The 141,890-nt window shown below is 45.6% G+C and overlaps 3 protein-coding genes across 6 annotated transcripts; 2 read left to right on the top strand and 1 right to left on the bottom strand.

Annotated features, from left to right (window-relative positions):
* Positions 1-21,570: 21,570 nt before the first annotated feature.
* On the top strand, positions 21,571-104,034 carry GALNT10 (polypeptide N-acetylgalactosaminyltransferase 10). 3 transcript variants are annotated; one of them, XM_085236916.1, is made up of 12 exons: positions 21,571-21,893; positions 62,055-62,157; positions 62,933-63,071; positions 66,836-67,002; positions 82,599-82,784; positions 84,641-84,824; positions 85,719-85,836; positions 92,600-92,707; positions 94,598-94,819; positions 95,540-95,656; positions 97,470-97,622; positions 98,382-104,034. In XM_085236916.1, exons 1-12 carry the CDS (start codon positions 21,714-21,716, stop codon positions 98,547-98,549), a joined length of 1,845 nt encoding a protein of 614 aa, XP_085093042.1. In that variant the 5' UTR covers positions 21,571-21,713; the 3' UTR covers positions 98,550-104,034. The 3 variants fall into 3 exon arrangements, with proteins under 3 accessions (XP_085093042.1, XP_085093043.1, XP_085093044.1); XM_085236917.1 differs by having other exon boundaries at positions 21,572-21,893; positions 97,473-97,622; XM_085236918.1 differs by lacking the exon at positions 21,571-21,893 and adding an exon at positions 30,516-30,538.
* A 2,843-nt stretch (positions 104,035-106,877) lies between these two features.
* SAP30L (SAP30 like) lies at positions 106,878-117,805 on the top strand. Its single transcript, XM_085236920.1, has 4 exons — positions 106,878-107,390; positions 109,003-109,125; positions 110,737-110,835; positions 112,767-117,805. The coding sequence occupies exons 1-4, from the start codon at positions 107,205-107,207 to the stop codon at positions 112,893-112,895; spliced, it is 537 nt and encodes a 178-aa protein (XP_085093046.1). The 5' UTR covers positions 106,878-107,204; the 3' UTR covers positions 112,896-117,805.
* A 5,866-nt stretch (positions 117,806-123,671) lies between these two features.
* HAND1 (heart and neural crest derivatives expressed 1) lies at positions 123,672-125,714 on the bottom strand. 2 transcript variants are annotated; one of them, XM_085236919.1, is made up of 2 exons: positions 125,045-125,714; positions 123,672-124,549 (listed from the first exon to the last, which is right to left on the bottom strand). In XM_085236919.1, exons 1-2 carry the CDS (start codon positions 125,546-125,548, stop codon positions 124,451-124,453), a joined length of 603 nt encoding a protein of 200 aa, XP_085093045.1. In that variant the 5' UTR covers positions 125,549-125,714; the 3' UTR covers positions 123,672-124,450. The 2 variants fall into 2 exon arrangements, with proteins under 2 accessions (XP_085093045.1, XP_010726388.1); XM_010728086.4 differs by having other exon boundaries at positions 123,672-124,552; positions 125,045-125,709.
* Positions 125,715-141,890: the final 16,176 nt, after the last annotated feature.

The raw sequence follows: 141,890 nt of genomic DNA, 5'->3' as shown, positions 1-141,890 counted from the left end.
TGCTTGTCCCAGCAGGGCTCAGCCTGGGTGATTTCCAGCACTGCTCTTTTCATTTCAGTGCAGCAGAAGAGGAGGCTTACGGTCGCCTTAAAGGAATAAACGATGCATAAAAATATTTGATCAATTAAGCCGAACGATTTGGCAAGCAAAGCTCCCGCTGTACCCATCCTCCTCACAATTGCCTCATTATCCAGCACTAAATCAAGCTGTCACTGCTTTTTTTTTTTTTTTTTTGGCTTAGGGGTGGGGAGGGAGGGAGCTGCTTTCCAAAGCAGACAGCAGAGCTGGGCACTGAGTCACCCCGAGCATCCCTCCCCACCGCCCCCTCACTGCATCCCGCTCTGAGCAGGATCTGCCTCCGTGCTGCTCCTCGTTAATTTCATCCCACTGATGGGAGTCCAGCATGGGACTGAGCCCAGGAGATGCTCAGGGAGGCCAACCCATCACTGCAGCTTGCATGTGCAGGGGGTTTGTAGGATTCCTAGTGACCTACTGCCAGTACTGGGAATGGTGGAGGTTCTCCTGTAGTCTTGTAGTGGCTGGTCTCACACTGCTCTCCTTTCTAGGTGAATGCCTGTAGTTGCTGAGTACAAGGGAGACAACTCTCCTCTGTTCAGTTCGGGTTGCTGCTGGCCCATGGATCCAAAGACACTGAAGGAAGACAGATACCCATGGGCACATCTGTACTACAGTATCAGATCTTCCTTTTTTTTAAATTGGGAAACCATGAGAATCTGCACAAGGAGCCTCTCGTATGAGCAGACCCCAGAAGAGCTGTGTGCATTTGTGCATGAGCCCCAGACACCAGACATGGCAAGTTTTGTGCCATTCATTGACCAACCAAACCTGTCTGTTGTGAGCCTCAGTGCTTCACTGACCCAGAGGACCTTTCCCAGGTCCCCCTGTTGACACTCTCAGAGCAGCAGAGCACCCCTCGCTCTGTCCTCACTGGGAGACTGAGGTCCCTCCAAATGGGTCCCCTCACCCCAGCAGAGCCAGGAGCTGCAGGCATTGCATGCAATGTGCACTGGTTGGCTCGAGTGCCCTCTTATTGCTGTCCAAACACAGGGTGCTCCCGCTGCTTTTACTGCCTTGCTAATTGGCTGCAAAAAGCAGACCGATGTTCAAATTGCAGCTACTTTTGAACTTCGGATTTGTCCTTTAAATCCAATTTCTACGAGGTTCCCCCAGCCTCAAGGGTGGCTGGGAATGCAGACGAGTGAACCAGAGCAGTAAATCCCCGCCATGCAGCCCCCATTGCTCCAGGGCAGCACCACTCTGGTTGCCGTATAATTCCCCTGCTGAAGCTCTCTGATGGAATCTGTGCGGGATAACTCCGTGCACTGCATGTTGAGCGAAGCACCTCAGTGATTCATGGAAATAATTGAGCTCTCTGCCTGTCCTCCACCCACGGCCCATCTCAGTCACCTCTGCAATTTGTTTCTTTGTCTGTTCTCCAGCTCTGCTGAAGCCGGGAACACTTTGAGCCGCACAGCAGGCTCCGGTTCTCCTTACATCAGGCCTAATAGCAGCTCTGGAAAAGCCAGAGCACCTCCAGCTGGGAGAGGTTGGCAAGGTGGGGCTCTTCTGGGCTTCCACTCTGATGTCCGCCAGTGAAGTGGGGAAATCCACCCATGAATGGCCGGGGAGCAGCCCTGGGCAGCAGTGATACAGTGAGGGTGGAGGAGCTGCTTGCAGGAGGGTTTCCTCTACTGCACAGCCTTTGCTCCACAGCTGTGTGCCAACGTTCTGCTGAGTGCTGAAGGGACCGACCAAGTGTCCTCAATATGTGCCCATAGGCTCAGCTCCATTAGTTGTCATTACTGGCCCAAATGATTTTTGTTAACACCTGAAATCTGGATCTTGGACTCAGAGATGATCTTTGAGGTCACAAGCCCCACTGGAGCCCTCTCTTACAGCACCTCCAGGAGCACGTGGCCACCAAACCAGAGACTCAGGGCTGCTACTGGGCAAGCCCAGCGTGGTGCCAGCTGTGGAGCAGAAAGGACGATGGCAAAAGCACAGCTCTAGAGGAGAGCTGCAGCTCTGGGTCTCTGCATTACTCAGTGATTTCAGATCACAGATGGAAATGCCCGTGAAAAGTTCCTTATCATTAACCTGTTCTGTGACCCTGGAACCGTCACTCCTGGGGTTGCCGCAGCCTTGCTGGGGTCACTGTGCTTTGGGTCAGGAGTGGCTCCATGCCACCAGCTCACAGCATACTGGGGGCTGGGATGGGCTCTTCTCATTGCTCGGGAGCGATGCTAACGGCTTTCTGGTTTAATTACATGGAATTATGAGCGTGCAGCAGCACCAGGTCCTTCAGCGCAGCACGGAGCATGTTGATCACCATGCAGCGTGATGGCATTTAGTGCTTTTGATGATAAAGGCAAAGCCACACTGGGGATATGTGTCTTTTACGGTCCGACATCAGCTGCCTGCAGGTCCAGAAAGCTGTGAGCAGGAGGGAGAGAGCAGGAAGGCAAAATAAACAGATAAATCCCGGGAACATATGGCTCGTGTTCGGGATCTTTACGCATGAGGCACCCCACTTAATAAAAGTTTAGGACAGAAAAGCCAAATAAAATTGATAATCTGCCCAGAGAGGGTGATTCAGATGAAGTAAGCACATTACAAGAGGGTGACTGATTTACAGTTTTCTTCTATTTTCAGTTTTATGACTATTACAGTTATTCTTGTGAATATAATTCATTACCGTGCTATTATTCCCAGAAGTGAAAATCAAAGGTTTATCAGCCGACACCAGAAAGCATGAAATACAGCCCCAGCATGCGGTGCTTAGCCGGAATCAGAGCTTCAGTGCCAGCCCAGGAGGATGCTGAGAGCCCCCAGCCCCACATGTTGCAGTGTGCTGAGCACTATGAGGGGCAGCAATGAGGGATGTCCATGGGAGACACGTGGGCACGGACAGCCAAGTGGGTAAAGGAGGCTGGCTTTGTTATTTGGGACAAAAAAAAAAAAATTTTTCTTTGTTATTTGGGAAAAAAAAAAACCTACAGTATTCAGGTGATATTTGCTAGCAGCTTAGTGTGGAAGAGGCACCAAATGGGAGGCAGCCCCATGCATTCTGTGGGCTCCCAGCACATGCATGCCATTGCACGGGGGTATGGGGTGGGAGCTTGGAACTGTGAACTGAAATGGGGTGAATTCAGGGGAGAGTTTTATTTTGGTGAACAGCTACTGCTGTAAGTCATGGACTAAAACAGGGTTTTATCCAACCTAAAAAGCAATCAACAGAGGAATGAAGTGTAATTTCAGTTGTTGCTCGGCGGTTATCTGTTCCGACAGCCTGTGTTTAACACAAATGCCATCATTACTATGGCTGCTGCTGAAGCCAAGGGTGCAGCCGGTGTCCAGCCCTCCCCGCCCTGACCCAGTGGGTTTCAGCCTTAGTCACAGCCCAGGCTGTGCAAAACAACACAAACCCTTACAGCCTCCTTCTGCTCCTCTTCTCAACAAGTGTCTTCTGAAGTGCCATACTTTGCTGTCCCCCATTCTGCCCCATGACAGAGCCTCATCCCAAAGCAGCACTCCTGGTACATCCAGCAGCTCAAACATCCACAGATATCTCATAGCTCTTGGCTCAAAAATGTCCAGAAACTAAAGACAACATGAGCTCTGCACAGACTGTGCCCTTCACACCAGCATCCTGGTGCTGCTGAAGTGATGGAAAGGGACCGTCAGGACTGCTGATGATTCCCCAGAAAGCTCCCCTTGCTTCCATCCACTCATGGCTCTGAGTTTGTTTTGTTATTTAATATATTTGGGGGATTTTTTTTTCTCCCTAGAATTTGTCTGATCACTTACTGGAGCCCTGTGAAGTGTCTCCTGTGATAGCTCTCAGGTTCTGTTTCTCTCTCAGAGCATCACTCCATGGCACTGTTGTCTGAGCCATGTTCAGGGATGGGGAATATGAACATAGAGCCAAAGAGATTCTCAATGCCAGGAAGAGCCACAGTGGGAGTGGAGTTTCTAAAGCCAGAATTGCTTAAAAGGCAACAAAAGGCCCCAGCTGTGTTGTCAGGATCTGTCCTCAGCCCTCTGCTCCCTCCAAGGCCCAGGAAATGGCACGGCCTGGAGAAGCTGGAAGCACACAGCTGGGATGGGCTCTGATTGCTGTTTAACTACTGTAGCACAGAAAAAAAATAGCACTTAAACAAATGTGTCCATCACACTGAACAAGCTGAGGCTCTGCCTGTGCTCAGAGTGAAGCACATATCCAATGCACGGCCTCTCTCAGCATTTTGTGAACTAAGATGTTCCAAGTGGACATGTGCAAAATAAATCCTATTAGTGCAAAAGGCACAAGGCAAAGGAGAATCAGCCATTGCAATAATCATGAGCTCCTGCCAGGGGCTGGGGACAGAATGCACTGGGGACCTGGAAGTGCCCAGCAAGGACATGGCTCCAGACTGAGCTAATAGCACATGTGCAGCCAAGAGACTTTAGTATTGTGGTTAATTGCGATGAGCAATAAAATTCCAGCTGGGGAAGCAGGTCCCAGTGCCTGCCAATTAGTCCTGGCATCCTGAAGACAGACCGTAATGGGATTATTGAACCAGTCCTATTATGCACTAAAAGTGTTTGGGGAACCTCATTGCTGCTGAGCTGCTGAGCACCATGTGGGAGCTGCAGAGGGAGCCAGGGCTGGGAGCCATGCTCAGCACCTCTGCTCACTTCTGGGCAAAGAATTCATCCTGCCAGTAGTGTTTCAGGTTATACAGCTGGGCAGGAAAATTGGTGGAGATTTTGCTGTTTAAAATTAAAACAGGATCATTTTCTCTCTTAAAAGACAATCTCAAAGAAACTGCATCAGCCCCCAGCTGAAAATATTTCGAAGGGACTGCTGAGGCAGGGAGCTGCTGGCTTGGCCATGGAACGGTAGGTAGCTGTGACTCAGAGCTCTGTCCCTCGCAGCCCTGCTGAGACCTCGTGTTGCACCAACACAGCAATTCAGGCTGGGAGCAGCAGCTCAGCCTGATGGCAAAATGACATCAGAAATCACTTGTTAGGCAATAAAAAAAGGCAGTGGAATGTGAGTGAGGTGAGAGCAGATGGGCTCTGGGTTGAGTCTGCAGGAAGCATGAGCAGGATGGGGTTTATGGGGATGAAAACCATTTGATTGTTAAAGTAACATTGTGACTGCAAGCCCATAAGGAGCTTTGATTTTCCACCTGAGATCCTGCAAGCCCCAGACTGAGGGAGATGCAGTGGAATGCCCTGACAACACCTGCATCTTGTGCTGTGTCCTGCTGTCCCCATGAGGCCCAGAAGCACCGACAGCCCACAGCCATCCTCTCAACTGGCTCTGAATGCAACATTTCCACTGCATTAATTTCCACTCATTATTGATCACCTTGTAATGCATCGGGAGCGTGCTGTGCTCCAGCAGCCAGCAGCTCTGAGCCCATCAATATTTGGCTGCGGTGCAGGATGTGCCCTGGGACCCCACTGCTCTGTGTGCTGCTGCTGGGGCAGTGACAGTGGGATGTGGCCCCAAATGTGTCCTTTGAGCCAGGCAGCAGCAGCTCTGGGTGCAGGATCCTGCTATCCCAGATAGAGCAATCCTATTCCCACAGGCCTCTGACAACGACCAATTAATTTCCCCCTGCCTCCCTATATTTTTGCCAAGTCACCTGAATAACTCAGAAACAAGCTCAACCTCCTCCTTTTTGGCTCTGTTACTTTAAAGTTAACGTGAACAAATGGCAACAGCCCTAAAGCTGCGGGCTGCTCTGGGGTGACCCTTCCTGAGCCCCACTGCTCCTCCAGCACTGAGGGTCTGGGGGCTCTGGGGACAGCCACATCTTCACCCCACAAACCTCACAGCAGGGATGGAAAGTGAGGCTGAAGCAGGACCTAAAGCACTGGGGGGAATGTAAGCAGCTCGCAGGAGGAGCAGCCAAAGCACACTCCCTTTATTGATTTATTTATAGAGCAGGAGATGTTCATGCCAGACCTGTTGTTTGAACTGGTTTCCTCTCGGCATGCAGAGAAACCCCGCTGTGCTATGTGTGTGTGCACGTGTGTGCAGAGTGCTAATCCCTGCCCAGGTCCCCCCCAGCTCCATCTGCAGTTCCTGATGCCCCCCCCGCTCCTCAGCATCCTATTCCCTCACCCCGCCTGGAAGAGGAAGCGGCTGGCAATTAAAATATTAGCAGGGGGGAAGCATTTCATAATGCACATGAATATTCCCGAGTCCAAGGAATTGTAATGAGCTGGAAATGCGGAAGAGAAGTTCTGTGGGTCGGACCCCACAGCCCCATAAGTGAGCCCTGGCGCTCCCCCCGCAGTGCTTGACGCTCTGCTGGCACATCACAGAGCTGTGCCTTCACATTTTCCTGCACTTTTATTATTATTTTTATGCCCTGAGTTTTGTAATATTCTGCTTTTACAGCGGAGTGTTTTTTGTGATGGGTTTTTCTCTTCTTTTGGGGTTTTGCTCAGCGGCGTAATGAGACAATGGGATTTACGGGCAGCACTGGGTGTTCCGTTATGGCTTTTCTGAGCAAGATCAGCACTTCTGTGCTGCCCTGCTGGCCTCTCCCTCTGCTTTTGGTGGTCCCCAGGAGGCACAGCACACATCAGTCTCCAGCTGTTGTTGAAGGGCTCACACAGAAGCCGTTCCAGCTGAATAAAAGCTTCAAGAGCAGCGAGGCTTTAAGAGCCTTTCGAGGTAGTTCTGCTGCCACTCATTAAACGTATCTCAGATGAAGCCCTGCTTACAGGAGACAGTGGTAAAGAGAATCTCCTGTTGGAAAGACAAGGACAAATGCAGAGATCTGGAACAATCGGATGGGACTGGAAAGCAGCAAGGAGCCGCACAGAGGCTGAAGCCATAGAGCAGCAAAGGGATGATGATGCCAAATTCAGGGTCCTGAGGTTTTGTGAGAAGGAAAGAGCAAAGAGCTTCTTCCTTCAGCTGTGGTCATGATGAAACTTTGGAAGAGCTGCAGTGGGCTGCCCGGCTCACAGCAGGGCTCTGAGAGCACAGCTTTGGCATTTATCGTTAGTGGGCTTGGGAGATTCATGGATAACAGCCTGCTCAGCAGGAGTGTGTGCTTAAATAGCTGCAAACACCTCCTCCTTGATTGCACGGAGCTGACGCTCAGCACTGGTTAGCTCAGCCCCACAGCACGCCCTGTATAGGGCAGCAGGTGCCAGTGCTGGAGATCTCGTCCAACAGCACTTCCCAGAGAAGGATGAGGGCTGACAGCTCCTTTTTCTCGCCCCTTCCCCTCTGACAATTTGTAGAAATGGCGTGCCAGTGCTTTTGCATGCATTTCATAGGTGGTTCCCTGCACGTTGGGCCAAACACAGCATTTTTTCCTGCAAGAGAAAAAGTTGCAGTGTGGTCCACGCTGGTTCTAAGATGCTGGTTGGTTCTAAGAGCTATCCGGAGGATTGCATCATCTCAGCACAAAGCCTTTCCCAGTGCAGGAGCACTGCTCCCTGTAGCAGCTGGGTAAGGCGGGGCTGAGCCATTAAGTCCTTCCCTTCGGCAAAATGAGACAGAGCTCGTTGGGCAGCGTAAATAATTCAGGGAGGCATCGTACATGCAGGAGTGCCCTGTTCATTCCCACCAGCTCACTGCCATTCCTCAGTTCCTGGGCACAGGCCAAGTTGAGCCCCAGGCTTAAAGAGAGGGAAGGGAAAAGGGAAGGGAAAAAGGAAGGGAAGGAAAGGAAAGGGAAAGGGGAAAAGGAAAAGGAAAAGGAAAAAAAGGAAAAAGAAAAAAAAGGAAAAGAAAAGAAGTTGTGCTTGCATATGCTTCCATGTCCCTAAAGGCTTTCACCAGGCTGGTGCTGTGCTCAGCCTTTGGTCGCTGGGGACTGCTGGGATGTTGCAGAGTCCCTGGGAGTGGTCACACAGTGCCATACGTCACAGGATAGGTGATTTCTGGTGATCCCTTCCTATGAAAGCTGCCTGAGCTAAAAAATAAAATAACAGTGCTGATCCCAGATTCCCTGGTGACACATAGCTTACATCAACAGGGCATTACTGCTGCATTAGCAAAGCTCCCTCCACAGAACCACCAGCCAGACCAGCGAGACATTATCCCATTGCATTTGGAAACGAGACAAGAAATCTTGTATGGTTTCCCCGCAAGGGACAAGGCAAATGGCCATCATTTCTTTTTCAGCTTTGGCAGAGCCACAATAAATGTCAGCGGAGTGAGAGCAGAGGGCAGAAGTTGCTGGAGATGGCCAGAATGTGGGCCAGCAAGCGCAATGCAACTGTCCTGGGCTGTCCTGGGCATCACTGCCTTTGATCTCACAGGAGAATGAGAGCAGCTCTGGGTGAGCAGTGCCCGTCCTCAGTGCCTCTGGTCAAAAAAAAAAAAAAAAAAAAGGGAGAGAGGAAGAAATCGAAGCTCAGGAGAGTGAGGTGAATTTAAAAGCAGGTAGCAATTTCCCATGAGAACAGTTTGCTGGCTGAAAATGTCACTCTCATAAAAATGAAAATTTTTCCTTTGGGAAAAATTCAAGATGGTTCAAAAATTACAAGTTTCCTCTGGGAGAAGGGATGGGAGAACCAGAGCCGCTCGTCTTGTCCCATTTCTGCCTTCAGGGAGAAAACAAAATTAATGGGCACTGGTTGAGCAGTCATGCGTCGAGCTGTGACACTCCACTGCAGCTCTCCTAAAGCTGTTTCTCCACCCGTTCTCCCCTGAAAAAAATTCTGGTATCGCAATTTGCCCCAGTTCAGGTCAAAAAATTGCTTTGAAATCCCATTCACAGGCATGGGATGGGATTTCATTTTCCAGCTGGCAGCGGGGGACTTGCATCAGCAACACCATCGCTCTTCCCGGTGTGTCTTGCCCCAGCATCCCTAGTTTAACTCTCTGCCAACCCTGATGCCTATGGCTCAGCTGAACCTTGCAAATAACCCAGTGAGGAGTATGGGGACAGAAAACCATTGGGGAAGGAAAACAAAAGGGTGAGCTGAGAAAACTGGGCTTTTAGGCTCAGAAAGAGCAGGCTGCAGCAAAGCAACAGCTGGAAAAGTGAGCACAAGGGTGAAAGTGTCTGTTCTTCATCCTCTGCTGCTGAGGACAAGATGCGATGGACTGGAACTGCAGCCAGAAGGTTTGGGCTTGGTACTCTTTTAGGACAGCAGCGGAACACAGGGTGAACTCTGGCACACTGCAGATGTGAACAGATGCACAGCTGTGGCACAGCGGGGTCCTGCTCCCTGCCAACGGTTCCCCTCCCAAAACCATCCCATCCACACTGAAAGCACAGAGAGGAGCAGTGGTGTCCCAAGGATGGGGATTCACCCTGCCCTTGGGATACAGGAGGGTGGGACAGAGCGGGGGGTGACGCTGCTCTGGAGCTCACCGTGCTTTTATGTTGGCTGATTTTTGTCATCTGCAAAGCTATCAGCTGAAAATGCCAAATTAGTGCTGTTAGTCCACTGCGCGGCTCTTATCGGCGTCTCTCAGGATGGAAGACACTTCAAGATGATTATTGTTCCCCACTGCTCCTGAAATGAAATCGGCCCTCCCGGAGCGCTAAAAGGGAGCAGAGAAATTGTTTGCCTGAATTTGCATGAAAAGCCTTGGAGACGTAATGAGAGCGGGTGACAGGCCCAGTGTCACCTTCTGCCAGTTAAATGGGGGAAGAAAATCTTCTCTTTGCATTCCTGCTTCATTTTAGGGCTCTGTTTCCCATTCCTGCCCCTTTCCTACCTGTCAGCTCTTCAAACTCCCTCTCTAACTTCTGACTGCACGGGCTCAATGTGGTTCCATCAGCCAAAACTTGCAGACAGAAGCTTACCAACGGGACTTTGCTGATGAAATGCCCCCAGCTTCGGGGCAGGGGGAAGCTGCAGGAGGGCAGGGTGACATCTCACTGGGTTTTGGCTGCAGAGAGGATCCTCACCAGCACTGGCTTTGCAGCTTTTCAACAGCAATATCCAAAGGGATGCAAAATGTGAGAGCTGCACGCACAAGTGTGTGTGTGTGTGTGTGTGTGTGTGTGTGTGTATGGTGCAGGCAGCTGCCTCAGGGCTACCCGTATCCTGCCTCCAGCAGTGAGTTTGCTCACAAGTCGCGTTCTGCAAAACTGGCAATTAACACCAGCCTCGTGGGGTTTGCTGTGCTTCTTGAGTGCGGGATATCCCCGGCTCTCAGCTTTCCTTGGGAATTGTACAGTCACACAATGGTTGGGTTGGAAGGAACCTTACAGCCCACCCAGTTCCAACCCCTGCCAGGGGGGAACTCCAACACTGCAGGGCTTTGTTGTTAGGGGACGTTAAGCATCCAGAGAATGGGTCCGGATCCACCTCCTGGTGAGCTGGTGCTGGGCACAGTGACGGCTCTTTCAGCCCAGCTCTCATCCCTGAGCCGCTCCCTGAGCTTCTCCCAGAGCAGCCCCGCCTGCAACCAATTACCTGCAGCTAACAAGCAGAGGCTGCTCCCCTGCTCTGAAGCCTGCCATAAAGGGCAAGGGGAGGGAGAGTGAGTGGGCTGCTGAGCCGCACAGACACTGCGTGTTGGAGAGGAAGGCTCACAGCATCACTAACTCACTGCCTGGAGATTTCCTCCCCTCCTATCGTTGGCCTTCAGAGCTAACCTGGCTGAGGTCAGTTAGTCTCACCTGGGGAAAGTGAGCACCCAGTGTTGGAACTCTGCCTCCCACCCCATGCAGGCACCAGCACACGGAAAAAACATAGCAGGGGTCACACAGGTGACTTAACACTCAGAGAAACCATGCTGTAACTGCTTCTCCTTTCCCTATTTTTCACGCCTCCTGCAGCACAGCGGGAGTTTTCTCACATCCTACAGCCTGGCAAAGGTGGGATGCTGTGTGCTGCCTGTCCACGGGCAGGCAAACCCAGTTCTAGTGTGGGTCTGGGGCAGTGTTCCTGCTTGGCAGGGCTGGTGGTCATGGCAGAGAGTAATGGATGGGTGGGCTTCAGGAAGGTGGGGAGCTGTGAGAAGGTGGGAAAATGTATGGCTGAGGATGAGAGGTGGCTTGCAGACCAAAAAGCCCAATTATGTGGTCAAGAAAGGAAGCAATTAAAGGCTCTGTGATTTAGCAGTGGAAAGAGAGCAGCAATTATAATGGAAAATGTTTATATAGCAAAGGGAAGGTGGGTGGGGATTGGTACTGCACGGGAGATGTGAAGGGTTAATGCAAAAAGTAAGATAAAAATACCAGGGAGAATCCACTACTTGAAGGGCTAAAAGCCTTAAGAAAGGCGTTTTTAAAATTATATTATTACAGACAAATGCTTAACAGAGACAGCAAAATTGCTAATGATGATACATAGCAGGCAGAAACACGCAGCAAATATTTCTGTTTGGTGTTCGGAAATGAGCAGGCGGCTGTATCTGCCTCCCATCTCCCATCAGGCTGCTGGAGTGCTTTCTCCTTCGTTAATGATGTGGACACACTAAATAGCATCCACCCACACCCAGCACTGCCGCAGCACAGGTCGGGTCTCCAGCCCAGGGTGGTGGTGGTGGGCACTGGGCAGAGCGTGGGCTGGACGTGCTGCTGGGAAGGGATGCCCAGGGAAATCCCCACTGCTCAGAATGGCATTAATCTGCAGCAAAATGAAAGAGAAGCAAATGCAAGATTTAATTAATAAAGAATTAAAGGATAGGAATCTAATTAACGTCGATCCACGTGGTTTTATGGGAAACAATGCTTTGCTCTGCCGTGTATGGCATACAGACATGGCCTCACGCTGCAGCTGGGCTCCAGCTCCAAACTGGGGGTGTCCTGATACCCCCAGGACTGCAATATCTGTTAGGATGGCTATCAACGGGAAGGAAAAGGACAGAAGAGCTGCTCTTTGTGAGTGGACAGATGGAAGAGGGCTGTAATGTTGCACTGTCCTGTCCCTGAGACCTCCATCCCCATGGCTGCAGCCCCAGGTCTGGGCACACGGAGGTAAATCTGTGCCACACTTATCTGTGCTTTGAGACTCAGCCCCTTCCAGCCTCACCACGATTCCACAGGCCCACGGAGTCTCCTGGCACTGGATCATTTACAGTGCCCAGGAGGCAAACACAATGACTCATTATTATTAGTTAATGAAGCATCCGAGCACTAAACTTGCAGTCTGCTGAGTAGACGAGGAGCTCGGGCTGAACTTGATTCACCCCACAGCTCCGGTTCCTCAGTAGACCTGTCCCATGGCCATTCCCACTGTCACCCCATGCCCCAGTATGGCACCAATATGGCACCAGAGCCACCACTCCCAGGCCCCAATGAAGCACCTGGGGAAGGAAGGACCCTGCTCTGCACTGCCACTGCCCCAAGGGGCTGGGGGGGCAGCGGGAGGGAAGGACATGGCACGTCCTTGGCCCACAGCACTAATAACACAGACTTTCTCAGACTGCATCTCCCTTCCCAGAAGGATAAATATTTGATAACAAATTACTTTGAAGATAATCCACTTAATCCTTTGCCATGTCTCCAGGTTTCACCGTAATTAAAGTGTGATTAATTTTCTAAAGAAAAGCTAAAAACCCATTCCACTCTTCGCCCCATCTGCCTGCGGCTGTGTGAAGCCCAGAGCCATCCTCTGTGCTGTCACGCTTGGATCAGGGCTCAGGAGCCAGATGTTCCTCCAGCACCGTGAAGGACGCACTGCAGAAGGGCACAAAGACCCCAAGAGCTGCACGAGATGCATCCCTGGATTGAGAAGGGGCTTTCAACTCCTACTCACCATACATGAGCTGCCCCTAAAGCCCCCTTCCAGACCCTTTTTCTCTGCCCTAACCAGCTGATAGATGCCTGTGCATTCTCTGAGTGTGGCACAGCCCTGCACCAGAGGGCTCAGGCGCTCAGTCTCACCACCATCCCACCCCACAGCTCTCTCAATGCCTTTCTACTCCCCCAGTGCCTAACCCGGAGCTGACTCAATTTATCAAAAATAGAGAGTGAAGGGAGGTGCGAAAGCCAGCTAAAAAAAAAAAAAATTAAAAGAGAAAAAGAAATGAAACCCAAGGAACCCAACTCAGGCAGTCAACAGCCTCCTCCGCCTCCCCCGAGAGCCCCACTCTGAGCTCTGGCATCACCACTCCAATCACAGACACAAGGAGGGGAGCATAAGAGGGAAGTAGTGTTGTGAATCCCAGTGTGACCCAATGTGGGCTTTGCATCCCAACCTCTGCATGGCAGGGAGCCATGGCATGGCTGAGCATCGTGGCCCCTCGTTCTCATGCAGGGAAATTGCACCTTCCCACAGTCCCACCTGCAGCACTGTTGGCTGGAGGTGACACTGCGCCCATCCAGTCCTGGGGTCTCTCATTGCAACCCCACCCAGCCTGGCTGTGTCTGCAAGGCAGTGCCTTTGATAGACACGAAGCAGCAAATGGAGCACTAGGATGTGCCATGTCCCAGAGTGTCATTGGGATTCTGGTCTCAGTTTCATGCCATGAAAAAAGATGAGATGTAAGATGGTTTTTTTTTTTTTCAGCTCTGCATTATATACACCTTATAATTAAGTGTGATGCCAAATCATGGCTTGAACCCAGATCCATTCTTCCCCAAGGCTTTGAGGCTGCTAAGCAAATCTTGCATCTCCCATGTGAAGCACATAAAAGAAGAGCTGGGAGTGCTGTGGGAATCCCATCTCAGTGATTGCTCCCAGAAGCCATGCTGCATAGTGCTGACAGCTGGAAGCTGGGCACGGGATGAAGCAACCTGACCGTGCCAGAGCCTTTGGGTTTGGTTTAGGTCCATCTGCAGTGAGAAGTCTGCTCCAGCACCTGGACCAGGTGCACAGTGATTGCAGCCCGCCACAACCAGCACTCCAGCTCCAACAGCTGCCTGGCAGAGCAGAGAGCCCCAAAGCCCTTCCTTTGGCAGGAACAGCCCCAGGATGCCCACAAGGCACACGCAGGTCCGCGCAACCCAACACCAGCAACTACTTTTTGCATTTATTCCTCTTGAAAACACCTCCTTAATGTGCATTTAACATTACGCTTAAGTGACAATGAATTACACATTTTATTTAAGAGCAGACTCGAAGAACAGTGTAATTCCCTATAGACTAATGGTGTGTTTCCCCTCACAGACAGCTAATTAAATATTTAATCAGCACAATAGCCAGTTAAGTATTGTATATGGGCATAAATACAACCCAATACATTTCCATGCTACATTAAGCTGAACCTTGTAGACTCTTGTCTCCCCAGCATCAGACATGACAGCTCAGTCAATGCATCCTTCGAAAGCAGATTCTATTTATTTTCCATCATATTAAGTCAGCATCGTTTCGATTCTGTCCCGATCGAGTGTATTAACTCTTCAGCAGGACCATATGAATAATCTGCATCAAACTGTGGATTAGGTGGAGATTGCTTCCTTCCTGCTCAGCGGCCCTCTGTGAGCAGACTGCAAATTTCAGTGAATAATTTCGCTTTGGATTGCATCCTGGAGCTCCAGCAGCGACTGGAGGGCCATTGTGCACAACGGTCCTCAGCTGCTTTAGAAGAGACAATCCGTGCCCGGAAGATTTAGCAATTAAAGACACAAGGCAGAAAAAAGGAAAAAGAAGAGAATTCTGACTCTGCTCGTTTAATGGAGAGGGATGAGGGAAAAAAGAGATCAAAAATTAGGTTTTCAGACAGAGTTTGTCCATTCGGTGCAGAGAGACATTTATTGCATTTTTGCACACCTAGGAGATGCATTCATTCTGCCGTTGTCGTATTTCGAGCTTGATTTCTATTCAGTTTTCTTTCCATCTCCACTTTCCAAGCTCTCATCGACTCGGTTATAACTGCAAGAATGAATCCATTTACGGAGCATTGTTGCAAAATGAATCAATAAACCCAGAGCAAACACAAGGCCATATCCCCAGCGGCTGGAAGGGCAATGTGTGGTGCAGCACATCCTATGATCGGATCAGCGCCAGTCAGGAACACCGTGGTCACTCCTGACACCAGGAGCAGAGCAGGATGGGGTATCCATCACTTCTCTGGGCATCCCGTGCTTTATTGTGATTTTTTTTTCCCCCCTGTATCCAATCTAAATTTCCTCTCTTTTAGTTTGGAACCACTGCCCAGATCCTGAGCATCATTTATTTGGGATGGCACAGGGAAAATCCTGCACACTGCTACTGTGAAAATGGAAGTTTTTCCAAGGTTTTGAGCCTTTGGAATGTCAAATGGAGGAAGTTAGAGAAAGATCAAAATATGGAAGGGATGCAATTAGGGAGGTTTGGGCCACTGATGATGGACTCAGCAAAGCTGCATGGGTTCATGCCTCCCAGTGACCCACAGAGTCTGGGTGAGGCTGTGTGATGGGCTCCATGACCTCCAGGTTCTTCCCCCTCCCTGCATGATTTCATCCTTCGCTGGGCTGTGATGTGTCGGTCACATCACCTCAGTGATGTGCAGTGAGGCTTTAAGCTGTGTGAATGCCCTCCGTTACACAGCCACGGCCTTAATTGCAACCTGAATGCCACCAAAGCTAAGTCTGATCATAGACAGCAAAGTGATGGGTCTGGAACCCACCTCCAGGAACTCCCACCCGCCCCATCTGCTTCCCACCCATAAATCTCCCCTGTCACTGAATGACATGCCGGTGCTCAGGGTGATTTCCACATTTCTCTCTCTGCTGTGCTTAGTTCAACCCCTGCAACAGCTGCCAGACATCATAAATCACCCGGCAAAATCCTGGGGCTTGGGATTGCTGTCGTGTAAAACAAATGTCTTCCAGATTTCCTAGCGCCTGGTGCTGGTTACAAACAGTCAGTTGCTGGTTCTTCCTCCTCTCTTCCATTTATTTCCCAGCTCTGCATCTCTGCTGCTCCTTGTCTGCTATATATCTCCCATTTATTGTTATTTCTTTTCCCCTTTTGTTTTAATAAGTCTTTTACTGTGGATTCTTGTAAAAACAGCTGCTCTTGCCAGTAAAAAAAAAAGAGAAAACAAAAGAAAAGAAAATATCTGGAAACAGATGCCCTGGCATTGCTTCAGCTGTAATCTGCTAGATTTATAATTCCTCTTCAGTTCAATATTGATTCAGAATAAAGCAACTCAAAACACACCAGCAGCTCACAGCATTTCATAGCCTTCCCATCTTCCCTCCCTGCCATAACATTTCTGTTCTCTTCATCCAGACGAAAAGCACACGGAGGAACAAAACAATGCGAGCTGATGAGAGACCCAAGTGTCCACAGTGCAGAGGGTTTATGTCTGGGAAGGCTCAAAAGAATACTGTCAGCTGCTTTTTTATGGCTTTAATTTCTGTCTTCCTGCCCAGTGATTGCTGACTGCTCTCCACATCCCAACTCGGTCACTCTCTGACTTGCAGGGGGCTCCCAGCACCAGGGACAGGCTGGGCACTGGAGAAGAGATGCTGTAGTGGCAGTGTCCTCTGTGTGTGTGACAAGGGGACAGGCATTGGGCTTCTCAGCCCCCAGACATCCCTGCTGGGGGTACAGCGAGCCACTCGATACCACACTGAAATGATATAATAGCCGTTCTCTTTGATAAAACACCTTGAGAGCCCTTAAAAAAAGAGGCAGAGGAGAAAAAAAAAAAAAAAAAGAAGAAGAGAAAGATGTTAGGAAGTTTCCTTCTGATCTAGAAACAAAAGTGCGTATGTTATCAATGTACCAAACACACAGCTCAGATCCCCACCTGTGAGGGCACAACATGCACAAGTGTGTGACAGAGAATCACTGGGTCATTGCACACTCCATTAAACACAGCTCTGAGACCAAGTGCCCTGACAGCTCCCCAGTGAGATTTGCTATTGGGCAGGTTGGGACACAGCAGCTTTTATTTCCTTCAGGGAGGGAAAGGGGGACCTGGGCACGCTGCTGGGGGTGGTGCCATGGTCTAAGTCCCTGTAGTCCACAGACTGGGAACAGGAAGGGATGAGCTGAGGAGAAGAAGAAAGGAAGTTTGGGACCCTGGGGATGAAGGCAGCACCACACACTGAGCTCATGTGCGGTGTTTCCTGCCTTTCCCTTTAGAGAGGGAAAATGAAGCACAAAGGACCTGGTTTTCTTATGGCTCTTGAACACGAGAGCCCTCAGAGAGGACCTGCTTGAAGCAGAGAGCAGCCCCTTGCTGGAAAAGTGCTCAGCGGGGCTGGTTCAGCAACATGCCCTTTGGGCAGCAGCCACTTCAGCTGCCACAGACTCTGCTGGGGTCCATGGGGGGGGATTTGTGCCTAGGCCACCCACTCAGAGTGGTGACCTGTGCTCAGCCCCAGGCTTGTTCCATGATGCTATCTCCCCATGGAGGACCCCATGTGCCCACCCCAACTTGCTCCATAGATCAGCTCCTGTGCTGATATGTCTCCTCTTGAAAGGCACTTCTTGAATTCTGCACAGGATTCTCCTCTATTTCCATTTCACAGTTTGTGCTCTTTTCCCCATAGTGGGACTGAGTGCAGTAACTCAAGATGTGATGATCTGTATCATTTAAGTTTTTATGCACTTCACTTAAACTCTCTCATAACCAGCTTTACTTTTCCCATTCTCCTGGCTGTCTTCAGCATTAGAGAGTTAGTGCTGGGTTAAGCATCTTCATTCCTCTTTCCCTTTGCCATAAGGTTCTGTTTTAATGGTGCAAGCAGAGTTTCTCACACTTTGCAAATAAAAAAGAGCCTGAGTATGGAGGTGTTCCATAACTACTGCAGTTCCACCACGAAGAAGACCTGGGATCCACACAGTGCTCCTCTCACCCAGCCTGCACCCATGGATCTAGTGTGGAGCAAACCTCTTCACCAGGTCCAGCACAGTTCTGCACAGCGCTTCCTAGGACCCAGCTGCAAGGTTTATTGCTGCAAACCTCTCTCAGTGTCAGCTTTGTGTTGCTCTCATGTACACACTGGAGAATCTGCTTTCAGTTCATTCTAGCTAAAGCCACGTTGGCACATTTGGAATGCTGCTACCTGTTCCATGCATGAATAGCTGTGACAGGAAACAAAGTCTAAGAAGCAAAAAGTGAGGCTGAAGGCTGCAATGCTCAGAGCTGCCTTAATTATTAGAGCGTGAGCTTTTACATCCCTTGGGAAGCATGGGAAATATTGGCCTAAAAATGCATGGTGTGCTCAGACAGCGGAGGCAGGGAGCTGTGGGGACATCTCACTGCAGCCAGCCTTGCTGTCTCCACTGGGCTTGGAACGAGTCCGATTCATTGCAGCATACCTGAACTCAGAGCAGAGAGAGCAGACGAGGCTCATTGCCTATGCCAGGCAGAAAACTACAACAACAATTGTGGTTTTCTTTCTTTTGTAATAAGGTTATGTGAGCAGACAGCGGCAGGAGACCCTCTCCCTCCTCATCCCCATGCCAAGATTCGTTAGCATCTTCCTGTGCTCAGAAAGAGCAGCAAAGCCACACAGCCCCCAGAGCCACACATCTGCCACACACCGTACCCCAGCCTGGAAGTGGGTGAGAGATTTGGCTTGCTCCTGGGAAAAAAACAAACACACACATCCCCTTGCAAAGCTGAATGCTGGTATGTTCACACCACTGCTTGCACTGTGTAGGATGAATGAGGCCCAACATCTCTTTGCTTCACGCTCTGCTCTAGCAGCAGGCTGGCCGTGTCCCATGCTGCTGCCTCTGTTCGCCCAAAGCAAATGCAGCAGATTTCTCTGTTGACTGTGGGGATTTGGTTCAACCAGGTGAATCCATGGGGAACACTGGCTAGTTTATTTTATTTCTTTTTCTGCTAGAAGCTGTGCATAGGTCCATCCCATGCAGATTAACCTCGAAGTCAGTCTCAACACAGAGAACTCCCATTTTGCTTCCCTAGTTTTTCCCTTACTCCACTGCTTTTGGTGCTCTTTCCCCTTTCCTGCAAGGTCTGGATGCCCTCCCACAGGGGCTCACAGCTGCTTTTAAAAATCCTGCAGTCACCCTCACTTCCTCAAGCAATTCAAGCACTCCTGTGCTTTTGCAGCATCTCCAGTGCTCATACCCCAGGTCTGGGGGCACCCCGGCATGCTAGAAGCAGCATCTGCTGGGCTGCAGAGCAGGGCTTCACTCCTGCCCACAGGTGGGTTGGTTGCTGAACACAGCACAGTTGCCTATTCTGGGGGAAAAATACAGGAAAGAGAAACAACAAATCAATTCCATTCACGTGAGATATGAGCTGAACTTCAACCAATAAATGCTGAAGGATAAAGCAATGCCAAAGAAAAAAAAGTCCTGTTGTGATACGGTCATGTTTGAGGTTCATTTATTATTTAGAGATTTTTTTTTTCCTTTTCTCCTCCTGGTTAAAAACTAGATTTGCAGAAAGGAGCATTGCCAGCATACCAACACCCACCCAGGGCCCAGCCAAAGGGCTTGTGGAGGAGCTGCGTCCTGGGTGCGACCTCACAGCAGGCACAGCGGGGACACGGAGCTCGTGGACACCTTCCATTACCCACCCCTGCAGGAGCACCAAAGCCAGCACTGGCCCTAACCCATTTTTGCTGCATTTTGTCTCTCAGCATCTCAGCACACGAGCTGGAAGCCAGGCAACCCAGCTTGCTAGCAAAGAGAGCTTCCAAATGGGGATTGAGCAGTGATTAATTCATCCTATATTTGTTTTGAAAAGTGCTTCAGCAAGGTATACCATTTCCCTTTCCAGCTCGAGGCTTAACATCCACAGGCTTTCTTCCGTCTCAGAAACAAATCCACATTTATTTTGCATGCACCCAATTAATCCCCACAGCATTACATCCAATAGGCCAAAATGAGAGCTGTCTCCACTGAAACACTTCAGGAGAAAGAGGAGCTGGGCGGCTAGTGGAAGAAGTCAGTGAAGCAGTGTTACAGCAACGTGCCAAAGCTGTGTGCTGGTACCACCTATGGCTTTGGCTGAAGCCAGGTTTTCTTGGCTTGCAGGCTCTGCTTGGGGACCTACTGGGTCCCCCAGTCCTCACTGTGACAAATTTTGGAAAGGTCCCAACTGGAGGGCATGGGCATTGCAATGTGCGCTCATAGCTGCAGCACCCACATCCTGCTCGCTCACCCCATGGAACCCATTCATTTATCAGAACCCCCCTGGTGGATGGAACCTCAGTGAGGTTGGAACTAGATGATCGTTAAGGTCCCTTCCAACGCAAGCCAGTTTATGATTCTATGTATGGCTGCATGAGCTGTATGTGGTTTTGCAGACCACGATGCCTTGGGAAGGAAAACCTGGGGCATTCATTTCAGGTATGATCACTGGAATTCCTACGTGGCTCTTCACTTGGTTTAATCGTTCAGGATGCTCCCAGGCTCAGCACTGATTTACCTGCAGCATTGGACATATTCTGTTCCCTGTTAAATCTTGTGCAACTCTGCCGAAGTCAATCTATGAAGCAAACATTTAATTTAGCAAGCAGGCTCAGAATCCCAAATTTAAACATATGTCAAGCCAGCTAGTAGCTTTGTTTTAATTAACTCTCAAACTTTGTGGCTGTCATTTCTTTATATAAATGAGGATGTTCTGCCAAGGGCAGAATGTAATCCTGTTCGCATACCTACAAAACCGTCTGCTGCTTCCCCAGCACTCTTCAAAGAGCACGGAGGCAAAGGGAAGGGCTGTTGTTATAAGGGTCCAGATGGCAGCACATTCTGTGGTCTGCTCTGAGGTTGTGAAGCCCTGCAGCCTGGATCCTGGGTGTGATGGGTTGGGATGGGGTGGGGTGGGATGGGATTGGATAGGATCATTGAGGTTGGGAAAGACCTCTATGGCCATCTAGTCCAACTGTCCAGCTACTGTCATGTACCCACAGGAACTTGGGTAATGTGAGTGCAGCTTTATTCTCAGTGCTGTTAGTGGTACTCAGTGCTGAGGAATGGCACTCACTTTGCTTTTGGGGCAGGAACAGGGGAATTTCGGGGCTCTGTTGTCCCTGCTGAAGAAGGAACAATGCAAGCGCTAACAGCTCCAGAAAAGAAATAAGCTGACAGCCAATTCTCATCTACAGTTAATAGGAAAGAAGGAGTGGGGCTCAGAACTCCTCTCCCAATTTTGTGTTTTCCCCAAAATCGGGCTCTCTGCGCCTGACTGTGCGGGTAGCCGCCACCTAGCGGGCTGAGAACTTCGGTTATACCCCAACCCGCTCTGCCGGGGGGTCGTGACGTTCTTCTCATGCACTTTCTGTTGCTGCTGTTCAAGGAAATGGAGCGTTCCCCTCGGGGCTCTACTTTGGAAGAGGACCGTGTTTGTGGCCCCGGCAGCCCTGCAGGGTGCTGCGGTCACAGTGCTGCTGTTCGCACGGGGTTCGCTGCTGCTGCTGCTGCTGCTGCTGCTGCTGCTGCTGCTGCTCACCCCCAAGGCTCTTCGTCATTAAGAAACGATCCCTAATTTTGGGAAAGTGGTTTATTTAAGCCGCCGCTTGTTTATTTAAAAGAGAATAAATAAATAAATAAATAAGCCATCCCGTGGCTATCCATCATCTGGTTTATGGGCCGGAGGAGGGCAGCTTAATTACCACGAAGATCTCCACCAGGGCGCTAATTGCGGGGCCGCTCCGCAGCAATTAGCTCGCCGCTCCCCGCACCGCCCCCGCGGGTCCAGGCGGGAGGGGCGGGGCTTGAGGAAGATCCGCCCCCCTCTCGACGGGGTGGGCGTGGCCTCGTCGGCTCCGCCCCCCGCTCGGAACGGAGCGGAAGTGCCCGAGTTGCCGCCCGCCGCCGTCGCGCGCGCTGAGCAAGTTGCGCTCCGTCAGGGCGGCTCCGCGCTCCCTCTTCCTCCCTTTCTCACGGCGGCGGCGGCGGCTCCGATGCGGCGGAAGCAGAAGCGCTTGTTGCAGGCGGTGGGGCTGGCGCTGGCCGCTCTCGTCTTCTTGCCCAACGTGGGGCTCTGGTCCCTGTACCGCGAGCGGCAGCTGGAGGGCGGCGGGGCGAGCGGCGGGGAGGGGGCGGCCGTGGGGCCGCCGGGGGCGGCGGCAGGAGAGGCGGCGGTGAGTGGGGGCGGTGTGCTGAGCGGGTCCGGGCGGCGCGCTGAGCGGCTGCGGGGGGCGAGCGCTGGGCTGTGTGCGGTCCTGCGTGCGCGGGGCGGGGGGGGCGGTGGGCTGAGCGCTCCGCTTTTGGCTGTGAGTGCCCGGGGGGATCAGCCCAGCCCAAATGGCGCGGGGAGGGCCGGGGGTGGCTTTGCCCGACTGAGCGGGATGCGCTGGGGAGCGTCGTTGCTCTCCGTAGGGAATGCGAGGTCTGCCTTTACGTAAGGTGAGGGATGAGGGTTTTGCACGGGGATGGGCTGCAGGTGGGACGCCGGTACTTCCCGTGGATCCGGAGGTCTGCTTGCCTTTCGGCTGAGCGCCGTGAGGGAATAGAGCGAGCCCTTTGCTCTAGGGAAAAAGGAAGGCTTGTCCCATCCTTACAGCGCAAAGGATTCTGCCTCCCAGAGGAGAGCCGTCCTCTCCATTTCTCCTCACCTGCTTCAGGTGCAGGCAGCGAACAGCTCCTGTTACACCTGGTGCCCCCAGGCCCTGTGGCAAGGACTTGCAGAGCCCAGCCCTCCCTGAGGACGGGAGGAGCTCGGGGTTGTCCCTCTGCTCTTCCCACTGTGTGCCCACTGCTCAGTGACATTGCAGCCAGTGGCTGCGTTCCTTCCTCGTCCCGGTGGTGTAGCTGTACATCTAGCAGACAAATCCTTCTGCTCCGTGTGAGAGACAGCAGTGCTAGATCACCCAAATCAGACATTTGTAAGTTCAGTTTAGCTGTTTTACTTCTGGCAATGTAATTGCTTTATCCAATTCTTGGTTTGGCTCCGTACCATTAAGAATGATGGGGACGTGAAAGCTTGAAATGTCAATGTGTAACTACTATTTCAGCTGCTGTTTCACAAGACTCTCCTTCTTCAGGACCAGTTAAAACTCTTGGTTGTCTAAATCTTTCCCTCCTTGGAGACTTGCCGTTATGACTGCACCGTAAAGGTAGAGAAACTTCCTGTGGCATCTCCTCTCTTGGAACAAGGCATAGCCAAGCTGGGATTGGGCTCTTCCTTCCCAAAGAAATGCTTTCCAGATGTGAGCATTTGGGGTTAAGCCCAGGTGCGATCATCGTTGTCATCTGCTCGTACCCCATGCTGATGGGGGAAGAGGTTGTTGTGTGCCATATAGTGGTTGTGCAACTGACCCTCAAGACTGCATAGAAATCCCTTTAATGCACGCAGTGCTTGTAGCAAGCCTAAAGGTACTTGTGCTTGGGCTTGTGTTGTGTGCAGGCAGCCTATTTTGCATGGCTGACAAAACCCAGCCCTGCAGGCCACTGCTGCACAGCTTTGCATAGTTGGCATTTTGGCAAAGTGAAGACCAATGTAAAATCGTGGCTTCTAGGCGTTACGAAGGCGGAAGCTGGTAATTATCCTTGGGAGGCTTCAAAGTTCCTTGCTGTGGAGGTAGCAGTTAATTTTGGTTAAGTCTAGACCAGCAGAAAAGGCGGTAACAGGCTTGCTTCTTATTTTTGGTCTTCCAAAATGGTCCCTGAGCTGTGGGCTTTGGGTACGAGGAGCTGTAAGCCTGGCAGTTTCTACAACACAGTGCATCACTGCTGATTTCAGTATATGTTCAGTCATCTCAGAAGTAAGGTATGTCATACTGCCTGTGCTATGCAGTGTTTGTTCTATTTTTCTTTATCCTATAGCTGTTTGAAGCTTGACAGCTGTCCATAAATTTTGAGGTCTGTTTTGTTTTGTGGGTGTGTTGAACTGGGTAGGAAATATCTGTGCTGATTGCAGGGGATTTGAAATGAAAGCTCCAGTGCTTGTGCAAACCCGAGCTGCTGGGTGTAGGATGAAGGCTCGACCTTCCCTTCTCATTAATGTGGAGCTGTTGATCACAGTGGGTCTAGTGTATCATACATGTATATTTTTCAAGGGCTGGGCCCTGAAGTGATAGCTGCAGTTACACCAAGCAATGGAAAACGTACCCCGAAGGACAGCTGGCTGCCACGGTGAAAATAATTTCAGATGAAGCAGAATAAAGATAAAACAAATGGTTGTGTGGTTTTTTTGTTTTGTTTTGTTTTGTTTTTTTACTGTTGTCATAGAGTTATCTGCCAGCTGACTGCAGTTTGTCGAGCACCCTCGGTGCTGATGATTCCAATGGTCCTGACAGCCATTCACAGTTATGTACAGCTCATCACCTTCCAGCTTGTAATGAATGTGCTGTTTGTCTGCTTGCTCGTGAACCCATACAGAAGGGGCTGACTTCTTAACGCCAAAACTAGTAAGACCATAGGAGGCTGTATCATAAAAATCAATATTCGTTGCAGTCAGAAGAGATCCTTTTTTGTCTATTTCTGGCTTTAATTTGCCTTCTTGTGCAGGCTCGTATCTGTATTGGAGGCATTTTAGATGTGATACAAAATGAGGTTTTCAATGAGATCTCTGTTCATGCTCATTCTTTCTCTCAAATACTGCTTGCTGTTCAGCAATGTTATCTTCCAGAGTTACAGCAAAAGGAGAGAGAAGTTTTAAGATGCGGTTGGATTAAAATGGTAACAGAATTCCTGGAGTATACAGTTGCAATGCTAAGATTTGGATGTTTAAGTCATGCATAGAGTTTGTGTAGTTGTGCACCTGTGCTGCATGTTACTTTCATAAGGGCGGTGTATCCATGCAGGCTATCTTTGACTTGTTTCTAGTGCCTGAAACAAAGCTATCAGAAAGTTAAGCAACCAGGTAAATATATGCCTGAGAAGATTATGGTAGATTGTTTCTGCAGAAGTTCCTGGGCAGTTAATTGTTTCTGTAGTTACACTTTCAGGGGAAGCGTTATGGTGGTTGAAATTAAGAGTGCTTCAACACCGTGGTTCAGGTCTGGGTTCTTTCTTTCTGCCCTTGGGTTTCTTCTTCTGGAGCTTTGCTGGTTGGGTCTCACCCTGCAGAGAAGGGATGGCTTCAAGCTGTGGTGGACCTGCCCCAAGGTCATGCTGCAGATGTCAATATTGCATTGACTTGCTTTGACTACAACTGCATGTGCAGAAGCATCCTTTATCATCATGGATTTACGATTGCTCATCAGGCAGTATGAGCTGGGAAGTCTTTTTTTCATGGTGTGTGCAGCAAGGTTGGTGGGGTGGTGGTTCTCGATAGGGATGATAGGATGGAGGTACTAAAATGTTCTGCTGATAACAAAAGCATTGGTTTAGCTTCCTATACTCAATATATTTTTTCCTCACCAGTGTGCGTATATCAGCATGCTAATGTAATAAAGATTGACTTTGGTGTAGTTTCATCTTTCTCTTTTTATATTTTTAAAAAGGTATTCAGTAGGTAAAAACACATGATCTGCAGGTGTGGAGGATTTCAAGAGAAATCAGCCTGTTCCTTTTGTCTCTTGAATCTCAGCTCTTTGCCTCTGAGGCTGCTGGGCATCACCAGCCCAAACATTTAATTGCTGTTTGGTCCTGCGGTTTGTAGAACACAGATGAGTTAGTCTGTGGGCTGGTAGTTTGTGCTTGGGCTGATGTGATAGCTGCATGAGTCCTAATCCTCTGCAGAGATCCCCCTCAGTACCTGTCTGGCCACGCTGGAGATCCGTGCTGCGTGGTGTGTGCTGTTATGGGAACGTGGTATCTGAACTCCAGGAGAGATTAAGCTTGAACATCTCATTCTTTGAATTGCTGGATAAAAGCACTGTGGCAAATTAGCAGCCTTTCGTTTTATGCATTTCATTTGATATGATGCATGCTTTATAAAGTCACCCTGTAGCTTGTTGTAGTAGTAATTTGTGCTCTATAAAATCACTTGTGAGCATGATGGAAGTATATAAATCACAAAGCTGATTGTGTGGTGCCCTCTGCTGCCAGCTCTACCTGGCTGCTCGGGGCTGTGAATGAGACACGGGCTTCAAATGTGATTGAAGACTTGTGAGAACGCAGCCCTTGAGCAATTTGGGGTTGTAAACTTTGGCTTTGGTGCAATTAAGTTCCAAGTGTCTGGGCTGTACTGCTGAAAAAGCAGCCCTGGTTTCAATCTAAGCAGAGAGCAGCACAGTGCTGCTTCCAGAATGCTGCTGCTCACCTCTTCTTCACCAGAGGAAGAAGATCAGCTTTGCCATACCAACCTCGGGGCAGCTATGAAACTGTCTCTGGCTGTCAGCTTCATGTTGCTGCTGGCACATGCTGCTCAAGAATGGGGTGATTCTGCAGACTTCCCCTGCTTGGAAGGCTTCCCCAGGGCTTGGGAAGAGAAGAGGAAAACCTTTCTGCTCTCTGCCAGCCAGAGGTAAGCAGAAAGCCAGCTTGTCGTGCTGCCCGTGTCTTTGGCAGTGGCACACTGGCCCTTGGTGCTGCAGCTGAACTTTGAGCTTGGCTCTCTCTGACACCTTTGAGGCTGCCATTGTTGCTTGTGTTGGCTAGATGCTTCCTAACTGCTGCAAAAGCAAACTTAGAAAAGCTTATTTTGATAAACATAGTGTAAAACAATTGGAATGTAAGGAATGAAATGCAAGTGCTAGAGCTAAAACAGCTATTTTTGTGTGGCCAATTTCCAGAACAGGCTACTCTGAAGTTCATTATTTCAATGTAGTTGTGAAACGAGCAGTTTTTCCTGGGCTGACTAATGTACTCCAAAGTGAGCTTACGCAGAAGTTAAGTTTCTGTCTTAGAAGGAAAGAGGGCCAAGGGGTTGGGGGGGAAGAGTTTTGAAGCACAGAGTACACAAAGTGGTGAACCCATCTTGCAGCTCTGAGGTCCAAAGTTAACCTGGGAAAAGGTGCTGATTAAGAAATTAGAGCTTTCACTGATCTCGTTATTCCTGCTGGTGGTCTGAACCATGATGGTAACACATCACTGAATGAACCAACAGGCTGTGTTCTAGCTCCCCTATGTTGTGTGAAAACGGGGAATCTTGTACTTGTATCCCATGGAGTTATCTCTGCCGTGGGGCAGATGATCCATGGACAGATGGTTCTGTGGCTGGCCGTTGAGACATCCTCTGTATGCAGTTCTTAAACACTGCCATGGTTAACTCTCCTTCTTAAAGGAAAATTTCAGCAGGAAAATGTTCTGGCTCCTGACATCCGTAGGTCAGCAGTGAAAGCCGTAATCACACAGCAATCTGCAGAGCTGTATGTTTTCCCAGTATGAGTAGGGATCAGATGGTGAAGACAGCAAGATTTATGAGCAACTGTAGTTACAAATTTCCTGCCAGCTAACTGCCATGTGTTTGACCAACTGAGAAAATATTGGAAAGTTCCTTATCACTGACGGTATGTTGAAGTCAGGCAAAAAATGCTCTCTACCAGACTGAGATAGTATCACCTTTCACGTGGCATCACGTTCAGTGCAGGAGATCTGATGTTTGTAGGCTCCAATGGAGTGTACCATAACCAGAATGCAGTGTGTGCAGTTCCATGGCACAGTGTACATCAAGGAGGTATGAACACACACGTGAACAGAGCTGTTGTGACACTGGCTGTCAAAGGACTCTGCCTCTCTGGAGGGTCCATCGTGCTTCGTGTCATCCGTGTTTTCTCTGTGGAGTGACTTCAGTAAGTTGTGCTGCTTTAAATTGCTTGATACCATAAATATTGCGTGGTACGGTGCAGTCACAGGGACAGGTGGCTGCAATAGCTTTGTGCATGTGAAATCTTGGAAAAGGAGCAGAGAAGCACTCGTGTTTAGTGATTGAAATACACATATAGGTCTTCTGGATCACTTTTTTAAGAAAACTGGAATGGAATTTTTCCATAACTGAATGGATTAAGATCTGGATAATCTGGTGGGATGTACTGGAATAGAAAGCAGATATCAATGACTACTTAAATAATTGTTTTTAAAATGTCATTTAAGCAACGCTTATGTAGATTCTGTTAAAGCTGAATAGGTATTAGCTTTTTATCTAGTACTTCTTACTCTGGAATCAAATCAGGAGTGACTATTCTGCCCTAAATTTGTACTTTGTCTTAATCTGAACCAGTCTCCCAGGACAGAACCACTTCAGGCTGCCCTGGTGTGGTTGGGCTGCTCATGTATTCCCTTTATATGCAGCTTTACCTGGGATTCCTCTGCTTCTAGAGAGGGCTGCGAAAGAAACTGACTGCGGATCCCAGATTGTTTGTAGAATGCTGTCAATGGGTTTTTTTGGCACTGAAGAGAAGTGTGAATCTGTTCATCAGATTTCACAGACACCTGTACAAATCCTGATGCTCAAGTCACTTTCAGGAGTATAACAATGACACTCTACTCCCTAATCCAGAAATAAGAGCACATCCCCCTCAATCTTGTAATTCTCTAATTCTCTGCTCTCCTTTAAGACTGCCTTTTGCATTTTGTTTGCCATGAACAAACTTTCACATTCTTTATCTCTTTTGGAGTTTACCTTCAGATAAACAGCTCTGGCATGCTGCTCGTGACTTCTTACAACTTGGGGAGGTAGGAAGTGTTACTTGTCCTGTTTCATTCAGCACAAAACATGACCTCTCAGTGGTAATGGTATCTCCCCTATCAGTGTAACTGACACTCGTGGTGTTATTTTGTGTTACCTCGACTGGATAATAGGTAGGTAACAAGGATGAGAGTGTTTATTACACAGCTTTGTGAGAAATACAAGCAGTACCGGGTATCAAGTTATGGCTGACTTGTCACTGTGCCTCTCTTGTTGAATTTAAAGGGTCTGATGAATGATTGGAGAAAGCTACCAGTCAGTAAATCAGTGTGTGGCACAAGAGGTTACTGGGCAGCCCCTCTTCTCTAAAATCTCGGGTAGAACGGGAACTTAACTGCTCCCATGTCTGAGATCTGCTGGCAGCTCTGCATCCAAGTCCCACATGCCCTTTAAAATATAAGAAATGTGTCACTTGACACTTCTTATTGTTCATAAACTTGATAAAGCTTTAAATTGTGGCTTCAAAGAAGGGAGGTCTGCCACATCTTGGTCTTTAAATTTGCTTTTCTTTCTAAATAATTAGCTCTTTTCCTTGCCCTTTGCAGTTGCTTCATTTTCTCTAATCTTAGCTCCGGGGTTAAAAGAGAACTCTCTGGAGCATATATCTATAATTAAGGCTTTTCAACCACAGTTACAGTGGAGTACAAGCAGTGCTCCAGTGATGCCAATACCCAGGGAAGAAACTTGTTTCAGTGGAGAAGCTGCTGATCTTATTAAAACTGAACTCTTCCAGCTATCCCACTTGTGGAGTTCCCCCTGATGCTATTCTGCACCTTCTCACTTTGCTGAGTTGCCTTTTTAAGGATGATGACATTTTCTGTAGCTCACAAGAGAAGTTATTTATTCTTCTTGTCACTTTCTTGGAAGCACCAACTCCTAGCTATGGCGATTAGTGTCCATCACGAGCATATTCAGAAAGCTAGGAGAAATGTCAACCAGTTCATTTTTAAGGTCTGACTTCTTTAGGTCTTAGAACACCTCTTTTCAGGCATCTTAATTAAAACTGAGTTCTGGTTAACGGTACCAAAGGTGAATGGCATTCAACTGACTTTCATCTTTTGGAAATCGTTACACAAGTGCACAAATGCATTGGCATCAAAGTGAGCCTGGGATGAAATTTGTCTTGTTGTCTGGGTGCTCTCAGATCTTCCAAGTGCTATGAACAAGCAGCTGCTTGGTGGCAGCTGCTAAATGGCAGCTGGTGGGCTTGAGGTTTGTACCCTGTGAAATGTGGTTTGTGTGTCTATAGCCTTTGCTTTCCCATATGGTTGAATCAAACTGCAGTGACAAGCTGGTAAACATAATAGGAGTCTGAAATGGAAAACTCATTGTAAGCAAGGTGTAACCTGTGTGGATATTGTGATTCCTTAGCAAGAAATAGAGGAGAATGGAAGGAAAATGGAGGCAGCAAAGACTTGAATGCACAGCAGCACTGAACCTTGAGTTTTAATGTTTATTCAGTGCGTGTGTCTTCCAGGCTCAAACTCTTGTTAATCTTTCAACTGTAGTACTTTTTTTGTCCAATTAGCACAAGAAGTAGCAGAAAGTAACTTCTAAAAATTGCTTCTCAAAGCAGTGAATGGTGCCATCCTTCCCTGCCAATTGAGGTCACCAATTTGTGTTCAGAGCTGCTCCCCTCAGCACTGGTGTGTATTTCTCAGCTGACATAGCAGTGGCTTGATGGCATAGCTTTTGAATACAAATCTGTCCTGTGTGGCTGAAGGTTCACAAAGTGACTGCCAAAGTCACAATTCCAAAAAGCATTTCAGAGTGTTTGTTTGAAACGCGTAGGAATTCCGGCTGCCTGCTGAAATAATGGCCAACCAGGCCTTGAGTTTCAAAGGAATCTGGAAGAGCTTGTTGGTGTTTTTTTCTTTTTTCAGGTCTGGATTGTTGAACTTCCACTTCGAACTTGCATGAACTCTCTTCCTGCTGCAGAACTTGTAGTCAGTAATAAGTATAAAGGAATTGCAGAACAACGGTGAATCTGTCAGTGTCCTGCAGGAACTTTTTGAATGAATGAAGTCTACATTTGTATGTGACTGCTCTGTCCTCTGAATAACCTGATTAGAATGGAAATATTTTTTTCCTTCGGTCAAAGTCTTGCTCTGTTTTAGGGTTTTGTTGGATCTGATCTGAACGTGCTGTTAGCAGTCTCCTGCATGCAGAGCTGCTTTGCTTCTGCCCCCTTGAACAGCTGCTTTTACAAAGGTGGGTTGTTATGAAAGGTTCAGCTCTGCTTTCTCTCTAAAGCCTGAAATCCTTTGCTTGCAATTATGTGTGCAAACTAAGATGGCTAAGATGGCTTTCTATCATCCTCTTCTCCACCTTTGCTTGTAATTATGTAAGATCAAACATTTAAAATCTTTAATAGGCAATCTTGATTTTTTCCTGAGTGGAATACCATCTAGGCTTGCCTCTGTGTAAATTATTTGTTCAGATTCATTTGGGAAGTTGCTTTCTCCTCGTTTGCATCGCTATCAACAAAACAATTTTTCTCCATGATGGAAAAGAGACACCTAATGTTTCTCAGCATCTCTCAGATGAAGTCCGAAGAAGGAATTTTCTCAGGCATTAGTAAACATGAGCTGTTGCTTAATAAATAAAACAAGCGAAACAGTGTTTGAGTGTTCTTAATGCTCAGACCAAAGTTTTCAAACATGTCTTAGAATGTGATGCTCCTTTGAAAAACCGGAGTCTTAGTGACTTTGATCTAAGGTATGATACACAAATACACATAACCAGGTCTAGCATCCCATAAGATTATTTGGATTTTCTTTTTATTTTTTTTTAGAAGAAAGAGCAGTCTCTTCTCTTCTCATCTGACTTTAATCTTAACTCCATGTCCTTGAAAGTGCTGCTCTTCAGATGCTGCACTTGCAGCTCAGATGAGTGAAATTAAAAATCTATTCTCTCACTAAAGGAAATCAGAACCTCAAAAGGTAGGTAAGTACAGGTGTTACTCTGCAAAGGGCTTTAGTTATGCAGTAAGTTACTTGTTGTAACATTGCAGAGGAGCACTTACATTTAGCTAACATACCTGTCAGTTCATGTTAGCCACTGCTTAAGAGGGTTCAGAATCTCAAAAAGAAGTAAACCCTGTAATTATTTTCTGTGGTCTCATGTATTTTGCAGATTATCAGTTGTCAGGCTTTCATGTGTGATAGCCAAGTAATAAGAAATAACCCTTTTTTCATTCCTGCATGTGTTAGTTTTGCTGATCCACCAATACACTGTGGGCTGCTGCTGTTCTCTCTGCTTCTCAGGCTGCAGCTTGCTCTGTTGGAAATATCTAAAACTAATGCTTAGTTATTTATTACTGTTGCGTGCTGCCCAATTCTTTTTGTGGCTGTTTTGGAATCCTGTTTAAGAAACTGATTTCATCTGCAAAAAAAAAAAAAAAAAAAATCTCACTTCAAGAAAACAGCATCTGTTCCCAGGTCTCCTTCACAGTGGCGAAGAAGTTATGTTGGCACAATTAAACTGTTCAGAATGAGACTTCCCAACATTGTTTTGCTTCCCTGGCTCTGCAGGCATGGGATTACGCTTCAAAAATGTCTGTAAAGTATCAGAAGACTTGGGATTTTGATGCAGAGGCTGGCAGAAATGTAGCTGGAGGGAGAAAGAGGAGAGAGACCAGAGGGCTAACTAAATGCTTATCATTGTTAGCATTTTCCTATTGTTCCTGTTGACTGTTTGGAAATGTGAAGGGGAGAACAGCCTTAAGGAAGTAAATTGTCCCGGTAATCAGTATGTGTAGTATCTCTTCCCTCTTCCTTTAATCATCCAAACCTATCATGTTTCTTTTTTAAGCTTAGGATGGATTGAGAAATAAACAGAATTTCACAAAGCAGCTGAATTCCAACACAGGCAGCTCCAGCTACAGGAAGAGGTGCCAGTGAAGCTGGGACTGTGTGATGCTGCACTGGGAGCGCAGGTGCTCAGAGCTCAGTTCTTTAGCAGGGATCTGTTTAGGTAAACTCCAATGTTCATGGAATTTACATCAATTACATTTGTCTCTTGCACTTTGCAGAAGGAGCTGTTATATTTTGGCAAACATGGAATTCCTTTGGAGAAAAGCAGGAGTGAGGAATTGTGCGCTGTGCTTCGCTGAGCGTATACATTGTGGTTAAAAATACATCTTTGTATTGAGATTTGGCCAACGCCTCCTTCGCACAGTTGGAATGTGTGAAAGCTGCATCTCCACTCCTGCAATTTGTTAACGTTTATCAAAATATCCCTGAGTGAGGTTCATTTAAGCATTAAGGGCGTCTTCACTCAAATACTGCCAGAGGAACTATTCTGTCGTGCCTTCTATCATTGCTGCTTATAAAACAGATGTTTTAAAATCTTATGAGGAGGAATGTCAAATATATATATTGTTGTTGTAATTGAGCTTAAAAAAAGAGCAAGCAATTCTATTATGAGATCCATCTCCTATTTCAGTTCAGATTTCTCTCATTGTTTTGACAAGGTAGGCATGAGTCACTTGCTGTTCTCCTCCTGTGGTGATAGATCCAGATACTTCTTGAGGGTAGCTCTTCCCATGTTGTCTCTTGACTTCCCTGGGACCCTGCTGTCCTATTTGAACCTCAGTGTTCTATTGTCCCACTTAAGCCCAAGTTTGTGTCTTCAAGCTCTTCAGTTTATCTGCTTGTAGTTTGTCTCACCACCTGTCTCAGCAGGTAGCATTGGGGAGAGGGTCTTTGCTGCTGAGAACTTCCTCAGCAGAGCTGCCAGATGCATGTACATCTGTGCTGCTGCCATGTGCTCTCTCAGCCAAACCAATGTCATTGCTAAATACACTGTAATGTGATTCAAAAAAAAAATTTTTTTTGCACGTAGGTGCATGCAGAAACTTGAGTTAAAGCCTCAGTAATCAATCTTAAGGTGAATCAGTTCTCCTTTTCCCGTATCCTTCTAAGCAGGATGTCGCATGCACCGTCACCTAAACTAATTCTTAAATTCAGAAGTCCAGGTCTGATAGAAATGTAAGATCTATAGCTGTTCTCTTCCAGCTGCAGTCTCCTAAATGACCCTGAGGAGAGGCTGTCTCGAGCTGTTTGTGATCGCAGATGTGGGTTGTGAGTGGGGATGTGGAAGATTAGAAAAGTCTTATCTGAAACGTGGAGGGTGCTACTTGAGTTGTCCTTGATCTCAATTGCTGTGGAGTGTCTGTGTGTAGAAGATAATAGATTTTCTTCCTCCATAGTTGCATATTTTCTGCAAATACGATTTTGGGCCATCTGATTAGAGAACAAGGGTCCTCGGCGAAGCCAATTACATAAAGACTAATAGCAAAGTGTCTCAAACTTCAATCTACACCAAGATCCTTTTCCTTGCTTTTCAGCCGAGGCTGTTATAGGCACAGAGGTTACCAAAGGTGAAAGACTTCAGCTCTGGAAACAGGTGAAGTGTTTGTGCCTTTCAGATAATTTTTGTAATAAGAGGCTGCTCCTCGTAGAAATGTCTGAGGAGCAGCTGTAAATTGATGCACACGAGGAGAGAACACTGGTGTTTGCAGGTAAATTAGCTGAGAATTGTCAGTCGTGCAATAAAACTTCAAATATTGGCTTAACCTGAAAATGTTATTGTTTTCAAACATCCAGAGAGAAAAAGCATAGTCTTGTATTTCATTTAGCAAGCCATCTGAAAACTTGGTTTAAAAAAGAAAAAAAAAAAAAAGAATTATCTCTAGAGGGTATGAGTTCTCAAGTGAAGTCTATTTTTATAGTCCTTGAAAACAAAACCTGACAGACCGTATTTGCCAGCATGTACACTGCTCTGGTGACAGCGCTGCTTTTTACAGCATGCCAGAGGAAACGCGCTGCGCTGGAGCATATGTCAGTGATTAGTGGGGCCAGCACTGCAGGATGGAATGGGAGAAGGATTGCTGTGCGGAGAAAGCACTGAATGGGCTGAGTGTGAGAAACGTAGTGCTTTGTGGACTACTTTTAAAGGAGAAATGGAGAATAGATATTTTAGGGTTATCTGCATGTAGCTGATATGCTTTCTTGCAAATAGTTGACATTTAAGCAGGTGGACAGCTCATTCCTTCCTCTGTATATTTCCTTCAATTTCTTCATTTAGATAACTGTGTCTTATATCTCTTGTGGTTTGTATGGTACAGGCATTCGCACGCTTGGTTTGTGCCAGAGTGAACTGAAAACCCTAGAAAGTGAGACTTTGGTGCTTAACTCCTTTGTGGATGGAGGCCTAAGTGGCTTTAAGGGCTTAGGCTGAGTGATCTTCTGAAACCAGCTGATCCTCCTCAGACCTGAAGCCCACGTTCAAGGCTCTTACCCTTGGGGTGTGTGCTCAAGCGTTGTACCTGTGCAACTCAGGATACAGCAGATCTTGCTTCTTCCTCATCAAAACCCAGCTGTGATCTTCAGCATTGACCCCTTGGAGGACACCAGGTTCAGAGCATGATGTGTTCTGCATGAGGCACGTCGGACTCCAGGTATCTGCATTCAAAGCCTTGAGGCAGAGAGAAGAAGAGGTAATATACCTAAGACCTGGAAAAAACAGAGTGAAAGATCTGACCTATTCAGTTGTTTTATGTGTAATTCTGAAGGCACTTCCAGATCTCATTTAGTGCCAGAGATCCCTCTGCAGGAATCACAGCATCACGATGTAAACCTTTGTAGTGGATTTCACCCTCAGCATCATACATGTGGTCACCAGTCAATTGCTGTAAAAGATGTTCCTTCCTTACTCTGTTCACACGTTGTCAGCTATACTGGAGTTTGCCAAATGTGTCATATAAATGAGAGCAAAGTGTGCTCTGCTCCATTTATCACAATGGACGTTAGTGTGTTAACTTTTCCAATGTTTATGGAATCTACTTGTTTTTCCCTCTGAAATCTTGTCAGAGAAGCTCAATACCATTTGGATTAGGGAAGGTCAAAAGCAGTAAGAGAATCCTTGAAAACTAGAATGTATCAGATGGCTGTGTAACACTGTGCTTCCAGAGCTGGGAGCATCAAAATCAGACTGTCTTTTTGTAGAGTAGGAATTTGGTTACTGAGATTTTAAAAAACAATGCAAGAAGCGAAGTTATTTCCAGTTAAATCCAAGCTTTGAGGTTGTTCTGTCTGGAGCACTCTATGACTGTCATTTACCCAGCTTACAAATATTTGGGGTAGATTTTTTTTCCCCTCATATTTAGCAGCTTTTATAAAACTATTTTAGGTCTGTTTTTATTTGTCTATTATTTGTTTTTATTTGTATATTATCTGTCTATAAAGTTCTTGCTTTTGAGTAACGATTAAGATAATTAGAAAAGCAGAATTAAATTCTTTGAGCCCGTTAGGGAAAAATGATGGCTCCATGAGAACTGACTTCTATTTCTGTAGTGCACGGGAGGCCTGGTCAGAAGTAAGGAAGAAGTAAAACAATAAAAGGAAAAATGTTTCTGAAAGTTGCATCCACTGAAAGCACGTTTATTTTCCTTCCCCGAAGTTGTTCTGTAGAAAATGCCTTAAAAGTCGGGTTGTTTGCTGGTACTGGTAGCACAAAAAACAGCTTCCCAGAAGTGCAGTAATTTGACTTCATACAGTGTGACAAGTAGTCTGCAGCTTCCTGAAAGGGACAGCTGGATTTTCACTGCTGGCTGAGTCCAGTGTGAGGATCTTTGGCATTTCCAGTCTTCTGATGCGCGGTGAAATCACTGTAATGCTTTGTCTTCTGTCTCAGATGTGAAATTTGTGTATCTGTTTTTTCCTTCCCTAGCTCGTCAGTGCTGTGAGACGATCCGACTTTTGAAACTTTGTTGTTTTTCATCTCTTTTTTTAATTCCTTACAATTAAAGGTCTAAACATGTAAGAGGAGCGCTGGCTTACCTCTTACCTCATCTGTGAGTCACAGCTTCACAATAGCAGCATGTCTTCAGTAAAATGCTTTCAAGCTCATTAAAGTTGGGTTAATCAATGATGTGTTCATGTAGACTTTCGGCTGTGTCTGCAGCCACAGTCCTGTTCTCAGCCCTGTGTGTACATGTAGCTATTTCTTTGCTGCTATCCCTGGGCAGCAAAGGGAAGGCAATAGTTCTGATCACAAAGTCAGCAGTGAGGAACTGTATTTGTCTCTCCTTTTCTGGTAGAAGGTTGTTGAAACTGATGTGTCTCAGTCTTCAGAGGTCCTGATGCACTGTTAAGGTGAACTTGTGTGTAGACTCCGGCAATGTCTTCCATTCAGAATGAAGAAAGCAACACCAAAGGAGGTTTTCTTCCATTCCAGTAATGAACTTTGTCAGCTTAATATGCATGACTTTGGACGTGTTTGTTGCTCCTGGATTAGGTAGTCTGGCTTCTGTTCTCATTTCCAAAACAAGAACGTGTAACGCGTCACCATTCGCTATACCTGTAAGCTGTTCTTAATTATGTGATGTGTGCAGACAGAAAGAAGGGTTAGGACCCGGAGGAGAGACCAGTGTGTGCACCTGGATCTTGCTGGAAATCATTGGCTACAAAGCTTCAGAAGCTTGTAAAAACTCTGGGCAGCTCCTTGGAGGAGGAACCTGGCTGATGGAAAAGGCCCTGAAAGCTTCTTGGTTATGGAGTGCTTTTAAAATTTAATGACATACAATCCAACATTCTATTTGTGTGTCTGGGCTTATAAATTTAATGATGACTTTTAGCAATTCTGTTTACTACCTCCTGCATCAACTCCTTGTGTAAGAAGTAATCTCCCTCCAGAAGTTCTTTATCTTAAGGTAGGATAATACTTGAAAACACAGAAGGGAAGGGCAGCAGTTGCAAAGATATCCTCGGGTTTCTTGAAGTTCCTCAAATGTTGTGTCTTCTGTGGTTCAAAACAATCTTGGCTTTAGCTTATGTTATAAAAACTACCTCCTTATTAGTCTGCAGAATGACTTGGACAACTTTCAGGGAGCATGCAAGAGATTAACGTGATCTGCAGCCAAAATGGTAGAAGCATTAAACAACGCTCTTTAGCAAAAGAAGCTGCAGAAGGCTTTCCAAAGGGTTTTATTATAGCCCAATCAGTAGCTACAAATGTTGGCTTGTATCTCTGGAACACTCTATGCTTGAGAAATGACACGATTATCAGCAGGAGTGGGTCAAGTGTTAGTTTAGGTAAATGCCTGCCACATAATGCCATGCCATCACTTGGGTCAGCCCTGGCTGCCTTGCTGTTGGCTTCTGCTTACCAGCTCTCTCTCTTCTGAAAGGTGACAGAGAACGTAAGGAATGCTGCTGAGCCTTATACCTTCTGACTGCTGCATACGAGATTTCCATAACTTGTTTGGAGTTGAAAGGGTAAGGAGGGGAGGTTATTCTATTCCTGTTAGCCAAACTGTTCTCATTTTTCTTATGCTTTTGATGTATAGCTCTGTGCCCAGTCTGAAATGGGATGCTGCTGTAGTGATTCTTGTTATTCACGGTGCTTTACATTCAACCCGGACTAGTCCAGTAAAAGAACTGTGTCTTGCCAGTCACTATTCTCTGACTGCAGGAGAAGCTCTGGCTGTCCCCTGCTTCCAGCTGGGCTGCGCAGGCTGGTGTGGGAATGGGACAGCATGCACCTCTCTGGAACACGTGGCTTCAGAGCGGAGAGGCTGCAGTGTCCTTTTCTTCATGCTGCTCCAATGTCCCTTCTCTGTGCTGCTGGGGCTGTGCTGGGCAGAATGCTTGGCACTGCCTCACATGAAGCTGGCGAATTTGAAGTGCTGGACAGCTGGCATCCCCAGGACCTGACACAGTGCTTGACACAGCGATTAATCAACGTTAATGGAATTGCCTGGGCGGCCTCAATTTTTCATCATGAAGTCAGCAAGGTGGATGGCTCGAGTGCATGTGACAGAGTATGTGCTCCTGCTCAAAGGTGGGACCCTGTTGGAGCACAGCAGTTAAGTACTGCTGTTGGGAAGTGCTTGTGCTAAAGCTTCAGTCTTGGATGTGATGGATTGTGTGTCCTCTCTGGCTTTCAAGTAACAGAACAGCTCTTTAGTTCTGTGTGTATTGCAGAAATTGGAAGCATTTAAAGTGTTTTGTTATCTTGCCGTGGCACTGGTTGGATGGGCAGCTTTCTCCAGAGGAACAGCTGATGAATTGCTGGTTGTCACTTGAGGACTATCCAGAAAGAAAGAAAGATCCTACTGCTGCAGCTTTTTCTGCTCTGTCTCTTGCTATTAAGAGGCCTGCAGTATACTTCAGAAGTCTGTAGTTGAAAGAGGTTTCAGAACAGGACCCTGGCAGGGTATAATCTCCTCAAAAGTAATCTCCCAGGAACTGCCTGTACAGATAAACAGACACTTAGAGGAGGCATGAGGCCTAAAGAGCAAAGGAAAGTTCGTTTGTATCCAGACTAAGACCCTTTGGCTGTCTGGACTGGGTTTATGCATTGTTTGCTTGCTGCTGGGTGAGGAAGTGCTGTCTGAGCTGTGGATATAAGGTGCTATGCAACAGACTTCACTAGCACTTAAGCTGCCTTGACCTAATTTGCTTGCTTTTTAAAGCAACAAGGACTATCAGTGGCTTGTCAGTAAAAGTAATCAGCAGTTAATTATTAAGTCCTGTATGAGCATGACTTGAGGTAACGCCTCTGTAGAAAAAGCATGGCAAGTTCACTTAATGAATGGTAAAGGAGAGACGGGGTGATCGTGGTGCCAAACACTGATGTGCTGGGCAATGGCACAGGATGTTGTGGGTGTTGCTGGCTGCTCATGGCTGCTGCTGTTCTTGTCGAAGTTGTGGCTGAGCTCAGCTCTTAGCAAGAGCAAGCTCCCGTGGGGGCTGTAGCACATTCCACAGGATTCCATATTGTTCTGAAAATGCTTTCTAAATACTGTCTTAATTAAAGATTTCTCTAAGTCAGAATTAAGTTATTAAAATGTTCCAGGCATTTTCTAGAAGTCTTTGAAAATGGACTGTACATTCCTTCCCAGGTTGATCTACTCCTTGTTGTGGGTTACAAAGTAATATTGTGCTGCTTGCTGGTTGCAGATAAGTTCAAACAAACACATTTTTTTCTTGCAGCAGTTTTTCATGAGCTGACACTGCCATTGAGTTGCTCTTTGGGGTTTTGCAATTTTGTATTTGCGGTCCTTCAGCAACGATGGAAAAAAAATAATGTCTAGTGTTCCTTAGAGGGCATTTCCCTGGATGTGTCAGGTTAGATGGTGCCTCGTAAGACCATGCAACATCCAGACTAACATTCGCAATGCTTTCCTGCTCTTTTCTCTTTTTGCATAGCTTGCTGCTGCTGCTGAAACACTGAGTGCTCTACACGATGCATTTTGAACTTTGCAGGAAAATGGTATTGTGTAGAGTTGTTGGCAGCCAACAGATTTGTGCTGCAAGTATTTAATGCACTGATTAGGTGACAGGAAGGTAATAAGTGCTGGAGAGCCTTGCCTGTAAGGACAGCTTGCTTTGTCCTGGGTCTGTGCTGGAAGCTGAGAAGGGGTGGGTCTGTGCCATTATGAATAGTGGTTTAAAACCTGAATCTATGTAGAGAGTTGTAGACACGTGTGCCCTCATGTATTGAATGCTTCTATTGGGCTGTACTGTTGATTTGGGGTTTTAATTTGGGTTTTGCAGACCAATGCACAGACATGCCAGTGGCGACACCGGTCTTGCTGAAACCAGTTGTACAGTTGGGATGATAAAGCTCCTCAGCAATCCTTCCCAGGACATTTCAGTGGCCATATCCAGAAGTCCCATTACAGAAGCAAGATCCACGCAGCACTTCACTGTCAGACTGAACGCAGCCCAGCCTGCTGCATGCTGCTGAACTTCGTGCCAGGCTGCAGTGCGAGGAGCAATTTATAGACTGGAAGCAGCTCTTGGTGCTGGAATGGAGGTGCTGACAGATCAGCAGCAGAACTTCAGGCTTTGTAGGCTGTTACTGAAAAGGCTGTGTGTTGAAGGAACTGAATTTCTGTAACAGTAAAGCAGAGTTTCTCCATTTATAAGTTGTGTTGTAAGAGCTCTGGGTCTGATATCTTTCCAAATCCATATGCATAGATGTTGATGTGGGTTGTTACTTATTTCTTTTTTTTTTTTTTTTTTTTTCATTTTAAAGGTATCTTAAGAGATCAGTTGGCATCAGTAGAGTTGCTTCATCTTCCTGGTGAGAGCAATTAACTTCTGTAAGAGGTGATATTCAATCTCCCCTTACTCAACCAGTGCTAGGGAAATTTGGCTGCTGCTTCAGAGGCCTCTCTGAGCTTGCAGTTAGCCTTTGACTTTTGGCTGCTCAGTTTTATAAAGTTGCAAAAGGTTTAAAAAATAAAATCCGAACTCTGCCAATTTTTATTGCCCCTTCTGGGACCTGTGAGCAGCTGGGAAACTGCTCATCAAGTTGATGTTCAGCTTTTGACTGGGGAATGCAAGACTGTGTCATGCCAGGGCTCAGCTCAAAATCAGACGTGTGGTTGTGAAGAGAGCACTGTTATCTTGTACATCATCCAGATGTGTGTGTGTATATTTGTTTTACAGTAAGTGAAATGTTATTTTTGTTCTTCTATATTTGCTTTGCAATCTTCTGGTGTGTCAATGGCCACGTCAGTATCTGTTCCCAATGGAATCTGCAGGAGGAATGGGTGACTCTGCCTCCATCTCTGCAGTGCAGTTGCTCCTTAAGAACAGGGAAACCTGCTGAGTGGTCAGCCAGATGCAGTGTTCCTGGGAAACTGGTTATTGAGCACTTAAACTGAAGACAGGTTTTGAAATGTCTTTTGTGTTCTGAAAGAAGGGTGGGGGCAAATCTTCATGAACTTCACACTGAGATCAGAGACTGAGCAGTGAAAGTGGTGAGTGGGTGCGTTAATCTGTGGGTCTGAGAAAAACATTCATCTGCTGAGAGAAAAGAGTAGGACCAGACTGCTTAATTATATCTCCCTTGATTTCCCAGGAGATGTGAAGCCAAAATGTTGTGTTGGAGCAGGAAAAGAGCTTCACCTTGTTTGAACAGCTTTCAGAGCCATTCATTTCAGACCTGGATGAGTTTCTCACTGGGTTAAAATCCCTGCTATCATTTCCTTTCATTTGAAACTGTAAGCCAGCATTCATTTGAAACAGCGTAAATTTAAAAACCTCAACGTAAGTTACTCATTTTCTGCATCCATTGTAGTGATATCCTGGATAGAACAGTTCCAGGAGACTTATTTCTGGGTAGAACTGAAGGGAGGTGTTCTGGGTATAGCCCTGCTAGGAGAGTTTTTGAAGCTTATGCCTCTTACTAGCAAGATTTTGGATGTCTGACCTGCAGGATCAAAGCCAGCTGGATTATGGGAATTTCAAGGTTCTTTAAAAGCATTTTTTTAAAAACCCAAGAAGTCCAATTAGTAGAACTCAATTCGTAGGACTTTAAAAATTAATGGTAAGTTACCTTATGAAATATAGACCACTTGAGAATATACTAAGAGCAGGCATATGGTTTTGATATTTTTTTTTTCCTTCAAACACTGGCACACACTGAAGCCAGACAACTTTATTTTCCTGCTGCATTATAACCAGCTGCAGATGTTTTAGACATTATTGCTTCTAAATGTGCTTTGACAAATGTCTCCTGGAAGCCAGGAGCTCTAAATATTGCATGCAGTGTATTCTGAGGAAATGTTGAAAATAAAGTTTTAGGAATTAAACGTTCTGTGTCTGAATCAAGAAAATTTACTTTCTGCCCTTGTCAGGGAATTGACTGGCTGCAAACATTCTTTTACAAGACATGCACAGATGTTAGTCAGTAGGGGCACACATGGAGCCGGGAACAAATGTTGCCACGGATGGCCTTAGTCTGTTATTTACTGGCCCTCTGCAGCTAACAGGAGAAGGTGAGCGTATGCTTGAGATGGTCCTTCAGCACGTTGCTAAATGCTGCAATGAAATGTGTAATTTCTCTAAATGCATGCAGCCTCTCAGCATTAAGCTGGGGCGTGTGTTGGAGCGTAAGGGAGCGCCGAGTTCTGTGCACCAGTGGCAGTGTCTCTGCTACAGACACTTCTGTGATACTTCAGTGGCTCCATTCAGGATTAAGGTAAAGGATTTCAAATAAAGAGAATTTGGTACTTTTTTTTTTTTTTTTTTTTGTCTTTGCATAGCTTTGAATTGAATGACCAGGAGGGCATCTTCATTCATTGCATTTTATATATGATGGCTGCTCCGAAAGTAATGCCTCCTCTTTTTGCTATGTTGGACCATGACATCAGAGGCAGATGTTGGTGGGATGGCAGTAGAAGTTGAACTTTCCCAGCAATATTGTATCACATTTTGTTGCTGTGTGACAGCTGGCAGCAGAGAGGCATTCTGACATGGAAGTGTGCCTGAAGCAAAGGTGTGTCACTGAATTCCTCCATGCAGAAGAAATGACACCCACTGACATTCCTCAGTGCTTGTTGAACATTTATGGAGACCAGCCAGTGGATGTGAGCACAGTGAGGTGGTGGTTTCAGCAGTGGTGACAGTGATGTGAATGACAAGCCACATTCTGGTTGGACCATGCAGTTTGTGTGGGTGCAGCATGCAGGCTCTTGTTCATCACTAGTGAAAATACACAGCTAATGATGGTGACAGTTGAAAAATAGTGTTTTGTAGCTGAGAGTTTGCTCTATCAAACAGTGTTCATGTGCTCTTTGTATCTGTTGTAGTTTCCACGGAAATAAATAGGAGGCATTAGTTTCAGAGCAATCTGTGTACGCACATGTACACGTATATTTACAAACACACACATGATACCCTGTGTGTGTGTATATATACATATATACACATAACAAAATTTTGCTTTTGTGTCCAGATGTATGGGTTTGTGGTCAGAGGAGCTACATGATTACTGACACTGGGAATTGTGCCAGGTAGCCTTGATTTCCAAAATTCAGGCAGCTTGACTCCCCAGTTCGTAAACCAGTCATTCATTCCTTCATAGCCTGCGAATGGTTGGGGAGATATCTATGCTTTGCTGTAGATGCCTCATTAAAAAGTGATCCAGTATTCAGCACCCTGAGTTCTCAGTGGACAGGCTGAATGCTGAAAGATTAATTGCTCAAAGCTAGGATGTAGAAATGGCACTCCAGGCATTGAGGTGCCGAAGAGGAAGTCCATTTGAAATGGATGTAGTTGTTTATATGCTGGTAGTTCTTCAATTAATGGTAGTCCTAATTCTGTCGTGTGGGAGTTTCCACCAAAAATGTTTGTAGAGAATTTGAAAGGGAAATAGGGGTTGCTTAAGCGTTATTGCTAATGTTTGTGCGAGGTCTGTAGGGGTAAAAAATATTTCACAGCAAGTTACATCCATTCTCTTGTAGATGTTAACGATCTATCTGGTTTATGCCTTGCAGAGTCACCGTATGACCTCTCCATGTGTGTCTGTGTTACCCTAAAGGAGCCTTCCTCCAACTGTGGACCAGTCTAGGTATAAGCCAGCTTGTGCTCACTGAAATCCCCAGAGCCTGCCTGGCACTGGGGAACAATTCCAAGAGGAGATTAGTGATGGCAAGCATCAGTGGGTAACTACTTGAGCAGGGGCCTACCTGCCTGCTGGAAGGAGCATGGCGTGCTGCCCTGCAGCAAGAGCCGAATCAAGCAAATGCAAGTCTAATGATTTGGATTTTGCTACTTCACATTAATGTTTAAAACTGCTTAGATATAATCCTCCTAGCAAATCTCCCCATGCTTTGGGATGGCAAACATTCACTGCCGCATGCTGATTTTTAAGTATGATCTGGTTATGCCGAATTCTTGTGCAGCTCAGCAGAGGCTCTCACTGATGCCTGGCAAAGAGGAGTTTTCTTGTTTGATTCTGTTTGTATAGGATAAAATGATTCTTTGTACTGGTGGGCTACAACGAATGAAATGTTCAGGCACGTAGTGGCTGGAAAATGATACATGCCAAATGTGTGGGGAGGGCAGCTCTGCTGATGGTAAGTTGCTGTAGGGCTACTGGTTGGATGTGCTTAGTTGGACATATTTTCTTGTCTTACAATGTGTAATTAGGGAAGTTTAAACTAAATGTTTCTGCTCATAAAGCAATCTTTTCTTAGTGGTTGCTCATCTGAGCCACAAAGAAGTTTTCCCTTGTCACCCAGGATTTTTCCACTATCTGCAGAGTTTGCTCTGCTTTCTTAATACTGCTTCATCAGAAAACTTCAAAGATAGATGGTGCCTTCAGCTGCAGTGTTGTCTTAATGTGTGCTCAGAAGTCCCCTTTCTATAACACGCATGAAGCCTGAAGTCTTGGCCAAGATTCTTCTACCCATGCATTATTCTGGTTTTCATCTCCCTTACCTCACTTGGCTCTCCTTCAGCTGTTCTTCACCTGAGATTTTCTCCATCTCTTGTATAAAGTGGCGTCACAGTGTGCTAGGGAGAGCTGTCAGCTCTCTACCAAGGTAGTTAAGCTTGCAGAACCTGACAGCAGGAAAACTGTATGTGATTTGCCTCTTCAAGTAGCAGTGATTCTTGAATAAGTGATACTGTATTTGGCCTGAAGCAAAACTGGCTTTGAAGGCAGGTAGTTCGGTTATCCCACTGACCTGTGAATCCTCATTTGAAGGGTCCATTATTTCTACAGGTCTGCATTTGTGATGAAGAGACAAATCATGGTTCATTTTCAGAAGCATCAGTCAAAAACGTACCGTATTTCCAAGCAGCACTCAGAAGGTTGATATGAATACTTTGAAATCTGTAGTAGCTATGAATTTTGGCTCACATTTTTAAGGAAAGAAAATGATCCCACCTTTAGTGGAAAATAGCAAGAAGTTGGCTTCTATTTGATTTTAAGGAATTTGGCATGGTTTCTTGTCCCTGTGGTCTAACTGGAATATCTTGGCTTGTCTGAAACAACTGCTGCTTTTGCAAATGTGTTTAAGAGAAGTGTGGGGTAAAAGTATTTGATTTTTTTTTTTTCTTCCCTCCATCACCACCATGCATTATGGTTTTCTCATACTTTCCCTTCTTGGATGAAATGATTGGCTTACTGTAATAAGAGCTGCTATGTAAATTATTCCAGACAGTCTGAATGCTTCTTACTGAGTATGGAGGATTAAATGATGAAGGCTTTCAACTACATAAGCATTTTTTTGTTTTGTGGCTCATTTTTGTTGTGGCTGGTTGTTTTTTTTTCTTCTTTTAGACAATGGTCCTTCTGAAACTTCTCAAGATTGTTTAAACAGAATAGTGTTGCTGTGGAGTTGTTTAATTGGGGTCATCTTCAGCTGTCACTGAGATTAACACATTAGCATGGGCTTGATGCAGTTCCGAAAACTACAGCAAATGCCCATTTAAAGTTATATATAGGGAAGGTGTTTTAAATTGTGGCAACTAGTTAAGGATGTCTAGGCACATGAAAACAAAGTGTACTGAGCAGCCAAAAATATCCTGAATTTTGCACCTACCAGGAAGCAGTTTTTGACTCTCTCAGGCTGGCACTGAGGTTTCCTTTCTTTTTGACATGAGTGGTTTTCTGCTTTGCCAGGCAAGGAATTAAAACTCCTTGCTTCAATAAGCCTGAAAGTTGCAGGTTGATACATGTTCCTGTTTGAAGGAGCAAGAAAGCGTGAATTGAGTTTGCTAATGGTAGTGATAGCAAGAATGGCAAATGAATTAGCTTAAAATAGTCTGCCTGGCTGGTAATAATCCAATAATCAAACAGCACCTGTTAAGTAGGGTTTGGAGGCGTGTTGTTGTCTCGTTGGCAGGGGTGCTTTGGTCTTGCCCTCACTTTGCAGATCGTGTCTAAATGGGGAGGTTGGTGGCCCTGCATGTAGCAAGGGGGTTGGAGATTCATGATTCTTTAGGTCCCTTCCAACCCTGACAATTTAGTGATTCTGTGTCCTGCTCAGTTGTGCTGGTACAATTCTGTATAGGGAATTCCTCTAAATTAGATCAATGAGATGAATTGGATTCAAAATGGGGGGGGAGAGGGGATGGGAATAAATATTTTATACGAGCTCGCTCCCAAAAAAGAGGAGCGTAGAACAACATAATTCTGCAAGCACGTTTTGCTGTGCTATGTAGAGGAGAGTCTGGTTTCACCTTTTCAAAGAATCTGCAAGGTTTTACCCCAGGCCATGGGGAAAAAAGTCTCAGAATTTATCAATCTAAGATTAGTTTTACTTGAAAGTACATAGCAGCCTCGGTCCTGCTTGTTTTGCTTTGTGAATTGGGAAGTAATTTCAACAAATTGTTTGTATTAAGAATCTTTCTTCTTATCTCTGTAAGATTGACATCTCTTCTTTATAGTAAATGTTATGGTCCTTCTTCCTCCTAATGTAATTTGTGGAAATCTAGTCCTGTGCAGCTTGCTTCTGAGCTGTTGTCCTAAATAGGATTATGGAAGCACTGACATCTATCTGAGCTTTATACTTTCATAATTCATAATAGCCAACTGCTCTGCTTTGTGCTTTTGGGGATGGTGAATTTGTTTGGCCTCTTCTCGGAGCAGTAAATTTAGGGAAAGACGGAAACATTTCCTAATCTGGAAGTGTCATAAGACTTAAATTTTGAAGTCTCTTTGCTTATTACTTCAAGTTTCAAGAAATGTTCTTAGAAGTGAGGAGGACTGGTTCATTTAATGTGCGTGGCCCCTGGGTATTTTAGACCATGAGGTAATAGATTTGGTTGAGGGCATCTATGAAGCAACACAGAAGTGAAAGCTTTAAGAGAGGTGGAAGAGCATTTCATTGCTCTTTACATATGTCAAAATGGATTGAGATGTGTTTGGAAGACCACCCTGACAAGCTTTGCAATACTGAGGCTGACTTCTAATGTGTGTTAGATATGAATTATGAAGTGATCTGAGTCCATATTCAGTGTGCATCTGTTAATAGCATAGAATAATTCCAAGTTGAGTTGTTCCCTAGATTAGATGCCTGGCATATTTATGATTCTCTTGCCTTTCTAGCAAAGGTGGTAACTTTCACATGTAGCGTTTTCAGAAGTCGGCTGCTTTTTTATATTGCCTTAAATATTTTATCTTGTCTCTCTCTCACATGTGCTGACATTGAAAATTAAAATTGTATGTATCTGATGGATTTAGTTTGGGATTCAGACTAGCACTGGGAGGAAGAAAGTTTGCAGTATAGCATAATCTTTCCTGATCTCATGGGCAGTGCCTGTTTCTTGCTCACAAGTGTAGGTACAGCTGGCTTTGGTGCTGTGAACCAAATAATCTGCCTACTTCTTGCTGCTGGTTTTGGTGAAATGTGGTATTTTTCCCCTTGAGCTTGACAACCAGCCTTTCCCTTGCAGTTCCACTGCTACTTAAAAAGTCATCCTCCTTATCCCAGCCTTCATCTTCTATGCATCCTTTTCTTAAGAGTAGCACTGCAGAAATAATATTTTCCACAGTAGGTTACTTGATGGAATGTTATGACATGTTACAGCTACTTGAAAGCAGCTGTTGTCTTTAATTTTATGATGTCAAGTTGCTCTGTTTTAAGTAAGTGCCTAAGCACTCCAGCTTCCTTTATTTTTAAAGGTCATTGTATGTGATTCACCTGTAAACCTGTCATCTCGGTCTGTCCTCTGCTGTACAGAGGGGAGAACAGATGTTGCTACCTACTGAAGGGTGCTTCAGTCACTTGCTGCAGAAGATGGTCATCAGGCTGTCAAAAGCAATCTTTATAGGTAGGCTGGTCTTTCACAAGGAGATGTGTTTACAGAGCATGAAATTAACGTTTTTGCACAGAGGCAAATAATTGCTTACAACAGAGACTTTGGTAGCAGATTTGGAGCTTGAATGATTATTAGTAAGGTCAGATGGAGCACGTAGGGATGTCCACCTCCTAAGCAAAGTCATTCAGAACTTCTTAGCTGATTTGCTTATGCCGGAAGGTTTTAAGAAGTTGCAGTGTTTGCAGCTCGTTTGTCCCCTGTAAGGTACTTGGAATAACCTGGAAAGAACTTGTAATAGCTGGTAGTAACCTTGTATGTCTGTACCTGTGGCATGGTTCCTTCAAGAATCGTTCTTGAATGGAAAACTTATTTTTTGACTTGCAGAAGGATGGAGAGAATTTGTATTCTCTCCATTCTGTTTTATTAGTCTTGATTTATTATACAGTGATACTCTAGTGCTGGCAGGGTTTGTTGTTTTTTGTTTTTTGTTTTTTTTTAAGAGGCTGCAGAAGTGTCAGTGAAATAGGCCTTCGTCATGAACAAAAAGGATCTCTGAAAGCTTTCTGTGGTCAGCAGATCAGTCTCAAAAGGACCAGTAGATACTGCATGGTGTTGGCTGACCTCAGCTGCTCTGGTCTGTGCTCTCAGTCATCAGGTCAGGGCTTTTTCTTGAGCAGTGATGGAAAAACCATTTCCAAAGAATGGTTACTGGTGAAATTAATTAGATTGATTCTTCATTTATAACACAGATCAAGTTTTGAACTTTAGTCTTTTATGGTAATAATACCACTCCGTTATCACTAATTGATTCTCTTCAGTCTCAGTTTGCTCAGCCTGCTTACTCCCCACTCAGCAGATAATTCACATCTTTCAAAATGTTTAAAAAACAATGAGCTTGAAATAGATAAACTTTTTCTAAAAGAAATTCTATCCTATTGCATTCAGCTGTGGCACAGAATTTGGGAAGTCTGATCAATTTTATATGCAGTGTCGAGTCAAACGTCAAAGTGGAGGTGCTGCCTCAGTTGCAAATGGTGTTGAAGACTTGGAGTGCTCTGTTTTTGGAACATCCGTGCTTCTGCAGGCAGGGGGAAATAAAACCATGATTAGTATCCCAAAAGCTGATCTGAAATACTGATCGGAAACCCTTTTCCAATCATGCGTAACCCTGCATGATACACTCATGATTTTCACATTGCTTTTCTGCTGAACACAGAATCATAGAATGGCCTGGGTTGAAAAGGACCACAATGATCATCTAGTTTCAACCCCCTCTGCTGTGTGCAGGGTTGCCAACCACCAGACCAGGCTGCCCAGAGCCACATTACTCTTCGGAGGTGGCGAGAATTCTTGCTTGGTCCGTGCTGTGCTGAACAACCCTTATCATAACTCCTTTCCTGTAGCTCTCTGCATGTGAAAGCAAGTGAAAGAGCCCTTGAGAAGGAACATCCAGTCACCAGAAGCAGCGTTTGAAGAAATCATTCTTGTTTATTGCCCGTGGTCTTTGTCCTGCACACGTCTTCTGTTGTGGTTTAGGAAGCAGTGCTGTCGGAAGGTGACGTTGCCTGATGTTGCCCAGGGTGCTGGTCCAGAGCTGTGCCTTTCCTGTCCTCTGCACACTGCTGAACTTGGGGTGTTTTGCTTTCCAGGTGTTGTCTTCCTTGCACTAGACTAAACAGTGCAAACTTTCTTTCTGAATTCTGACTGATCTTAAGAGTGACAAAAACTGAACAGTGGATAAACAACAGTGTTACCAAGCCCAAACATCACCTGAATATTCTCTGGAACAACTGCCTTTGTGTTCTGAGAACACTTAAAATCCAGTATAAAGGATACACCTCGCTCCTTGCTCCCACTGAAGAAAAACAGGAAGACTTTACGAAAGCTTAAACAGAAGTTTCCCTTGAAAATTCCTCCGAGCTGGTAAAAGAGAGCACCGTGTTCTGTTCGTGTAAGCTGTGCTGTAGTACAGTTTCACCAGCACTGGTTTTGCCTTGAAGTGTTATAGCATAAATTTTCAGAGGACATGAGGGAGATCGTGCATACAACGAATTGCTCAGAGGCACCTTACCAAGACCTGCTAATAGCCTTCCCTCATTAAAACAGTCCTAGCAGAATGGACTTATTTTTTGCCTGTTTAATAAGCCTTGGTAGGAAAAAACACCTAGGCAAATGTGAGATATTTATATTGGCCATTCTCTGGTGTATTTATGTACGACCATGTGTTTTATTTCTTTATTGATTTTTTTGTCAATGCTTAAACAGTATTCTTTCAATATGAAGTGAGACTCATAAAAATGCTAGGTATAACATGTTCAAGTCAGACTGCTTGCTTGATTCTGGTACAGCGAGCTACAAAATCTCTGTTACAGAGAATGTCCTCCTATACAGTAATTTTTCTCAGTCCCATGGAGCTTCATTATGGCTAGGTCAGGCTATGTGCTGCAAAGAAGAGAATTTATATTTTGTTATAAGGCTAAGTCCTATGCTGTCATAATGATGCTGAAGGACAATAAATGCTCCAAATAATTCAGTTTCTTTGGAATATAGTTCTGCTGTGCTGTAGGTTTAGGAAAATTGAAAATATTGTGTTGTGTTTCTGTGATTCCTGCTGGATGCTCTTGAGGTTATTCTGCAGCTCTTACTTACTTTAAGCTTCCAGAGACCAGTTAGTGAAGACTTCCAGAGCTGGATGCTTTCAGTTTAAACTCAAGGGAGAGATATCCCTTAAGCCCCCTATGGTAAAATGAGACTCCTCAAAGTCTAATTAGCTTTTGGCCTGAGATGGCACATACTAATATCTCCTGTAGTAGAAAAGCCACTGCCATAATTCTGACTGTGCTGTGCTTTTATTTTAATCTCACGTTCCCTCATTTCTTTGCAACTGTCTGGAAAGAGGACTGTCTCTAATACCTTCTTTTCTAACTAGTCTTCTCTGTCCTGCTCAGTGCCCATAATTTCATGTACTTCTGTGTATAGATGTGTCTGTAAATATCTCAGGAAGAGCTCTGCTTTTCTTCCAAAGTGTGGGACAGATTCATACAGTCAGTGATCTGTCATCACCCAGAAATGACAAAACAGCTGCTTAAATGCTGCATAAGAAATGAGTCACATCTTGCATTTATACAGTTAATGCCTTTTTAGTCATCCTCTGAGCGGTATCCCAAATTTTTTGTGTTCTTCTGTTTAGTCAGGACCACTTCTGGATTTTAATTCAGTTTTCCACTTAGCTGACAACATCAGATTTAACGAGCATGCTTGTTATTCCAATATTGCAATCAATAGGTAATCTTACAGAGCCTAAAAAGATTCTGGCAAAGCTAATTTTGATACATGACTGGTATGTTTTCATCAAAACATGTCGATTTTGATTAAATTTGAGTAAATTCCAATTTGGATATTAGCAATAACAGGACTGTTGCCTACTCATGTTTGCATCACTCAGGGAAGTGATGCATCTCCTCCCTCCTGTCTGCACAGTTGTCAATCATCCCAAAAAGAAGCTGCTTGTTTCTTGATTTTTATCCTGATGCTGCTATAGTTAGTACCTGTTGGTGACTCTCTAAAGTGATTTGTCACCTTTTGTGCACGTACACAGTTTTTATATCTGTATTCTCAACCTCTCTTGTCCTTAATTCCCCAGATATGCTTGTATTTTTCCATTTGTTGGATATCTCATCTGTCTTCCACAAGCACTTGGAGATGATAGTGCTCAGACTGTCAACAATCTTCTTCCTAGGTCCAACCAATTTATCTTGTGATTTCAAATTTGTTTCCTATTCTACCTACTGGTATACTGTGCCCTCCTTGCTACCTCTCTTGGCATCTTGAGCAGTCAGGTAATTTCTTGCTGTATTGCAGCTTGCAGCTGTGTGTGTCAAGTGATGATCACTGCTAGAGGACATGTCTAGGAGGTACCAACATACCTACCCAGAATTTATCTAGTCTCTAGGTTCATCATTCCAGTATAGATTACTTGATCCTTTCCTGGCCTTGGGTCAGCCTCTTCTCAGTCTAGGGTAGAGGTACGGAGAATAAAAGCCCTGGAACAGTGTCAAGATGTGTGATGGTCACAATTTCACAACGTATTCAAGGAGTAGAAGCAGACCACTGGGGCAGCTTGCTTGGAGAGAAGTAGTAGACTTTGGAAATGTGACCAGGTGGCATGTATGGAGTACAAAGAATGTGGGGAGTTCTGCCAGTGCCTCCCCTGTGGAAGGAGGAGTGGTAAAAGAGTGACAGACACTGTCTTGCTGGGTACATGTACTTGACACTTCAGCACTGAACTGATGCGAAGTTGTTTTTAGAATAATGGATATCAACTTCTAGGGTGCCTAGAACTTTCCTTGTTATAACCTTCAACAGCCAGGTCATGGTGGTATTTATTCCTCATGTATGTGATGTCCTTAGTCTTTGTAATCCATCACTGATGACTTGTGTTTCTGGAAGATGTTTGAAGACTGAAATTGGGGTGTTTGTGCTCATGGCTCTACCTTTTCATTCAAGGTGGGTTAATGCAGCTTGTGCCTGGTCTCAAGGAGTGACTTGTGCTTCCTTACAAGGAACTATTTATAAGAGTGCTGTAACTGTACACAGTTGACCAGCCACCCCACAATGTGGTATGCACCAGGACTCCTTGCCATTGAGGGCAGTTATTTTATTTACTGCCTTCTGCTCGAGGAGAACTTGGAGATGCAACAGAACACAAGTATGTCAAATGGTCTGACGGCACGAATGGGGAAACTGGAGGCAGGATGGCTAAAACATTTCTCAGTAACAGAGGTGATCTCAGGAAGTCTGATTGTGAGAGGAGCATGATTAATTTTGGCATCGATCTGTGCATTTTCTATTGCGAGGTGCAATGTTCTCCTTGTTTGAACAGCAGTTAAATAACTCCTCGGGAAGAAGAGGCGTGTAAAATGTTGCCTTTTAGTGCTGATGTTTTCAGTTTAGCATAACGCTGTCAAGAAGCATCAATTCTGCCAGGAAGTTGATAGAGAATTTACTTCAAAGCTCTTAAAATATCTGAAAGGAAAACAGTGATTTTCCATTGCTGAAAAACAGCAAAATGGGGTTTTGCTCCATTGCTTCTAATTAAAAAGCCAGATTGAGTCTGATGTTAGCAGTGTGAACTAGGAGGTGAAACAACAGTTGATCATCACCTGAGGTAACAGTAATAAACGTGTTCAATTACAAGTAATGTTTTTTCTAAACTACAGCTGTCACAGTAAGGGTTACAAGTACTGAAGGGTACTGAGTGATGAGCATGGAAGGTAAGACAGAAAACTGTGTGCACTTCTCTTAGCTTTATTGGAGTTAGTTGGAATTATTTTGTTCAAGTGATGCTTGAGTATTAAGTTAGCAAGTTGTTTTTCCTGGTAGCAGAAGATAATGTGGAAAGTAGTCTCTGAAAATGTCTGCAAGCCTCTCAATGTCTTGGGCTTGTAGTCCTTCTGGTCTTCATACTGATGTCAGTAGCAGGAAAGGTGAAAGAGATGGGTGGGTTACGCAGACCCTTTTGAGGAACGGTTTATTCTCTGACTGCAGCAGTGATCTGCTAAGAAGGATGAGTTGGTACTGGGAATTATTTCCTGCAGCACAGGTGAGTGCCACCTGTAGATGTTAGAGCTCCTCCAGTGCTGAGTTTGACTCTTTGGCAGATTACATCACTCCTGGTCAGATTTTGCCTCTTGCACGTTCCTTGTAGGAAAGATTTCTATAATTTATCCATCCCAATGATGGATATAGACTTCTTTTTTCTATTACCTTCCAAGGACATCAAACTTCTGTAGTGTGCCCTTGAATTTTACTTCAGTGAGTTTGAGCATAAGCCCAACTTCCACAAGGAGAGGTAACCATCTGATCTCAGCTGTTCTGCTGTTCTGAAGCCTGCAGGTCTCTCATGCTTTTGGATACCTTATAATACTCTGCTTTTTCTTTCAGGCAAAATCCAGATTGCTTCTTTTTATTGAGCTATCACTCAGTAAGTTTTCAAACTGCCAAATCCAGCCTCATGTAAATATTTATAATGCATTCTCCTGTCTCAGTGGTGGCTCTTGATTACAAAATGCAAGGCACACTTGTAGCATTGCTTACGCTTTAGAAAGCATCAAAGAGAGAGATCTGTGCACCATGGTTTCACCTTGATTTATCTGCCTGATGGAACACACTTAGACCTCTTTCCTTGGACATGCAGTGCATAGATTCTGTTCTATCCTCACCTCACGACTTGGAGCTTTAGCAGCCATCTCCCTTCTTTCAGCTGTTATACCAGAGTTTCCCAAGGTCTATCCAGGGACATTTCAATTGCAAATTTGTAAATTGTAATAGCTCTTTCATCTTCTGCTGTTACAAACGCTATAATTTTTGTAAACTGAGCGAAGTCCAATTTGTGGTCATGCATTTACCAGACCCAACTACTTGCAGCATGCAGCTTATGTATAATTTTACATTTGCTGTCCAAATACTGAGTTTCACTTGCGTAGTATTTGTTGAGGATGGCACACTATGATGGTTGTGGTATATTTAGTGAGATCTGAATTTCTGCTAGCGTAGTGCATGGTGTGAATCTCTGCTAATATTCAAAATATTTGGAAGTTGTGTTCATCTGAGCAATCTTTGAATGACCTAATGTTCCTGTAATCTGACCAGGAGATTATGATCTGGGTGCAGGGAATACATGGAAATGTTGAAATTAACAGCTCTTATATCCTGCATTTTTATTAAATCTTAATGCAGATTAGTCAGGTGTTTCTGCATATGCACCACAACCCGTAAGTCTCTGATAAGTCAGATTTCAGCAGCAGTGCTGTAAAGTATGTCCATACAGGAAATTGCTGCAGCTTGAGTGCCTTCTGCGATTAAACGGAGCGTGGATGTGCGCAGATGTCTGGAGTCAGCTGTCCATTGATCTCCAAACCAGCTTGTTCATTCTTATTCCTATGAATATAATAAGGTTTATTGCATTTTAAACAACCTCTGATAGCACTGAACGCTGCAAAAAACAGCATGCATCTCTGCAGAGCTTCTTCCAGCAGTTGCAATCCAAAGGGCTCTTGGGGACACACTGATGTACAGCATATGTGTTGGCTCCCTGGTATGGAGTTCCCATGAAGCACGTGAAGCAGAAAGCAAAAGAGGTGTTGGGAAGTCTTTAATTTCATTCTGATTGATGGTTCAGAGATGATTTATCCATCTCCATACCTCGCAAACTCGCTGTCAGAGCAGCTCATCGTAGCAGTACCTCAGGCAATGTGACTAACAGTTGTTTCCTATCTTGATGGGAGGATAGCCCAGGGAGTAAACTCTTGTTTTTGGAATTTTACAATGTGTTGCTGTATGTTAAAACAAGGTCAAAGAGCTGTGCCTGTCGCTTGAGGGGGAAAATGAGGTTTCTGATGCAGCTCAGTGCCCGTGGGAGCTTATCCCACAACTCGGAGCAGATTCCTGAGGCATGCTGCTATGTGGGAAACAGAGCACTTCTGCAGATACCAAGGGCTTTAAATGCCGTAGTGAACGGAAAGGATGAGAAAGAGGGCAAATTAAAGCAATGGGAACTGTTTTGAAGTCTAAAAATAGTTCTGCTGGGTTTTTGGCAGCTGAAAGAATGGCCCGAGACTGAAGGTGCACTGCACTCTCAGGTGTGCTGGAACATGGGGAGGAATTCACTGTTTGCACTGACACTGGGAAGGCACTGTACATGTGTGTGCCTGGATGGAGTTAGTCAGAGAGCAGGTTTAGAACAGCAAGTACTGCAGAAGCATCACATTACTTCTAAAGCTAAGTGAAGAACAAGGTGTGAAATGTTTGGCACAGATAGATGGCTGAGCTGGATGTCATATTGCTGTCCTTAGCTGATGTCTTCAGACTTTAATCATTTGATGAACCAGGATGCTTCTGCAGATAAAAATTGGTTTGTGCTAAAGGGTTTTCAGCAACTGAGGTCAAATAAAACTTAAATGAAGAAATGTAAAGGGGGGAGGCGTCATTCAGATCAGCAAAGTACTGTCCTAGCACTCCATACAAAAAGCTTTTTGCATTAATAAGCACTGAGTCAGCTGGAATAGGGTAATGCTGAAGCAATAGGCCATCTTGTCCACCAAAGACACTGCACACCTGGCCTTCTGGGGGGGAAGCATTGCTTCAACAGCTCTGCAAGCAGCTTCAAAGCATCCCTGGGCGTTCTGCAGAAAAGGCTCTGCTCTGTGTCCATGTGCCCCACTTCATTCTGCTGGTTCTACTCCAGCCGTGGTCCTGGTCTCTGACACAGGATGAGGACTGAACCAAGGGCACGTGCTGCATTCTTCCTTCCTGCAGGAGCTGAGCAAGTTATCTTCATGCCCTGAAGTGTGACTACCTCAAAGAACAGCCCAAGGCTGAACATATGAATTTCCATTTTCCTGATGTTCCTGGTGGGAGAGAAGAGCATGATGGCCAAACTGGGGGATCTTGGCATTATGCGGGAAACCTCTAGGTCTGATTCAGACCTGCTGCTTGGATCTGACTCATGACACAGCTGTGGAGACATACTTCTCTTTGTCTTTTGAAGCATTGAACCTTTCCCCATGATGTGCTGCCATTTAGTTCTGCGTTGCCTTTTAACGGTTCCTGAAACGTTGAGCGTATGGATTATATTAATGTAGCTCTTAAATTTTTGATGAACTGAAATAGCTTAAGAAATTAACCTTCTGAAAACACTCGAGTGGAATGCAGGGCAGGCTTTTAGTAGCTTTCTTTTCCTAGTAGTATGCCATCTCCTATTCCAGTAAATGAAGAGCTGTGACTAACCAAGGTCGTGCTCAGCTTCCTGACCTAGAAAGTGTACCTCCAGCTGATGGTTGAGATATTTTTCTTTTTTATGGGAAAATCTCAGTTATTTTCATGCTAGTACAGAGGATGGAGGCTGCACGGTGCTGAGGCCAGGTGTTCCTTACTCCAGCTTTGCTGGAACACAATCATGGCAGGCTGCACACGAGGTGCATGCTCTTCTCTTGCACAGTGCCCCTGGAAGGAAGGATGGGGGCAATTGGCCTGCTTTGCCATATTAATTGCAACTTGCTTCTTCTGTAGCTTTTGCCAGCAGATTGGAAACAATCATGTGTTGGCACTGCGAAATGTTGGGAGTGATGCAGAGAAAAAGATTTTTTTCAGCTATTGGTGTGAGTGGAGGAGACAGTGCTGAGGAACATCTTAAACATTATCCCCTTTTTCTTCCTCATGTAGTTTAGGGACAACCTTCTGGGAAGTGAGATATTATCTCTTCTGGCCTTCGGAAGCTAAATTTGTATCAGCAGAAGAGGTGGAAATCCCACCTTTGTATGTGTATCCTGCCAACTGCTGGTTTGAAATAGCCAACTGTTGTCAGCAGTGCTTATAGGGGTTACAGTCAAAACTGACCTCTTACAGTGAGTTTGTCTGTTCAGGATTTTCTGACCCAGCTCTAGATAGCCCACAGGCATGTCACTTACCTCTGCCTTTGACTGCAGCTTCTTTAATAAAGGAATGGTTTAAATTTGCCCTCCCTTTCCCTGTTGTTTTTCTGTTTTCTCATCTTCAGCAGCTTGTTGTAGGATGTGACAGCGAGATTTACTCACTGAGGTGCTGGGATAAACGAAGAGACCTGAGGTGAAAAAATGCCATTATCTCTGAAGATCGTAGCTCTTTCATTTTAAAAAATAATAAAAAAATTTAAGAAATAATAAGCAACGAAATAAATGTTTGAACAGGGTTTGAAATCTGTACAGCACTGTGATTAGCTGCATGCGCTTCAGCGAATCTTTTTTCCTCTAGTATATAAAGCTCTTGGCTTACATCTCCATCTACTCTTCTCTTATTCTGGCTGGAGCCAGGCACACTAAATAGTGATTAAAGAAAAGATTAAAATTCCATTTTTGTTTGGCGTTTGAACACTGATCGATTCCTTTGGTGGCACGTTAAGTAACAGCATGGTAGACGACAGAAGGGGCTTATTTACAGCAATCTGTCTAAATCCATTTCCAATGTATTGCCTAATATGCCTTTCTACTTTAATTCATTTTCACTTTTTGAAAAAACGAAGAGTGAAAGCAGGCAGGAGATTAGTTTAAGATATTGCTGGAGAAGTAATCACTTGTGTGGTAAACAACTTCCAGTTTTGAAGAAAAAGTGAATGTGTTTGAGCTGAAACAGAAGTTATGGGCTTGCTGTAGGACTTAATGGATGAAATTCAATGGCCTGTGCACTTAGATAGCTTTAATAGCTGATTGTAATAAAGCTTTCAGGCTTTGAAATCTCCTTTTTTGCTTTGCTGTTCACAACTGACCGCTTCAAAAACAAACAGATTTTTGCAGAATGGGAAGTGAAGGCAGACAAAAATGGAAAATGGCAAAGTCTGTAGCCTGGCACTTCTGTGTGCTCAGCTGCTTTATAGGGACAGAAATGCAGATGCTTAATGTCAATTTACCCTCACCGTAAATAACAGATAACAGCAATGTTTGAACAACGGCCATTGAATTTCATAGCAAAAATGTGGGTAAGGAGGGGATTGTGCTGATGGGTTCTGGACAGAAGTGTTGTGCTTTCTGCTGTGCAATTCGAATTTATGGGTAATGAGGATAAAAGTGAGAAATGACACAAACTGCGGTGTTACAGGTAAGATAAAGCTTCCCGCAAATGAGCTGCTTGTTAAATAGCGAAGGCTAAAGTCAGTCCTAGAAACCTGGCTGTGTTTTGCACATTGCTTGGATATCTCAGTCTAGAGCTTCTGCTGAAAGGATATCATCAAGTTATTTCATTTGCATAAATGAGTCAAATCCCTGCAGCATCCCTGAAGAAAGCCAGTAAAAAAGGAAACATTCTGCTCTGTGTGTGCTGTGTCTGGATGTCTAGAGCTCAGACATTTAAAATAAAGCTTCCAAAATAACACCAATGTCAGCAAAGTGCCCATTGTGACTGCTGGGGCCTTGGAGTTAACGTGTGTGCACTCCCTGTGACAGTGGCATGCTGCTTGTGCTCTTACAGCTGCTCTGCTAATAGCAGTGACATGGGCACAACAATTGCAGTCCAGGGGATGGCAAATGTTTGTCATTTGCTCTTTTTTCAGTAGTCTGTTTATTTAGTTTTGTGTGATTTTAGCAAGAGATGCTAACCACACTGCTTCAAGTACATATTGCCTTCGAGGCTTCTCTGATGGTGGGTGCTGGGAGGTCTACTGGAGCAAAGACACGGGCATTCATCACTGCAGGCTTCTCAGGTCCCATGTTTTAATAGTGACTTGCCAAACCAATGTGTTAGAAGTTTGCTTACCAGTGATACTGATGAAAGAAATACTCTAAACCCATAACACTTAGCTGAGTTGTATTGCATTTAGTGCAGCACTTCTCAATTGGATTGATTCATGCTATTTGTCTGCCCAAGGCCAAAACAGCTCCGGAACACAGCCAGTCTGCCTGACCATCTGCAGTATGTCTGTCCTTAAAGGTTTAAAAGGTACTCATAGAAAGGTATGCTGATACAAAGATTAGTGTTGTTTACGTGTGTGACTCTTCTGTCTGGCTTCACTTGTATAGGGCAGGAAGGCTGTATGCACCAGAGGCAGAAGAGCAGGAGGTGAGGCATGCTGTGTAGATCACTTTTACTTCCCTGGTGCTGATATGTAGAACTGTCAGTCCTGTAAGTGTCAGTAGGGAGAGCCCAGTAATGGGAACTGCGCAGGACTTAGGGATAAATAACTCATAATCTGTCTCTCGTGCAAAATAGAGGCCAAGCTCTCATGGGATGGCCGTGCGCTGAGGATTATTTAGTGGGGATGAAAAATTAGAAACAGCTCTGGTGGACCAGACAAACGAATTGCTGAACTGTTGCAGGACAGCTGCTTCATTGAGCTGAAAATTTGATATGCTTTATACCAAAAATAACCAGGCTGCCTCTCCTCCTGTCATGCTGCTCTGTCACAGTTGTCACCCAGACTTGCTCACAGTCGCTAGCCTTAGCCAGCATTCATCGCTTCTGGGAAGATTGGGTTGGAGCACCTTCTTGAGCTCTGAACAAGAGGCAGTGGCTTTATGTTGCACTAGGGGAGGTTAAGGTTAGACATTAGGAAAATCTCTTGTCCAGCAGTGGTGATGCAGTGGCACAGGCTGATCAGGGAGGTGATGGAGTCACTGTCTCTGGAGGTGTTCAAGAACTGTGGAGATGTGGCATTGAGGGATGTGGTTAAGGGCATGGTAGGAATGGATTGGGGTTCTTACTGATCTTTTCCAATCTTAGTGATTCTGTTATCAGGAGAGGAAGTTTGCTTTGCCCTCCCCTTGCTCATCATGTGACACGAATAGAAGTTCCTTAATAGTTGTTGATAATGAGAAGTAGCTGAGTGACTCCTTGTTGGTTGAGTGCCCCTCAGCTCTCCTGCAGGGGAAGTAAATCTGAATTGCAGGCAGCAGGAAGGGAAATACTCTGAGCATCTGTATTAATTAATTGGTATGTGTAGCTGAGTGTCTGCTTTTGTGAATGAAACTTGGCTTCTGCCAGGTCTGCAAAATGTCTTGCCAGATAAGTTGAGCAACTGAGTATAAATCATCATATGATCCTACATTAAAAAAAATCTAGATTTTAAGTCTCTTGCATGGAAAATAAAATACCAAGTAAGTTCGAATAGTTCATAGGGCATCTCTCAATCAGATCGAGCTCTATTACTCATAGGCCTCTCATTTATTACCCTTAGTCTGATGATACCAGCAGCACAGCTCATACTGTTGGTGCACTTCCTCTGCTAAGAATTACCACCCATAAAGAAGTACCCAGCACAGAGCAGACACCTGTGTTCAGTCTCTGTAGTTTATGCTGATATCTTACCTTAAACCTGTCTTCACTGGTAGTTTTGTAAGCTAATACACAGGATGCTGAGCTGGAGTGGAACAAGTGCTAGCAACCATAGAATGGGGTGCTCCTAAGGGATAATCCATTAAGCCTTCACAGCAGGACTCCTCAGAGTCAGCAGTCAGACTGCAGTGAGGTGAGCTGTGTGTGTCTGAAGCCTTACACCTTGAAACAGAAAGGAGAAAATGTCCAGACACCCTACTTTCCCATGAGAAACTTAGACATAGAAGTAGTTTGCAATTTAACTCTGAAAGCAAATGAAATCTGTGCATTAAATGCCAGAGGCATCTGATAGCCCTGCAAGGTTACTGTGCTAACTGCTACTTGGTCTGATGGTGGTTTAGTTGGATTGGTCTCTTAGAGGGAGACCTGTAACCTCATGCCTCTGAGCAGTGCCTGGCTCTGGCTTTTTCTTTCTGGGAAGTTGTAGTGGGTGGTTCCAGAGCATTTTAAAGGTAAAAAAAAAAAAAAACAAAAAACAAAACAAAACCAAAAACCCAACAGTTTTATGTAACTACTTCCTCAGAAAAGATGCTACAAATGACTTGTATCTGTACTTAGCAGCATATTGTAATGTAATTGAAAACCCGTTCTTAGAGATGTTCTTTTCTTAGCCTTAAACTCTATTTAACATGCATATATTTCCCTTGGTTTGGGATGTCTGTATTATAGAGAGATTGTGATTTTTCTTTCCACGCACAATAGTCTGCTTGGTTCTGAATTCACCCCATCCTTCATTTGCCAACTCGTTCCCAAAACACCCATTGCTTTTGAATTTCAGGAACAACATCATGAAAAGAGCAGCTCTAATTGCTTTTGGCGCAGGCTCATGCCTCGTGTAAAATTTGCTTTTAAGTTGAGCAGCAAGAGTCCTAATAAATGACCTTTTAAATCTTATTTTGATTTTATTCAGGTATAGTCGTGTGCTCATTAATAATGATCCTGCAATAGGTCACCCATTAAAGCTTTATTGTTAATTAAATAGGAAGTAAGATGTATTAGATGTTTTCGGAATGAAAATGGGAGTTCTTAATAGATTCTCTGATTAAGAATACTGGTCTGCATACATGATAGTGCACCAGAAAAAAAATCCTGCTTAACAGCTATAGATAAAGTACTGTTCTGAGGCATGCAAAACTTGCTTTCTCCATCTTCCCATTTAGGTTAAAAATGATTTGCTTTGAGTCTGACCTCAAGGGAGATCCATAGTCTCCCCTTACAGGAAGGGAGAGGCTGTTAATAGAAAGGTTTCGTTGGTTTTTGTGTTTTTGTAATATATCCAGTCTTCTCTTTAAAAGGCACTGCACATGAGACAAAAGAAAGACCTTTACTTTGGTGATGGACAAAGGAAAAAGGACTGGCATAATAAGGAAGCTATAAGGAGGGACCTTGAGCGTGTGGGTATGTAAGATTACCATAAATGTTTTAATACAAATCATAAATGAATTGGATTTTAATTGCTAGACTGAATGCGGATTGGTATGTTGATGATGTTGGCATGATGCAGCTGTTATTGTTGGTTCATCTCAGTTAAAGCCTTCTCCACTAACTCCAAAATAATCATTATGAAGTGAAAGGATGTTAGTAACATCTTGGTGTTTTTAGAGTAAGTGCAGAATTGATTTTTAAAAGCTTACTAAAAATCATGTGATTCCAAACCTGGGATATTCAGAAGAGAAAAGGGGTGAGAAAAATGCTGTAGATCATAACATTCAACTTTTATTCTTTAATTTCTGGGTTTTATCTTCTATCATATAAAAGGGTCCATTTTGAATGTTACATCCTTACACTGATGTCTGCAAGGGTTCTGCCTCCTCTGTACAAGAACTCAGGTTTGTTAAATATACATATCCATCTGTGCTGGAAAAAAAAGCAACACTGATGAGGTATTTAAACCATATGTATTCTTCCTGCTGTGGGGAAAAAAAACCTTTAAAGATCCTTCCCAGCGTTGCTGTAGCCCCTTCATCTGTTTCTGATCCCAGAAGGAAGACTTTAACTTGCATGGTTTCGCACAGCTGAGGTTAACCCAGTGCTAAATATGGCATACAGCACAAAACGAATGGAGGAATTTCAAAGGGCTCTAAGATAACTGCTGTCCTTTTGATACACGGGTTAGTCTGTAACCTGTTAAGCATCAATTAATAGTAACAGTGCATGTTTATTCTGTCTATAGGAAATGGAGAGCAGGGAAAACCTTACCCGATGACTGATGCAGAGCGAGTGGACCAGGCATACAGAGAAAATGGCTTTAATATCTTCGTGAGCGATAAAATTTCTCTGAATCGTTCCCTTCCAGACATCAGACATCCAAAGTGAGTATACAGTTTGCATTTCCAGAGGTCAAAGTTTACAAGCCCTAATTTACCACTTGTGCAGTGTGCTGGGTTTTTATGGAGTTTTGTTTGTCCAACGCAAGTCTTTCGCAGCCAGGGTGATGTTGGCACTGCTGTCTCATTCGTAAAGAACAGTAATTGCAGAGGGAAATGGAGGCGACAAGTCAGTTAAAAATAGTAAAAATAAATAAAAATCACAGAATCATGGAGTTGTAGGAGTTGGAAGAGATCATTGAGTCCAGCCCCCCTGCAAAGCAGGCCCCTAAAGCAGGTGAGATCTCTTACAATTCCAAAATACTAAACATTACCGAAAACTTGCAGTCCTGCACTGAAGGAACCTTGAACTTAATTAAGTAAGAGGCATCTACTTCCACGTTCATCTCTTCTAGCATGACACCTCCGTTCCTGAGTCTACTGACATGGCCAACAATTTTTAGCAACTAATAAGATAGAACTATTTCTCTCTGCAGCAGAAACTGATGTAAAAGTCTGACTTGTTTTACAAATGCCCTAAATGTAGTTGGATGATGGCTTTGTCAGTAAACTCTGTGTGCTTCTTACATTTGCCAGTAGCTGGAAATAACTATGAAATTTTTAGGAGCAGAACAAGACCTGAGTAGCTCCACTCAACTACCAGTGAAGAAAAGATGTTGATTTTTGTACATATCTTCCTCATAAAACTTAACCAGAGTTTGTGTGAAAAGCAGTTCCAGTTGAATACTGACCTTTGAGATCTCCTGTTTAATCCTTGTTGATGCAAAGCTGAGATGTATTTTAAACTGTGCACAGTATTTAATCAGAAAGCCTTGTTAGATGTGTGGGTGAAAGCTAGTTTTGTGGAAAGCTAGTTTTGAATTCAACAACTTGAATTCAACATCTGCTTTACTCATGAAGTACCATTTCCAAAAATAAGGTTTTAAAATTCATTAGGGCATTCAAGAGATCACCTCTTCGGCTGTCTCAGTGAACCGACCAAATCCTGCAGCTTGACCTTTCTCAATGCATGCCCACAGACCAGAGGAGCAAGCATAACTCCATAAATGCTTTAGGCACGCAGCTGAAATGTTTAAACATACGGATTGATCAGATAAAGATATTGTTTATCAGCTTATATTCCAATTCTGGGAAATAGGTTGAGATTGCTAACCTAAGCTGTGCCTGGCTGCCATTTAAAGGGGCTGCCATGGTTCTGAGGATTTAAGCTGTAGACAACGCAGTATTTCCTCACCTGAAGATTAATAAATTAACTTATGTTCCCCAGTGCTTCACAGAGTTGCTGATTCCTCATTGCTAATTCTGCTATTAAAACTTTTTTAAAATCTGAAACTTCTGACTGTAGTCCCCAGTTAAAATTAATAAGTGAAGTGTCTGAGTCACCAACAACTTAAGCTGTGATTAATGATACTGCTGCAGCTGGTTCTGCTTGATGTTTGACACATCCTTTCCCCCAGTGTGGTGAGTTATAATTGCAGAGGTCTCAAGATGAGGATAAACAGCATGTATGTAATGGATGCTAGGATTAGCTGGGCAGGGAATGGGGTTGCATTTAATGGAGATCTGCAGTAAAGGAATTCACAGCTGAAAAGGTCTGTTTATTCCCTACCCATTAAAAAAAGATACACTTGAAACGTTTTGTTTCATATTATTTGGGAGCTTGATGAGGGCAATTTATAATGAAGTTTAGCTGAGGTAAAGTCCGTAAAGAACGCTATAGAAAGACACGAGCCGTGCTGCAGAGCACTTATTTTACCTTCCCTTTTATGTTTGGTAGGAGAAAATGGAAACTTTGAAGTTCAGAAATGTGCCTACAGATAGAGGAGAGTGTAAGCACAAGGTGAACTGGGGCAATAATGTTTCCTTTCAGTGCCATTGGGGTTTGCAATATTCAGTACTAATTTTGCAGGTCTTGTAAAACAATTGTGGATACGGTAGCTTGAGAGAAACTCTTTAACTATTAAACTTAATAGGTAAAGTTTCTACTTGTTAAAGTTGGAGAATGAGAATTGCAGTTTAGGAAGGGTTAGAAGAGAACTGGGGGACCTTGTTTCATGTTGTCACAAAATTATAGCTAGCAGCTACCTCCGAAGAAGGTTGATTGCATTGCCAGGGGCTGGATGAAAGCAGTCCATGCAGCTTTAGTTTGCATACTGAATCTGTGCATTGCAGCCGAGCCTGCAAGCTCTTGGCAGCTCCCCAAGACAATTCATTAGACCCATAATAAGCTACTGTCCTTTCATGCAGGCATCACAGTCGCTTCCTGTAACCACAGATTTATTGAGTTTGTATAACATAGGTGTATCTTTCTCCATTCCCTGGGAAAGGCACCCAGCAGAAACTTTCCACTGCCAGAGCTGCTTTTGTTCCTATCTGCCCTTCCTGGAATGGAGAGGGGATTGCCTGCATGCAAGTGCTCTGCTGTGCATGTGCTAAAAGCCTGGTCTGCAGAGCTGTAGTGCATGCTGTGCAATAGGTGGTGCTGTGGCAGGGCAGGGAATAGAGCATGGCCTCCCTTTTCTGCTAGCCACCGTGCTAGCATTACCATTGAAGTGCTAAAAATCTCTGGTCGTGCTCTCACCACTGTCTGTTTTGCACTGAACACGTGGGGTTCTGAGAATGGAGTAGACTTGTCCCCTAGTGAACAGCTGCTGGGTAATTTTAACTACAGTTGTTCATCAAATGGCTTTATACCTCACCTGTTCAGCAAAGTTCAAACTCCACTCTGAGGGCCACACCTGCAGGAAAATAAACTCTGCACTTAATACTGTTGTCTGGATGTTTTTCATGAGGCTATCTTGAAAACACACCCACAGGATGTGGGAGCATTACTCCTGTTTCAGTGTTAAGGGAGACTAGTGGTCCGGGGCAGTGCCCATAAAGCCAAGGGGTCTGTGGAGGCCCTGCAGACCTGAAGCTCTGGCCCTATCCAAATTCTGTAGTGCTTTGGATTCAAAGGCCAGCTTTCTTGCTTTGATCTGCTAAATAATGCTGAGTGTGAAATTAGAACTGCTAAAACAAGACTGGCTACTTAAGAAAAATAGCATCTGAATAATTTACCCAGGATGACAAAGGAAGCCTTGTGTAGAAGTTGGAGATTGATCTATTACTGAGGGAAGTGGGTTTATTTATCGAGCAGTTCTTTTCCTGTGATTATCCTGTCTCTTCCATCTATTGTTCATAATGTTTTCTATTTCTACAGCTCTTTAGGGAAGGTGCTGTTAGACAAGATCCTTACTTTCTTTACATTCCATTTGAAATTTTTGGATGATGGCTGTATGTGTGATTAGAATTATTTACTTCCCTGAAATCTGGGATTAAGTATGCTAAACCTATGTATTAAAAGAGCTTAAAACAGTCACATTCAACTTCTGGAATAACTTCAGAAAATCCTCTTCCTAATGATCTTTGAGGTGTGAGAACTGGAAAAAGAACTATTGCAGAATGCTGTACCTTAAGCTATAATGGGAATTTCCTTTAAAAGCAGTTTCAATACCTAACAGATCCCTTTGACTTTCTGCGTTGCTAAATATCACTTACTGGCCATTAAAAGTCACTATTTCATAAGGAATGGGTTTTTTTTTTTGGCAAGGCAAACTGGAACAGATCAACTCTGTCTTGAAGTCGTCCTTTTTCAGGCACCTTGCATCATTCTGGGGAGTAGAGGATGAACTGAGTTGCTTGACGGTGATTAATATGGAAGTGCTAGTGTTTTTTGGCACTGCCTCCTGACCTTATTCTGTATCCAGCTGCAAGAATAAGCTGTACCTGGAGAAGCTGCCAAACACCAGCGTGATAATCCCATTCCACAATGAAGGATGGTCCTCCCTGCTCCGGACAGTGCACAGCGTTCTGAACCGTTCCCCTCCTGAGCTGATAGCAGAGATAGTGCTGGTGGATGACTTCAGTGACAGAGGTATGAGAATTTGCATGTAACGTCTCCATCTGTTATTATCTACCTATGCTTATCTGCCAAAGGGATCAATGAACTTGCAAATATTTGTGTGCTTAAGGTAAACGAGTGATTTTTTTCCTTGCCAACAGTGGAGCTCAGGTAAATCTTGCTCCAGTATACCTGAAAGTCCAAAAGTTCAGCAAAAAAATCATGTCTCAAGTTCAGTTTGTACTGTTTCAATTCCTGGCATGGGCTGTCCTGCATTTTGGACAATACGGAGGAGCCAGACAATTAAACAAGCAAATCAAAAACAAGGGGTGAAGGGAAACAACTCACTCCTCAGATCTTGCACTTTCTTCTAGACTCAGAAAACGAGAGAAGCCTTGATAAGAGGTCTCTACCTTGGACTATCTAAGATTCCTGGCTTTTTTTCCCCGAGTATTGTGCCTCTGGAAAGTAAATATGCAGCATCCAAAGCCTTGACTGCTTTCCCTTGCTGACATGCAGTGCAAAACAGGGAGAGTACGATCAAGAAAAGAGCATTTGTTTTGGATTGGATTCAGTGTGACTACATATCATCTCTGGCATGAGAAATTACCATAAATGGAAGAACCACTGTTAATTGTCAAAGCAATGTATACATGTAGTTGTTGAATGTATTTAATCTGCAGCAGAAAGTCAGGATACCTTTTTTTCTCTGAACCATTTATGTGCTGTGTGATTTAAATTAAGTTACTTTATATATTAAAGCAAAACACAAGCAGTGTGCACTCCTGCTAAAGTGGGGGAAAAAAGCAATCAAATGGGAGGAATGAATGTCTCTGTCCTGTAGACATTACTGTGTTGAGAACACGTGGAATTTGGAAGCCCTGTGAAGCAGCTGGTCCTCCTGTGTTAAAGAGGGTACAGTGATTTTTAAAGGATTACAATCAGATCCAGCAAATCTGTTTTCTCCATTAAAATTACTATGACTGTTTAGATTCTTTACAGACTGCAGAGCTTGAGTCCTGCTCCTGAGATTATGCAACTAATCAAAAAGAGCTCTCTATAGGGACGCTAAAGGATACAGCTTCAAAATTCGGACACGTAGGAAATTCCTAAAATGAGCTTGGAAACAAGCTAGTGAGTATTTTGTGTTCTGACCTATATTGACTTTGAAATAAGCACTACCCGATAGCTACAGTATTTGTTCTAAAGTATATCTCTAATTAGTTTGCAAGCAAGACATGCTGATTTGAACAAATCAATCAGTTATATGAATTAAGTATTTCTTCAGAGGATTTTCAAACTTAGCTGGGGGAAAAATACCCTCCCAACAAGCTCTCTTTATTGCTACTTGGTCTAGAAGCAAATTAGTAAAGCTCATGCTGTAACCACAGCAGAGTTGTACAAACACGTTTCTTACGGGGCAAGTGGAAGTAATGAAATCTGTTTTCCTGTGCATCTGTTTTCCTTGTTCTCTAGAAGTGCCCATCTGACCAGCTGACAGAGCACTTCTCTGGCTCTCTCGTTTCTGCTCCCCATCAGACTGCACACTGCTGTTTGTCCGGCTTGCCTTTGTTCTGTTCCACCTGCCTCTGCTCGCTCCTCTCCGTCAGTCATCCATCTTTCATACAAAGAAATGGCTGAGATTAATTTGTGCAGCAGCTATTTACAGATGGGTACAAAAGACTGCTGGTGTTGGACAGTAAGGTGAACTGTAAAGGGAAGAGAACAGACACAGACAGCATGCTAATAAAAACCTCTCTGAAACTAATGTTTTCCTGCTAGCTCAGTTGATCTTGCCATGTTGGGACAATTACTGGTTAGGATGAAACATTTTTCCTTCCCTGCTGTCAGTCTGTATCTGCACTGTGGCATTTCCTGCTGGCTGCTTCTCCTTTTCCAGCAGGCAGTGTTCTCCCCTCGCTGCACCGGTGTTGCTTTCCCACATTCCTCCTGGAGTTTAAATAGTTCCTCAGTCTTCAAGAGGCAAGAGTGCTAAGTCCTGAATGCATTACCTTGATTTGAAAGGCTGCTGGTTATAAATTTGTTTTTAATTTATCCGTGGTGTTTTTAAAAAATATCACCTTTCTATAACCCAGGGCCTGAGAACAGATAATTTAACACCTCAAACTGAACTGCTCCAGGAAATCTTTTACGTCACATATTGTGTATTTGAGGAAGGCCGCATTCTTGGATTTGGACTGCTAGACCACCATTCTGGTTATTTATCTCCTGATTAAATTGGGCAGAGAATAAAGACCACATCTCTGAGCAGATGATACCATCACTGCTGTGCCACAGAATCGGTGAGCAGTTAATAGTGAGGAGAGATTTCTCTGTTTTCTTTGAAAATCTCAAATGGTTGCTCTGCTGCATTGTCTGCAGAGTGGAATGCTGTGCTTTCTCTTTCAATTGCCTTTCCCACAGATTTGTAACAGTCTTTCTTCAAAAATTATAGAACTGTTGTTGAGCACGGTGATAACTAGGAGCCTGATGGAGATCAGAGAGGCAATAGTAAGAACAGTAAATGTCAGCTTCTTCCCCAAAGAGATCAGTAAACAGTCATAATGAACTCCAGTGAATAGCAAAAAATGAAAAGAAAAAAAACCTTAATCATTTTTTTATCGAGAGATTACCCCAACGAGATGAAATATCTGATGCTCTGTGCTGTACCTCTTGGTGCCCTTTCACTTCAGGGCTGTCTAAAAAGACCTAGCACCTTAATAACTCTTTAAAAGACTAACCCACAAAAACCTGGCTATCTCCAGCTAGGAAACCATATTCTTCTCACTGGCATTTCTCGTGTGCTCACCTGTGTTGGGTTAAACACACTGGATTTTGCCCAGCTGCCCTTGAGGCTCTGCTGATGTTGTTGCTGTCCTGTTCCCCTGTTGCACTGGGCTGTGTAGTACCAGTCCATCAGCATCTTTCATCTAAGCATCTGATCAGCTCTCATACATGGAGAATATTTCACCAGAAAAGTAAAGAGGACTTAACTAATAATAGTTAAAGAATAGATATGGAAACCTGGCTGCTAAGCACATGATTTTGACTGATGTTACTTTCGTAAGTTTTTTATCAGTTTTCAAGCAAGAAATTTTTGGTTTGATTATGAAGAGAGTTGAGAAGTCAGCTAACAAAGTGACAGGAGAGTGAAGATGGATTTCTGGGTTAGTTGGTGGATGCTGTGTTCTGCAGCATACCTGAGAGGCAGCTGTACAGCTTTCATTACTGGAGTTCTTGGGCAGATGAATCATCTTCTGGAAGTGTCAACAGCCATTTATTTCTTGATTTGCTTGAGACACAACTCTGCAACTTTTAACAATAAACATTTTTCAGCCAAAAGACAGTCCTGATGACAGCAAATCTTAACAGCAAGCAACAAAAGCTTAACCAATTGTGTTTTTGAAATATTTCCTTTGCTTTCTATTTGAGAAAGCTGAACGTGCTGGAGCAACTTACTGTATGGCATTATTTTTGGATGTCTATTACACAGTGAAGTGTCAAAATCTAGCCTTATTTCAGACTTAGAGCTGAATCCCATATCAGCCACATTGCTCTGGGAAGGTCTGGCTGTCTGTGGGATCAGCCTAGTGATGGTTGATGATGGTCTTAGTGGTCTTTTCCAACCGTAACGATGCTATGGTTCTATGATTCTGATGCAGTGCTGCAGTAACACCCAGCCTGCCTTGAGCAGCAAACCATGGTGCTGCCTCCAGCAGTTCTTTAACACCTGGCTCTTGTTAGGTTAGACAGACCCTTGTCTTCATAATCTGGGCTGGGCTGGTTCAATAAGAAGCTGCTTTCTAGCGTGTGCCATTGGTCACAACAGAGTAAACGTTCTGGGTGTATTTCTACTTTCTCCTATTAGTCTCTGATATGAATTTAGCATTCCCAACAAGACTGCTATAATAGCATGTACTTTTCTTTCACACAAACTTTGTGGGGATATAAGGAGTTCATTCTTCTGACCATAAGCATTTCAAAGCAATGGGGAGGTTTAAATGTGGAAAAGAGCACAGGTTATATTGAACAGAGGGAGGCACCAATTCAGTAGCTATTTTTGGAGAGGAAGAATGAGCCTGCCTGACATTGTCTGCCTCTTTCTGCATCCCGCTGAGAACTGCTAAAGACCCACGGACTGACCTCAGCTGGTTCAGGATGCACCCTTCTGGATAAGTAGAAATCAGAAATGCAATACATATAAATTATGACTAGAATTCTTGATCATAGAAATGGTTAGCTGTGGCAGTCCTATGTGGATTTGTGGCTTCACATTTCATTTCTAAAACTATTCTTTAGTGTTGAGCTCAGTTAAATGAAGGCTTTTCATATGCTGGCTTGCAGGGTACTAATTATATCCCTCTGAGCTTGTTGTTACCAGAATTGCCCTAAGTAAACTAAAATGCTTTTTGTATGTATATCGGCATTCTCCTGGGGACTGTCAGATGTGAAACTTGTTTGATTTTGATTATTTAATTATAATGCTGTTGAGTGGTACGTGAGTTCCATTATATCATAGCAATGGGAGGAGGGAAAGAGAAGTTGAAATGCAGGTCAGTTTGTATCAACTCCAGCCTTTTATTATTGCTAGTGGGCAATGAATACCAGGCAGGCAGTTTGTGATGCTTCAGGGGCTGCTTCAGTTCCTAGGTGAACAATCTGAATCTATGGTTGTGAGAAATCAAGCTGTTCATCTCAAGTGTCTGCTTTGTGCAAAATGGGTTGTTGATCTCCCATCTAATCCTAGCAGCTTGCAAATGTAGAGCTGCCCTTGCCTCTCATTACATGAATGAACAGCCTTCAGTAAAAGGAACAAAGGGCAGAGGATGGTGAGTTTTCTCTTTGCAGGATGCTTGTTTAAATGTTCTTCTGCTTTGCACCTGATGCATATTTAGTAGCTCTCTGTCGCAGAAGAACATCAGGTATTACACTACCACTGGGTGAAAGGCTGAAGTGAAACCGTCCTCTCTCATGACTGTTTTGGAGAAGAGATGGCTTTGAGATGGAGGCTGGACTGGGACACTTATAGAATCGCAGAGTAGTTGAAGTTGGAAACAACATCTGGAGATGATCTCACCTGCCCCCCTGGTGCTCACCTGCAGCAGATTGTTCGAGCTCTTACGTTTTGAAAGTCTCCAGGGACAGAGACTCTATAATGTCTCTGGGGAACCTCTTCTACTGTTCAGTCGATCTTACAGTGACTTTGTGGGGGGAAAAAATTAAAAATAAGAAGCCACAAGCATCAGGTTTGAAATCTTATTTAAGCAGTATCTCTATTTCCTGTCTTCCAGTTTGTGCCCAAGGACTCCCAGGTCTTTTTCTACGAAGCTTCTTTCCAATCCCTGGTCAGCACATGAGGTTATTCTTCCCCTTGTGTGGGAATTGGCATTTCAGTTTGTTGAACTTCATGGGCTTGCTGTTTGCAGTTTCTCTAGTTTGTCAAAATTCCTTTGAGTGGTGCATCAACCATACCTCCCAAGTTTGTATCACCTGCAAAACCTCACAGGCTTCGTGCATTTTTTTTATTGAGGTCCTGGATGAAGATGTTCAATGATGATGAATGAACTGATGGGATTTCATCCATTTGTCCATTAGGGCATTGTGAAAGGCAACACTGAAACTAATATGCCTTTTTTATAGGTAAGAAAATCTCCAAAATGTGGGAACCCGAATGTATTGGGAGAGTAGACCTAACGGAATGGGCTGCTCAAACACATTAGGTGCCCGTGTGCCCCAGCTGCCCCTTCTTGAGTCACCAAAAGGCACAACAGGGGAGCCTGGCATCTCTGAGAACTGATGACATGGTCTGCATCAGTATGATTATTTGGTACAAACTGACTTTCCTTTAACATTAAAACAGTCATGTTTGTACCTTTTCACCCTTTGCAGCAGTTGAAAATTTTAAATTATTCGAATCATCATAAACTCCCCGTGTGCTGGGAGGTGGTGACAATTGCTGAATGTCAGTTACAAGAAGGATCTTGGCATGTACTTGGGGTTAGCTATGTGTAGAAGACAATCTGCACACCACACAGGTGGTTCAGAAGTGCTTTGGATATATCTTATTTTACGGTCTAGCTTGACACAAATCAGCGATTGTGACTAAGTGCTTAAATTTCATATGCATCACATTCTTCTGTTTGGTTATTTGCATATTGCCTGACAGCTCGTTCTTACTCATTTTTAAGACTGCTTTTGTATAAGTGACAGTGTTTTAGAACAAGTGTTGTCCCTTGTTGAAGGATGAGAACCGCACATCAGTCATCTCTAAGGCACACATTATATGCAAAGCACTGTGTTGATACAGCAGTGATGTTGAATGTGGCAGCACTGAAAATACTGCAGTCTCCAAACATCAGGATTGCTCTGGAAGTGTTAACTCAGCTCTGGGCTGTCTGCCTCACAGCACTATACGTGTGTACTGTGGCAATGCAGAAAGGCTTAACATCCTCCTTGCAGTAACCAGTCAAAATCTGCTCCTGGGACTGAAAGGCAGTAACAATTTCAGCTGAATTTAATGTGTGTAATGCAGAATGACAATCATGTTTTCAAAATCAACCTTCTGACTTTAGATTTAAAAAAAAAAACAAAACAACAACACTGTGTTTTAGGAGGTAGTGTGCACATGTAGACATATAAAGAAAATGTTCTCAAAATTAAATAAGCAGGATGCATGGGGTGTTATTTTCCCCTGGGAGGTCATTAGGGACGTTCCAGGTTACAGCTTTGTCTTTCTTCCACCACTGCCCTGTTTCCTTCAGCTTTATTTTTTGAAAACTGGTTTGAAGTCCTGGATGTCCTTGTTCATCCATCTTTTATTTTTCTGTCCCCATCTTACTTGCTTTTTGCTTAGTTGTAGGTTTTATTTCAGCAGGACTTTATGCAGTAAGTAAGAGAACTGCAGTTTTACATTGGGAAGACACCTCTAGGTGCTGTGAGTCTGGAATGCAGCCTGTGGGCACTGCTTGGCTCTGGAAAGCAGCACAAGACTTCTAGGGTTTCCAGTAATGGAGTCCAAGGAGTGTTTTCTGTTAGCACTGCCATCTATTTTTACCTCTAGCAAAACCTTTTTCCATTCTGTCCTTCCCATTTGTAGGGTTGCTGTCCCACACTTTTCTGTAGCTTGCTTGAAAGTTTACCATTGGAAGTTTGGGAGCTTATCTGTTCCCCAACTGCCAGGGGCAGGCACAGCCAAATCTCCTTTTTCCCTTTTACAGATAAATCCCTGTGACTTTTTAAATCTCTCCTCATATTGCAGCACGAGTAATTCTGGGGGAAGCCATATGGGATAATCCGAATGGAAAAACAAATGTGGGTAAGGCTACTTGGCTGAGCCACACGCTGGTCTGAAGGGCATAAGTCACTAAGCACAGCATATTGAAAGGAACAGGCAAGGGGTGATTAATGTGTCATTTGGTGCAGCATCAGGTATGTAGCAAATACAACTCTTGTTCCATTAACCGTATCTGCCAGGCTTTAATTGAAAGAAATCATGCTCTTAGCATCTGAAATAAAAGAAAGGGTTTAAAACCTGAATTGTTCTTGATCTTTAAATGGAACAGGAAAGGATTTATGCAGCTAAAGAGATTATCTTTTCATCTTTAGGCACATGCATTGTAAAAGTCATTTTTTTTCCCTCTTAAATGCACGAAAGTGCATCTGGTGAGTACATCTCTGAAATAGTGACTGTGCTTAGGACAAAGTGGTGACAGTTTTTCTTACTGAATTTTGAATATGATTCTTTTAAAGCTTTTAACCTTCAAGGTTAAAGAGGGGGAGGCGGGGAACAACAAACTTTTCTTAGGCAACTGATTTTCCACAACCTTTTCTTAAATGTTTCTTTGAAGTTAAGTAGAAGTTGTGTTTACCTATGGTCTCAAACAACTTGTAAAAGGATTATTTTTGTAAATTCAGTTCTCACCCTTAGCATTCACTGCAGATCATCTCAGATTTGCTTAGATTTCTATAACGGCTCTGAAAATGGCTGTCAGTGAGAATCTCCCCTTGGGTGTGTGGTGGCAGGCTGGTCCTTATAAGTGTAGAGACTTGGAAGTCTGAGGAAAAATGTACTTCATTCTTTCATTGGAATAAAAGGTTTATCACAAATCTGCACAGCTTCTTGCTGATGCTTGTTGTGTGAGCATGGTCACTTGTCCTGTGGTTTGACAGCAGTGCCGAGCATCACAGTGTAAGCAGCCCTCCGACCGTGGCCAAGTTCTAAGGCTGTCACTAATCCTGTGTGATTTTTCCAGGTAGGATGTGACTTGAGTTTATGGATAGAACTCACTGAGATAGTGGCAAAAATATTAAAAATGAAAGAGGATTCGGGCTCCTGAGTGGTTGTGACCCACAGTCTGCATGTGATGTTTGTAACCAAAACTGCTGTGTGAATTAGAGCTGCAGAGTTGTACCATTGCAGTGAGTCTGTGCACTACACAGTATTCTATTTGATAGTGGGCACCAAGGGGAGTGGGGTAAAGCCTGGTGCAGATGGCCAATTTTTGTTAATGAAAAAAAAAAAAAAAAGAGTAATTTTGATCCTCTACTTCTGGCCGTGTATTGTGGCTGTCGGACACATCAGTGCTAAGTAACAGCTTTCTTTGGATTCATAGTGAGATGTGGATGGGATTCAGTTTTCTAATTTTTTTCATATTTGAATAATCATTTTTAATATTGCTAAGTGCCATTTCTGTTCTTGTGTGTAACTTCATAAAGGGCTGTAAAAAAAACCTGTGATGTTCATTAAGCAATGGCTGGAGAGTATTAAAAGCGTATTCTCTAGAGTTGCAAAGAACTTGAGAGCCCCTTGTAGTTGTTTCCTTGAGCTTTTTAAGTGGCAGCCTAAATTAACTAACTAGTTTACTTTTCATCTTCTTGTATTTATTGCTTTGAGATCAGTTGCTGCTGCTGAAGGATCCTTCTGGAAAGAAGATGAGGTAGATTGAAAGGGTCCAGTTGACTGTGACCTCTTTGTGAGCTAATTATTGTGTAGTGAGGGATGTCTGGTAAACTGAAGTTTAGAAAAAAATAATTGAGGCTTTCAATTACAGCTCATTAAATAAATCTAACTGCACTGCTCAGTGTAACAAAACCCTGCGTGTGTTTTGCTGTTAGTGGAATTTTGTAGGAAAACAGATTTAACTTTCTTCTCCTCACCTTGAAGTATGTCTTGAAGTTTGTGTCCTCGTCTGCTAGGAGTCAAAAATATCTAGATATGTCAGCAGCAGTGCAAATCAGCATTTTAATGCTTTACAGCTGCTTCTCTACAGGAGTTGATTAGAAATGTGATTCGAAGACCCTCTGCCAGTGCTCGTATGTGGTGTCTACTATTGGTAATCGTGGTTTCTGCTATTGAAGTGTGCATTTTGGGTGGTATTGACAAAGCAACTGTTCTGAAACAGGGACTTTGGTAAAAGGGGAAACTTCTGCACTTTGAGAAAATTGGAAAATAATGCTTTTGTAATTGAGAAATAAAAGTAGGTAATCTGAAACATCTTCTACATAGTTTCAGTTGCAGTGACGTGTTTTCAAAGAAGAAACAGTGCATGCGTTCTCCACTCCTCTTTACATCTATTTGTGTCAGGAAGGCCTTGTTAACAGTGAGCTAAGCATGTGCAGTGTGGTAGTTCACCACGTTGGGCAGTGCCAAGCAGCATTCCTCCAGCTATCAGTGCTCACCTCTCCCATATGTCATCCAGCTGAAATGAATGTCTGAGGTTATTTTCCATGAGGCGTTTTAGCTGTGGTATCAGCACGGCTGTGAGAAGCCCTGGATTTGTGCTTCAGGATTTAATAGGTATACTGACCTTCCTGGCAGATGTCAACAACTTACTGTAATAGTTGCATTTTGTGCCAATAAAGTAAACAAGAGCATTGGGAACTGATGGAAAAGGGATCTGGAAGAAAAGAGTGAAGTGTTGAGTTTGTAGAATGTACTACTGACATGCTGGGGGTTTGTTACTGCAAGTCAAATATTTGTGTACTTTTCCCACAGCCATATTGCTAACTTCTTTTGTTTGCCAGATATTTCATTTGTTGTTCTCTGGCTTACAGACTGCAGTGCAAACATTTCGCTTTGTCATTGTTTGTTATTAATGAGTGTTACTGTAGAAATGAAGGATTATGTTTCTCAATATTCTGTTTGGCTGCAGCCCTGACGTACAACATTTGTGTACTGTGCTGTTCGTTTTAGCCTTCGTTGTTACCCTTCCTCACAGAGACACCAAAGCCTTTGGACTCCAAAGGGATGCATTCCTACCAAAGCAAGACAACTTTCAAGTGGGTTGCATCTCTGACCTAACAACATCATCTCTAACAGACAGAAGTCCAGGGTAGATTTTTCTGTGAATTCTTGCACTTTCTGGAATCTTTCTTTTTTTTGTTGTTTTGCACACAGCAAATACTTTCAGGCCAAGAACTTTTTTAGATGAATGTTGCTGATAAAGGCAGAGCTGAATCTCTGAGAACCAGCTGATTTGTTGTCTTTTTGTGTTGTTGTTTTTTTTTTCTTTTCCTGGCAAAATTCAGTAACTTCTAAGACTTTAATCTCACAGCTTTGATTTGTTCCAAAATGTTTCAGCATGCAATGCCTTAACGCTTCATCAGCCTGCATGCACCTCTCCATCTGATGGCAAGTTGGGTGTGTTATTTTGGTATTGGTCGTACATGTTAGGCCCTACTTATGATACCTTGCTCTGTACATCACTATCCACAGTGAAAGTACACTGACGTGCTGCCCAGTGCAGAAGCAGCTCTAGCACAGCAGCTTGCTTTCACTCATTCCCTGTGCATCTGTTGTTTGTAGGGCTGTAAACCAGTATGAGGTGCATACACGAGCCTCTGCTGGGACTGGTGATGCCAGAGATGTGACGGCCTGTCTTAGGGATTTTCAGCATTTTCCTCTGCCCATGCAGTGTTTATCAATTTAGTGAAAGTACATTAGCACTGAGCAGGAATGTGGACGTTCCCTTGGGTAAGCAACTAGATAAGGCCAAAGAAGTGGTTTTGATTAAGATTGAGGGCACAGATTCCCCACTTTAAAGGCAGCGTTTGGGACAGTATTGCCCTTCCTGCTCGTCACCATGGCTACGTTTATCTTGAGCTGAATATTAAGTGTGCTGCAAAGAGTTCGCTCCTGTTTCAGCAGCTACAAAAGCTACGTAGCCCAAAAATATAGCTATCTAGTGTGTATGTCAGCAAAATATTCTCTGATGTCAAAAGCAAACAACAAGGAAATTAGAGTCACAAAATCACCTCTTTACATCAAATATAGTCAACAGAGGAGGAAAAAAAAACCGAGTTCTTTAATTTTGATTCATATTTAATTAAATTGGAAAGGAGAAGAGTAAACTAATGAGAGTGGCTGACTGTTTCCCCTGGGAAAGATGTATTAGCAAGTGAGGTGTTACAGCTTCAGCTCTTGTCTTTTGTGCACAGAACTGTTTCCCTCAGCACTGAGCCCCAGCACTGATGCAGGAGGGGCTGTGGAGCTGCACAGCTCTGCACAGCTATCAGGCATTTAAGGCAGCCCACCACAGAACTGTAATCAAGCAAGCAACAGATATTAATTTTCTCTCTTCCCAGGCCTTTTCTTCTTTGCTTGTAAGAAGATTCTGCTCAGAAGACTGTGATCAGCTTAATCAGTTGCTATTATTGGGACTGATTTTCACAGTGTAATTTATTAAATGTTTATTATCCTCCCAAACTTCACTGATCAGAGGCTGAAAACATTGAAGGAAAATTAAAACCAGTGTAAGTGCTGCCTGTTTGGATAACAGCACATTTTGCTACTTAAAAGGATTACTCATCTGTACCAAAACAGGGAGAAAAGTTAATTTCAATGATGTAGAGCTTTCTATTCTGGGGAGGCCTGGCTTGCACAGTGTGATAGATTTGGGAGGAAGTATAATTCATTCTTAAATTGTTAAACAGCACGTTAGGCCCAAGTATCTAAGAAAAGATGAATGGGCTCATTTGTAATCTTAAACGAGCATGTCTGCCTGTAGGGGGGTAGGGATGGGATAACCAGTAAACAAATGCCAGGCAAACAGTTACACTTCTGGTGTTTGGAAACTATCCAGAACAGCCTCCAGGAAAGAAGAACCAGCTCCGTTTGCTAAAAGGAAGCTCTGCAGATCCTCCAGTTAGTTCTCCCCTCCTGTGCCATGTGCATCCAGTCTGCCCAGTGAGGGACAGAGCTGCACACAGCAGTGGGGTTTGTGGGTGTCTGTAGGGAAGGTAAGCGCCCCATATCCAATTGCTTCTAAGCAGGTGCTTTGGGTCCTGGAGTGTGATTTGAGAAAGCAGAAAGGGCAGAAAAGAGGTGAGAAAAGAGGGGCCTGCCGCTGTACGGAGAAATAGTTGTTTAACTTGAGGGCAAAATGACATTAAAAGGCATAAACTTGAGGACTGTTGAATCATTTCAGTGATGTTTGTGGGAATATAACTGTGGTCCAAGACTAAGCAAGTCAAAGTAAATTACAAACCTATTGGTGGTTCTGTACAAGCATCTGTGAGAATGTGACTGAGCCACTGAGAAGCAAAAGCAGTGGGGAGGATCCAGGTGTGCTGCACAGAGGCAGCCTGCGTGGTTTGCAGTGAGAGGACATATCAAGACATATATCAACTTTTGCTTTATTTGAACAATTTAATCCTGTGGAGCCTGGGACTTCAGTGCCATTTCAGCTGGCCCTGTGCTGCAGATGCATGGCTTCAGTTGCCCTGTTTGTTATGTATTTACCCCTCTAAGCTATCAAAAAGAATCCTTGGGCTCCTCTGTCCTTGTCTCCCTTCTTACTGTTGAAGCATCTCTTAGCACAGAGTTATATTTACAGTTCAAAATAAAAGCAACAATATTTCTTGGCTGATGGTAGTTGAAGTAGTTCTTGCCTGGTACTGTTAATGTATATGCTGTATATCAAGTTTATTGCAAAGTGTGTTATTAAGCTATCAGCCTAGTTTTTAATCTATAGATAAACTTAGTTTCATTTATATGTTTGGGCTGTATCACTTTGCCCAGAATAGGCACAGCCATTGGATTCCATCCAGCTCACCTAACAACTTTCATTAAAGAAAATGGCTCTTGTAATAAAAATTACTCAGTGTGACAAGATGCCATAATACATTTTTTAAAGGCTCATAAAATTTTGTAGTAGTTAATGCCGCTTGTTTGTTTTGTGAGATTTTCTTTTAAAAGCAAAAATTGACTTAATTGTGATAGTATTTGTAAAAGGTTGAAACAAACATTTCTGTGAGGGCTCACAAAGGCCACGCTGGGAGGGGGAAAGAAATGAGGAAACCTTGCCTTTGAAAAGTATGTTTTGTTGTGGCTTTTTTTGTTTGTTTGTTTTGAAATTGCTTGAAAGTCTGTCACACTTCACTAAGGGAAAGCAGATGAATATTTTCCACTGTTTTGGAGCTGTGGATTTTTTTTTAAGACTTTCCTGTGCCTTGTAGGTCTGGCTTAGAAAAGTACTGTGGGATCTGATCTTGCAAATGTTGCTGTGTCTGTGGTTACAGGGAGGGGAACCAGCTCAAATCCTCTGTGTGACCATTGCCTTCTTTTCTTACAATGAACACCAGCAGCCACTCTTTTACTGAACTTGTCTTAGGTGGATTTAGTAAGTCATACCTCATAGCTCCAGCTTTGCTGGGTTATGCGTGAAGTCAGGGCTATTTTTCTCTTTTGTGATAAGCTAACAATGGCAAAGGATGTTCTGTGATGTTAGGGAACAGTGGTGGTGGCCTTTTCTTCTTCTTTTTTCTCCCCTTTTTTTCTTTCTGCCTTTCAAGTCTATCCACTACCCCGTGAGGAGGACAGCTGCAGTAATAATGGATCTCGTCTCTACAGAAACCTCTTATTTGACAAACCTGTAATTGAGTGGACAAAATTTCTGGTTGCTTTCAAAGTCGTATTCAGAAAAGACTTGAAAAGGATGAAGGAAAGGTATGCCAGCCAGCAAAAAGTACGGCAGGCTTTACTGAGCAGGCAAACCTATGCAGATTTCGTGGGACAATTAGATTTGTCAGGCAAAACACTAAAATGCATTTGTGAGCAAAAAATCCTGGGGAATTTTAAATAAAGCTTTGAAAAAGGTAAAGAGCTTGTGAGGAAAGCTCCAAAGCAAAGAAGTCGGTTTGGGTTATCTTTCACTGAAGGCAGGTGATGATTACTTCAAAGGGAATGTGCAGAACATACGGCAGGCATAGGGATTTTGCCTGTTTTCTTCCCCCGCTAGATAAAACCCTACAGCATAATTACTGGGTCAGCACCATGCAGGAGAGCTCGAGACTTGGTGACGTTTATTTACCCTTTTGCTCTTTCTGAGGAGCTATTCCACTACTGGGCTTCCCTGGCACCCTGATGAAGAGTGCTTTCACCCCATCTGCCTTTTCAGCCCCTGCCTTTCCGTGCCTGCTTGGAAGCAGAGGAGCACTGTGTGCACATCGCATGGACGACGTGCTGCACCTCCCCGCAGCTAGGAGTCAACAATGTGCTGCTGTGTTCCCCGTGGTCAAGGCAAATAAACCTGTGGGGTTATTTGGATGTGAACGATGGCTTCCATTTAGTGTATGAGACTTAAGGTTAGTTAATTGCTTGGATAGAACGGACTGGCTTTTGCTGAAAGAGGCTCATCTCCTTGATCAGCACTGGATGGCAGCAGGTAATACAGCGTGATAATGGACGGCTCCTGGCACGCAGGGAATGGGCTTTGCTGCCAAGTAAGTCAGAACTTCAGCTGCTAAGATCCACCCATTAGCAACCAGGCCAGCATCAGCTCTGAGCCTATTTTTAGGATTTTCTTTGGTGTTTTGCTCTTTGATGTAAAGACAGCTTGTGCCCTCAGTTTTTGTGTAGACCAAGCTTTCTATTTCAGCATCTAAACAAGCTGCCCATTGTTTTGATCACTCAGTCATCTGTCTGCAGTTTTCCTCTTTCAATTCTTGTTATTCATGGTGACCGCAAGCACCATTTCAATTTCAAACATGGCTCCAGTCTCTATTCAGTAACATAAATATTGCCATATTTAAATGCACGTATCTCTGATAAGTGTTTTCTGTAGCCATCCAAATGCACAGGGAGGCTGTGCCTGCCTTGCAGGGTACCTGGCTGGGCTTTTGCTCTTTTTTATTTAAGCATAAGCGGGTGGTCATGTCTTGTGCTCTGAAGAAACCAAACACAATTTAAATGCACTGAGTGCAGTTTACTCCTAAAAGTGAATTGTTCTGCATCTCTTCTAGGCTTCATTATGTTTTTCTGCAGAATGCCCGTGACTCCTTGCGGTCTGTTCTGATAGAGTTCTCCTAGACGTCTGCTGGCTTCTTATTCCTTTTTCCCTTTCTCTGCTGCTTTCTTTTTTCACCCCTCACTCTTCCATCTTCTTCTGGTTCTTCCTTGTTTTTTTTTCTTTAATTACTCCTAAAGTTTGAGAGCATCTTCAGAAGTCTTGATTATGAAGTTATGTTTAAACCTCAGATTTCAACCAAAGTATTCTTATTTCTTCTTTCCTATTAGTGCATTTGTTAAGCATTCAGAACCTATTTCCAAAGGCATTCTTTTCTGGTAAAGAAGAGAACTGCATCTTAAAGAATTTATTTGTGAGTGTTTTATTTTCTCATTTTTCATACAGAACACCTGAAGAAACGCCTGGAAGATTATATGGCCCAGTTCCCAAATGTAAGAATCCTCCGAACCAAGAAGAGGGAAGGGCTGATAAGAACTCGGATGCTGGGGGCCTCTGTGGCAATAGGAGATGTTATCACCTTCTTGGATTCCCATTGCGAGGCCAACGTGAACTGGCTGCCACCTCTGTTAGGTATGCATGGAGGTGTCGTGTTGTACATGGCTGAGCTGCTGTAGAGGTGGTGACAGATATCAGTGCTGAGTGTATTTTATTTCCACCTGCTGCTGGCTCCTTGTGCTGAGAGTAAGTGAACAAAAAGAACATGAAATATCTTTAAAGGAGGGGAAACAAAACCCAGCAACACTTAACCGCAAGACTAAAGTAAAGTGTTGGCAACTTGCAACTTTTACCACAAGATTTTTTTCTGTGCTAGGCTGTACAATGGTACTGTAATAAGCTTTGATTAATTAAAGAGCAAAGATCATATTCTTCTTTTGTTTCCTCACTAAATGAAGTATTAAATAACTTACAGCGTGTTAGAAGAGTAAACTATTACGTGGTCACTCAGCAGCTTGCAGAAAGTAATTGCTTTATGCTTCAGAAAAGATCTTTATGTACAGTTTTTAAGTAGCTTCCATTTTTTTTCTCCTGTAAAACTGTATTCAACTTCATAGTCTGTAAGCCTGTGGAAAATACTTCTTTTGAGTAATGGCTGCTGGTATGTATTTGTGGAAATGATTAGTCCTTTCAAGGCAGTGCTTCATCTTTAAGGAAGAAGCATCACTTTTACAATGCCAGTTCTTTCCAAGGATGACTAATTGCAAGGGCAGTGCCTTCTGTGCCTCTGGCCAGCATCACCTTTAGCCAGGTGCTTCTTGAGGAGGCCTCTGTTTAAGTGGCAAGCTCCCTTTTTTGTTTCTTTTTGCAGCGCTCAGCTGGGTGGGATGATGCCATCTGGATTTTGTGCTTGTTTTGGATGGGTGTGTTTTCTGTGGTCTGTGCCCTCCTATAGATTCAGAATTCCCAGCTGTACCTGCTGCTCTACCCATGTTATTTAGAGTGGGTGTCTCACAGTACCCAGTTCGCTTTAGCTGTCAGATACAATGCTATCTGAAAGAAGAAACTTTGCCCTACAGAGTACCAAACTCTTTACAACCCTTTTGCAAGTGACCTGTCACAGCTCTTTGAGGTTTAACAAAGAAATCAGACTTGTCAGCAGGACTGTTGGATGATGATAATGTTACTTTCACAACAATGTAAAGCATTTGCAGCTTTTTGAGCCCGAGAGAGGGAGGACAGAATTAGTTCAGATGCCATTTAAATGAGAACATGTGTGGTGTGCTATAGTTTTAAAGCATAGTAAGGATTTCTGTTTGACTTGCATTGGAAACCAAAACACCGTTTGTCGCCTCTGCTCTGAAAGTTAACTTCCAACAGGAGACCTACTTGGTAATAAAGTATTTAAGAAGTTCCAGATGTTTATGCAGGAATTAATCCTGTCGTCTATTATTTGATTGGAAGAAAAGGCAGAGGGGAGGAGGTGCGTTGCGTTTCTGGAGCCTGCTGAGAGCACTTATGCCATTAGTCTGGATCACTTCCTGCCAGATTCTGGCACAGCAATTAAAACGAGGTGGTACAATGGGTTATTGCCCTCCGTTGGAATCAGTGCAGAAGGGTTCACGTTGCGGTCGCTCGTTAAAATGAGGACCACTAACGAAGTAATTACAGGATTGGTGTTTTTTTAACCTGGTGGTTGAAGTATCTGTGGTGGTGCAGCTGCGTCTTTCTGTTCTGCCTCGGATTGATGTCAGCAATAGGATGAGTGCCTAATGTTTTTATTTGCATAGTTTTAGCTTGGATATCTCGATTGTCCCAGAAACACCAGATAAATTGATATAAATTGAAGTACCTGCTCAAAAGAGAATGAAACGGAGAAAGGGAGAGAAGCTGTATCTGGACAACTGCATATTTTGATGTTTTTTTTCTATGCTTTCATGGTCGAAGAACCAACTGGCTCAGGTTTTCTAACATCTTTCTCCAATCTTCAGATCGCATTGCCCGAAACCGCAAGACTATCGTTTGTCCCATGATTGATGTTATTGATCATGACCACTTTGGATATGAGACTCAGGCTGGAGATGCAATGCGAGGTGCATTTGACTGGGAGATGTATTACAAGAGGATCCCTATTCCTCCTGAGTTACAGAAACTCGATCCCAGTGACCCATTTGAGTAAGTGACTGAAATGCAGTGTGCTAAGAGCTGGCTAAACAACACAACACCCTGTCACAGGGTTGGTTTACACCTCGGTGTACTGGAAGCCAGAAGCTGATTGTGAGCTACTTGCTTTTTGGCAGCTGTTTGCTTTGCTGATTTAAAAGAAACGCATTGTGTAGTAGCTGTGAACACTCTCCTTTCCATTGCTATTTTTTGCCACCTTAATTCCAGCAGAAGTTAACATTTCATTTGAAACTGTAATGTATAACATTTAATGTGGTCATTTATTACTGAGATCTTTCAAACATAACTTAGTATCCTTAGTGCTCTGCCAAAAACAACAAACTGGTGGCAGCTTATATGTCATTCCCAGGTGGGAGGAGAAGAAAACCTAGCAGAATAATTACAGCAATTTTGATGATTGCAGTGCACTGCAGAAGTAAATCTGTGATCAAGTTATGTTCTGCTGTTGCTGTGCTTGCCAACATTGAGACAGTTCTGCTGTCCTTTTTACTTCTGCAGCAAAAAAAAAAAACAACCAAACACAAACACCTTTTGAGGCCAATCTCAATGACTTGATCGTATTACTGAGACAGAGAACACCACAAGTGCAGCATGTGGGTCCCTCTGGGAGAGGTTCCGTCCTGTCACTTAATGGTGTGAACTCTTTCTGTTTGGAGGAGAGGCACTTACTGGTTCTGAGAGGAGCCTAGTCTAGTCCTCCACTTGCAACTGGGAAATTAATAGCTAATGCAAAAGCAATTGCTTGTTCCTAAAGGACTGCAAATGCACCGTGAACACTGAGTGATGGAAAGAATATTGTGAAATCTTGCTTTGTTTTTTAAATGTTTAGCTGGAGATCTGTGTCTTTGAATATGTTTGTAATATGGAGTCTGGTTTTTCCTTAAGGTCTCCTGTAATGGCTGGAGGACTGTTTGCAGTCGATAGAAAGTGGTTCTGGGAGCTGGGAGGGTATGATGCAGGTCTGGAGATATGGGGAGGAGAGCAGTATGAAATATCCTTTAAGGTGAGCTATGTTCTCTGGAAATTCCTTTTGTTTTGAAAAGTAAGAACTGTTCTGAGGCTCAGAATGTGAATGTTCTATCTTGTCCTTGCTTTTGCGTGCAACTAAAGGTGAAAGAACTGGGAGTAAGTAAGACAGTATGCAGACGAGACAGTGATGTCACCAGTCACTTGTGAGGGTCAGTTTTGGAGCATTAGCTGGGGTGCCTCTGCTTTGTGGTCACAGCTTCAGATGCATATGCTCTTCCCAGCAAGGGTAAGTCAGCTTGCATGGAGCTATCTGTTACTGGTAGGCTTTCTGCACTCACTCTAGCAAGAAGATGAAATGGTCTCTTTGAGTAAAAGAGATCCAAGCATCTCATTGTCTGCCTGGTTGAGTGCCTCCATCCTGAGGTTGAGTTCCCAGAGCTGAGAGCAACTTACTGTCTGTAGTCAATCCATCTGACTCCTGGCTGCAAGGAACGGAGCCTATTAATTACTCTGGGAAAAACGCTCGGCAATTGCAATAATAACACTTCTGCTGGCAACAGCTTCGTATCATTATCTGCCTGCCTTAAGGACAGTTCTGTTACTGATTGTCCAAACTGTTTGGTTTGAGGGCTCTGAAACAAGTTAGCTGACCAAAAGTGCACACTAATGGCAGTGAGCCATTATGGCCTACAAAGACCACTGATACCTATGTTATCTTGGAGTATGACACTCTGAAATGCGTGTAGGAAGCCCACTGGGATGCCCCAGATCACCAAAGGCACGTGGCTGTTCTTCTCTTCATGGTGAGAATCCTTCCCATAGCCTGTAGAGAATTAAGTAAAAATTTTCACATTAAACTCTGTTGGGCCACTGTGTGGTTTCTCTTTCAGCGATCGAATATATAAACTTCTAAGTGTATGAATGCCACTGAACTAAGGTAGTTGGCCTTGGTATGGGGCCAGAAGGCAGGAGCAATGATAGCACAGCGTGCAATTTCAGCAGCTGAAGTTCCTCATCTGTCTCCCTGACAAACAGGCATGGGTGATCTCTAACAAAATGAGATTCTTAGATCTCAGTGCCTCTGTGCAATTCAAAGGCATATTAAATTATATTCAGCAAACCATATTACTATGCGTATGTACCATGTATTACCATACAGCAAAGTTTTTTTTCTTCCATTGTTTGCTCACAAAATTCATCAGTAAAGCCGTGGTGGAGGTCCCTTGTCTTATGTAACAGCAGCAGAAAGGGAGGAGGGACTCCCTCTTTGGGGATGTCATTACAGTTGGAGCTATTTATTCTTTGTGTTGCGTGTAATGAAATAGTGTAACGTTGTCATTCTCTGCAGGAGGGGTTGTGACAGTATTCAGCCTCTTTTCCTCCGCCCTTTTGGAAAATGCTGGTTTCCAAGAGTGATGACAGCAGCAGGGCAAGCCCTTTGTCTCTGGTGCCACGGCAGACAGCCGTGCTGCTTGATCTGCAGGAAATAAGACTGCTTCATTCATCTGTTTGCTTATCCTCTCTGAAACACGCTGTGTTTTATTTCAGTCCAGAGACGGTAATTTATGGAGGGATAAATTTGCTTTAATTAATCTCTGCAAAGACCCTCTTCTTTTCTTTCATTGTGCAACAGAAAAATGAAGTTTTAGCTGAAAGAGGCTCAGTATATTTTCAGAAATTAAGATAAATTGATACATTCATTTGTGGCTGATAGATTTAATAATTCTGCTGGAATTGCAAGAATAGAAGGTTTGTTCATAAAATTTATGAAGCCGTGACATTTCCTGGTGAGCTTAGAGCTGCAGTTTTACCTTCAGAAGCAAACTGAGATTTTGTAGAGGGACGTCATCAAATAATTTAACTCTGGGTTTAGACATGGGTTAACTCTTTTTGCACTATTTATTATTTAATGCAAATTCAGACTTGTGCCAAATGTACAGCTCAGCTTTAACAAAGAACCCATTCCTCTGCCTGGGAGCTGTGGGTGCAGTACTGTGTTGTGCTGTTGGTTTTTGAACTGCTGCATCAGTTCTGGCCTTCTCAAGTCTCACCAGGAGCAGATTTCTTTTTTCCTCAAATATATATATATATATATTTTTTTTTCCACACGTAGGCTATATGGTTTTTTGCATTTATTTTAAAATCCAGGGCTCTGTTGCTGAGAGACTGCAAATAAACAAGTTTATTTAGGAGCTTCTTGCCTTTCTGTTTTGAGATCGTATGTATTTCTGTCATCAGCTGGCTGTGCTTCCTTCAGAGAAGAAATATTCAGGCTGAAGGCAAGCCAACACAGAAACTATGAGTCTTTTGCACCTCAGAAAGCATTTAACCATGGAATGAATCAAATTCCATTAATAAAACACCTGTTCCTTGGATTAAATGCGTGCAAAAACTTCACTACGAAACATAGCATACTGTGGGGATGGAAAAAAAAAAAAAAAATTAAGCAAAATTTGAATTAGAAACAAACTTTCTAATTGGGGTCCATCTGTAAATGCTGGCTTGCAGTCTCAGTCCATCCCAATAGGAATTTCTGGGTTAGAAATGAAGGAGCAGCTCACATTTGCCCACACTGAAGCAGACTGGCATTCTGTTTTCTTTTGTTGGTTTGTTGTAAAGACAGCATATTCATTAATTCTAAGGCTCTCTGCTTCAGCAAAGAGTGGCTTCTTTCCTCTTCCTCTGTCCTGCTGGCACAGAGATCAGACTGTCAGGTTTTGGTCTCAGTTCATCCTGTGTGCTCAGCTCAAATATCCGTGTACTCTCGCACCAGCAGGAGAATGAGTGCACAGCACTCCCTGTCCCCCCGTGAAACGTGACTACTGGAAAGTGCTGTCTGCTACATTACTCCTTAATGTTCGAGTAGACGAGGAAGGGCTGCGCTGGTCTGTATAGTGCAAGAGAAGATGTGCACGTGCACAGATCCCAGCGCCTTTCTCAGTCTTTTGTAGGGCAGTCAGTCCCAGATACAGTGGCAGCTGATGCTTGCAGTACAGAGAATTAATGTTTTCCTGAGTTACTATTTGCCCTTGCTTTCATCCTCTCACTTACCTTGTCATGCAGAGAACCCCCTGGACTCATCCACCGTGCCCTTTTCTTCCCTCCTTTCAGTGTGTGCTCAGACAACCAGCCAGCTTCTCTCCGTTGGTGCACCCCGTGATCTTTATTTTTGCTGTTTCTTGCAGAAGCAGCTTTCTTTTCAAGGCTTGACTCATTCTTTTGTGTGGTTTTGTTTTGTTTTATTCCTGTCTTGGGAGGCATAAACCTTGTACACCCAGATAATTTGTGTTCTCACACCAACTGTGGTATTGTATCGGTGTGTTTTTGAGGAGAGGTTCAGCTCGCTTATGTGACATTGTTTTCTGAAATGGCAGAACGGGAATTGGATCAGCATAACATTCCCATGCAGAGAATAGGTGGTGTTATTATCTCATGCTTTCATAGCACACTAGCTAAGTCAAAGGCTCTTGAGTCATTCTATGAATATGGAGTTATAGCTCTCCAGGCTGCCAGGAAGACAGAAACAATATCACCTGTGCTGTTATTTTACTTCTTCTGTATGTGATTTTATGATTAGAGTGAGTCTGTGGCCTCCAAAAACTGTTGCAGCGTTCCCATCGACCTCAGCATAGCCAGGTTTTCAGCTAATTCCAGCAGAGCTGTCAGCTGCCGGATTCCAAACTCAGAATGTAGATGGGTAAAACTGTGCCTGAGGAGGAAGAGAAATTTCCTGTTTTCTCCTAATGAGATCTGATCAGGTCATTTTATAGAGCCCTGCCTGCCTGACCAGCTCTGATTCTTGTTCTTACGATCTTCTAGTAAATGGCTGTTGGAAATTAAGTGCATCAAATCCAGGCTCCCGTGTTTACTGTCGTGCCAACTGGAGAGGTGAGTCACTAGCTCACCCCTCTATAAAACAACACCCCCCAAAAAAGCTGGCTGCTTTTGGCCGAGAGAGAAGGCGGCAGTAAGTGACAGCCGGTGTCACTGTGAGGTGCTCCCCACAGAACAGCGCTGCTTCAGCTGTTCAGCAGTGCTGTATTTTTAGCAGTGCAAGTTCTGATGTGTCATGCCTGTGAACTGTACCCTTGTTCCAAAACAACCAAATGCTGCCAACTGAGTGGAAGTGCAGCTCTCAGCACACAGCTATTTTGGGTTTGCTTCCCTTGCAGTTATTCCTGGACAGACCCTTGGATGCGATTCCCTTGACCTTTAGCTCCAGCGTCCTAATGCTTTTGTTTGCAGTGTTTTGCTGATGCACGTCACACTCTTTCCCTCTCTCCTTTCTGCCAGTTTTATAGATAAGGACTGGTAATTGTCTTTATGAGGGTTGTAATGAGTTCTGTCACCACACAAAGAAGCTCACTAATAAAATAAATCAAAGCAGCAATGAATGAATAGAGACTATGCTTTTAAAATTAGATTTGTACCACAAGCGTGCTGTCACTTGCAGCACGAGACAATAGTAAAGCACTGAGCTGGCAAAGTACGTTGGAAGGGTCACTGAGGTCTGCTGCCAGGAATTGGGAAGTTTGCCATTGGCTCCATGCAGCATTGGTACAGCATCACTGGGGAGTAAATGTTTTAAATCACAATTAGAAAAAAACAGCTGTAGAACTGATGTTAGACTTTCCTTGTTCAGTAGCTTTTCTTAACATATCACTGCATGTGTTCAAGTAGTATCTTATGGAGAGTCAGTGAGGAGCTCCTGGCCCAATGTTCTCACCATTCTGCCCGGCTTCCCGTATGCTTTTATAGATGAGTGCTGTCTGCGTTGCACCACAAGACCTGCAGTACAAGGATAGAGCTCTTTCCTCTAGCTGCATGCTGACTGCAGCAGTTGCTTTCTGCCGTTACTTAGAGCAGTTGTGTTTTCAGGGATGTGTATTTGCAATTGCCCAACTGAAAGCCTTTCCTTAAGGAATCGTTCGGGCTGTCAGCAAGGACAACAAGCTGGTATTTTCATTCACGCATGCATTATGCTAAAATGCAGCTACTTTTGAACCAATAGGACTTTCTTGTTGCTGGCTGCAGTGTACGGTATAAAAATGCAGGTTGTTGGGGAATGTTTCTGCTTATGCAGCTAAGTTCTAGGCTTTTTCAGCTGTCCCTGCAGATTTAATAGTTCCCAGGTTCTGGACACATATGCTGCAGATCTTACAGTTTTGTACAAACCATTTTTGTCGTACAAACACAAAACATCTCCAAATTCTTGTTTTCTCAGTCTGTTAATTTCCTAGCAGAAGAAATCATATCATGGCCCTTTGTAATAAAAAGCACAGCAGCTATGGGATGGGAAGCATTTTTGATTCCACCACAAACTTCACAGAAGCTGGAAGAAGATTCTTTTTCATCTGCATCTCTTCTTTACCAGACTCTCAAGACACAGCAGGGACAAAAGGAATGAAATTCTGTAGAAGGAGTGTTTGTCAACTTCTTGTCTTTCTTTCACTGTAATGACATGTAATTAAGTACCTTGAACTTTAGAAGTTGCCTGTGAAAAATATTCCACTAATGGAGAGCAACCAACCCCCATCAAGTTATACACAGTCAGCAAATGACTGTAATTATTAGGGCCAGTAGACAGAGCTGAAACACCAGAGGACTTTAGTGTCAGAGTTAATAATTATGCAGCAGCCTTGGCCAAATATTTCTCTTCCAAGCTAAGTATTTAATATTGTCACCATAGAATATTAATGGAATTGCCTGCTATATGTGAAGCTGTTGACTAAGCTCATTGTACAGTGAACTGCGGTGCCTCAAATTAGCCACAGTGAATGGAGAGATCAAGAGCTCTGCATCAGCTTGCAGCACCAGCAGGCCGCCTTTAATACTGCTGCCTTGGGGGTATTAACGTAAGATCTAGGGACAAAGCGAAGGGCATGGCAATGTCATGCTCCAGGAATTCGGAAAATCATTTGTCTTCCAGAGTGAAGGATACTTTCACTATTGATTAGGTATCTCTGGAAGCAGGTAGGAATATATTTCTTAAACCTAACAGAGTAGATTAGGTGTTGCAGAAAACATCCTTTGGTTTCGGTTGCTTGGGCAAAATGACTCCATCCACGCTATAAATGAGGAATAATAGAAAGTTGTTGCAGACTGTTTGCACGTAGTGAGATCTTCCCAGATGGGGAAGGAAACTTTTGGGCATAATGTAGCCACAAGTCAAGCAGCAGTGTAATCATCTTTAACTAGCAGTGTGTTTCATCAGCTTTCTGAGAATGTTTTTAATTATGTTTTCATCAGGAAGAGATTTCTGCTTAATTGTAAGGCTGCAAAACCAATGGTTGCCTGTCAGCAGTAAAACTATGTAAGTGATATCCCAGACTTTGCAGTGATAACCACAGCGTAAAGTAGCAGGTTTTTTTGCCCTCTGACACCTAAGCAGGCTCGTGTATTCCCTGGAGCATTCTGTATATGACAGAACTAGTACTGAGAGATGGCACTGTAGCCTACCCCAGGATCGTATATGGCAGTCCATTTTAACTGCTGTGGCAATTTAAAGTGTGCTGTGTGCTTGGACTTTTCTTTCTGTTCTTCTCTCTAAGGAATGCAAAATTAAACTGTTTATCAGCCATTGGGCTTGATAAAACTTGCTCTAAATCAAGGCTTGCATGGCTCTAAGCAGGTAGTTGAAGGATTTGAGACTAAAGCAAAGAGGGAGGATGTTTCAAAGAATGTACTGTAAGGTAAAAATAATAATAAAGTTTTGCATTAAGCTTCTTCATAACTTGAAACCTTTTTTTCTCCCTCCATATAACCAGGAGTGAATCTGTATCTCTGCTGTTTCACAGGTATGGATGTGCGGGGGTCGTATGGAGGACATCCCTTGCTCTAGAGTTGGTCATATTTACAGAAAATACGTTCCTTACAAGGTTCCAACAGGAGTCAGCCTGGCAAGAGTAAGTGGCAGTGATGTTCTCCCCATCCTGCACATGATCAGACACCCGCTTGTGGGGAGGTTTTGTAAAGCAAAGTTCTTCCGTTTTCTTTACCTTTTAGGCTATGAGGGATGTCTGACCCCAGTGTGACCATGCCACATTTGTAGAGCCAAATTTAGGCTTGTTATACTCAAGCTGTACATTCACAGGGGTCAAACTGGGCAATTTTTGCAGAAGCAGACATCTAACAAAAAAAGATGAGAGTCTAGGGGAACTGCAGAGTCATGTGCAGACAGCTGCTGTGCTTAAAATACCATCCATTGCTAGATGGTGAGAGAGTCAAGCACAGGGTATGGAATCACCAATTTAAAAAACAAGATAACATCTTTATTTGTATAATACTTCAGTCATTTTAGTTGTGTTCTCAAAGAGCAGCATGCTTCAGAGTGCTGATTGTGTTTTGGTGATTGAAAAGACCTCTCCATTTCAAGCGTCGCAAACCACTAAATGAGCAAACTGTAATTCTCCACAATGCAAAGTTCTGTGGCATCTTATTTCTTAATCTAGCATAGCCCAAAGAGGAAAAAGCCTTTACTTGTTGTGCACTGGTTTTGTCCAATTAATTTCTCAAATTGAGAAGGAATTGCATTGCCCTCTGGTGGGAGAAAAAAATCATAGGAGCAGGAAGGCTTCAAAGCTACAAACCACAAAAAAGTACCCTGCTGCTCTGCAGTCTTAGGGCTTGCAAAGTGCTGCAATGTTTCTCAGTTTAATAGCATCAGCCTAGTTAGAGATTTGGATTTATTGCTTAGCCCAGAAATGGCCTATCAGAGGAACAGAGCACTCTCCTGTCTGTGCCATCCCTTCAGGAAGGAGCTGTATTTCTTTTGATTCAGCATTTGACTCTTGTATACCCTCAGTGCAGGAAGGCACTGGTGGGCAGGCGCAGGGAAGGCTATGTCTTATGACTTATTAAAGTCATCTTGAGATGAACGCCTGTTCTTGTCTTGTGTAGGCTGAACTCAGGGCAGGGGAGCACTGTTCATTCTTAACATCCTTGGTTTTTTTGGCAGCATCTGACCACTGCAGGGCTGGCTGCCATCAGGTAAGTTGGACAATGCTGAGGGGTCACTGCAGTCATGGCTGCATGCAACACATTGCTGTGTGGCACCAGGAAAGTAGCTCGTGTTGCCAGAGAGCAGTCCAAGGTCCAACAGTTGATTGAGTGATTCGAACAGCTCAAGTCTGTGTTGCGTTCTTTTGTTCCTGTTGGTTTTATTTTTGTGGGGTTGTTGTGCAGAGCAGTGTGAAACATACCGCTGCCAGGAAATAAACCCTTTGCTTCTGTTCTTAAGGGTCACCTGAAAGAGGTGTACTCCTACTGTATCCTGGAGTTACTCTTAAATAGTTTTTTAAGCCATGAAAGAAAATAGTGGTAAGAAAGAATACTGTAAACTGAAGCTTTCTATCAGGGAGTAGTGCAAATCCAGTTCTTAGGTGAATATAAAATGTAACAGGGAATATTTAAGAAAGAACAATTTGTCAGGGAGCTTTGAATGGCCAGTGGAATTTACCAGCATCATTCTCTGACTTGCTTCTTTTTTGGAAAAAAATAACAAAACAACTTTTGATTAATGTTGTTTTTCTGAACCACAAGGCGCTAGATATAATGGCTAAGTGCCAGGATTCTTTTTGACCTCAGCTGAAAATATCTTTCTAAAAATCCCTTGGAACTAGAGAATAATAAAAATAATCTTTGTCCTAAAGCCGGAGAGAGAGAGTGGATGTGAATGAAAATCCTTTCTGAGCTAAAACAGGAGAGCTGTGCTGAATGCTAATGGCAGTAGTTTGTGCAGAGAGTTCTCATGTGTTTCTCCCCTTCGTTTTCACACATGGCAATTACCCACACAGAATCTGAAGCGGGTTGCTGAGGTGTGGATGGACGAGTACGCAGAGTACATCTACCAGCGCAGACCGGAGTACCGGCATCTTTCTGCAGGGGACGTCACAGCTCAGAAGGAACTCCGCAACAACCTCAACTGCAAGAGCTTCAAGTGGTTCATGAGTGAGGTTGCATGGGACTTGCCCAAGTTTTACCCACCGGTGGAGCCTCCTGCAGCTGCCTGGGGAGAGGCAAGTTTGTGCTCTGAAACCTGCCGTGGGCAAGCACGCTCAGTTTAGGGCATTGAAGTTGCCTTAGCCCTGTGCTCCAGTACTGGTTTGGTGTGACAAGCAAGTATTTAAAGAGCCCGCCTGATATGTTTCAAAGACCAGAATTCCCATACTGTTACGTAGGTTTAATTGATGAAAGCAGTTAAGCAGCAGCTTCTATTAGCGTGCAAATACAAACAAAACAAAAAAGGGACTTGGTTTGGTCTGCATGCTGCATACCTAGACAAAGGCAGAACATGGCAGTAGGGTGAACTGGAAGGAGGGGGCAGCTGAGCGATAGTAGGAATCTTATATTTCCAAAGGGCTGTACAACTGTTCTGAGCTACTCTGCACCTTCATTTCCACATCTGAAAACCAGGAAAGACATCTTTGTTTTTGAAAGAGTCACCCCAGTGGTGAGGTATTGAATTGTTACACATAACAACACAGTGGGCTCTGCAGTTGTAGAGCTGATGGTTTTTGCTGTGACCTGCAGGTTATTTTACAGCTGTCTCCTGATGGGTTCATCTGGGGTTTGTACTTTCTTCTAGCTGTTACCTGCCAGCTCAGATATGTAGTTAAGTGAAAAATCTTAAAACTGTATTCATACAAATGCTGCTGTTATTTGAAGCAGTTTAAGCCTTCTTTCCTGTTGGCTGTCACTTGATAAGAGGAGATTTGAGCACTAATTTAATATTTCAGATACGCAACGTAGGAACTGGGCTGTGTGTGGACACTAAACATGGATCTCTGGGATCCCCGCTGAGGCTGGAAAGCTGCGTGAAGGACAGAGGAGAGGCAGCATGGAACAACGTGCAGGTAACAGTCCCTCTGATCACTTGTCTGCTCCTAAATAAATCTGGGGAGCAGGAGTTGCAACAACAGGTAAATGCAAAGCAGGGCTGTTGTAGAACTGTCAGGTGAAGGGAGAGTGCTGTGCACCCAAGGCTCACGTGCACATTGCATCTGATGGGCTTGGCAGCAGGATGTGACGTGCTTGCGGCAGGGTCTGCAGTCTGGCAGCCTTCATGCAGAGCTTTTACCTCTGCTTTGAAGTTCTCAGGGTGAACAAAAGAAAGCACAAGAAAACAATGTGCCAAAATAATGAAAGAAACCAGTAACAAGGCAGCTGTAATATGTAACAAAGTGAATATTAACTTCAAAGGTTGTGCTGAAAGAAGTGATAGAGGAGCGTCATGCATATTAATGAGCCTGCAGAAGCATTCAATAACCACTTACTATCATCCTTCTGACAGGAGGCAAATGCATTATAAACACCCAACCACTGCTGGAAAGAGATGAAACCGTCCAGGCTATAGATTCACCCTCTCAACATATAAAGTGCCAGAAACGACAGTTTTATTGTAAGAGAAGAGAGGGAAATATTAGTTTGTCTAAACTGTAGCAACTGGGCTGAGAAAAGATCTAGAAAACAATGCCGTTATGACTGAGCCATACGTAACTCTTCAGGGCAATGACTTCAGTGGGAGATAAAGGGCTGCTGCCTATCAATTTTGATGCATGAAAACTGGAAACCAATTTACTCTGACACAGTCCAAAACTAAGCCTCTGTTGTGTCAGGAGGATCTTCAGCAATTAGTGTTGGCTTATGTTTAGGAAGAGAATGTGTTTTGGACTTTTGTGTAGCCTTGAACCTCAATGATTATGGTAATTTCTCTCACAAGAGAGGTCTAAAGGGAGATGGGAACAAGGCTGCTTTGTGCAGAAGTTTTTTGGCCATACTGCATCAAATAGCAGCACTCCATTCATTACTGGTTTATCTTAGTGTTCCATGAGATCTCTCTGAGGAAAAGACTGATCCCCTACCTGGCTCTAAAGGGAGCCCCAAAACAGCCACTTCCCAGTGAGGGCCATGAGGGATTGTGTGCTGGCCCATATTCCTGCAGCACCGTATAGAAGGGATATGCTGGCATCCAGCAGCTTCCATTAAAGCTATGATTTGGCCAGGCATTGATAGGTTATGCCTAGTTACTAGAGATAAAACCCTTTTTCTTTCCTCTAGTATATCCCTTCTTTTACTTTACCCCAACAAAGAGGTCTAGGAAGGCTGAGAGATCATTGCAAGGTCAATAGGGAGCACGAGGAAGCACTGCCCTGGTGTTAACCCTTCTGACAGTTCAGTGGAGTGGGGTGGGGAGCTGTAAACCTCCTGTTTTCTTGTGTTATAAGGCATGGGGCAAACTATTCTCAAGGCGACTGCAGACTGTGTATGTAGACTTGAATATTTACTGCCAGTGTTAACTCAGAGCTCCCGTAGCTCTTCCCTGTTTTTGCTAACTGTGAAGTGCTGTAATTGGTCAGCTGCTCACTTAATCCTTGATGTATGTCTGCAATGCAGAGACATTCAAGTCTGCCATTAGTACCCAAGCTTAACTAGCATGGCAGTTTGCAGCAGCACAGACTCATTTAGCATGCTGTGTGGCAGTCCACGTGGTAGCTGTTATAGACTCCCCTCATTAGCAGTCCCTGTCCCCAGAGGTGGAAGCAGTTTTTCTCTAGGATAGTTTTGTCCTTTCTTGAAGCAACCCCCACCCTGTGGGCAAAGAAGGGAATGTCATTCTGCTGGTGAAAGGACTGTCTGCTACCATCCTGAGGTTCATGCTTGTCCTAGCAGGTATTCACATTTAGCTGGAGAGAAGACATCCGTCCTGGGGATCCTCAGCACACCAAGAAGTTTTGTTTTGATGCCATTTCCCACAGCAGCCCTGTGACCCTCTATGACTGTCATGGAATGAAGGGGAACCAGCTCTGGAGATACCGAAAAGTGAGTTTGTGTGTGTGTGAGTGTGTGTGTGTGTGTGTGTGTGTGTGTGCATGCATGTATAAGGTGTCAAATTGCCTATAGTCACCTAAGTCTCTTTAAAATGACACCACCCAAGTCTTAGTTGACTCTTCATCTGTTGTCGTTGTGCCACTAATTACCTTTGATTAGAAAGAGGTTGCTGCCCTTCTTCACTGGTTAGAAATGGTAACCAGTTCTTCTCCAGGGCTTGCTAAGCAGAAGGATGTTGTCCTTGCAGTCCTGTCTGCTGCTGGAAGTGAGATAATGTAATGCCCTTGCAAAACCTGTTTGCAAAGAGATGTGCTGTGCTTATTGGTTTGTTCTAAACACTAGAAGGTCATGCCAAAAGTAGATAAGGATTTATTCATCTTCCTACTAAGCAGTGCTTTTGTTTCAGACAGGTAAGTAAGTTCTTGATTAAATGCCATGTCCGAGTCCTTGCAGTCCATATGCACAGTGCTGCAGAGTGACTGAAACAGGGTGTGAGCCTGGAGACTGCAGAACCTGCCTGCAGAAATAGGTTCTGAGCTTCCCAGTGCAATTGTTAGGATTGGGCTCTCAATATCATCGCATGGGGTGGAAATTGAGGTAATACTTGCCAAACAGTAAAGCGCAGAACAACTTATTTGGATACATTCAAGTGATGAAGTGTCTTGCCTTGGTTTTTAAGTCTCGTTTCGGTTGGTTTTAAATTAGCTGTGCTTCTCTGCTTAGCAACCTCACAAAATGTATCTTCTCCAGGACAAGACCCTCTACCATCCAGTAAGCAGCAGCTGTATGGACTGCAGTGAGAGTGACCGAAAGATCTTTATGAACAGCTGCAATCCTTCGTCTCCAACACAGCAGTGGATATTTGAACATACAAACTCAACCATCTTGGAAAAATTTAACAGAAATCTTGATCTTTAAAAGACTGAGAATATATATATATTATATATATATTTTACAATTATAGTTTTTACTGGGGAGGGTTACAAAAAATTTTTTAAGAATCCTTTTTTTTTAACAGTTAATGAAGGTAAAAGGGAGAATCTCAGGAGAAGGTAAACTAGCAGGCCAGTCTTTATTGTGAAGATGCTGCATCCTTCTCTTCTGGTAATGGTGGAGTTCTAAAGGCTTTGCCAGAGCCATTTCTGTGCTGAGATGAGAACAAAAACTCTGTTTTCAGAGGAGTCTGAATGTGATTCAAACTATTTTATTTTTATTTTTTAACTGCTCTATTTCCCTTGTGGGTCTGGTGTTAAATGATTTTATTCTCTAGGACCCTCAAATACAGTACTTTATGTAGCTGCTATACCACCTGCTGAAGCATTCCCAAATATGTGCTTTATCTTTCAAATTCCATCTAAGTAAAATCTTGAACGCAAAATTTAATTCTCTGATGTCACAGACATAAAAAAGAAATAGGCCATCAAAATGTAAAATGAAATGAATAATTTTTTTTTTCCTGAAATCAAAATATATTTCAAACAGATTGACTGTTATTACTTTCCAAATGATAGCTTTGATAAAGGAAAGAGCTCTAGAGGAAGTGCAGCCAAGTGTTGGGGTTATTGCTGCAGTTATTGGTGATGAGGAATCTGGGTTTCTGGTCCATTTGTTTTGCAGTCAGTTTGTCACTCGCTGTTGAATCCTCAAGGTGAAAGATCAGCAGAGTTTTTAAGTGAGCGCAGTTCTTACAAGTTAAGATTTTTGGATACCAAACTCACTTTCTGTTCAGTACCATTTTATCATGGAGACCTCTAGGGTTTCTTAGAGTTAAATGTGAAGGCAACTTTTGTTTTTCCTTTAGAGATTAACTCACTGGAGTGAGCAGATTAATTCAGAATAATTAAGTCAGGGCTGGGATTAGCCATTGGTTTATATCCGTTTGTAGTTTATTCTAATCATGAGTCCTGTGGTCAGTGGTGTTCTAGGCCTGTGGGAATGCACACTCCCTTTCTTTCCCAACATCCGCAGAACTGTACAGTTTCCAGTGATTGGAAACCTGCTGCTTAAGTAGAGATGTGGAATCAAGGGGCCAGTTTAGCTGACACCCTGTTCCTTGTGTAGTCAGTTAGCAGTGCAAGGTAATACCCTTCTAGCCTGGCTACAGGATCTACCAGACACAGAACCAGAACTGTCTCATCCCTGAAGCTGGAAGAAAATGCTGACACTGAAGAATGAATGGAGAGCTATTAGTATGAAGTCTGAGTTGAGTGTTTAAAAAAAAAAAAACAACAACAACAAACATGCTGGTTTTAAATTGTTGCAAAAACAGTAAATCAGCTATCTTATTCTGAAGGCAGCCGTTGCATTTCATGGTAAAGTCCCACAATTTGTCCAGCTGTGCATTTAGTAATGTTAAAGGGGGAAGTAGCATGCAACCAGCTGTGGGAGAGTAAAAGTCAGCAAGTGTTCAGGATAGGTGCAGTACAGCACTCTGGGTCTCTAGAGAAACATGGTTAATGGATGTGACCTCCTTGTTGGGCAAGGAAAGCTCTGTTCTGGCATATCTTTCTCTTCTGTTAAATGACGGAGTTGGCTCTCACCTTTGCAGAGCTCCAGAAGAAGCCTTTCCTCCTGTTGCCAACTGTGGGATCATTACCTGTGCTTTAGATATATTTGAGGTCATATAGAGCTGTGTCTGTAAGTTGGGAGCAGACTAGGACAGAATTAGCTGCCTCTGTAGCTCTAACATCTGTTACGCTAACTATGAGGTTCAAAATCATTTCCAACTTTTGTATCCTCACAGCTGAGGCTGTATCTGACCTGCTCTATTAATTCACCTGGTACAGGCAGTCTCAGAGCAGGGGAAAAATGGGCACTGCACTGCAGCTGGGTGTGGAGTTGCCAAATGTATTAGTGTCTAACATTTTGGGAGTGAAGAAAGGAAAGAAGATCTAGACTTCCTTGAGACAGTTCTGCAGCACTATTGCTATGGAAATGAGACCAATGTCAATCAGAGTTGACATCATATGTTCTCAGTATCTGCAATATGTCTGTCATTGGAATCTCTTCTCATTTCTGTGGGAGAGAGCACCGCTTTCCAGTGCTTTGTGTCTGACTTGCTTTCCTTAAGTTATTAATGCTCTCATTAGTCTAATAGTGCTGACTGTGGATCACTAGACGGCCTGAATAAATGTCTTTATGAATGTTTTAATACCTGTGGAACAAGAAGCTGTTTGTCCATGATCAGTGCAATTTTTGTTTTTTAATAATTGCGACACTATCAGCAAGTGATGTTCGTGGACTGTAGGGCGTTCTGCTTGCAGCTTTGTGTGTTTTTGTTTTCTAACAAGAGGGTTTGTTTCTGTTTCTAAAATGCATGGCTTGCTTTGTACTTGGACTCACCTTGTGAAGAGAGCTTTGGAGTCCTAGCTGCTTGCCCTACTGGACGCTTGCTTCAGAAAGAACTACAGTAATGAGCAGGTCTTTTACCACAGAGTGATGTTAATTGAGTGAGAAAGGACAGATAGTAGCAGTATGCATCAAAAGACATGGGGATGTTGAGGCATTTTGTCTTCAGTAACCAATTACAGTACGTGGAAACCGGAGCTTTAGGGTGACTGGTCCTACTGGGTGCTTCTCAATATTGTTGATCTCATTTGTTTTCTAAAGATTTGGGGTTCTGAACTTGTAAGTGCCCCACAAATTCTGTACATTTCTCACTGGCTCACTGGGCTTTGAGCTATTAATTTATTTACATCAGTTATAAGTTTCAGTACCCTAGAGGCTTTGCTGACTAATGTGAAGACTTAATATAGCCAACCATCCACTGATTGAGAAATAGAAGCTGTATTTCACCATCTACATCTTTAATTGGGCCTTTGCTGGGCAAACTGGTTGATTATTCTGATTATGTCTGGTTATTTGTAAGCAAAATTGCTGAAGCATGAATACATAAGCAAATCTTCATATCTGCATGCAAGCCAAGAATGGAGATTAAATACCAGTGATTATCCAATGCAAAATGTTTTTCATTTTTTCTCCTTAAAATATTCAATCAAATCCTCACTCCATGGCTGCATAAATTCTGCTGCTTTAAAATATCAGAATCCCAGACAAGAGTGAGATCCTTGGATGTGTGTTATGATGCATAATTATACTTTGATTTGCTCTTGAAGCTCTTGTTGTTTCATACAGGTGCTAATCTCCAAGGCCTACAGAGTAATGTTTGAGGATTTTATGTATGCAAGGTGTCCTTTTTCATGCCTCAGCATATAACTTTGTTTTTCACATTGTAGTAGAAGAAAGAGTGAGCCTTACTGAAGGGGAATACAGCATCCTTAAAATAAAGATGTGCCTTTTTAAATGTAAATGTACAGCAAATGCTTAAACTTGAACCATTTTCTAGTGCCTTGCTGGACAAGAGAGAAGAGGGGAAGGGGCTGAGGGGATGAGGGTGTATGAGAAAGCTTGACTCATGCAGAATTTGTGTGTGTGCATTTTTTTAAATGTGTAAGTGCAAAATTTGTGTGGATGACAGTAATTCAGAAGCTCCTGGGTTTCCTCTGTTAAATTGATGTAATTGATGACTTGGGGGTGGGTAGGCTGGACGTTATCACTAATGAATAAAGCTAGACCAGAGGTCGTCTTGGTTAGCTTTTGGGTGTTCATGGTGAAGACTAATGAGTTTCACTGGCATGTGAGGTCCTGCCTTTCATGTTCTGAGTATCCAAATAGGAAATCACAAATAGTCCCAAGGGCTTATCAGATCTGTAGCAGAAGTGTCTTACAGAAAGTTGACAGTTTCAATCACTAAGAAACTTTGAAAGGATACGTTCAAATCTAATACAGAAGTAGCAAGAAAGCAATTTCTCCCCTTAACTTTCTTCCTGGTTTGTTTTACTGTAACGTCTATGACACAGACTTTGCTTTCCTTTACTGAAAATTTCCAGGCAGCAAACTTTCCTCCTCCCTGCTGCACTGAAGTCAAACAAGCACCACCTGTATTGCAGAACATATTGTTCTTATAGTAGGATCGGTATAGTAGCTCTACTGACTCGCATCACTGTGGGGAGATGAGGGAGGTCTCTTAAAAGTTGTATTGTGCAATTGCATAACTGCTGGGTGTAAAAAGGGAGAAGCCTTTATTTTAAATTCTTTCAAGATACGAACAGACACTTGAATAGTTTTGACTGGAGAGAACTGCCAGCCTCTAGCAGTCAGCCTGTAATGTTTTCTTTCAGTCAGAAGAGTGCTGTTAAAATTGTGTGAAACAGTCTGGCTTTGCTAGCAGGGGATCCAAGTGTGCTATCGGTTCCCAACTGCTGTGGTTCAAGTTCATACTCACCTACTGTGTTTCTAAGCACTTGCGACAAAGGAGCCTGATAGTGCCTAAGGGGTCCTTACCTGAGAAGCAGCAAGGTAGATTTGTTTTAACAGTTAGTTAGCATGACAAGCTTCTTAAATAGTTAGCAAACTATTGCCAAAATGATGAAGAACTTTAGGTTACTTCAGGATCTGTGAAGACCGGTTTGAAAGGCCTTTCACAGGATATACACCGTAAAAGGGGAGCCAGGCTGGAGCCAGGAGCACTAGGAGGTCCTGCTCCATTTCTCAGTGCATCAAGCAATAGGCTTGATTCAAGCAGTAGGCTTGAGTCACCTAAGCAAGGTGAGTCTGTGAGCTGGAATTTCCTAACCAGTGTAAGATTTAGCTTTAAGTGCTTTATTTTTCTACCTTAGTAGGTGTTCAGTTAGTTCCTTTGTATTGTCACACTTTAACTTGGAGATCTGTGTATGAACCTAGGCAATGATATATTACAGAAATCCTCATTAAAACCCTATGGCTATATTTTTAAACTCTGCTTCTGCTAGCTGATTATGCTCACTGCATTTGAGCTTTCTTGATACCTCTGTATTACCCAAAGGACTTTAGTGATTCCAGCAGTCTTATTTAAAGACGCTGGATCCTGTGGTCTCAAAGCTACTAGTTCAACTCTTGGAAAAAAGTTTTAATCCTAATTAGAAAGCAAGCAAATGAGACCTTCAACCACAAGAGGAGTTCAAAAAAAAAAAAAAAAAAAAGAAGACCTGATCAAGCTAAAAGATGAAAGTATTTACCCTTGTGATAAAAGCAACAAATAGCTTTAGTCTGTAGGGTGGTGAAGAGAATTGGTTTTAAAAGATATTCTTCAGAATCGTGGTGATAAGATCTAAGTTTGTCTATACCTTGTACTGCATGCATTTTATCTGTAAAACTGGATGGTGCCTCTTGAATCCGTGTATATTTATTTCTGTGCATATTAGGACCAACAGCCTAATATCAGGGGGTGGTAAAGGACTTGTAGCACTTTAATGTAGTAGCTTTCATAAACTGGGAATCATTGATAGAATGCCTAGTGTTTTTAAAGTTGAATGGACTTCCTTTTATAATATATTTAAAATAAATTTTTAATGTGTTTTCTGAATCTGTGTATGCAGAAATGACTGTCCCTGATGTTTTGCACTGGTGATTGATTTTCCTTCTCTCTGCTTCTTAGCAGTAGCTCCATTACCTGGTCTGGTGTTTCTATACCATAGGATTCCTGACACAAGACACAGTGCTCTCCTCCAGCCCCACTGGGGAACATCCAGAGATGTCGCCTCTTCATTTCTTTCGTGCCTTCCCAAAGCTCATTTTTATATGCCTCCATGGGGTAAAACTGAAAAACAGTGCAATAAAATGAAGGGGGGCTGCAATATTGTGTGAAAATGCGGGTCTGAAGGTATGGAAAGGCTCTTTCTTTGGGAACAGAAGACGACTGCAAGGCAGACTCCTAGGGGAAGACTGCGCTGTGATTCTTGACCATGGAAGCATTTCAGAGGGCAGTCCATGCCTATAGCTGTGGGAGTTTAAGCACCATAGCAGTATCACTTCCAACTCAGTATATGCCATCACAGAAATGGTGATGAGGGATAGAATCTGTAGCACCACTAGTGCTGTGTTTCCATGGGCCTCCAACACAAAGTGAATGAGAATAACCTGATTTCTGACTGGAGGTGAAAAAAAGGCCATCTCAGGACATCTTTTGCAGCACATACTCTTTGGAGAATGGTATTTCTGCCTCAAGAACCGTGAATGATGCCATTAAAACAGCAACTTCCAGATGACAGCTATACTGCAGACCTATCTTTAGAAGGTAGTGCTGTTCCAGGTAAGATTTAAGGGTCTGTGCAGGTTTCCTTAATTTCATTAGAGGCTGACTCGGATGAGCAGGCTATCACTGCTTCAAAGGCACTAAAGCTGCCTCAGTGCTGATGGGTGTATGAAACATTGTTTCTCACTTCATTGCAGTTCCCACAAAGAATTATTAGATCAGGTTAGTGATAGATACCTAATAAAGAATGGCTCTGTGAAGCAGTTTATTTTACAGCAAGCTAGTTCTGGTCTAGCAGACTGTGAAATCTTCAGGTTCCCATGAAGATAAATATGCTGAAATAGACTGCAATTATATGAAGACCTCCACGTACTTTTTTTTCTGAAAGACTGAAAAGATTTGTCACTGCATTACCGTGAGCTGGCAGTAGCTAGCATTGAAATAGCAAACAGCAACAAGAGAAACGTGTTGGTTCTTTTTTCCCCCTTAATAGATATTGCAAGACAACTTGAAAAAAAATCATTTGTTTCATCTGCATGGGATCAGGGTTTACAGTCAGAAATGAAATGCAATGGGATGGTAAATACCAACCCATGCCTCTTTCTCCAGCCAACTTTGCATGGAGATGTTCAAGGAGCACCTGCAGCATCTCCTTGCTGCTGGGACAGGTGGAAGCCGTGGCTGTTACCATTAAGTTCTCTTTTATCCAATTGCTTGCTGCTCTCATCTTCTGTCCCTGCAGTCTGTGTTGTGAGTTTCTCGAATGCTGAGGCAGTCTTGCCTGGCATTTGAGTTTTATTTGTATCATTAAAATAAAAGTAGCGTGCTACCAGGAAATCTAAGACCACATGTACTGTCACTCCTCTGTGCTTCCCATTTCCTTGGCTGTATGTACCAGCATACTGCTTCAGGCAGGCAGTTCCCAAGCAATCAGGATGGGAGCTTTTATCAGCAGGGGCTTTTTGCTCCTCTAAATTTCTTTCCTCTTCTCTGTCCACTTGTTGGGCAGCAAGGTGAAGCTGTTTCCACCCCTCCCCACTTGGAGTGGATGGTGTCTGGGCCTGCTGTCCCCAGGAGAGTGCAGTGTGGTTCTCCAGTAGCTGTAGGGACAAACAAATTACTCATTTTCTGTACCAGCAATAAAAACCAAGACAAGAGACAGAACTATTGAGGAAGTTCTGAGACTACTGAGACTGAGCCCTGCCCTCAAGATTTATTCTGAGACACACTTGGTGATGCAAGGGCTGCCTGGAACGTGTGTTTTAGTACTTTTTGGCTGTCTTGGAGGAAGGAGAGGCCACAAGTGTCAGTATTGCTGTGTGGGCCTTTGAGGTATTTCACATGGGCAACTTCAGCACAGCTCATCCTGCACTAAAGTGCTTTTTTCCATCTGTATGAGTTCAGACTTTGCAGAAATACTGTATCCTATAGCACGTTGTTTCTCTGATTGTACAAGTCTCCTCAGGAAGATAGGATGATTTTCCACTTTCTGTGCCCACTGGCAGTGTTTGCTGTGTTTGCTGCCTGCTGGCCCGCAGGTGACAGCACTTCCAAAGTGACACCTTTACCAACATTCATTTCTTTGTGCATGTTTCCAGTCAGCCTACCTGGGGAACACAAGCTCACTCTTCCCTCTCTCTCTGTTGTGTAATTAGAAATTATATGTATTTCATACTGTCTCCTCAGGAGCCTCAGTATCAGGTGGTGCCCGGAGCGTGTCTGAGGGAGTTATTTACGAGGGCAGCAATGCACTTTCAGCCCCAAATTTTCTTTTTCTTGCTGTTTTTTGGTGTTTTTTTTTTTGTTTGGTCGGTTTTTGGTTTTTGGTTTTTTGCGGTGTTTAATTAGCCCAGCGCCCAGGCAGGGGCCGACCTGGGGAGCCACCGGGTTCCGCCAGGCCTTCCTCCATGCACGGCCGTGAGGGGACGCGGGCCCGGCACTGAGGGGAGGCCGCTGCAGTGGGGGGGGGGGGGCACCGCGGTGCCCTGGCAACGGCGCGCGCCCCCCTCTCCCCGGCCTTCCGGCTGCTGTGCGAGAGCGGGAGAGGGGCGGAGCCTCGCTGTAGCGGCAGACGGACGGCGCTATCCCCCAATAGGATTACAGAGCGGCGGGGCTACGCCCCGCCCCCACGTCTGACCCACCCAATCAACGCCATGTATGCAGGCGGGGGGCGGGACTTCCGCCGCCGGGGAGGCGGTTTTGTGTGTGTGTGAGAGCGGTGCGAGCGGGTTCCCGGCTTTCCCGGGGGGCGACGGCGCTTCTGAGCCCGGCGCGGTGCGGCCCGGCCTCCGCGGGCACCGCCGGGAGCGAGCGGCGGCGGGCGGTCCTTCCCGGACCGCTTCGGGGGATCCCCCCCGTGAGGGGGCCCCTGCAGGCGTGGGGGGCCCCGGCGGGCGGCGGGGTCCCCCCGAGGGCCGCTCGCTGAGAGGCGGCGGCGGGGCGGCGGCTCCCTCCGCGGCGGTCGGCTCCGCGCTCGGGGCCGAGGGGCGGGCGGGTGGGCGATGAATGGGTTCAGCACGGAGGAGGACAGCCGGGACGGGCCGCCCGCCGCCCCTTTTTACGGCCAGAGCTGCTGCCTCATCGACGACGGCGATCGCTGCGTGCGGCCCGCGGGCAACGCGTCCTTCAGCAAGAGGATCCAGAAAAGCATCTCGCAGAAGAAGCTGAAGCTGGACATCGACAAAAGCGTGAGTCGCGGCCTCCGGAGGTTGCGCCTTCCTGGAGTTCCCCGGGCGCTGCGGGGCGCGGAGCCGGGCTCGGTGCTCGGCAGCGGGCGCGGAATGCAGGCGGCGCCGAGCCGCGGTGCGGAGCGGAGGGCGGCGGGGTCGTTCGGGTTGGGCGGACGGGCGGCTCTGCGCTTTGGAGGCTGCCCCGCTGTCTTAATGCGGGTTTCGTGCCGGAACACGCTCGTGCTGCTAGGTGAGATAAACGGTGCGGATTGTTATCTCGAGTTAAGCGTAACCGACTCGGTTAATTAAGGAGAATGAATGGGCAGCCTGACCTCGTGGGTGGCAGCCCTGCCAGCGGGTGGGAACGAGGCGATCGTTAAAGGTCTCCTCCAGCCCGTGCCGTTCTGTGATTCAACGAGCGCGATAGTGGAGCGGGTTACTTAAAAATAAACCATTGCATCAAACTCAGAATGTGAGGTGCCTTTTAAATAGGGCGCTTGCACATGTGTTGGCTGGTTGGCACTGAGCAGCTTGGTTTGCTGCTGTTTGCTTTGTGCCACGAAGTGACAGCTGTCAGCTCAAGATAGAAACGGGCTTGCTGGGCAGAGAGTGCATAGAGCAGAGCGGTGGTGGGGACTGCAGAGGGCATTTCTCAGAAGTGAGGCTGTTGCCGGAAGTATGCTTTTCTTATCTGATCTCAGATTGAAAGCACTGAAAAATAAAGAAGGTGAAGTTTCGAGTCCTTCAGTTTGGCAGCGTCTTCTGTTGCTTACGTCCCTTTTACACATCCGAGATACAAAAATGTGATGGGAAGAAGGGGAGTAAATTTGAAATCTCTGGGGTTTTAGGAATAAAATGTTGTTTCTGCTGGTCACAGCGTGCAGCGGGTTGGTTTGGTGGTGCGGTCACCTCGCTCTAGAAAATAGCTCTTCGCTGCTAGATTAAGGGTTTCAGAGATAAAAAGAGGAAATCAGATGAATGAAATGGGGAGTATGAAGTGTGCTGCATGAAGGAGTTTGGCATGCAGGGTGTGTGCATCACTTGAAGATATTCTTATCTTATTGGTATCAAATAATTTTGATCGTTTGTGGTCCTTTTTTGTACGTATGCCAGTGCTAATGAGATAACTTCAGTTAAAATCCGGGGTCTGTGACAAGATAAGCAATGGGAAAGGGATACATTTGCTGTTAGTTTGCCTCTCTTAACTGAGATAATTAGCCAACTTCTGTTTTGCCTAAATTAATAATCTCACGTACTGTTCAAAGCAGAAAGTTCACAGGCTGGAACAGAGCAACATTTTTCTTGGTAGCACCCTGGCAGTAATTCCTAAAGCAGATGCATTTCCTCCAGACAGTCCACTGTTGTTTTTTTCCTGACATGTGATTACAACCATAAAAAAGAAATATGTTATCTGCAGAGATTCAGCTGGAGCTCTTGAGTCTTTCATTTTCCTTGTTTTTAGTGTTTGTAGTGTAAGTAATCTTTCATGGGCTTTAAGATTAGGAATTTCTTAACATTAGTCACGAGGAAGTAAGCAGGTACTCTGCAATACTGCTGGATGCCATTTTTACACTGCCTGTTTTTTGTTTTTTTTTTTTTGTTTTTTTTTTTTTTTACTTCTGCTTTTTAGGTGAGACATCTGTATATATGTGATTTTCACAAGAATTTTATTCAAAGTGTCCGAAACAAACGGAAAAGGAAGACAAGTGATGATGGAGGCGACTCTCCTGAGCACGAGACGGACGTCCCGGAGGTCAGTAGCTGCCAAGTGCTTGTAGATTCTGTACCAGTGTTGAGCCTGGTGAAATTTCACTTGGATATTCTCAGCACCACAAAAGCTACTGTGAAGTTGCTCTGATTTTTTTATTTCCAAGACTTAGCTGATGGGTGATATCCTGGTTTTCTTCGTCATCCCCGTAGGAATTCTCTGTCCTTGTGAAGCTTTCTATAAAAAACCGTATAATAATCTAACTGCACAGCTTTGTGTACGTACCATTTCCAAACAGGGAGCTGCCAGGTTACTTGACCTTTTTTAAGTAAGAAAACTTTGCTTCCCTTTTTTGAAGCTAAGCAAACTGTATTTACAGAGGGGACTGGGGTCCTGATGTGGTTCTTTGCTAGCTAGCATGCATCATTTCACGAAGACTCTAGAATACTGAATCAGTCTCTGTATGACTGGTGAGAACCAGAGATATTAGGCTTCTGCAGTCCTTTGTATGTCGTACTTCTAGCACTGCTTAAAATTACATTCAAGTTACGGACTGTACTGGTAACATTTATTTATTGTAAGGAGATAGACAGATTTATTTCTGCGTTACAAAATGATAGAATCACCTCTTTGTCCCGCTGTGTGCAGCGCTTGCTGTTTGATGATTCCAGCACTGTTAGCACTGCATGAAGTTGTGCAAAGGTAATAGTGATGGAGGCACTGAGTTCTGGCCGTGTCAGCAGAGCCCTCTGCTGGATGTGCCACCCGTGCTGGCAAGAATCGTTTCTCCTCAGAAGAAAAGTAGGGCATTATGCCAGCAATCCGCACACCTGCTTGGAAGTTTGGAAGAAGCACTGAGATTTGTCTTTGCTTCTGAGGATACGTGAGCCTTTGTTGTGCTTCTATTCCATCTGGTTTTCTGCTGAAACTTCACAATACTGACATCACATCAGTTACCGTAACAGCTGGTGAAAACCCAGCTGGCATTCAAGGATGTTGGTGCTGCAGTGCGTGTATGCTGTGATGTTTTAAAACTGAGAGATGCTCATCACATTACCAAACATGGAACTGTGCAGCATGTTGGTCTTTATGTCATTTTTTTCATTTATTTTCTTTTGAGGGGGAGGGGAAGGAAATATGCAAAACTTCTCTCTGTCTCTGAAACGTGGCATTTCCCACATGATCTTCATCTTCCTGTAGCCTCCCCAGTAACCTGCTTGTAAACAGTGCACTCCCCATTGATACGTTTGAATTACATTTTATCTCTGAGCTCTGTCTTATGTCACAAGGCATTTGTTCAATGCTTGCTAAACTGATATTTCGTATGTGAGTTTTTTAAACCTTATGGGAACAAAAGATTTCCTTTTGCTCAGAGCTTGCAGAGGTGTAATTGATAGTAGAAATTGGCCAGCAATTCTGTTGACAGCATGTGAACCAGAACGAAATTCCGTATTTCCCTGAGGCTGTTTTGGTCTTGTAGCATTAACAAGTATAAAATACATTTAGATTTGTCCGTAAGGCAAGCTGACGTGGTTCTGAATGTGAGCAAGGAGCAGCTCTGTTGATGAGGAAGTAGTTATTTTTAGATCATTCTGCATCTGTGCTTAATAGATGCTAAAGTGAGTACTCATCCCCTGTTCTCTGTTTCGTTTCCAGGTTGACTTGTTCCAGCTCCAAGTGAATACTCTGCGACGTTACAAGAGACATTATAAGCTGCAGACTAGGCCTGGACTCAACAAGGCTCAGCTGGCAGAAGTAAGTGATAATGAAATGTCAGTATTCTCTTTAATTGTTATTAAAATTCTTTTTTGCTCCTATGCTGGAGTGCCCATTTCTTGGACACTAATACATGTAGTGACTAACATGCAGCATGTGCTCCATGGCAGATCTCGGGGAGATGCTGTGAACAGAAAGCTGTGTCCTTTCTTTCGCCAGGGGTGGTCATGGGAATCATGGAAGGTTGTTCTTGAAAGCATGTTTTAGTAACTTGCTTTTTCCTGCTTCCTTTACTTCCATGCTTATAGACACAATCTGTTACCTTTAGGAAAACAAACTTAGTTTTGACCGGCCTGAGTGTTAGCTGAAGATGGCTGTTTTACTGAAATTAAAACTTCCCTATTAATAGTCACCTTAAGTTTTTTATTTCCTTGCAGCCACCTGAACTGGTTGAAATTGCTTATTTTTTTAGGCAAAATCACTGTGCGTGACTTCAGATTCCTTATTTCTCTCCCTTGTCCCAATCTCTTATGATTCTCTAATAAGTCAATAAAAGGGTTGGTTTTTTTCCTTAAGGAAAAAAACTGTTTCTTTCACACCATATTTATTGAGAAATAACTCTCTGCAACTCTGTTAGTCAGGGTAGTTGTGCTTGACATGCATCTACTCTTCTTTTTCTCCTAACACGATCTGAAGGCATTCTCCAGGAAATGTCTTCTCTAAAATGTCTTCTCTACACTTAGAGGAACTGTAGCAGTTACTGAGTGATAATGAGGTTATTTTTGTAAGCTGGAGTTTTCACAGCTGTCTTCCCAAAGACTGAACAGTTTTGCTATTACTTTAAAGAACAACCTAAAAAGACAGCAAAACACTTTCTTCTTCTTGCAGTGTCAGCTAGGGAATGAATGTAGAGAATATATAGCGTAGTGCACGCAGGAGTAAGATTGTATGTCCTCATTAGTATATCAGATTTATATGTTATAAGTAACCAGTCTGTTGGTTGCCTCCTGCCATGAAGGACTGCATACTTAAGCAATTTGCCATGCATATGCCCAGGAGGGGAAAGAAAAAGAAAAAACCTACTGCGCAAGCAGAAAATAACCTTAAAGGGAGCCTAACTTAAAGTTGTCACACACTTCCCAGATTTCCTGTGAAGTCTGAGCAGCTTTGACACTACGCTGGATCCTCGTCCAGCTCCCATGCTTGAATCACTGCTGCCTGAGGCTCTTAGACTCCTGCTGCTACCCCACCGTAAGGAAAACTCAAACTTCCATAAATCTTCTTGGAGTGACTTATTGCTCAGCCTGCATCAATATCCAGCTCTGGAGTTGTATTGAGTACCAGAAGAGCTTCTTTGATACAAGAAGCAGGTCTCAGCCAGCTCCAGTGTTTTCTACATTCATTTTGTGAGGGGGAAAAAAAAAGCAGCTGTGGTTCAGGGCTTACACTCAAATCTGAGACGGGTAGCCTTAACTGAACCCTGACATTCCCATTGCAAATCCCCAGGGATTCCTTTTGGTGAAAGCTTACCCAGTGTATTTTCCTTTGGAATCTAAGACTTTACTACATCTGGTTCACATAGCAAAGTGTTTCAGTATTTCTGACACCCGCCTTAAAATACTGAGATGCAGGAAGACTTTACTCTTCCAAATAATCTCAGCATGAAATGAGAATATGCTGCTTTGGCAGGAGGACTTTCTGGCTTTCAAATTCCGCTTGTAGGTTGGCTGCAAATACTGCTGACATAGCAAGACTGTGTTCTGCTCGTATGAACGTTCCAGCTGTATAGAGAGAGACAGAAAGAGGTAAACGAGGACTGACAGTTTGAATTGGTGCATGTTTGCCTAAAAGAATATTGTGCTCAGTGACCATAAAAATCAGTTTTTGGAAAACGCAGGGAACCCGGAGTTCTGATTGTTTCTACTTTTAAATTTCCAAATTGTTGTCTTTTTTGTATGTTGTTGTTCTAGACTGTCAGTCGGCACTTCAGGAATATTCCTGTGAATGAGAAAGAGACTCTTGCTTATTTCATCTATATGGTGAAGAACAACAAGAGCAGGCTGGACCAGAAATCAGAAAGTAGCAAGCAACTAGAATGAAGACTAACAAGACTTGGAATAGGAGAGATCTTGAAGGAACACATGGTATTGTGCTTTTTAGATATATAAAAACTTTTGAAGTATATTGTAATTTTTTTTTTTTTTAATGCGGTAAATCTGGATGATGGAGAAGTATAGACAGTTCTTATCAGGAATATTTGAGAACACGTGCACACCATTTTTCTGAAGACTTCTCATCCTCATTTAAAACTCACGTTGGAATAAAGCAATGACAATAACAAGGAAACAGTAAACTTAGGACTGCGGAATCTGTTAACGTAGTGTTTTAAAATGTTTCTGGAAATTTACATCTCAATGCAATTTAGATCACGGATGGATTTTTTTTTTCCCTGAATTCAGCTGTCTCACCAAATGCCATGCAGTTTGTTTTCACGCAGACTGGAATAGCAGCAGAGATAAAATGCATTGTCGAGGTGCGTGGCTCAGCAGTTTGTCTGAAGCTTGCTCCCCACATACGTGTGCTCTGTCTTGCCTTGAGGCAGTGCTTCAAGTCTCAAACTTCTATGAATGCTCCAGCTCACCAACTCTACTCCAGTGAACTACTCAACTAGACTGAAAATTGATTTTTTTTTTTTCATCTTCCCTTCTCCCTTTCCCCCCAAAATGGAAGCCAAACAACTTTCTAGAATCTCTTTTTTCCAATTTTTTTTTAATTTAAGAACTCACTTCTTAATTGTCCATAAGCATTTAAGGAATTTTGCAGCTCCTCAGAATGTGGTATCAAGGCAAATTTGCTGGGATTGATCATGTTGGTAGAAATGCTCTTTCACTTCACTTCTTTGTGTTTCCCTTGTATTCAAGACTTAATGATAGTAGGTGAAACAGTGGGTTAAGACGTCTGTCTCTTAATCCCTGTGCCAGATCAGGTATCAATCAGAAGCAATGTGACTTTTATACTGACACTGGGCTTTAACAGGTGTCACAAAACTGCAGTGTGGGTTAGTGTGCTCTGCTTAGTGTAAATCAGACTTAAGCTAGTGGATGTAGCACAGTAACCAAGGTGATGACCTGGCTGGAGAGTGGTGCGTTTCATCTGTCTCTGTGAACAAGCAGAAGTGTGGAAGCACTTTTCTCTTGTGAGCGTTACTGGTGCTTTCCTAAGAGTTCTGTGACCTGCAGGGTAGATTGCTGGTGCTCACAAACAGTGCTGTAGGCAGAAATATCTCTGGTTTTGTTATTTAAAGCCAATGTGTCCTTATAAACAACGCAGTAGTTACTTTGGCTGAAGGAGCTAATGAAATTGTTGGTCACATCTGTCTGCACTCCAGTGACCTCAAATTCTGTACAAGGGGATCTCCTGATATAAAGCACCACTCTGGTTTTGTGCTGTCCTAACCATTGTCTCCACTCTGTCGCAAGATGCCAAGACTCCACACACAGAGTATATTCTCAACAAGCCTTAAGCACTGAACTCAAGAGTTGAAAACATTGGCTAGCATTTTAATAATCTGAATCTAGACAATGCTTTGTTGAAGAACAGAACACACGGTCACAATCCCAGCTTGACACTGCGTCAGATGTTTTGTAAGGCACGAGTGAAGCTCTCCCAAGGTCTCTAAAAAATCAAGTCACAATTTAAAGCAAAGTGTTTGCATCAGCTTTGAATGGTGTGCTAAAAGTCTAAGGAGATGTTAAATGAACTTCAGCACGTGTGAGTTCTGTGTCATAGCCAGAAATAACCTGTGATGGTACATGCCCCAGTTGTGAAGTTTTGGGAGTGTGGTGGTTTCAGCATTTCCTTGTTCAGTTTGGTGTGAAATCGAAGAACGTGGAACAGGAGAAGTGCTCAGAGAATGAGGAGAGAATTTCAAGTACTGGTATTTTGTGAATGTCTAAAAATTTCTGACTTATGGTGATCCTTACTGGAAGGATGGAGCAGTTCCCACATCAGTCAATGAGATCTGGCTTCTCTCATTCAGGACAGATAGCTAGAAGGGTATTTTCTCTGACTGCATGTTGATATTCAAAGTGCTCACGTAGTCAGAGGATATTATTAAGGGAAAATGAGCTTCTGAGTTGAGAGTTACGCCTCAGCGTAACTTGTAGACCAAAACTGTTTTAAAAAAAAAAAAAAAAAAAGTAGTTTGTTTGGGGTTTTTTGTTATTTGTTTTATTTCTAGGATTAAATACATCTGTTGGGGTGTTTTAGCAGCCAGCAGCAAAATGATTCTTTTTGAGGAAATACGGTGGCAGGTTCCATCTGTTCAGGTGTATTCACTGGAATGCTTTGTGCAGAGGTGGTATCCAGGAATTTCTTTTATTTTATTTTTTTTTCTGAAAATAGTCAATTGATGTAAAATGTGATCCTTGGTTTCACTCTTAAAGCAATTATACTTTTTTGGAAAAATAATAATAATAGTGATGTGTGATGATGAAGTGATGTTTACCAGCCATTAGCAGTTGTTTATAAGGTGGAAAACTTAGGGGCAAGATACCAAAAAAACAAAAACCCCAAAAGAATCTTTGGCTGTCAGACCCCATAGCCTTATAAATCCTTGCGAATGCCTTATTGCCTTGTTCTCAACTTAGCTAGAGCAAAATGCCTTGAGCAAATGAAAGCTGATGTCTTGTTGGAAGGGTTAGCCACTGTATGGCTGCCATGCTATAAACTGAAATCACACGTCAATTCAGTAGCAATATCCATGTTCAGGGTGCCTGTGATTCTTGAAAAGCATTTAGTGTCTAATAACCAGAAAACGCAACAATGCAATTGTCATTCTGTACAATACCATTCTGTGTATCTGATTCCTTATGCTGCATGCCAATTAAAAAAGACTTTCCAACTCTTTTTTTTTTTTTTTTTTTTAATTTCAAAGTAAATGTGTTAGAACCTCACACTTGTGAAGCCATGAGGTTTTCGTAGCACCTTTAGATGAGACTCGTTGGAAAGGCAGAAGATCCAGATGGCTTTGGCTGGTATGATATTTGGTGGGTTGTTGTTGGGTTGTTGGTTTTTGGTTTTTTTTTTTGCCTCTTTTACATTTTGCTTTTCACAGTTGGGCCTTAAATTCTGTCTAGCTTTGAACCATGGAGCACAAGCCTTGGGACATGGGGGATGACCGTATGTCATTTTCCATTTATAATATAGTGGAAGCTTATTTCTTACAAGCCTGCATAGGAGATGTTCACCCAGGGGTAGAGAACTGTCTTTGAAGCCCTCCAGCCATTACATAGCCTAACTCAATTCCATAGCCTAATTCAATCCTCATTGAGGAGTTGCATCAACTTCATTAGACCTCTGATCAGATCCAAAGCCATTAGTGTGAAATCCAAATAATGCAGAAACATCTCTACCAGAGTTAATTTTATCCTGTGTGCTGACCCTCTGCTCTCTTTAAGGGAAGAAGAAGAAATAATTACTGGTAGCTGTTGGCTTGAGCTCAACTCAAGGGAGTTTAAAACATGAAGAGTGAGGTCAGCAACAATCTGGTGGCTGAGAAGTGCGTGCATTTCCAAGGAGGCTGGGTTGGAATGCAGTTTTTGTAAAACTTTGCCTCACAAAGAATATTGCATATCAACCTGGAGTAAGCAATTGCATTAAAAGCTAATGTTTCTTTTGACAGGCACTTTAGATGTTCAGACTGAGAAAAGCAGAGAGGACAGGCATGTACTGCTTGGCCCCAATGCTCTGGTGTCCCAGTTTTCCTCAGAAATGTGGCTGTAAAGCACCAGATACCGTGGTGTACAAAGTTTGACCTAAACATGCTGTCTGACATTTTAAAGTTGATCTTATGTACAAGAAGAGAGGGTTTGAAATCATGAGCCAAAATAATCCATAGTAAATGCATGCTTTCAAGCACATCGTGATGGCAAGGAGAAAAAGAAACAGGACACAGCCCATGGAAAGGCTGAGCAAAACACGCTTCCACAGTTAGCAAGGTGGGGGAAGACTCTTTCTGTGTTAACTCTAGTAATGGATGTTTTATGAGAGGGGAAGGAGGGGGAGCTGTGCACTTTACGTCTTTTGGTTGAGCCAAATGTAAATACCAATGGGAGATCTTCAGCAGTAACTGCAGTTGGAGGGAAGAGAAATGGTCTGCTGGAGGACTGTTTATTTAAATTGGCAGATCATTATACTTCCCTAGAGCACTAGCGTCACTTTGCTTCTCCAGTTTAACAGAGTGGGTAATAGGAGGTGGTCTCCCTACCAGAAGGAGTCCTTGCACTGCCCACAGCGTCGACTGAAGAGTCCTAAAGGCGAAAGAATGTTACTGATGCCTCACTCCTCTTGTCACTGATGTCCTTTAGCCATCTCTAGCTTTCCAAGATTGGGGAGATCTCATTTTCCACTTCCAAAGTGCAAACAGTTACGATGCAAGATGCTCCTTGCGCTTTTCACAGCTGTCCCTGATCTCGTGTTTTTGACTTGGCTGTGAACACGTCTGATAGAAACGCATGAAATGGTTGAAGAAAATGTGGGGAGTAGTGGGGGGCTTCTGCCTTAAACCCAAACTTCCCTCACAAGCATCTCTGCAGGCCATGCTGTACATCTCCAGCATCTCCCAGCTGCACCCTGGCAGGGTTGGGTTGGTTCCTGTCCTGCCCAGCACTGGGGTGCAGGGGAGGTGAACAGCAGGTAACTCACAGAATGGCTTGGAGTCTTTCAGTGGCTTACTGGGAGAGGAAAACTGTGTTCTCTCTTCTGTTTCTGGCCTCCATGTGTTGTGCTGATATTATGCCAAATGTTTTGGACACCTTGTATTTTTAACTGTGTAATATAGCTGTGTATTGTTAAAGCTACTTAGTAACTTATAGCAAAATTGTAGAACTCATTTCTCTGAGGTGTAGGAAATGTCCTGCTTCCACTGTGTATAAGACTATAAATCTATACTGTCTGACAAAGATGAAATGCTGAATTTCACTTTAATAAATGATCTATCTAGCAACAAGGCCTACATTCCCTTTTGTGTTTGCTTTTCTTCTCTTAGCATTTTCAGCTCCAGAACCACTGGCACTTTGCTTTGCATGGATGTTTTGTGGCAGGTGTTTCTGATTCACTGCCCAGCTGCTGAGGTGGGTGCTGCTCCAGTGCAATGCTAATGTGTAACATCACAGTGTTAAATCAGTTAAACAGAGATTGTCCTCCGTGTAGAGCTCTGCTTCATTTCATTTTCCTGTATTGTTCTTCATCCTGACCATCATCTTTGTAAGCAAAGACAACTCCTGTGTTTTGCTTCAGTAAGAAGTGAGTTACGGCAGAAGTTGTGGCTGGAATTCTTGTTCTCCTGAAGCCTGTCATGGCATTTCCTAAGTCTCTGCTGGTATTGTCTCAGGTATGTTTTAGCCTTGATTTTTAGCCAGGAAATACGTTGTAGCACAGCTTTTCAGACACCTGGACTATCGCAGAGAAGAAGGATAGAATGCTGAGGCACTCAAAATATACTACCTGGCTTTTTCATTGCCGAGTTAAATGACACTGATGTGCGGCAAGATCAGCGATCAGTAATTGAATCTAATCTCTTAGCTAAAGGCAGTCCGTTATGCAGTGGAGAGCTGGGAGGAACTGAGTTGGCACTCCAGAAAAGTCCTTGTGTCCTCACTGCCTCTGTTTGGGGACATCTGGAAGCCTGAGGAAAGATTCAGGATCTTTTTGCGTGCATGGCAGCATGCTGCAGGAGTGCTGGGGAAGACAAGACCAGAGGTCACAAGGAGCAGGAGTAGAAACTTCACAGCACGTCACCTGCATGCTGCCAAGCATTTTTAGGTGTCGGGGAAAGGTCTTCAGGTGAGAACAAGGGCAGCAAATCCCAACGGGAAGGGAAAAGCTGCATCATTTGCATTCCCAAAACTGTGAGCGTGGGTTCTGCCAGCACAGCGAGGAGCTGGTGGGGAAGAGGCAGCAGGGCTGAAGGGAGAACGACTTCAAACAGCAGTTTTGCAGATGCCAACTTTAGCGTGCAGGGCATACTGGACAATCCAGTGCTGGAAACAAACTGCTGTTGAATCTGCAGCTTGCACAGATAACGCTGCTTAATCTCGTGCTGCCTCCTCGCCAAGCAACCCACAGTTTTCATGCTTCAAAACCAGGGAGGAATCCACTCAGTCTCTCTTTCACGTATTTACACTCACAAACTGCAGCGAGCAGACTGAGCGCCCTGGCCGAGACCATCTTATCTCCTGTGCTCCCAGCTGCCGTGCGAGGGCAGTGTTAGCTCGCTGTGCTGGGTGCCCATGGGCTGGGGATCGCTCCCCATCCCAGGGTGGCTGCTGGGCAGGGGCTGCCTGGGCTTGTCAGGTACTGGAAGTGAAGTGATGCTGCAGTGGGATGTGAAGACCATAAAAATGGTTGGTTTGTTGGTTTTCTTGTTGGTTTTTTTGTTGTTGTTGTTGTTTTTTTTTTTTTTTTCCCTGCTGGAGATTGAAATTGAACATGTCTGATTGTCTGTGTGAGCCCTCCTGCAGCCTCATTGCTGTGCTGATGGAAACCAGGCTCCGGTTTTCCGCTCCTCAGCAGAAAGGGCAGCACAGAGGACTGGGGAAAAATGCAAAATACGTTTAATGGTTTTGTGCTTTAGAGATGTGATTGAGCAGAGCACGTTGAGGGTGGAGGAAGAGCCTCAGGGCTTGTGTTTGCTCTTTTTTTTTCTTATTTTTTTAATTTATTTCCTTGTATCCAATAAGAGGTGACTGTGCAGCTCTGCCAACACTCAATCTCACTTTGCCAAGTGAGATCTCTTATCCTTGCAAGCAGCACTGGCTTCTTTCCTAAGTACCTCAAAGCCCCCTAATATGCTTTTACTTAATTGTTTTTTGAATATTTTCCAGGATCTGCTTCCTCAGCAGAGAGCACCAAGGTGGAAGCACAGCTGCCCATGCAGGGGAAAGCAGTGACTGCAAGGCAGGTGAGGAGGGAAGAGTTGGCTTGGGAGGATGCTCCCCTGTCACAGCTCAGGGCAGCAAGGTCTGGGGTCACAGTGATGAGCAGCATCACCAATCCCAGCTGTGGCCACAGAGAAGACTGAGCACAAGTGTCTGAGTGTTGCCTGCAGCGTCTCCTCCTGGTCTTGACACCTGTGTGGGCAAATCTGCCTTGTTCACAGGACAGGGGAGGAGCTGGGTGGCATCCCACAGTGATCTCGTTCACAACATAAGTGGGTGTCTGGGTCTTTGTCTCTATCCAGTCAGCCCTGGAAGGATCTGTGCCCACCAGTTTGATGTTCTCGTTGATCCAAACCTACTTTTCTAATGGAAGGAATTCCCCCAACATCCCCCTTCCCCCCCCCCCCCAAGAATTTCCACCATTTACTGGATGTAAGCTCTGATCCTCACATGAAAAGCTGGGCTGGTATGCAGGAGCACTTAGAACAGGGAAGATGAACAGCTGAGGGAGCTTTTGGTTTGACACATGTTGTGCAGCAGCTCTGCACATAGAGCTGCCCAGCCCCTCACTTTGGGATGCTGCTCCCAGCTGAGGCAGTCCAACCAGACTGCTCCTGCAGGTCAGTTATGGGCCATGAGAACTTTTGTCAAGGTAGCTGCAGACTGAGAAAAAAATCCTTTTTCTTCTCGATTCCTCTGCTTTCAGCTGCTGGTGACACCATAAATTCCCTGGTTCCCTGCTTACTGTAAAATCTTTCAGGGTGGTCAGGACCTGAATTTCTCATGCAAAAGAACAAACAGGCAGAAAAAAAGGGAACTTGACAAGTAAAGATGCTTGCTGTGGAGAATGCTTACTGACCCCACCCCGAGCACGTGAGTGTTGTGAGAGCAGTAAATGTGCACTTCTCCCAGCTGGGGGTGGATCCTTCATGGGGTGAAGCCATACAGGTTGGTGTTGGAGAGGTGTAGGGTATGGGACTGCAGTTTGTCCATGGTGCCAGGGATGCTCTAGGGAAGGGTGCATTGCTCTTGGTTTTCTTCCAGCGCTGTTGGCCGTATGGGGAAATGCAGCCTGGGCGGATCACAGTGCTGATGGATCCAAGTGGGGACTGTCAGAGGGGTGCAAAGCCAGAGTGTGTGGATTTATTTAAAAATAAATGAATGCAAGAGTGTTTATCTGCCTTCTACCTGCAGTGTCACCTTGTGCTTAGAGGTTGTGCCTACAGCTATGGTTTGAGAACAAGTCTTTAGGTGGGTCTCCAGTCATGTGGCTCTGCAAGCACGGAGATTCAAGGAAAAGCACTGGGAGCTGAGGGGCCCTGTGCTGGACAGAATCCTTCCACCTGAGCAGTCCTTGCAGGAGACAGTCTGACCCGGGAGCCGGCAACTGGGCTCAGCAGCTCCGAGTGTTGGGAGAGGATCAAAAAGCTGCCCCAGCTGTAAATCTCTCACCTGCCATCTTCCTTACCGGAGCTTGTGGCCATTCCTCTGAGGTCGGCCCCGGGTCAGGATTTCTCCTGTCTCTTTAGCCCCCAAACCTGGAGATTTTTGTCTTATCTTTGACGCCATCTTGACACCGAAAACAAATTATGACCCAATTACCCCTCCCGAGAGGGGCTGGGGCTACCTTAAATGGCCACAACTGTCAGGCGCTTCCTTAAGAGCAGGTCATTACTGGGGTGCAGGCTGGGGAGGGGGCAGTGACAGAATGGGGGGGGAAAGGGGACCCTCCCCATGGCATAGGGCCTCCTCCTGCATGGAGACATCCCATCCTGTGCTGGCCGAGCTGCATTCGACCTGCAGGCCAGGGCTCGCTGCTGGTGGGTGCGGGCTGTGTGGCACAGGGGTTGCCCCCAGCCCTGCCCTGCATCACCAACCCCATCTCCCTGCATCTGTCCTGGCCCTGGCCGTGACCTTAGGGGGGAGCTGCCGCTGGGGCTGGGGTTGGCTCTGCTGCAGTGCAGGTCATCGAAGCCCTGAGTTTTTAAAAAGTCCTTTTGCTTTTTCTCTTTCAGTGCTCTTAGAGGACAGCTCCACTGCCCTGTGTGCCCGTGTGGCTCTTGCTGGAGGCTGCAGCAGCGCTGAGCTGAGTTCCAGCCTGCTGATGGTACCCACAGGCACCCCATACATCTCCCTATGCTGTGCCGCTGCATCGGTGCCGCTCCCCTTCCCACACTGTGCACAGCACCCCCTGATCTCACTGTTTTGCTCCAGGTCCCCTTTTGCTCCTGGCTGAGCTGGGGTTGGGGCTGGAGTTGGGTGTTTCTTTCTTTCTTTCTTTTTTTTTTTTTTTGTCAGATTGGTATTTTATTTGGCTCCATACTGTCTACTGAGCTGTCCAGCGTAACCCTTCCGTCGCTGCTTCTGAGATAAGAGCGGGCTCCCTGGAGATCAGATAAACAGGCCCATAAATACCTACAACAACAAGGAGCGGGGTCTCAGCTTGGCAGAAGTATGCAAAAGGACAAGAGGACTCTTCCAAACCCCAGAGGTGCAGGGATGGGGTGGGAAGGACCCGACAGCACCGCTGCCCAACTCCTATCCCTGTGTCTGGTCAGGGTCCACTCCGCCATTCCTGGTAGTTGCATCCCAGTGGAGGCACTGCAGCACGTAGGGTGCTGCCCTGGGGCGTTTGCTTCTGCCCGAGCTGCTGCAGCCCCGTGTTGGGAGCTGCCGTGTCCCAGCAGCACCAAGTTCATGGCAGGGTCGAGTGGGAGGTGTGCCATCAGGTGGCCAAAAGTGCAAAGCTGACGGCCCAGCTGCCACTCGGTACGTGTTGCTGGGTGGGAAAGGGGATGCTTGAGGTAGGAGCTGCACGCAGCTGCCTGCCCGCTGTCAGGACGTCCTGCAGCTGCTGTTCCCCAGCTCAGCAATCCCTGCACGCTGAGCTGCTCACACACACAGCCCATCTGCACCACAAGGGCACAGGAAACGTGTAGCATTTGTTTTTGTGGTCTAATCTCACTGAAAAATCTCCTTGCTGTGGACGTGGAAACAGAGAGCATTCTTACTTGGAAATCCACAAAGGCATGAGGGAGGTGTGCGTGGTAGTGATGTCCCAGATGCTGCCTGCCAGTAGGCACTGTGCTCCCAACAGCAGTGCTTAAGGAGCTGCGCCCACAGTGCTGGGCTTCGCACTACCAGAACTGGAAACCCAAGGGAGAAACAGCAGCAGAGGTTTTTGGTAGGGCTGCAGGCACATTGTGCCCAGGCTGCAGGTGATGAGAGCGCAGTGCTGGGACTGGGGACACCGCTGCACGACCCTCTGCAGCACAGCTGTCCCTGCACCCATCACCCTTCCTCCCCCAGCCCACACTGTGGGGCAGCCCTGTGTGGTGCCATACGGGTAAGGGAGAGCAGCTGGAACGTGTGAGCAGGAGCTCGGGCTGCACCATCATGGCACAGCGCTGCGTGGTGTCCAGAGACAGCTTGGGAGTGTTATACAGCAGCCCCGTAAGGGACAGTGAAACTCAGCCTTAAATAGGACACTGGCAGCCACTTTTTTGTACATTTTCTTCCTTTTTTTTTTTTTTTTTTTTAATTCTTTTTTTTTTTTTTTTACAAGGGCCCCCTCCCGGTTTGACTCACAGAACCGATGCCACCGATGCGGAACTTTGTATAATGCGAATTTTGTATAATGCGAATACAAAGCAGCGCAGCGGGAGGATGGCTCTGCTCGGGCACACAGCCGCAGTGGGGCTGGAGGGGCCGGGGCTGCAACTCACAGCCCGCTGCCTTCCTTGCACCATCCGTACCCACAGCACGGCCATACGGATCCGGGCACACGCACAACGTGATCCTTAAACCAGCGATCCTCATAGGAACATCTGCGATTTATAGATGTTGCATCCTTGTTGATATATTTTTAGTGAAATAGAAGCTAGAATGCTCCCAGCTAAGCCCTCGTATTAACCCCACAATGAATTTATGGCGTTCCCATCCCGGTTTTGCCCCGAGCAGCCCAAGGAGCCGTGTCTGAAAGGCTGCAGTGAGGAGGTTTGGGGTTTTGTGGAGAGCTCAGCCCTGCCATAGCGCTGCGAGGAGCTGTGCAGGGAGCTGCCAAGTGGGGAGAGGAATGGGAACAGCAGGGAACGCCGTCCCGTGCAGCGCTGCGATGCAACGGAGCCCGCGGTGCCGCCCCGCGCACAGCGCTGCGGTGCATCCCAGAACCACGCACCGGGCGGGGGCTGCAGGACGGGGAACTGCAAAAAATGCCCCGCTGCCCCATCCGACAACCAACGCCGCGGTTCTGCAGCCGGCGGGGAAGGAGGAGCGGGCGGACCCGGAATCGTTTGCATAAAGATTAAATTTTATTGTTATTAATTTTTTTTAATTATTCCGGTTTTGGGGTTTTTTGTTTGTTTGTTTGTTTGTTTTGTTTTGTTTTAAATACGTGGTGTGGCGCGCCCGGTCCCTCGGGAAGTGGTCATGCAGAGCTGAGGTAGAACGCCCGGCCCAGGCGCGGTCCCGGAGGCACCTTAGGTAGTTTCAACGCAGTCTCTCGGCCGCGGTCGGGGTTTCTCCGCTATTCCAACAGCGAACGAACAACACCGATCCCGCCCGGCCCGGCTCGAGCGGGGGCTGCGGGCGGCAGGGGGAGCGGGGACGGCTTGAAAACGGGGACGGAGCCCGGGGAGAGGGGGGGGGAACGGCGGCACCCGGCCCCGCTGTGCCCCCCCCGCTCCTCCCCGACGGCATTGCACATGGAGCGGGGCTCAGGGGTTCAGTTCCAGAGCCCAGACCTGCTGGGGCCAACCGGTGCGGCCCTTCAGCTTCTTCTCGCCGTGAGCCAAAGGCTGCGAGTACACCTCGGGCTGCTGCGGAGAAAAGAGCAGTGAGGAGAGGAGAGCCGGGCCGAGCAAAGCGGCCCTTAGCAGCCCCGGGATAGGGAGTCTGCGCTTTTCTCCTTTTTTTCTTCTATGATTATTATGAATAATATTATGATCATAGTTGCTGTTAATGTTATTACTGCCGTTATAGTTATTACTGCTATTACGATACGATGCGATCTGTTCCTCCCGATACAGACGGGAGAGCCGCGGCCGCCCCGCTCCGATCCGGCCCGGCTGATGGGGAAGGAAGGACCCGCCGCGATTTCAGCCCTCGGGCCGCTGCCCCGCGCAGACCGCGCGAATCCCAGCCTTTCCTCCACCGAAATCCCCAACGTTATTCTGTTTCTTTTTTTTCTTTTTTTCTTTTTTTTTTTCTTTAAGGGGAAAAGCAATTCCCCAGCAGTGCCGGGAGGGTTTTCCCTTAGCCCCGCCGCTCCCGTCGGGCAGCTCAGGGGAAGGGCCGCGGCCGCCGCTTACCGTCTCCCGTTTCCTCTTGTTCTCTCGGCCGTCGGCCTTCTTGAGCTCGGCCTTGAAGCCCTCCGGCTCTCCGGGCTGGCTGTCCCTGGCCAGCACCTCCATCAGGTAGGCGATGTAGCTGGTGGCCAGGCGCAGCGTCTTGATCTTGGACAGCTTGGTGTCGGCGGGCACGTTGGGGATGCACTCGCGGAGCTCAGCGAAAGCGCTGTTGATGCTCTCCGTTCTCCTCCTCTCCTTTTTGGGACCCCCGACCCCTTTCCTTCTCCCCAGACGACCGCTGAGCGCTTCCAGCCTGCCCGCTCCACCGGATCCGAACTCGGCGGGGCCGTACGCGGTGCTCTGCCCGTGGAGCTCCGGGGTCACCTCGGCAGGGTTCAGCACCCAGCCGGGGAAATAAGCGCGCTCCTGGTGGCAGCGAGCCGCCGGCCCGAAGAGGAAGGGCTCGTGCAGCATGTGATGGTGGTGGTGGTGGTGGTGGTGCTGGTAGCCCCCCACCAGGTTCATGGTCCGTCGGGGCCCCGCGGGGCTCAGCACCGCGCCATGGCCGAGCTGCGCTGCGCTCCTCCGGGCGGGCGGCGGGGCCGGGGCTGCGGCGTTGGAGGCGGTGGTGCCTTTGGGCTTTGGGTTGTTTCGTTGTTGGCTGGGTTGTTTTTTTTTTTTTTTTTCTTCTTTTTTTTTTTTTTTCCTTCTTTTTTTTTTTTTTTTTTTTTTTTTAACCCTTTCTGGAGCCTCCCGGCTCTGCCTTTATATAGGGCCGGGGCTCCCCCCGCCGAGGAACCAATGAGCAGGGGAGGATGCTCGGGGGCCCCGGGGGGAGCGGAGGGGCGTTTTATTCGGGCTCACACCTCCGCTGCTCGCTCTCCTTCCTCCCTGAGTGGAAAAAGGGGCGAGCGACGACCAAGGGGGGACCGCAGCCTTCGTGATCTCCTCTGCTTCCCTTTCCTGGGCCGGGATATCCGCGCCCCCTCCCAAGAAGCGCCAGTCGGAGAAATGGAGGCGGCTGCGGGGTGCGGCGGGGCCGGGTGGGCACCGCGGAGCACAGGGGGCTCTGCTTCCCCAAAGCCGAAGTCGTGGGGAGGACGGGGGGGGGGGACACCCGTCCCAGTGGGAGCGGTGCGGCCAAGGGTGCTGCAACACAGGGAGGAAAGTGAGGGCACGGCAGGGAGCACCCCTGGGCTGTGAGTGTTGGGATGGTGGTGCTGGTCCCTCAGGTTGCTGCATGCGAGCCCTGTATGCAGGGAGCATGTTGCACATCTGCAATCAGCACACGGATGTGTTGCACAGATTTGTGCAAGTGCACTCGGGGAAAGCACATGTACAGCACTTGCACACGAACGGACACACAACTCACACAACTGGGTCACATACACACTTAGCTGCAGTTAATGCACTGCACACACACATCATGCCATCACATACGTGTTATGTGGCCTGCACACACCTACCGTGCATCCTGTGCATAGATATCTGCACTCTGCATGTGCATTTACACATCTTTATTCACACGCATACACACGTATGCACACCCACGCACAGAAAACACACACCTACAGATATAAATACATAGAAATTACCCTGTGCATGCACACTAACACATTTCTGACAGGGCAGTGGGCACGTGGGGACGTGCCTTGTGTTTCCCCATCCCAAGATGGGGGGGTCCCAGTGCTGCTCTTGCACTTCCCCCATCCCCAGACTGAGCCCTGTTGTGGCCGTGCTGCTTCAGCCCTGGCTGACGACTCCCCAGCTGACAGCTCCGGGTGGCACCGGGGCCGGTCCCAGTTTGTCCCAGCGTGGACAGCAGGGCAGTGCGGTGGTGACGGCAGCAGCGGGGCAGGAAGGGGCTCAGGCCCGAGGTATGTTAGCGATTAACGGAGTTTTGCAGCGATTCATCTTGCAGCGGAGGGTGGAAACGTTGGAGGGTTGTTTGCAGGCGCTTGTATTAATCATCCGGGCTAACACACCATTAACGTCCTCCTGCATTTTAAAGATGACAAATTTTATTTGACTTCTCTCAATCACGGTTCCCGGGCGGATTCGGGAGCCACTTAAATGCCTCGGATTTTCCATCGTTAGCTGTTACAAGGCGCGCTGCAGAGGCGGGAGGCAGGGCTCTGGCCCCCCCCCATTCAGTGGGGTGGGGTGCATGGGGGTCCCCGCTGCTGCCGGGCCCCTGAGGTCGGGGGGGGGAGCCATCTCACCCCCTGCTTTGTTCTCTGACGATGCAAATCCCCCCCCCTCTTCCCCACCCGCTTTAAACAAGCACCCTGCACACATTTGCTAGTGATTACCCCGCCGTTAAGTCGGGCCTTGGGTAGGTCACTGCGTCCCCCCACCTCCCGATTTCCTCCCAAGTGCCGGTGTCTGGGTGGGATCCCTGAGCCCTGAATGGGGCTGGGGGGTGCCAATGCCATCGGGTCTCACTTTGTGCCAGCACAGCATCAGCTACAGCTACCTCACTCTGCTCCTTCTGGTGATCCCCAGCCCTAAAACAGCTCTGATCCAGCAAATCACCAGGCTGAGGTCACGCAGAAGATCATCCCCCAAAATCCCCCAAAGCACTGCTGTGTGCAGCCTTCCTACAGCTGCATCACATGGGATATGGGCACTGCAGAACTGAGTAACGCTGGACCCCCTGAGCTCAGCCCCAGCCCAGGCACTATCTTCTTTTACTCCCCTCCTGACAGCAGTCCCTGTGCACGCTGGAAGGATTCAGCTGAGCAAATAATGGGATCGCTGTGTTGATTTTCCTTTGGAAAATCATTCTAATCTTTCGTGTTTTAATAAAATAATAAAACTGGAGCCCTTTTCACTCCAACACCTTCTAAATCAAACCAGGCTGCCTTTGTCACGGCATCCAAATTTAGCACTTCTCCAACTTTGGGTGAGTTTCTTTAAGTTTTGCATCTCCCGTTTGTGTTGGGGGGAAATGGCAAGCGGTTCAGATTAGGGGATTTATGGCTCGTATTGAGGGAGGAACTCTGCTTCTCCCCACCTGTTTTCCTTCAAATCCTGCCTGGAGGAAGGCGTCCTGCACATCGCGGTGGGGTGAGGCTATCGCTGGCCCCCGACACCCTAGATCCATCACCTGCCCTGCACAGGGGCTGTGGTTTCAGCCCCCAACCCTGGGGCAGCCCCTTATCAGCTCCCGGCGCGCGGCGGCCCAGGCTGTGCTGTGACTTTGACGCCAGCTCCGCTCCCCCTCCCCTGCTCCCTTATCTAAATAGGAGTGTAAATCAGGGCCTTGGCAGATGCCCTGGCAGGACAGGGACTCCATAAAAAGGGGCTCTGCTCCAACTCTGTTTACATTGCAGCCCCGTAAAATATTCCCCTTGTCTCCCCTGCAGCATCCCGGCACCTGGCTGCGTCCCCACCCTGGGGTGCAGTGGGCAGGATCCGTCCCCAATGCCCCCCCACCCCCAGCAAGTTGTGCCCCCCTCTCCCCTCCCCCCAAGCAGGTCGTAGCCCAGCTGCCCCAAACCCAGCATCCAAAAGAGCAGGGCTGTGCCAGCCCCTCCGGGGCAGCTGGGCTGTGTCTGAAGGTGCCCCTGGGTATTTATAGCACTCTCCTGAACCAGCGCAATAATCATCACTCAGCACCTTCCCATCACCACTGCTGCTCCAGGCTTTGGGAAAAGCATGGGGAAACTGAGGCACGGGCTGTGCTGTGCTTACAGAGGTGGGGTGCAGTGCCCCGTTTTGCTGCCCCGCTGCCACCCCACCCCCAGGCACTGTCACTCCACTGATGTCCCACAGCCCCGGTGCCGCCCATCCCCTCCGTACAACGCTCCCACTTCAGCCATTCCCCCTCCAGCAACCCGATCTATTTATGGCCAACCCGGCACTGCCTTGTCTGGATAAATCAAACCGAAAACAAAGCTTTATGGAAAAAAGATTATTAAATTTTCCATGTGTTCCTGCAGGGATGCGCCAGGCGCTGCTGTTTATTTTTTTCCCCTCTCCTCCGCGCACGCTGTAAATGACAACTGTGTTTACAGAAGTTTTTATGTCATCAGAGCGGAGTCACAGCTCAGCTTCCTCTCCTGTGTATTTTATGTAGATGGATGTGTCTGCGCGGAACACTCAACCTAAACACAGCGCTGGTTTATAGGAAAATGTATTTATTTGAAAAACCGTAACTCACGATTTCGGCAAAACCGGGCTCCACATTTATTGCCGCTAATGGGGTGTGGCGGCCATAAATTAACCTGGAAAATTGCTGCGGCCAAATCAACAACGGCTCATTGTGCCGGCGGAGCGGGGCAGAGCGGCCGAGCCCCAAAGACGTCCCATGTCAGTTTGCAGTGATGCTGGGATGCGAACAATAGGAGAAAGGGATGCAGTGACAGCCCTGAGCCCAAAGCCGTTCCCTCTGAGCCTCACTCACCCTGAAATCAGGGAGCTCGGTGGAGGGGGATGTGTCACAAAGGGATTTTCTCTTTGCGTTTCATTACCTGCCGTGGATACACAAATCGTGACGAAGGAAAAATGGGTCCGTGAGCTCCCAGTCGCAGCCCAGATGCACAGAGAGCCTCTCTGTCCCACTCCATTCTTCCTCTAGGAGAAACTGGAGCACTGAAACAGGAGGCATTTTTCTACCCAAAATCCAGGTCTTTCTACTCAAATTCCATGCACAGACCGTGCGGAGCCCCAGAGTCTCAGGGTCAGGGCAGGGGTGGCACTGCTGTCCCCCAGTCCTGGTGCAGGACCCGCGGTGCCATCCACCCATCGACAGGGAGCAGTGGCCAAAGCCACCCCCTGGTGTCGGCACTGACACAAACCAGCGCCAGCCCCTCCTCCGGACGCTTTCCACTCCTGAAGCAAATTTACAAGGGCTCTAAAATGTCATGCTCCAGGGCATAAGCCAACTGCTAATGGCTGGGGATTGGGAAAGACATTTCCTCCATGCGAGAAGGATTGCATAATCGCTTATTAAGGCAGCTCCTGGCGTCTTCGGCCGAAGCATCTGGTTTGGGGCACGGCTGGAGCTGCGCTGCTGGGGTTGGAGCTGCTCCCAGTGTTCACCCTGATGTTAGAGTAGGATTGGGTCGGCTCACACTCACAAACGTGGGAAAAGAAGAGGGGCCACAGGCTGGAATCCCGTGCAGGGAGAGGCTGAGCTGTAGCAGCTGCTAGGCACAGGGTGCTCCTCTGCTCCGGGTAGGTTTTGGAGTAAGGAAGGATGGTAAAAGCAGCACAGGCCTCCAACACCAGCCGGGAGCATCTGATAGGGCTGAGCTGCACTGTAGGCACTGGGAGTCATAGAATCATTGCGGTTGAAGAAGACCTCCAAGATCACCAAGCCCAGCAGCTGACCCATCCCCACCATGCCCACTAAACCCCACGAGCCACATCTCACAGTTCTCAAACACCTTCAGGGATGGTGACCCCTCCTCCCTGGGCAGCAGTGCTGCTGCATCACTGCTCTTTTGGAGAGGAAAAGTTTCTTACATACAGTCAGAGCAGTGCTCTGGGTGAAGCTCTCACAATGTTGCAGGGGAGCAGTGGGGTTGGTTTTCCCATGGGGTAGCCCAACACCTCCAAGGTGCCCCAAATCCTGCTCCATACCAAAATCTGGAGGTCAACCTCAGCTGTGTGGCTCAGCTGGATTCTCCTGCCCTAAGTTATCAGATTGCTGAAGATGGTGATATTTTGGGACCCAGTGCCCTACAAGCACTGGTTTTATCTCTGCTCAGAACCTGGTGCAGTTTCCCAGTGGTCAGAGCAAGAAGTGGCTTTTCTAGCCCAAACTGATGGGTTTCCCCATGGGTATCCTATATGTAAGAGCAACTCATGCAGCTCTTTAAACACAGAGAGGGAAAAAATTGATGAATGAAGCCTCGTGCATAAAGCAGAGAAAAGGCAGATGCCACACATGTACTAAAGCAGCCAGTGGGCTCCAGAGCCGGAGGCAGGAAGCTAATCCAAGCAGAGAAAAAAAAACACAAAGAAACTCAGTTTTTGGAGAGTTAAAAATTAACAGGCATCTGTTTTTTTCACAACTTTTTCACAACTGAGAATTATTTGGGATCCGAGGGTTTTAAATAATTTTAGTGCTTTTTTCCACCGTCTTTTCTCATTTTATAAATGGGAGGTGGCAGAAGCAGGAGCACAGCCTGAGCAGGACTGCGAATATTTTCCTTTTTAGGATGAAAGCTTTTTGGGGAGGAGGTGGTGATGGAGCTGGGGGTCAGTTATTTTTGTTGTTTCCTTGAGCTTTGGTCTACGGCCAAACAAACGGGGAGAAGAAATGGAAATCTGGAGGTTTGCAGAGCGGCTGTTCCTTTGGTTAAAAGAAAAAAAAAAAGCAAGTTTTTGTGCAGAAAATCATTGCTGTTCACAGCTTGTACCCAAACCTCAGCCACGCCACCGCTGCTTTTATAAGCACAAACCTGTGCTATGTGGAGGGGAGCACTGCTTGGGGCTGTCCCAGCTGCTTGCTCCAGCCTTATCCCATTCTACAGCGCTGGAATGCGCTCCTGAGATACACAGTGGGAAAAGCACTGTGACTCCACGCAGTGATGTGACCCCACTGTGGGCTCTATGTGTGGCTCCGGGTGCTGAGCAGCACCACAGATTTAGGGAGTCCCACCCGGGGATGGGCTGGAGATGGAAAAGTGAATCCAGATCTGTGTGGAGCAATGATTTTATTGCATGTTCTCCTAACACGCTGCAGGAAAACGGTTTGAAATCCAGCTCCTCCTGTAAAAATGCTGATTTTCCCCACCCACAATTCTCAAAAACGAAATGGAATACTTTGCTCTGGGCTGAAGACATTTCTGTTTTTGGATCCTTGCTTCCCAGAAAGTGATAATGAAGGGAGAGCAAGCCATCCCTAGTAAAGTGTGCTTAATCGAAACTCCAGTTTGCTGTTAAACTTTGCTGGGAAGCACTCGGGGTGGCTTCGTGCAAACCAACTTTTCCATTTGAGAAGGCCTTAAAATTCAAACCAAACCAACCAACATGGCCATTTCTGCAGGAAGCATCTTGCTGGGGTAAAAGAAAGAGGTTTGTTTGTTCGGCACCATAAATGCCCATAATTGCACCAGAGATGTACAGAAGTTAGGTGAGGAGTAGGGCACTGACAGCGCTTTGCCTGCTGCCCATGGCAGGCAGTGCTGGCAGAGGGCACAGGGAGTCCTGCACTGGTGCTGCTGCACTGTGGGTCAGATTAGGGCACCCCACAGTGAGCAGACAGACTTTCCCAAGGAGATGCCACCAAGAACCTTCCATTAAATGTCAGTTTTCCACTATGTTCTACCCTTAAAGTAGTCCCAGTGATTGCTAAGGCAGCAATACCTTATAGATACCATATAGATATGTAAACACAGAGCACCCTGAGTGTAAGGGGCAGCATGCCAATTACTACCAATGGGTCTGAGCAAACCCAATGGTTTGCATGGGGCTGCAGGGCTGCGAAATGGCCCTTTTGGAGGCTTGTTGTTGTTGTTTTCTCGAGCCGAAACCGAAAGAAAAATCCTTTCTGAAGATGACAGCCTTAATTTACAGTGTCATTAACCAGAGCCGAAACTCAAGCTGGGCCGGGTCTCCTGTGTGCAGAGGCCCCCCCGCGCCTTGCAGCTGATCCGTCTCTGATTGTGCCAGATCTGCTGGTCCCGTCCCTGCTTCACTCTTGTTTTTCTTCATATGGATGTTATTATTTAGCATATGGGACAAGGAGACTGATTCTCCCCCTCTCTCACACACATCCATACCAAACAAATAGAACTTCCCCTGTGTATTTGCGGGGGTTCAGACGGTGGAGATGGGATGCGGGGTCCAGCCGGGGGGAGTCGTGCCTGCACCAGTAGGAAAAAATTCTGCAATAGGCAAAGCATCTCCTATTTGCCCCTAAGCTGCAGCTCTTCCTGTGCTGATAAGAAGCCCAGGAAGGCTCACTGCAGGAGCGTGACACATTTTCCCCCCTCCTGGCCCGGAGGATGGGGCTGGCTGCACGCCTCACTGGGGAAGAGCCCCAGGTGCAGACAGGGCTGGCTCCTCGCTGATCAGCCCTGCAGCCCTGCAGCCGAGAGCTTGCTGCTATCTGGGGCCATCGTGGCTCGAGATGCAGACAGAGATGCTGCAGGAGCCACGGAGCTGTAGGGCAGGGAAGGGTGCTGGGGAATCCCTAATCTGTGTGTCTGACATGGAGAGGCCGGGTGCTGGCCAGTTTCCCACACTCCAGTGCTGTGGACGGTCAAAACCTGAGTCACCCCTGTGGCTGAGGCTGCTGGTGGCTGGGCGCTCTGCATCGAGCTGGGAGGGGGAGCACAGGCCCAGAGGGATGCTGTCACTGAATCATACGGTCATTAAGGTTGGAAAGGTCCTACCTATCTCAGCACACACTCAGCTTTACAGCGGGGTTTTCTCAGTTGGGGATCATAGAATCATATGGTTGGTTGAGTTGGAAGAGACCTCAAAGCCCATCGGTCTCAAAGCCACCAGATCAGGCTGTGCAGGGACCCACCCAGCCTGGCCTTGAACATCCCCAGGATGGGACTCTGATCACTCCCAAAGGCAATGAAGGAACTCAGAGATTTTATAGTTGCTCTCTCCAGGTGGCAAAGCACCCACTGCCCTGCTGTCCTCTCACCATGGGCAGGGACATGGACAGGAACAGGAGGCTGCTGCCAACCCGCACCACCCAGCCCAACACACCACATCACTGAGCTGGCTGCGGGCCCATCCTGCACTCCCTGCACCACAGCCATTGGTGTTTTTCCTCTTCCTCTGTCAAATCCCCCATAAATTTCCCGTTGCCGGCTCCACCAGCGCCATGTTCCCATTAAACCTTCCAGCCTGATTACATCCGTCAGTGTCACCATCTGGGGCTGGAATGTGTCACCCTTCTCCAGAGGAGCCATTTATTTATATGGAGCAGAGCATTTCAGGACAAAGCACTGCGTTGGATCACATTGGGTCGTTTTTTCTGCAGTTGCGAGTGCTGATCCATCTCACAAGGCACGAGGGAAGCGCCGCCGCTGGATTCTTTCCTATTTATTTTTCCTAAACAGAGGGCAGAGGAGGGGGAGAGAAGCCTACCAGCAGCATCCCGCGCTTCATGAAGTGCCCTGAGCTGAGATTTTCTTTGCAAATTCCATGAATCTGGAGCAGAGATTTCTTAGCATCCAGGTATTAGACGCCATAATCAGACAGTGAGGGCTGAAGATTAAAAAGAACTCATGAATAACCATGCATGGAGAAACTCTGGGCACTGGGACATCCCTGTCCTGGCTGTGGCATTTCCACTTCTGCCCCCATGTGTGTTTGTGGGCATTGGGTCCAATGGGACCAAACCATCCCACGGCAGCAGTGGAGGACTCTGCTGCCTTGTCTTGGGCTACCAGCCCTTGGGTGGTGACGTGTCCCTGGGAATAGATTTCCTGTCGTTTTTTCCCAAGGTACCTGTGCTGGCTGCTGCCAGAGGTGGACTCCGATGCGCTGGAAAAAGCCTTTCCTCAGGGTGCTGCCCGCTGACCTGCATATGGTAGGGGTGGGAGAGACAGTCAGTCTGTATTGCTTTGTTTATAAGAACATATTTGCAGTGATTGATGTCCGAGCTGTGGAAGTATGCTTGCAAGTGGGACTTTAAAACATGAATCAAACAATGTTTGGAATACGTATGCTGCTCTGTCAAACATTTGGAGTCTGCATAGCCTGCGCGTCCAGAGAGAGGTATCAGTGCCTGTGTAGAGGTGTCTGGTGGAAGAACGTGAGTCCTTCATGCAGACGTGGGCATCCTCCTGTGCATCCCACGTGCAAGCACAGGGAGCCCCATACATCCCCTCGCATTGCTGCATCCTCCCACCCAGCATCCCCTCTCCACGCCAGCACAGGGATGCTGCTGGGGACGGGTTGGGGATGGCTGTGCCGGGCGGTGCGTGCGGAGGTGTCCCGTTAAGCCCCGTCCATCACGGGACATTCCTTTTGGCGACGCTCCTTACTGCCAAATCATCCCCCGGGAGATGCAAGGAATGAAGCAGCCCTGGAGGACAGAGCCGGCTTGCAGACTTCCTTCCCCTTCAGATAACCCGCGTGCCCGTGGAGAGAAGAAAGGTCTGGAAGGGGCGGGCAGCAGCCAGATGTGCACGGTGCATGGAGAGCCTCGGCCACAGCAGCACATGCTTCGGGTTAAGCCCCTGAGCTATCCCAGCTGCACCGGTATTAATGAAGGCCTCGGTTAATCGTGCACTGAACGCTCTCTTGATAAGGGTGGTGATGGTTCAGAGGAGATGAGGGGTCTTCACTGGGATTGTCTGTTAGTCCCAAAATCAGAGGATGCCCTCAGTGGTGCGTGGTGCCGCTGGGTGCTGCTCCTGCTGATAAGTGACATTTCCAGCCCCTGGCTCAGGGAGGGCATTTGGGAGTGAGAGGGGCACAAGAATGTTCGTCTCCCCAGGATGAGCAAAATTTCCCCCCTCCTGGCTTTCTCAGAAGCATTGCACTCACTCTCTCCTCACACCCATGCCTTTTTTTCTCTTTTTTTCCCCCCCAAAAAAGCCACTGCAAATGTATTTCCAATGGGTGGAAACCAGAAGCACTCCGTTCCCCCGCCTGAGCGCGAAGTCCCTTTCCCGGTGAGCAGAGTCCCCTCTGCAGCACTCGGCTCTCGGTGCCTTTTAGCCCAGCAGAGATTTATTCACTTCACGGGTATTTTTAAAAGGTATTTTCTTTATAGCCGGGCTTCTCCTGCTTAAGAGAGATTAGGAGATCGTATTTCATGACTTCTCGTGGATTCCCGTTCCGAAGCCCTAATGAACTATGGGTGAGTGCACGCCGTAATCCAGTCTGTGCAGCAGCTTGTTAACCTCGCCGGTTCCAATCTAACAGCTGCTGCGTCCCATCGCACCGCTCCGACCCGCGGCGGCACCGCACGTCACAGCGCCGTGGTGCTTTGCAGCGGGCACAGTGTGAACACGGCGGTGATGCTGGAGGGGTCCTGAGCTGTGCCCGCTGCCCTTCCTAATGGAAGCAGAAAGGAGCAGCGCCGTGAATGCCCCGGGGTGAAGGAAACCGGCCGAACCCCACCGAAATGTTTCTCTGTCTTGAGAAGTGTCAGCGAAAGAGATTCCCTTTGAGGATAGGATTGTGTTTGCAAGATTCCAAACCCCTCATCTGGACAATAACAGCTTCTGTCTAAGGGAGTGGTCCCGTAAGGCACCGGCCGAGCCTGCAGCATTACGCTGCAGGAGGGTAATGAGGGCTCTGGTGCTGATAAAGCTGCAGTGCCGGAGCGATGGGTGTGCACGGGCAGTGCATGGCACAGCGACGGGGCACCCGGTGCTGCCTGCAGCCCCGTGGGGCTCTGAGTCCAGAGGAGGAGCCTGGATTGATGCTCAGGGCACCGATGCCATTGGGGACTGCTGATGATCTCATTAGCTCACGGGAACACCAGAAAATAATTGCTCATGGCTCAATGCAGTCCATCTGTGTGGGATTTTCTCCGTCAGAAGTGCACACGGGCTGGTTTTAATGGTTTTCCACGTTTTTAAGCTAAAACATTTACTAGCGCTGGAGCACGGGCAGAAATCAGTTCCAGCCATCGGCACACAGAGGGGATTTGGAGGCACAGTTCTCAGGGTGACTCTGTAACAGGGTTCACACAAACCCTCCTGCCCACAGCACGCGGGTAATTGATGCTTTGGAACACTCTGAGGCCCTGGGAGACATTGGAAGTGTGTTTTACAGTATTCACTGTTGTGATGCATAAAAAAGCCATGAGTCAGGCCAGCTATGCTCCTGAGACTGACTTAAAATTATTTACACACACACACATACACACACCCCTTTTTAAGTGATCACATTGAAAGCTTTTCAAAATGTTGGTTTTTTGGTTTTTGTTTTTTTAACAAAAGCCAATTTTTTCCCATTGCCATAGAACCTCAGCAGCCCCTGTGCAAGTCCTGCACACAGCGATGCAGGGGGTGCTCGAGGCTGCAACAGAACTGCTCAGAGCAGCACTCAGTTTCTCTAATTCCACTGGGGATTGGGGCACACTGCATCAGCACAGGCAGCTGCCTCTTGCTCGCACCTGCCCTATCACTTTCTCCCACGCAGTAAACATGAGCTGCACATTCACTGCAGCTCCCCAGGAATAAAGGTGCACAGGGTGAGCACCCCAGGACTCAGCACAACACCCAGCTGGAAGCAAATCCGGCACCTGGGCTGGGAAATAACCCCGTTACCCCTTATCGGGTGTGTAGGCTTAATCCCTCCTCAAGTGGCACGGAGCAGCCGGCTCCTGCACAGGGCTTTGTTCAGCCACATCCCAAAGGAATCACTGCACCTCCAGTGTGCGGGTGCTGAGACAAAGCAGACCCCGTCCTTCTTGTTCCTGGCTGCTGTCGGAAACACAGAGCCCGAAACCCAGCCCAAAGCATTTCAGCTATGCCCTGCGCGGGCTGGAGAGAGGAGCCTGCCTTAAGTGGGCAAAGGATCGAGGAGTCGCTGCCTCCGTCCCACCAAGGGCACGGGAGCCTGGCTGCAGGCTCTGCAGAATGCAGGCTGGGCACTGAGCTTTGCACAGCAATGACAACCCATGTGCGGTGTGTCCCTACAAAATCATCTAGCTCTGTGTGATAGGAAGGTGTGCTGGGGGTTGTTTAGAGAAGGGCTTTTGCTTTGGAGATGAGGCTGCTCTCCTTTACAGGAACCCTTAACTGCTGCAATGTTCCCAGTTTTTAGCCCCCAGAATGCTGCAGTATTCCCAGTTTTTAGCAGCCAGAGAGAGATCTGCTATCAGGAAGCTGCAGAGAAAAAGCAGTTTTTGAAAAAGCAACTCTGTCACAGGCTTACAGCAGCAAAGGGGAGGCAGCCCTCAGCATTCCCTGATCACTCTGCTGCTCTCTGCCCCACTGCTGTTTTCCACACACCCCTGACCACGGGGCTGAGCCCGAGCTGTGCACCTGCCAGGCTGCAGCCCATCTGGGCACAGAACCCATGGATTTCCATGGCTCAGGAGCCCCAGGTTATCCTTTTTTGGGATCACAGGTTCCTGTGGATTTGCAATGGGAAAAAGCGAGAAAATACTAAGGACATTGAGAAATGCTTTAGGTGACTCTAGCAGGTTTGGGATTTTTTGTTTTTAAGGAAAAACCTTCCAGCTTTGAACCATTTTTTACTTAACTCCTTAAATGATAGAAAGTGAATTCATTGCAGAGAGGGAACATCTCCGGGACAGGAGGAATGAAATCACCTTTGGAAACAGCTGAAACAAAGCACTGATGCCATCGCCCCATGCCTACCTCACCAAAGTTTGGATTGTAACTTATAAAGCACTTTGTTCAGCCCCAGATTTACATTTTTTTATAATGAATACAGTGACTGGGAAGGGGGTGACCCCAACAGGAGGGACTGAGCCAGGGTAGGGGTGGGTGGCACATATCAGGTGGCTCTGGGGGTGGTGGCTGGGCCCAGCACCACCGGTTTTGGGATGCTTGGGCCATTGCCAACATGTTGCCCATGTTGGGCATCTCCAATGCACGGTGGTGATGGACAGCAGGACTACGAACAGCACCCGCCACCGTTGCTCCGGCTCATGTCCTTTCACTGTGCATTATATAAATAATATAAATAACTCGTCCTCGGACTTCAAACATGCCACTTCAGATGTATGGCAGGAGATTACAGAGTTTGTTAAAGCTCAGGTCTTCCATCATCCGGGCAGCTCCGAAGCTACTCACGAAAATACAGATCAATGCTTCAATTTTATGGGAGGCTTGTCCCATGTGACCAGACCCAAATCCCTTATTTTATGGCTTGCTTATACATTCCTGGTGAAAAACGGTTTACATTTTGGGCCCCGGGAGCTCTCCTAAATCAGCTGCCAGGTTTTTGCAGCTGGTAGCAAAGGGAAGCGCTGTCATCGGGCTGCCCGGAGGTGAACAAACGAGCCGCCAGGCGCGGGGCTGACATCCCGCCCTGCTCCTCGGGATGCTGCGTATGAGGCTGCGGTGCTGTGAGGGGACACCCGCAAGAGACCCCAAAGCTTCAGGGCTGAAAGGGTTAACACAGGGCTGGAGAGTTGGGAAGGAGTGCGGCTAATCCTCCTGCTCTGGCCCTGCTAATTATTTGCTGATTCAGCTGCTGAGCTGAGCCCAGACCCAACGCGGGGCTCTGCTATCAGCACTGGGATGTGCTGGGCTCTGCGCATGGTTTTGCCTGGTTTCTCTCGAGAGCCCGAGCGCAATGCCCTGAGCTATTGCACTGGCTTGCAGGGAAACTGAGGCACAGGTATGGCTGTCTGGGTGGAGGAGCAGAGTCCCTCCCATCTGCCTGCAGAGCTCTGTCCTTCTCCTTCACTGCTGAGTGGGTCCACGGGAAACAGCCAGGATGCTGGAGGCAGTGGGGTGCCCGATGCCACCCCCAGGACAGCCCCAGTGGCACAGGGAGGTGGGGACATTCCTTTAGGCACAGAGAGCTGCTGCCTTCACAAACCACATCATTTTATAGTATTACAGAATCATTAAGGCTGGAAAAGACCTCCAAGATCAACAAGTCCAACCTCAGTGCACCCCCACTATGCCCACTGCCCACGTTCCTCAGTGCCACATCTCCACAGTTCTGAACACCTCCAGGGATGGTGACCCCCCCACCTCTCTGGGCAGCAGTGCCACTGCATTACCACTGTTTCAGAGAATAAACTTTTTGCTTCCCTCCTGAACGAGCAGAACGAGTTTCCAGCCTGTTCTGCACTGTGCAGCAAGTGATGTCCCCTGGGGTCATGACTAAATCCACTCCAAATTCCATAAACCTCCCTGTGTAGATAAGGCACTTGGGAATACAGTTCAGTAGGTATGGTGGTGATGGACTGGCAGTTGGTCTTAGATGGTCTTAGTGGTCTCTTGCAGCCTTAATGATTCTATGATGTGACACAGTTTGTGAAGGTGGCAGCTCTCTGCACCTAACTGCACCCTGCCCCAAGCAGCCCCAGTAGAGCTCAGCTCACAGCAAATGAGCCGCAGACCTGAAGGGATGCTTGGATGTGACACAGCAGGCACACTGCATTCCTCCTGGCTCCTGCTGTGGGCACAGAGAACAGGGAACCCTACTGTCCTTCACATGGGGTTTATCTCCCATGGGGCTGTTGCAGGATTCCCCCTGGGGTGGTCATTCCCCTGCTGAAAGCAGCTCTGGGAAGCAGAGATGGAAGCACCACCTGCTATCCAAACATACAACGGGCAGCAGAACAAGGCAGGTTGCTCATGTCATGTTGTATCATATTCACATCCAAACCCAAAGGCTGGGATCTGCAGCTGTGCTGCTCTGCTCTGCCCACAGCCAGAGCAAGGCCTGCAGCGAGATGCCAGGAACACCCCTAACAATGCAGAACTTCTGTCTCAGGAAAAGCGGACAGCATCCTCCTGCTTCTGGAGATTTAGAGGTTGGTTCGTTTTTTCTTTTGCAAATGGGTAACTTCATTTGGGAAGGAAAAAAAAAAAAAAAGAAAAAAAAAGCCACATTCATCTTGCTTTGAAAAGGCTGTAAATAAATCAATTCACTCCCAGGGATAAGCTCTCCCTTCTCTTTGCGGTTGACTCCTGCCAGTGCTAATTGGAGCCAATAGGCACATCAGGAGGGGAGCAGCCCCCTTTACAGGCAACACTTCAGCCTGGAGAGCATGTTTACAGCCTCATTTCAAAGCTATAAGGAGGAGGGATCTGTCATAAACCCTGGCAGCTTTCGCTGAGTGAATGGTGCTGCTAGAATGTTTAAAACCCATCATTTGGGTGGAAAATATAGAAAACACATGTGTTTCCAGGCGAGCTCTGCTCAGCTCCCAGCCTGGTTTGTGGAAACGCAGTTGGTGCAGTGGTTTGGTATGGGGTGACCTGGGTGTGGGATGGGGATAATGGGGCAGGGGCACTGATGGGACTGATGGCCACATACAGCCTCACCTGTCACTCCCACTCTGCCCATGGGTGTGATCTCTATAAGATGCTACACCTGGTTCTGCCTCCTTGATAGATCCTGACCTCTCTGCAGCTTTTCCTCAGGCTCTTTGTCCCACCATGAAGCTTAGTAGAAGCCCTTCAAGTAAGCTATGCTACACCCTGAGACTTCAAGCTTTACCTGGTAGGTCCTGGGGGAAGTGGTTTCTATGAGGACTCCAGGATTTCTCATGCTTCTTGTTTTCTTGTTGTTTTATTTTTTTTTAGGGTGACTTATTATCCATACCCTGCTTATCCCATCCCTGCAGGTTTTCAAGGAAGAGATAAATGTGGTACTTGCCCACATGGTGGGCATAATGGGAGTGGGTTGGTGTTTGGGCTGAACAGTCCTACTGATCTTTTTCAACCTTAATGATTCTATGACTTTTGAGGTTCTTGAAGGCATTGATTTAGAAAATACCCTTCCAAGTTAAGAAAACAATTCACTGTTCACTTCTCCAAAACAAGTACGTATAATGATGAAACTCCATAACTTAGTAAAGTCATTTTTAGGATTACTTTTATCAGAAGAAAATAAGAGATTTCCTGCACTAAAGGTGCCAGTAAGGCTTATAGGGAATCATATTGCATGTTGTTGAATTGCTGCTGCCAGCAGGGTGAAGGATCTGTGCTCTGCTTTTAGGCACAGGAAGGGGTGAGCACATTCCCTGGGACTGGAGGAGTAAGAGGAGCTGAACCAGCCCCAGGGATGGACGGATGGATAGAGCTCCAGCCTGCCTGGTGCAACCAACTAGTCTTTAGCTCTCGAGGATAAAACGAGTACAAATAGCCAAGAATAAACAAGGTCTTCATTGCACGGACCCCACAGCGGTGCCTTTTGCCAAACCCTTTAGCACAGGAGTTACTGGAGCAATTGTCCACTCTGTGGGGTTGGGACCTCTGTTCCAACGCAGGAG

The sequence above is a fragment of the Meleagris gallopavo genome, chromosome 15 (assembly GCF_905368555.1).
Source record: "Meleagris gallopavo chromosome 15, MGAL_WU_HG_1.1, whole genome shotgun sequence".
NCBI lineage: Eukaryota > Metazoa > Chordata > Aves > Galliformes > Phasianidae > Meleagris > Meleagris gallopavo.
The sequence above is the reverse complement of the archived record's forward strand: the minus strand, read 5'-3'. Positions and strand labels throughout refer to the sequence as shown.

What these genes read in the sequence shown, in the direction of transcription:
- SAP30L (XM_085236920.1), top strand. Translation starts at nt 107,205, where the DNA reads ATGAATGGGTTCAGCACGGAGGAGGACAGCCGGGACGGGCCGCCCGCC. An exon ending in ACGAGACGGACGTCCCGGAG is followed by an intron (nt 109,126 to 110,736) that starts GTCAGTAGCTGC and finishes TTTCGTTTCCAG; the next exon opens with GTTGACTTGTTCCAGCTCCA. An exon ending in ACAAGGCTCAGCTGGCAGAA is followed by an intron (nt 110,836 to 112,766) that starts GTAAGTGATAAT and finishes TTGTTGTTCTAG; the next exon opens with ACTGTCAGTCGGCACTTCAG.
- GALNT10 (XM_085236916.1), top strand. Translation starts at nt 21,714, where the DNA reads ATGCGGCGGAAGCAGAAGCGCTTGTTGCAGGCGGTGGGGCTGGCGCTG. An exon ending in CCAGACATCAGACATCCAAA is followed by an intron (nt 63,072 to 66,835) that starts GTGAGTATACAG and finishes TTCTGTATCCAG; the next exon opens with CTGCAAGAATAAGCTGTACC. An exon ending in AGTATGAAATATCCTTTAAG is followed by an intron (nt 85,837 to 92,599) that starts GTGAGCTATGTT and finishes GCTGTTTCACAG; the next exon opens with GTATGGATGTGCGGGGGTCG.
- HAND1 (XM_010728086.4), bottom strand. Translation starts at nt 125,548, where the DNA reads ATGAACCTGGTGGGGGGCTACCAGCACCACCACCACCACCACCACCAT. An exon ending in ACAAGAGGAAACGGGAGACG is followed by an intron (nt 124,553 to 125,044) that starts GTAAGCGGCGGC and finishes TTTTCTCCGCAG; the next exon opens with CAGCCCGAGGTGTACTCGCA.